The following is a 144,179-nucleotide window of genomic DNA, read 5'->3' as shown; positions in this document are numbered from 1 at the left end:
TCGAATTCACTGAACCCAGTCCCTTTGCTAGTATCAAGGACAACATATGAGTAAGATAATTTTGCTATATATTTTTTTTCTGTGTAGAATTATATACCTCTAAGTTACAGTACACAGTTACCAAATAACACCATACAAGGAAAAAGTATCACCATACTGTTATTGAACAAACTATACCAAGGCCAATATTACCAGTGATACCATTATACAAAACAACAAACAATATATCCCCCGCCATGACCGCACAGTACTGTACCACATAGTGACTGAAAAACATTACCATACTATTACTGAATAAAAACCATACAGTGAACATGTAGTTGTAGATACCACATCTACACAGGGTAACTGCAGACTATATAAGTGAATATAGTACAATTATATACAGTGACTCACAGGAGACGTCTTCTCCAATAGAAGTCATTGACTTTCCCTTTTTTTTTCATCCAGCCCTGACCGACATGAAAATTTCTTACAGCCACAACTCGTCTCTGTAGAATTTGCAGCACAGACATCTTTGGCTTCTTAATTTTCTTGCACCCTCCTCACCTATTCCCCACACACTACACAAACTTTCCATCCATAGTGCCCCAGACATTAATAATGCCCCTCTTGGTGTTCCACACTGTAATAGCACAGCCCTTTTGTACTTCACACACAGTAATAGTACTCTCAGAACAGTACAATAGTGGTTATGGGATTCACACCATTATACATTATGTCCTGGAGGTATAATCAAAGTTTGTCATTTGGTGTTGTTCTAACCATATGATTATATTTATCCGTTCTTGCCAAATGTAGGGCTAGCAGATGTTCAGGTAGCTTCAGTAATTTGGTTCTTTAGTCTTGTCATTTTGACTGGAAAAAAATTGCGCCACATGTAGCATTATTCTATCTGTCAAATCAGATGGAAATGCTGATAGAGTGTCTGGATTTGAACCTGGAAACTCCTGCGTGCCAGGCACTATCTCTAAGGCCCTGTTCACAGAGTTATTTGACACGTTTCGTTGCTGTGGAAAAGGCAGCAAAAACAGTGGCAAAAAGGGGCGAAATAGCGTTTTTTAGCGGGAAAAAAGAAGTGATATGCCCTATCTTGAAGCGTTTTCCACCGCTAAAACCCCATTGAAATCTATGGGAGACGGAAAAATGCCACGACGGTCGATGCATTTTTCCAAAGTGTTTTTTTACGCGTTTTATGTCAAAAACCACTCGTGGGTTTTGCCTTTGCCTGTTGAAGAAATAAGTCAAATAAGTGTCAAAAAATCTGTCAAAAATTGCATTAAAAAACGCCTGTGGTGCAAACCACTTCAAAAAAACTGAAGCTGATTCTTCCAGGCAGAATTTTCTGCCTGCAAAAAAACTCAGTGTGAACGTACGCTAACATGTCTAGTTTCACTATGGATCATGCCTCTCTAAATTCCATTACCTAAAAAGTCTAATTTTCTCATCATTGTGGCTCCTATATTAAGGTCCTTTTTCATGGGCAGATATTATGCCCATTAAGCAAGCGCCGATCGACAATACAGCATTAGTTTGTTGCCCTGCCATTCAGCGATTTTCAATAATACAAGCGGCATCATCGTGCCGCTTGCGTCGTTCAGCTCCAGCAGACTTGGTCAGAAGAGGCCTGCGTTGCTGGAGGACAATGTGGGAATGGGAACAGATGAGTCTGTAAAGTTTTTGGTTTTTTTCAGTTAACAGCATGAGTGGCATTATCTACAGAGTGCCCTTTCTACAGTGGGCTCTTTCTACAGGGGGCTCTAAAGGTGACTCTGGGGGCAGTATCTACAGGAGGGTTTATGGGGTCACTATCTACAGGGGGCTATATGTGGGGCACTATCTACAGGGGATCTATTGGGGGAAACTATCTACCAGGGTATCTATGGGCACAACTATCTACAGGGGGATCTATGGCGGGCACTATCTACAGGGGCTCTATGGGAGGGGCAGTACCTACAGGGGGCTCTATGGGGAGTAGTATCTACACTAGGCTCTTTGGGGGCACTATCTACAGGAGGTTCTATAGGGGCAGTATGTATGGGGGTGCTATCTACAGGGGGCTCTATGTAGGACACTATCTACAGGGGGATCTATGGGCACAACTATCTACAGGGGGATCTATGGGCGCAACTATCTACAGGGGGATCTATGGAGGGCACTATCTACAGGGGGCTCTATGGGAGCAGTATCTACAGTAGGCTCTATGGGGCAATATCTACAGGAGGTTCTATAGGGGCAGTCTGTATGGGGGTGCTATCTACAGGGGGCTCTATTTAGCGCACCATCTACAGGGGGCTCTATGAAGGGCACTATCTACAGGGGGCCCTATGAGGGGCACTATCTACAGGGGCCACTATATACAGGGGGCTCTATGAGAAGCACTATCTACAGGGGGCACTGTATGTGTGTGTGTGTGTGTGTGTGTGTGTGTGTGTGTGTGTGTGTGTGTGTGTGTGTGTGTGTGTGTGTGTGTGACACAGTGTATGGTGCTATTATATTTAGAGGTGCAGTGTATGGCGCTATTATATATAGGAGCATAGTGTGTGGCACCATGAGAATTTTATCTTCGTATATATGTGCGGAAATGTTTGAAAAGTGAGAATCTGAAGACATCTGGGCGGCAAATTGCAGAAATGGGCCAGGAGAAGTCATGATGGAGAAGAAAAGAGAAAAAGAACGACTACAATCTAAAAGATGTCGTGAGTCACTCAATGTAAATGTTTATTCTGCTTCTAATCAGTACTGTACTCAATGTATGACCTGCAGCGAGATGATGGGTGGTATAATTTTTTTTGGGTGAAACATCAACTACCAGAATATCCTTACCATTGGCGTGCCATGCTGGGAGCTGTAGTTTTATGCCGTATAAAAACTACATGGCAGGGGTTACCCTGAATTTGCAAATTATCTCTGTACTGATCTGTATTTGTGCTGGTACTGTATTTATCTACTGAGCTTGGTTCTGGTGGTGTATATATGTACTGAACTTGATTCTGGTTCTGTATTTCTTTACTGAGCTTGGTTTAGGTGCTGTATTTATGTACTGAGTATCACGCTCACAGGGTATGTGGACCCACTAGGCCGCTCTGCCGTAGCTGAGAGGCAGCTGGCCAAGTCACAGTCCATGCAAGAGTCTATACCAGTTTGCAGCACAAGGGTACCTGAAATAGTCCAGACAGTAGCCAAGACTTTAGCATGGATGGAAGTGGGTGCAGCAGGTTATGCCAGACGTGGCGGATGACACTGGACGTGGCAGATGAAACTTGGATGTGGCAGATGACACTGACCGTAACAGATGACACCGAACATGGCAGGTGACAGCAGGTGCCGTAGGACACGATTTAAACACTAACTGGCTCAGGAACAAGGACACAGCACGGGATACAGGATGCACGTAGCAGGGAACGGGAAACAACGGGAACAGGATGACACTAAGGGACCATTTGTATAGACTAACATGGGATAAGCTAACAATGCTCAGGCAAGGATCAGAAGGGAATGAATTATTTACATATGTGTGCACTGGCCCTTTAAGGCCGGGAACCAGTGCACGCGCCCTCTAGTGATCACTACAGGACAGAGCGGGCGCATGTGCCGACGTCTCTGGGGAGGAAAACGGCGACAGGACGAGGAGGATCTGCGGGAGGCAGGTAAGTGAAGGTCGCGGTCCGTGACCGCGGCCGTAACAGTACGCCCCCCCTTATGCCCCCTTTTCTTGGGTCCAGAGCGAGAGAGGAATTTTTAAATAAGAATGGGGGGGTTAAGGTTCTCCTCTGGCTTCTCAGGATCTCTACTCAGTACCAAACCCTCTCCAGTCCACCAAATAGAAAGTCCTTCCCCCTACCATCTTGCGGTCCAGAATCTCCTACACTTCGAATACCTCAGAAGAACAACTGGGAGCAACTGCAGACCTAGGAGCTTTACTGTAGAGGTACAGGACCATCGGTTTAAGGAGGGACACATGGAACGAGTTGGGAATCTTCAGAGTAGAAGGCAACCGAAGTTTATAGGATACTGGGTTGATCCGCTGTAGGACCTCAAAAGAACCGAGGAACCTAGGAGCGAACTTGTGAGAAGGCACCTTGAGTCAAATGTTTTTCGAGGACAGCCAGACCTTGACTCCAGGAGGGAATTGAGGGTGAATTTTCCTTCTTTAATCGGCATGCTTGTTCATGCCGTCCAATGCTTGTAGAATCACAGCCTTAGTTTGCTGCCAGATGTGAACAAAGGAGCCAAATGAAGAGTTAGCTGCCGGTACTTGAGTCATGGCTGGCATAGGAAGAGGAACTTGAGGATGCTGGCTGTACACAATGTAGAAGGGAGACTATGAGAATTCCACCAAGAGTTGCTCCCAATTGTCGTGTTGGGCGGAAACAAAGTGGCGAAGATAATTCTCTAAAATTTCGTTGGTGCTCTCCACTTGATCTGACGGTGATAGGGGGAAGAGAAGTCAAGATTAACGTCCAGTAGGTTGCACAGGGCTCTCCAGAACTTAGATCTAAACTGCACACCCCGGTCCAAGACAATATGTAGAGGGAGACCGTGTAGCCGGAAGACTTTTCAGGTGAGGAGCAGACGAGAGGCCTGTCAGTGGAATAAAATGCGTCATCTTGGAGAAACAATCCACTACTACCCAGATTGTAGTAGTACATCCATCCGAGGGGGGAAGTCCATAGCTATATGCTGCTAAGGGGCATCAGGAACGGACAGGGGAAGGAGCAGACCAGCAGGTTTGGAGCAGGAAGACTTGTTCGAGGCACAGTTCGCGCATGAAGAGACATAGTTCACAACATACTTAGGCAACGTGGGCCACCAATACTGACAGGCTATGAAGTCCTGAGTCTTTCGAACACCAGAGTGCCCCGCCAATTAAGAGTGGTGTCCCCAGCGGAGAATTCACCTCCTGTCCGTAAGGCGGACAAAAGTCTTTCCAGGAGGAATGTCACTAATTTTCAACGGGCTAGCAACAATAATCCTAAACGGGTCTATGATATATTGGGGAATCTCTTCAGAGTCATTAATCTCAAATGATCGAGACAGGGCATCAGCCTTCACATTCTTATCAGCAGGACGGAAGTGAAGCAAGAATTGAAATCTAGCGAAGAACAACGACCACCTGGCTTGGCGAGCATTTAGTCGTTGTGCTGACTGTAAGTACGTAAGGTTCTTATGATCCGTATAAAGGAGAATAGGGTAGGCCGCGCCTTCCAGCAAGTGTCTCCATTCCTCTAATGCCAACTTGACGGCCAGCAACTCCCGATCCCCGATTCAATAGTTGCGCTCTGCCAGAGAGAACAATTTCGACAAGAAGCCACAAGTCACCATTCTGCCCTTAGAGTTCTTTTGATCTAGTAGTGCTCCAGCACCAACGGAAGATGCGTTCACTTCCAGAAGGAACTGCTGTGAAGCATCAGGGTGATGAAGAATAGATGCTGAGGTGAAAGCGCTCTTGAGAATAGTAAATGCCGATTCTGCCTCTGGATGCCAAACCTTGGCGTTCACCCCTTTCTTGGTGAGGGCCGAGATTGGGGCAGTCAGAGATCAGAAGTTTTGGATAAACTGCCGATAGAAGTTTGAGAATACCAGAAATCTTTGTATGGGCTGCAGACCCTGTGAACGTTGCCACTCCAAGACGGTTCTCACCTTCTCTGGGTCCATCTTGAGGCCATGGTCAGACACGATGTAGCCCAGGAAGGGCAGAGAGATTCTCTCAAACACACAATTTTAGCGTATAGGCAGTTCTCCCTTAACCGCGACAGAACTTTGCGAACGTGCCTCCGATTAGTCATTAAATCCGGTGAGTAAATCAGGATTTCGTCGAGATACACCACTACACAGACATACAGCAGATCAGGGAAAATTTAATTTACAAATTCCTGGAACACAGCTGGAGCGTTACATAAGCCAAAGGGCATCACAAGCTATTCGCAATGGTCATATCGGATGTTAAATGCGGTTTTCCATTCATCTCGTAGGCAGATACAGATTCCGTTATATGCACCGCGTAGGTCCAGTTTTGTGAATACCTTGGCCCCATGGATTCTGTCAAAAAGTTCTAAGATGAGCGGCAGGGGATAATTATTTTTAACAGTAATTCAGTTCCGACCCCGGTAGTTGATACATGGCTGAAGAGATCCGTCCTTCTTTTTCACAAGAAGAATCCGTCTCCAGCCAGGGAGGAAGACTTTCGGATGAACCCTCTTTTGAGATTCTCCTTAACGTAGGCGGACATGGCTTGGGTCTCTAGCAGGGAAAGAGGGTAGATGCGTCCTCGAGGTGATGAAGTGTCAGGGAGTAAATACACCGGGCAGTCGTAGATGTGATGAGGGGGAAGAGTCTCTGCTTCCCTTTTACTGAAAACATCCGCAAAACTAGTATAATAAGATGGTAGATCGGAGAGTGACTAAGGCAGTGGGGGTGAACTTGTGACAGGCAATAGCTATGGCATCTGGGACTCCATTGAAGAACTTCTCCGGACCTCCAGTCGAGAACCGGAGCGTGTAGGTGAAGCCATGGCAGACCTATCAGAATAGGGCTGATAGCTTTAGGTAATACAAGGAAGGCGATCTGTTCAGAGTGGAGAGCTCTGACTTGTAGTGTCAATGGTTTCGTGATGAACACAATTGGATCGAGCAATGGTAGACCATTCACAGAAGCAACAGCCAGAGGTCTCTCCAGAAGAACTGTGGGTAGATGTAAGCGATCCACTAGATCCTGTTGAAAGAAATTTGAATCTGCTCTGGAGTCAAGATAGGCAGCAGAGTAATGTGATGTCTCTCCGGAGTTGATGGCCACAGAAATCGATAGTTTGGAAGAGGTTTTGATGTTTGGGGAAGTCCACCTAGAGTTGCCTCTCCAAGCAACCCTAGGTGTTGGAGCTTGCCGGTTTCTGTGGGCATTGGCACACAAAATGTGCCTTAAGCCCACAATACAGACATAATCCAGAAGAGCTTCTGCGCTGTTTCTCTTGTTCGGACAACCGGACTCTCTCTACCTGCATGGGTTCTTCAGGTAGCGCACTAGGGGAAGGCAATAGTGGTCTCTGGGCCGAGGGTGCTGGTCTGTGTCACTTGCTCACCTGTCGAACCTCCAGAGTGCACTCCAGAATCCTAAAGTCAACCAAGTGGCCAACAGGATGAGGGCATCCAAGGTAGAAGGAAGGTCGCGGGCTGCAAGCTCGTCCTTGATGTGCGAGAACAGTGCCTGCCAAAAGGTCGACACCAATGCCTCATTGTTCCATGCCAACTCTGCTGCCAGGATACGGAAGGAGATAGCATACTCTCCTATTGTGGTACCCTCTTGCTTGAGGGTTAGCAGAGTGGCTGCGGCAGAAGATGTTTGGCCCAGGTCCTCGAAAACGGCACGGAAAGACTGCAGGAACAAGGTTAGGTCAGAGGATACAGGTCCTTGTTGTTCCAAGATGGAATTCACCCATGTGAGGGCCTTGCCAGCGAGGAGGGAGATGTTATACACTACTTTTTTTCCTCCTCAAAGGGGAAGAGATGAGCTCGCAACCTAAAATGAATCGTTCATTGGTTGATGAACCCTCTACAGTCTCTGAGATCACCGACATAACAAGGAGGAAGAGGCAGTGAAACTGTGGATCCGTAACAAACAGGAGGAGCAACGGGCAGTGGAGCGGCAGCAGCCTCTGGAAGAGGAACCAGAGGTAGATCAATGAGTTGATCCAGATGGGCCATGATGGAATTTACAGCCTTAAGGAGTTGATCCTGACGTGTCCATAGGTCATGCATCTCCGTCTATATCTTTTGAACTGTGATCTTGGGCTGGCCAGCGGGTTCCATGGCCTGAGCGTACTGTCAAGCTCACAGGGTATGTGGATCCACTAGGCTGCTCCGCCGTAGCGGAGAGGCAGCTGGCCAAGTCACAGTCTATGCCAGAGTCTATACCAGTACGTAGCACAAGGGTACCTGAAATAGTTCAGACAGTAGCGGCAGCTTTAGCACGGATGGAGGTGGGTGCAGCAGGTTACGCCAGACGTGGCGGATGACACTGGATGTGGTAGATGACACTGGACGTGGCAGATGATACAGGATGTAGCAGATGACAGCAGGTCCAATTGTACACGACTCAAACACTAACAGGTTTAGGATCAAGGACACAGCACGGGATACAGGATACAGGTAGCAGGGCATGGGAAACAAGGGGAACAGGAAAACACTAAGGGACCATTTTCAAAGACTAACATGTCATAAACTAACAACGCTCAGGCAAGGATCAGAAGAGCAGGGCCCTTTTTATAGTTCAGGGTGATCAGGCAATAATTAATTATTTATGTATGTGCCCGCTGGCCCTTTAAAGCCGGGAACCAGCGGGCGCCCTCTAGTGATCACTACGGGACAGAGTGCGCGCATGTGCCGATGTCTCTGGGGAGTAAGACGCCGACAGGACGAGGAGGATCTGCGGGAAACAGGTAAGTGAAGGTCGGGGTCCGTGACCGCGGCCGTAGCACTGAGCACTGAGCTTTGTTCTGGTGCTGTATTTATGTACTATGTGCCTGTTCACATCACCGTTCGTTTCCACTGAGGGGTTCCGTTTGAGGTTTCCGTCGTGTTAACCCCTCAGCGGAAAGTCATTGAACTTAATGGTGACAAAAACCTAGCTAATAATTTCCGTCTGTCACCTTTGTGACAGGGTTCCGTCATTTTGACAAAATCAATAGCGTAGTCGACTGCGCTATTGATTCCGTCCAAAACAACGTAAACCTGACAAAATGCTCTCTACACCCCTAGATTAATTCCTCAAGGGGTGTAGTTTCCTAAATTGAGTCACTTTTGGGGAGTTTCCACTGTGCTGGTCCCTCAGGGGCTTTGCAAATATGACATGGTGCCGAGAAACCAATCCAGCAAAATCTGCGCTTCAAAAGCCAAATGGTGCTCCTTCCCTTCTGAGCCCTGCCGTATACCCAAACAGCAGTTTGTGACCACATATGGAGTATTTACATACTCTGGAGAAGTTGCTTTGCAAATGTTGGGGTGTTTTTTCTTTTTTATTCCTTGTGCAAATTGATTGTTTTTAGTTAAAACAACATCTCATTGGAAAAATTAAAAAAAAAAATATTTTCACGTACAAATTCTAATAAAATCTATGAAACTCCTGTAGGGTCAAAATGCTCACTAAACCGCTAGATGAATTCCTTGTGGGGTATAGTTTCTAAAATGTGGTATTTTTTCAGGTGTTTCTTTAGTTTTGGCATCACAAGACCTCTTCAAACCTGACATGGTGCCTGTGCTTCAGTCCATTAGCACACTTGGGCAATGTGTGGGATATTTCTAAAAACGGCAGAATCTGGTAGATAAACATTGAGTTGCGTTTCTCCCAAAAAAGCTTCTGTTTTACAGAAAAAATTATTTAAAATTAATTTATAAATAAAAAAAAATGACATTTGTAAATTTCACCTCTACATTGCTTTAACTGCTTCCTGACCGCCCACTGTATATTCACGTCTGCACTTGCTGGGCTCTGTGCAGCGCCAACGTGAATTCATGGTGGGTGTTAAAAGCACGATCCGGGTGTCTCAGAGTAGCGCTGACACCCGGATCGCGCTGTTAACCCCTGCCTCTGGTCCCGGAGACATGACCGGGACCTAATTGGTTCAAGTCCCGGTCATGTGATCGTGGGGAAAGTTTGTTGTAGCAGCGAACTGGAAAGTTTGTTACAACAACAAACTGGAAAGTTTGTTGCTACAACAAACTTTCCCAGGGACCAATTGCAGGTGCTGAAATCGGTTATAAGGCAAAAACGGGGGCCATACAACGGCCCCCGACTCTGCCATGCACAGCAGCCTATGAAAACCAGCCGGAGGCCGGTCCTCATAGGCTTCCTGTCAGTGTGACTCTCAGCGTCACACTGACAGTTTATAATACGTTACACTACCTGTGTAGTGTAATGTATTATAGCAGCGATCAGTGCTGCCAGTCTTCAAGTAAAACAAGTAAAAAGTAAAAAATAAAGTAATAAAAATGTTTTATAAAAGTGTAAAAACAAGTTATAAAAGTTACAAACAAAAAATGCTTTTTTTCCTATAATAAGTCTTTTATTATAGAAAAAAAATGAAAATGTTTTAAAAAAAGTACACATATTTGGTATGACCGCGTTCACAATGACCCAAACTTTAAAACTATAATATTATTTTTCCCGCGCGGTGAACAGCGCAAAAAAAATAGTGTCAGAATCACTATTTTTTTGGTCATCAACCCTCCAAAAATATAGAATAAAAAGTGATAAAAAAATCGCATGTACCGCAAAATAGTACCAATAAAAACTACAACCCATCCCGCAAAAAACAAGCCCTTACACAGCTTTTTTGACTGAAAAATAAAATAGTTATGGCACTCAGAATATGGTGACACAAAAAATAAATAATTTTATCGAAAAGTGATTTTATTGCGCAAATGCCACAAAACATAAAAAAACTATATACATTTGGTATCGCCGTAATCGTATCGACCCGCAGAATAAAGTAAAATGTCATTATAGCGCACGGTGAAAAGTGTAAAGGAAAAAAAGACAAAAAACAATGACAGAATTTGTTTTTTTGTCACTTTGCTTGCCAAAAAAAATTAATAAAAAGTGATAAAAAAATCACATGTACCCTAAAATGGTACCAATGAAAACTACAGATTGTTCCGCAACAAATAAGCCCTCGCACGGCTCCGGTGAAGAGAAAATAAAAAAAGTTCTGGCTCTCAGAATATAGCGACAGAAATTGTGCAGTGTCCAAAAGCGGATAAGATCGGGCGCCATCTATCAGTGCGACATTGGCCACATATCTGCGGATTATTATTTATTTACCGAATTATTATACCCTCTTATTATGTCCTGATGTACTCTGCTCAGTTTACACATACCCCCACATCATAAACTGAAATACCAGCAAAACCCCAAACAGAACAGTTACCAAGCAAACTCTGCGCTCCAAAAGCCAAATGGCCCTCCCTCCCTTCTGAGCCCCACAACGTGCCCAAACACCAGTTTACGTCCACTTATATGATATTTTATATCCGGGAGAACCCGCTCAACATTGTATGAAGTATTTGTCTTCAGTGGCACAAACTGGGCACAACATATTGTGCATTAAAATGGCATATCAGTGGAAAATTGTCATTTTCACTTTGCACCATCCGCTGCGCATTAACGCCTTCGCGCACCACGACTTAATAGCATGTCGTGGTGCGGCGGGTTATATATGGAGCAGGCTCATGCGCTGCGCCCGCTCAATATTCTGCAGGTGTCCGCTGTGTATTACAGCTGACACCCGGGACTAATGGACAGGAACAGTGATTGCGCAGTTACAGGAGCCTATAAAAATGATATTATACTGCAATACATTAGTACTGCAGTGTATTGTACCAGCGACCTAATGATCGCTCGTTCCAGTCCTCTAAAGGGAATTTTGGGAGGTTTCCACTATTTTGGTACCTCAGGGGCTTTGCAAATGCGACATGACACTCGAAAACCATTCCAGCTAAATTTGACCTCCAAAAGCCAAATATTGAGTCTTGCCGTGGGTCCAAACAGCAGTTTATTACCACATATGGCGTATTGCTGTAATCAGGACAAATTGCTTTACAAATTTTGGGGTGATTTTTCTCCTTTATTCATTGTAAAAATTAAACATTTCTATGTTTTTTCAGAAAAAAGTAGATTTTCATTTTCACGGCCTAATTCCACTAAATTCAGCAAAAAAAACTGTGGGGTCAAAATGCTAACTATACCCCTAGAAAAATTCCTTGAGGGGTGTAGTCTACAAAATGGGGTCACTTTTGGGGGTTTCCACCGTTTTGCTCCCTCCAGGGCGTTGCAAACGCGACATGGCACTGAAAACCAATCCAGCACAATCTGCGCTTCAAAATCCAAATGGCGCTCCTTCCCTTCTGAGCTCTGCTGTGGGTCCAAACAGCAGTTTAGTACCACATATGTGGTATTGCTGTAATCTGGAGAAGTAGCTTTACAAGTTTTCGGGTGTTTTTTATTCTTTATTCCTTGCAAATATTATTTTTTTTTATATTTTTCCAGAAAAAAAGTAGATTTTCACTTTCACAGGCAAACTCCAATAAATATAGCAGAAGATCTGTGGGGTCAAGATGCTAACTATACCCCTAGATAAATTCCTTGAGGGGTGCAGTTTCCAAAACCGTGTCACTTTTGGGGGATTTCCACTGTTTTGGCACTACAAGACCTCTTCAAACCCGAAATGGTGCCTAAAATATATTCTAAAAAAAGGAGGCCACAAAATCCACCAGGTGCTCCTTTGCTTCTGAGGCCGGTATTTCAGTCCATTATCACACTAGGGCCACATATGGAATATTTCTAAAAACTGCTGAATCTGGGCAATAAATATTGTGTTGCGTTTCTCTGGTAAAAGCTTTTGTGTTACAGAAAAAAATGTATTACAAATAGAGATGAGCGAACTTATGAAAAGTTTGGTTCGGCTAGTTCGCCGAATTTCACGAAAAAGTTCGATTCGGACTGAACTAGTTCTGACCGAACCTGTAATTTCCGTGCGCCGAGCATGGTACTGTCCAGGGTGCTGAAAGAGTTAATGGGCTGCACTAACTCTTTCACCAACCTTGACAGTACCATGCTTGGCGCGCGGAAAATACGAATTTTAATGGAATAAAAAAATAAAATAAAAAAATGTCATACTTACTTTCCACCTGTCCGGCCTCCAGCGATGACGTTTCATCCATGTCGCCGCTGCAGCCAATCACAGGCTCTAGTGGCGGTCACGCACGTCAGGATGACGTCAGAAGGCCGGCCTCCAGGGATGACGCTTCATCCCACGTGACCGCCTCTGCAGCCAATCACAGGCTGCAGCGGCCCCTGCAGCCAATCACAGGCTGCAGAGGCCTTTGCAGCCAATCACACTCTCCTCTCCTGAAATACTCTGTGCTGCCTTAAACTCTGTGGACAGGTCAGGATCCTGTTTCTTTTAAATGCTGCTGGGGAACTTGATCCACTATATAAGGCTGCGCTACAGTGCAGCATTTAAAAGAAACAGGATCCTGACCTGTCCACAGAGTTTAAGGCAGCACAGAGTATTTCAGGAGATGAGCGTGCGGATCTTGTGCGGGGTGGTGACTTGCCAATCATGTGAAGGTGTTATTGAGGACACGAGTGGAGGAGAGGTAACAGACTGAGCTACGTAATGGTAAGAGCAGAGTTCACAGCAGCACAGAGTATTTCAGCTCTCAGTCTGTTACCTCTCCTCCACTCCTGTCCTCAATAACACCTTCACATGATTGGCAAGTCACCACGTAATGGTAAGAGCAGAGTTCACAGTAGCACAGAGTATTTCAGGAGATGAGCGTCCGGATCTTGTGCGGGGTGGTGACTTACCAATCATGTGAAAGTGTTATTGAGGACAGAAGTGGAGGAGAGATGACAGACTGAGAGCTACCTAATGGTAGAGTTCACAGCAGCACTGAATCTGCACGCTCCTCTCCTGAAATACTCTGTGCTGCTGTGAACTCTGCTCTTACCATTACGTAGCTCAGTCTGTTACCTCTCCTCCACTCCTGTCCTCAATAACACCTTCACATGATTGGCAAGTCACCACCCTGCACAATATCCGCACGCTCATCTCCTGAAATACTCTGTGCTGCCTTAAACTCTGGACAGGTCAGGATCCTAATTCTTTTAAATGCTGCACTGTAGCGCAGCCTTATATAGTGGATCGAGCGAGTTCCCCAGCAGCATTTAAAAGAAACAGGATCCTGACCTGTCCACAGATTTTAAGGCAGCACAGAGTATTTCAGGAGATGAGCACGGCCGGGCACGGCCGGCCACGGACAGCCGGTCGTTTTTCCGAGCCGTGCTCCCATTATAAAGTATAGGAGCACGGCCCGTAAAATAAAAAAATAGAACATGTTCTATCTTTTTAACGGCACGGGCACCTTCCCGTGAGAAAACGGGAAGGTACCCGTGGCTAACAGAAGTCTATGGGCCCGCTATTTCGGGTCGTAATTACGACCCGTAATAACGGGTGTTTTTACGGTCGTGTGCATGAGGCCCCGTAATGACGGGTGGCTACATGTGTGCACCCGTCATTACGGCAGCGTTGCTAGGCGACGTCAGTAAATAGTCACTGTCCAGGGTGCTGAAAGAGTTAACTGATCGGCAGTAGACGTTCATACTTACTGAGAACTTTCTGCTTCCTCCAGTCCGGTCTCCTGGCCGTTGCCTTGGTGACGCGTCCCTCTCGACATCCGGCCCGACATTCATGGATGACGTTACAGCCCATGTGACCGCTGCCGCGGCCTCTGCAGCCAATCACAGGCTGCAGCGGCCTCTGCAGCCAATCACAGGCTGCCGAGTCAGAAAAGAAAGTCGAACTGGAGGAAGAAGAGAGACCCGTCACCAAGACAACGACCGGGTACGTATGAAATGCTTTTTATTTTATTTTTAATCAGCAGCCTCTTTTCTCTATCAGTGATTGATAGAGACAAGTGGCTGCCGATTTGTATAATATTTTTGACCGGGTTCGGTCAAAACGTGTTCGGCCGAACCCGGTGAAGTTCGGATTCGCTGCGAACCGAACTTTTCCCGATGTTCGGACCGAAACCGGGTTCGGTTGTCCCGGTTCGCTCATCTCTAATTACAAATGAATTGCAGCAAAAAAAAAAAAAATTTGCAATTTCTCCTCTACATTGCTTTAATTCCTGTGAAACACCTAAAGGGTTAAGAAACTTTCTGAATGCTGTTTTGAATACTTTGAGGGGTGCAGTTTTTAATATGGGGTGATTTATGGGGTCTATCTAGTACATAAGGCCCTCAAAGCCGCTTTAGAACTGAACTGGTCCCTGTAAAAATTGTCTTTTGAAATTTTCTTGAAAATGTGAGAAATTGCTGGTAAAGTATTAAGCCTTGTAACGTCCTAGAAAAATAAAATAATGTTCAAAAAATGATGCAAATATAAAGTAGACATATGAAATATGTGAAATAGTAACTATTTTGTGTGGTATTACTATCTGTTTTACAAGAAGATACATTTAAAATTAGAAAAATCATAATTTTTGCAAATTTTCTCTACATTTTGGTGTTTTTCACAAATAAGCAATTAATTTATTGACCAAATTTTTCCACTAATATAAAGTACAATATGTCACGAGAAAACAATCTCAGAATCGCTTGGATAGGCAAAAGCATTCCAGAGTTATTACCACATAAAGTGACACATGTCAGATTTGAAAAATGGGGCTGGTCCTGAAGGCCAAAATCAGCTCGGTCATGAAAGGTTAATTCTTGTGAAACACCTGAAGGGTTAAGAAACTCTCTAAATGATGTTTTGAATACTTTGAGGGATGCAGTTTTAAAATGGGGTGATTTATGGGGGTTTGTATGGGCCTCTCAAAGCAAATAAACTTGTCCCTGAAAAAAATAGCCTTTTGAAATTTTCTTGAAAATGTGAGAAATTTCTGCTAAAGTTCTAAGCCTTGTAACATCCTAGAAAAATAAAAGGATGTTCAAAAAATGATGCCAATCTAAAGTAGACATTCAGGGGATGTTAATTAGCAACTATTGTGTGTGGTATAATTATTTGTCTTACAAATAAATTGATAAAAATGCAAAGTTTTGCAATTTTTTGCTACATTTTGGTGTTTTTCACAAATAAATACTGAATGTATCGACCAAATTTTACCAGTAACATAAAGTCGAACATGTCTCTAGAATCGCTTGGATAGGTAAAAGCATTAAAAAGTTCTTACCACATAAAGTGAGATATGTCAGATTTGTCAGGAAGGTCAAAAGTGGCCACAGCGGGAAAGGGTTAAAGATTCTGAAGTTTTTAGGGTCAAAGAATTCTGCTTTCTCTTTTCTGTATGGCTCATTCTGTTTTTACAGGAAATTAAAGACGGTGCCAGATCTGTGGACACCTAAACAGAAATCTGTAAAAGTATGGTATGGTGTCTTCAGAGTTGGGGGGGGCAGACTTTGCAAACTGCCCGAGGTCCATGGTTTTCCTAATCCGCACCTGCCCCTGCCCCCTCTCTGAATCACAAATGCGCACAACCGGATTCCACTGTCTGAACCCTCTGTAAATCTCGATGTGCACAGTCTGACTCTCCTCATGCAACTTCCCTGAATCCCGATGTGCCCAGCCGGAGTATCCTGCACCCACTTTGAATCCCCCACTCTGCTTCAGCCCACAGCCAGAGTTCCCTGCCCCCTGTGAATCCCAATGCACTCAGCCTGAGTCTCTTGCACCCTCTTTTAATCATGATGCTCTGTCCTACTGTGTGCATTGGGATTCAGAAGTGGCAGAGGACTATATGGGCTGAAGTGGGCAGTTATACATCACTCATAGACTTATATGATATCCTTCTGTACCTGTGTATGCCTCTAATTTCAATATAATTTCTGACAGAAAAAAATCGGACGCTGTATTATGGAGGTATTTCCCCCATATCTCACTAAAATGGAGCCACATGAAGCATATATAGTGGCATGCTGAGTACCTATGTGTCACGGCGCGGGGTGTGGACCCACTGGGCCGTACCGCGTAACGGGGTAGCAGCTGGCCAACAAGGTACAAAACAATGTCTATAGTTCTGAACGGGTACCTGAGGCAATGTAGACAGTAGCAGGAGCACGACTTGACTTTCACAGCAGGTGACGCCGCGGATGCAGCGGGAAGACACGACTTGACTTTCACAGCAGGTGACGCCGCGGATGCAGCGGGAAGACACGACTTGACTTTCACAGCAAGTAACGCCGTGGATGCAGCGTGAAGACACGACTTGACTTTCACAGCAGGTAATGATAGCACGGGATACAGGGTACAGCAGGAACGGGTAACACTGGGAACTGTAAAACACTGGGAGACCTTTAGCAAGACAAACTAGGGTATACAACAACGCTCAGGCAAGGAACCAGTGGGCAGGGCCCCTTATTATAGTCCAGCAGCCATTTGGGTTGATAATTGAGGTTAGGCAGCTGGACGTGTACTGGCCCTTTATGGCCGTGCACACGCGGGCGCGCGCGCGTCCTGCGGGACACAATCCGAGGACCCGGAAGAGAGTGCCGGTGTCTCCCTGGAGGGAGCGAATGCCGAGAAGAGAGATGCCCATGGCCGGGATCGTCAAGGGGTAAGTCAGAACGACGACCCCCGACCATAGATGTAACACTATGACTGTAAGAATTCACAATATTTTTGAGGCCTAAAAGAATGAAAAGTTAAGTTGTGTATTTTTTTTTGCTGTATAATGCAAAGTAATTTTGATGTTTAATCCCTTCAGGTTTGCATCTAATAGTTCCAGAAATGTATTCTTGGATACCAATCCTGTGACTTCCCCAATGTTCAGTAATGGTTGATCTTGCAGAAAACAAAATGGGGCTCGCTACTAATCTGTGTGGTTTATCGATCGCATTAAAATGTAAGGTACGTAAAGCAAGGGCGGGATTAGGGGATAGGGGGGAAGCACTGACATGGAATATTAGATTAAACACGACTGTCTAAAAGTGACAAATCACAATACAGTCCCACCACATGTGAAAGTAGGTACCCTTAAACAATGTTTGAGGAGAAGAAAAGAGGCAGGAGATTTGATGCCAGAGATGTCAAAATAAAACAAATCTGATCGCTGTTATAGGTTTTCACAGCGATCACATGTTCAGGGACCATCAGATTGGTCCCTGATACTCTGCCCAGTTAAGCATACTCTGCGTGCACACTATATTTTGCATTGAAATGCATGTGATCGCTGTGATTGGTTGTCACAGCGATCACATGTTCAGGGACCAAAAGGTTGGCCCCTGACACTCTGCCCAGTGCCCATGGCTGTTAGCAACAGCCGGGGCACAGGGCTGTGTGAATTCGATCACGCGTACACACTCTCTGAAGTGCCGCCTTAATTAGTCTATACGGCGGACTTCAGAGACCCTGACCGCTGGCCGTAAAAATACAGTCAGAAGTCGGGAACCTGTTAAGCATTGAATTAAGGTGTTTTAATAATTCCAGTTGCCACAGGTGTATAAAATCAAGCACCTAGCAATGCAGTCTGCCATTACAAACATTTGTGAAAGAATGGGTCATTCTTAGAAGCTCCCTGAACTCGAACGTGGTACTGTAATAACATCCGCACAAAAACTGTGTGTCAGGAGCTACATGGCGTGGGTTTCCATGGCCGAGCAGCTGCATGCAAGCCTTAAATCACCAAGCACAATGACAAGTATTGGATGGAGTGGTGTAAAGCATGCCACCACTGGACTCTGGAGCAGTGGAAACATCTTCTGTAGAGTAATTATTCACCCTTCTCTGTCTGGCAGTCTGATGGATGAGTCTGGGTTTGGCGAATGCCAGGAGAACATTACCTGTCTGACTGCATTGTGCCAATTTTAAAGTTTGGCAGAGGAGTCATATTGCCATGGGGTTGTATTTCAGCCTAGGCCCAATATTTTCTGTGAAGGGAACTCTTAATGCTTCAACATACCATGGACAATTGTATGTTTCCAACTTTGTGGAAGCAGTTTGGGAAAGGCCCTTTTCTGTTTGAGCATTACTGTGCCCTAGTGCACAAAGCAAGGTCCATACAGGCATGGTTGGGTGAGTTTAGTGTGGAAGAACTTGACTTGCCCACACAGAACCCTGACTTCAACCCCATCACACACCTTTGAGATGAACTAGAGTGGAGATTGCGAGCCAGGCCTTCTCATCCAACATCAGTGTCTGACCTCACAAATGCTCCTCTGTTTGACTGGGCTAAGATTCCCACAGTCATACTTCAAGATCTTGTAGAAAGCCTTCGCAGAAGAGTGGAAGCTGTTTTCGTTGCAAAGGGGGACTAACTCCATATTAATGCCTATGAATTTAGAATTAGATCTCATGAAAGCTCCTGTAACTGTAATGTGTAGGTATCCCAATACTTTTGTCCATACAGTGTACATTATGTACAGGTGTAAAAATAGAGAAATTGATAACAATACCATCACAAATTTCAAGATATATCATACAGCAATTACCATGTGGTCCAAAACTTGTTCGTTTACTGAATTGTACTGCATCATAATCAGAAAAAGTCAAAGTGAAGAATAAGATTCACTCAATAACAAACATATTGCTTTTGGTGGGTCACTTGATCCAATGAGGATCAAAACATTAAATTTTTTTGTGCATAAAAATATAAATGATTAAAAAATCTGGCACTGGAACTAAAAAAACTATTTTGGATATGTATCTGCTCTTGAATCAAAAAAGTTTTTATTTTCCAAATTTTGTATAACATTACATTGAAAATGACATTCATAAATCCATAGATACTAGGATAACATGAAATTAAAGCAAACAAACAGAATTACCTGATAACATACTGCTATTAATTGCTTTATAGCATAGTACAGCCTTTGTTCCCTTCCCAGGCCTGGCTTTAGTTTTGCGTTTTGACGTACCCACTCTTCTAGATTGTGTCTCGGTTTGTTCCCTCTGAGCCTTCTTCTTTCTCTCCCTCCTCTCCTATTCCCTATAATAAGAACTCTGCTTCCAACATTCCCATGACATTTGGAACTTGGTATATTGATGCTGTTGGGATGCTATCAGTTTCTCATACATATATGTTGAGTTAATTATATTTGTGATTTCCAGCACTTGGGGTTGTATTGGGGATTTCCAATGTCGGGTAATGGTTAGTTTGGTAGCCATATATATATGGGCTACCACTGTCCGTGCGTTAGTCGGGATATCTCCTATACCTATTAGTAGCAACGCCATTTCCGGTGCCAGAGGAAAGCGCAGACCCACCACAGATTGTGCTATTTGGTGTGCCGCTACCCATAGAGTTCGGACAACTGGGCAGGACCACAATGTATGTAAAAGGGTCCCCGGCTCTCCGCATTTCCTCCAGCAAAAAATCGAAGTGTGTGGAAACATTAAATGAAGTCTAGAGGGAGTGTAATACCATCTCATGTGAGTTTTGATAATGGCCTCCTGAAATGAGGTGCAACGAAATATTTTATATATACAATGAAGTGCCCTTTCCCATTGTTCCACAGAGACGGATATCTTCAGATCTCTTTCCCATTTCAACATGACCACAGTTTTCACAAATATACTTTTCCCCCCCAAAAGATTATAGTAAAACGAGATCCCCTTTTTCTTCCCTTCCGAGTGTGCCAGGTGTCTAATAATATTTCCTGCCACATATCCGGTCTTGGGGACTACTTTTTGAAGGAGATCTCTCACCTGGAGAAACCTATAAAATTCCTTGTGTGGAAGGCCAAATCTATCTCTGAGGTTTTGGAAGTGGAGAGTGTTATGCTTATCATACAGATCCTGTACCGAATCAATCCCCCGCTCCTTCCAGTTTTCCAGATCCAAATCTGGGATCTGATCCTCCAGAAAAGATAGAGGGATCTGAGTTAACGGGATTTGTGAGTCCCGTCCCATTTTGGATACAAATTGGAGCCATATGCTATTTGTGACTATGATGGGCGTGAGAAATGTGGGTTCATTGGGTCTTTGCCATAAATTGTTAATTAGAAGAGATTGTAGGGACTTGCAACCACCTATAGAGGCCTCAATCTCCACCCATTTTTTATCCCCTGCATTATTCCACCAGAATATTGTCTGATCCAAAATACAGGCTTTGTAGTAATCTTTGAGATTAGGTAAGCCCAGTCCCCCAACCCTCCTATGTTTGGTGAGGATTTTAGTCGCTATTCGGGGACGCTTGTTATTCCATATAAATTTTAGGAGCATATTCTGTGCTTGTGTGAAAAAGGACTGTGGAATATGAATCGGCAAAGTCCGAAACAAATAAAGGAGCTTAGGGAGGATCAGCATTTTGTAAGCCGCCACTCTCCCAAACCAAGAAATGATACATTTCGAATATTTGGATATGTCCTCATTTACAGCTGATAACACGGGGGGAAAATTTGTTTGGTACATTTTGTTAGAAGGAAAGGTCAGATGAACGCCCAAGTATGAAATATCTGTATTGCGCCAGTCTAGTATAAATTCTCTTTTTAAAGTCAGGAGCATAGATTGGGGTATGTGTATAGGAAGGATTTGCGACTTTTCCCTATTCAGTTTGTAATATGAGACCTGGCTATATTCCTCTAGAATCTTGAATGTCGCCCTGAGTGAGGTCATGGGGTTCGTGCCCACCAGCATAACATCATCGGCGAATAATGCCACTTTGTGTGAAGATTCGCCCACTACTACCCCAGTTATATCGGCGGTGTTCCGAATAATTTCCGCCAGGGGTTCAATAGACAAGATAAAAAATATCGGGGAGAGCGGGCAACCCTGTCTAGTGCCATTAGTGATGTCAAATGGGGACGATAGGGTATTGTTCACATACACCTTCGCTGCGGGATTAGAGTACAGAGCTCGAATTGCTTTATGTATTGTACCCACCAGGCCAAATTTTTCCAGGACTGAAAATGCATATTCCCAATTTACCCTGTCGAATGCTTTTTCTGCATCTAATGATAGGAAAACCACAGGGGAAATAGATGTCTCTACTATTTGCAACAGAGATAACAGTCTTCTGGTGTTATCTGGAGCTTGTCTACCCATGACAAATCCTGTTTGATCATTTTTGACTAACATTGGTATTATGGATAATAGTCTATTAGCTAGTACTTTAGCATAGATTTTTACATCCCCATTTAATAGTGAAATAGGTCTATAATTTGCGGTGGAATCAGTCGACTTCCCAGGCTTAGGCAACGTGACAATAAGAGCTGTCAACATCTCTTTAGGAAACGATCCAGTTGTTATTGCCAGGTTGAACATTGGTAGCATGTGTTCTATTAGGATGGCCTCAAAATTTTTATAGTAATCATTTGAAAAACCGTCTGGGCCTGGAGCTTTATGGAGGGGAAGATTTTTAATAGCTTTACTTACTTCTTCCCTATTCATTGGGAGGTTTAATGCATTTAATTGTTCCTGCGAGACAGAGGGCAGCTTAATTTTTGAAAGAAAGGAGTTAATTCCTGCTTGCGTGGGTTGGGGTGTTGTGCTATCTTCTTTGAGATTATATAAAGATTTATAATATGCTTGAAAGGCATTAGCAATACCCCTAGGTGTATAGATAGGTTGGGAGTTGTTGGGGTGTTTGATAACTGGTATTCGTGATTTAAGGGCTATTGTTTTCAGCCGCTGTGCCAGTAATGCCCCAGATTTATTATCCTGAGAGTAGTATCGGGTATGCATTATTTTAAGCATCTTGTCATGTTTTTGTAGGAGCAAGCGTTTCAGATGTAGGCGAGCATTCGTCAAGGAAGTAGTGACCTGGAGTGATTGTTTCTGTTTATTTTGTATTTCTAGTCTTTGAATGTCATCCATGGTCTCCTGTATATCTCTTTCCCGCTGTTTTTTCAACCTGCTGCCCATACGTATTAAAGTCCCCCTAATGTACGCCTTGTGCGCGTTCCAGAGCGTGAATGCATTCATATCTGGAGTGGCATTAAACTTGAAATATTCTGAAATTGATTCTCGTACTTCTTGTGCTAGCTGCGTGTGCGAGATTATGAATGAGTTAGCCCGCCACACATAATCTGATACTTGGGGATGTTGTGTTGATATTGTAATTGATATGGGGGCATGGTCGGACCAGTGTATCACCCCTATATCGGCCGCTGGGATATGATCTATCAATCTTTGGTCTATCCAGAACATATCTATCCTGGAATAGGATTTGTGTCTAGTCGAATAAAATGTATAGTCCCTTTCACTATCGTGCAGTAATCGCCATATGTCATGTAGGTTCTCTCCTTGTTTTATTGAGCTAATCCTGTTTCTCCTCTGTACCTGGGAGGACGAGGTGTCTAGCAAGGGGTCGCAAATAGCGTTGAAGTCCCCGCAAATGAGTAAAAGACCCCTCTTGATAGCATTCACTCTCTTCATTAGTTTATTTAAGAATCTATATTGGTTGCTGTTAGGGGCATATAGGTTCACTATGGTATATTCTACCGTGTTAATGGAACAATGTACTATGATGTATCTACTAAGTGGGTCCACCACTGACTTGTGTATTTGTACAGTAAGAGAACTTCGAAAAGCAATTAGAACTCCTCTCTTTTTTTCAGGGAATGAGGAGTACAATATATTGGGAAAGGCTTTGTGACACATTCGCGATGGCCCTTTGTTAGAGATGTGGGTCTCTTGTATACATGCGACATCGCATTTTTGTTTATTAAGTTCTCTCCATACCATAGACCTCTTGAAGGGGCTGTTCAAGCCCTTCACATTCAGAGATAAAATTTTAAGAGCCATTGGGTCTGTTAAAGACTGGTTGTTGTACCTGTATATGTATTTGGTGGAGTGAATATGGGTCAGATGTAGTGTACTCATAGGTTGTGTTCCGACATCGTACCCTGTGTTTGATCAAACAGAATGTTGCGCGTATCAGGTTGAACATTGAAAATTGAAAGCAAACATTTAAACCAAAAACAGTAAAACAATGCACATACATTACCGCACCATAGTGCCTTGGTATCATGTTGAACCAATAGTTCTGGGGAGAAAGAACTATTAAAACACGACAATGCTCGGTGTGCGAGCCACTCTTAACTATCTTTTAAACGGTTCAGCTAAAAGTCAGGTACCACCAACTGCATGCCATTCTTCGGTCAATCGTCGTATAGGGGGACCAACCCTTGGGGTGGATGTTGCTTGTGCCACATGAATGTTCCACTTTTTCAAGAGGGCAATTCCTTCTCCGAGAGATACAACAACGTGGATAGCTCCTGCTCGGTTTATAATTAGCTTCGTGGGGAACCCCCATCTGTAAGGGATATCATGTTTGCGAAGAGGATTCGTGATGTCAGTCAGGTCCCTCCTGGCTTGAAGCGTCGCCGCTGAGAGGTCAGCAAATAGCTTGATATTCGCGTATGGAGGTGGAAGCGGTTGTTGCTTTCTGGCCTTTTCCATTAGCCGGTCTTTAGTCGTGAAAAATGTATATCTGGCCAGTACGTCTCTCGGCACTGAGTCCGGGAGATTCTTAGGCTTGGGGATTCTATGCGCCCTGTCGATGCTAAGTTCGTATTCAACGCATGATGGCAATAAACGCTGTGTGAACTTCTTCAGGTATAGCTGTAGCTCTGCAGAAGGAACATTTTCCGGTATCCCCCTGAATTTGATGTTATTTCTTCGGTTCCTATCTTCATAGTCCACCATTTTAGCTTGTAGTTTGGATAATTTATCTTCCATGGAGCTGTGGGAATCCACCACCTCATTGTGAGCCGCTGCAAAATAATCCATTTTACTTTCCACCATGGAGATCCTGTCTCCTAGATCAGATATAGTGTTCTGAAATGGTAAAATGACTTTAGTAAAGTCCTGGTGTAAGGAGCTACGCAGTGCTAGCAGCATGGCTTTGAGGGTAGGTTCAGACACCATTTTGTCAGTAGTTTGGAATGAGGTAAATGTGTCAGTCATTTCCCCATTCTGTAGGTTCCCCTCCTCGTCTGGGCTTGATAGCCTCTGGCGGTGTTTCTCTGGGCTGCGTACTGGTGATTGAGATCTACAAGGGGGCGAGGTAGGTGAATTGCCCTCCCCCCTTGTTGCCGGTGCATGTATCCCTGGGATCGTGTCCCTTCTCTGGGGTAGAGGTGTCACCATCTCCGGGTGTATACCTGGCGAGCACCAGTCATCATTTAGAGAGAATTGGCTAGTGTGTAGAGCTCCAGGGGCTTCAGCGACATCAGCCATCCTACCTTCCTGCTCTGTCTCGTCTCTCCTTGTTGAGGCAGGACGGTCCCACTCTCGTGCTGCTGGTATCTGCGTATCAGCGGCGCCATCTTTGATCCCTCCGTCGGGGAAGAAAAATCTGTCCAGGGATCTCTCTGTCCCCGCTTTTTGGGGCTTTTTCCTGCCCATCTCTGCCGGTATCATTCCCCTGTTCAGGGTGAGTATGTTAGTCGTTTATCGACGTTATTTTGCCGCTAGAATGGTCTCTTCACACCGGAGCTCTGAACTTATGCGACCATCCGGTTCGCCGTGCAAGCCACGCCCCGATATGTATCTGCTCTTAATAATGGTTATTTAAATATTTTTTTATAAACAAAAGTATTTACAAAAATTGTAACTCCTGAAGGTTCCAGAAGCTAATCATGGATAAAACTATTAACCCGTTAGTGACCGGCCCATCGTGTTTCTACATCGGTCACTAACGGGCCTTATTCCGATGCCATAGACTTTTTACGTTGCGGCATCGGAATAAGTAAACAGAGCAGGGAGCTGTCAAATCTCCCTGCTCTCAGCAGCCAAAGGCAGCTGAGGGCTGGGAGCGTCCCTGCTCTGCCGGGTGAGATCGATATTAGTATCGATCTCACCCGTTTAACCCCTCAGATGCGGTGCACAATAGCGTGCACCGCATCTGAGTGGTTTTGGAGAGAGGGAGGGAGTGCCCTCTCTTTCCCACGGACACCCGGCGATCGCCGAGTGTCTGTGTCTCTAATGGCAGCCGGGGGTCTAATAAAGGCCCCCAGGTTTGCCTGTAATGAATGCCTGCTAGATCATGCCGCAGGCATGACCTAGCAGATGCCTGTCCGTGTTAAACGGACAGGCAGTAATACACTGCAATACAAAAGTATTGCAGTGTATTATAAATGCGATCCCAGAATCGCATATTATAGTCCCCTAGTGGGACTAGTAAAAAAGTGAAAAAAATGTTTAATAAAGTTAATTTTAAAAAAAATGTGAAAAAAAATGAAAAACCCAGCTTTTCCCCTTACAAAATGCTTTATTATTAAAAAAACAAAATAAAGTAAAAAAGTTACACATATTTGGTATCGCCGCGTCCGTAAACGACCCCGACTATAAATCTATTACATTATTTAACCCGAACGGTGAACGCCGTAAAAAATGTAATAAAAAACTATGGAAAAATTGCTGTTTTCTGTGAATACTGACTTTAAAAAAAATGTGATAAAAAGTGATCAAAAAGTCGCATCTACTCCAAAATGGTACCAATAAAACTACAAGTCTTCCCGCAAAAAAAAAGCCCTCATACAACCGCATCGGCGAAAAAATAAAATTGTTACGGCTCTTCAAATATGGAGACACAAAAACAAATAATTTTGAAAAAAAAAGCGTTTTTACTGTGTAAAAGTAGTAAAACATACAAAAACTATACAAATTTGGTATCGTTGCAATCGTAACAGCCCGCTGAATAAAGTTATTGTGTTATTTATATCACACGGTAAACGGCGTAGATTTAAGACGCGAAAAAGTGTGGCGAAATTTCAGTTTTTTTTCTATTTCCCCCCAAATAAAAGTTAATAAAAGTTAATCAATAAATAATATGTCCCCCAAAATGGTGCTATTAAAAAATACAACTTGTCCCGCAAAAAACAAGACCTTATACAGCTATGTCGACGCAAAAATAAAAAGGTTATAGCTCTTGGAATGCGACGATGGAAAAACTAAAAAAATGGCTTGGTCATTAAGGTTTAAAATAGGCTGGTCATTAAGGGGTTAATAGACCCCAAAAATTACAAAGTATTAACAATATATTTAATTTATAATTAATAAACATCATAACATTTGTGGATGGATTTCTATACAAAAAAAACCCAGACTAAATCATTAATTTAATACAGTGTTTTATTCAAAGGGACGGATCTTCTATTAGCTAAATTCTTCTCTGAATCGCCAGTTCTTAGTAAATTGTTAAGCTGCATATACACATTGCAAATTTGGTCAGTATTTTGCATCTATTTTTAACCCTTTCACGCCAAAGCCATTTTTTTTATTTTTACTTCAATTTTTTCCTCCCCATGTTCCAAAACCTATAATTTTTATTTTTTTCACCAATAATGCCGTATGAGGACTTGTTTTTTTGTAAGACGAGTTGTAGATTTTCATCGCACTATTTATTGTACCATATAATGAAGTGGGAAACTGGGAAAAAACGTATTTGTGGGGTGAGATAGGAAAAAACAGTGATTCCTCAATCTTTTGAGGGGGTTTTCTTTTTAAAGCATTCACCATGCAGTAAAAATGGCATGTTAACTTTGTTTTGTGGGTCAATACGATTACGGTGCTACCAAATTTATATAGCTTTTTTTATGTGTTACTACTTTTACAAGAAAAAACTGATTGATAAAAATAAGAGCCAACAATTTTTCTGTCGATTGAGCGGTATGAGGGCTTATTTTTTGCGTGGTAAGCTGCAGTTTCCTTTGGTACCATTTGGGTACATGAGACTTTTTGATCACTTTATATTTAATTTTTTTGTGGGAGATGAAGTGACCAAAAAACAGCGATTCTGGGTATTTTATTTTTTTATCTATTACGGCATTAACCGTGCGGACATAATATTAATATATTGTAATAGTTCAGTCTTTTACGCGTCAATACCAGTTATGTTCATTTTGAAATAGTTTTACATTGTGCTTGAGGGAAAATGGGAAAAGGTTGTTTTTTTAACTTAACCCCTTCGCGCTCAGGTCAGTAATAGTACGTCCTGCTAAGTAGAACGTTCGCGCTCAGGTCAGTACTATTACTGACCTGAGTAAACACGGCGCCATTTAATCCCGGCGCGTGCTTGAGCTGTGATAACTGCTGTTTCTGACAGCAGGCTATCACAGCTTAGTGTGCAGGGACCGATCGCGGCGGTCCCCGCCGATTAACCCCTTAGAAGCCGCGTTCAATAGCGATCGCGGCTTCTTAGGGGTTAAGCTGCCATCGCCGGCCTGCTACACGATAGTGGGCCGTGATGGCTACTATGGCAACCAGAATCCTAACAATGGACTCTGGCTACGCCATCGACGGAAGCCTAGTGGGTCCCGACAAAATCAGGACCCACTATGCTTGCTGTCAGCGAACAGTTGACAGCTCTAATACACTGCACTACGTATGTAGTGCAGTGTATTAGAATAGCGATCAGAGCCTCCTGCCCTCATGTCCCCTAGTGGGACAAAGTAAAAAAAGTGTGAAAAAGTAAAAAAAAGTTGTGTAAAAATAAGAAAATAAAAGATTTAAAAGTAATAAAAGTAAAAGTCCCCCTTTTTCCCTTCAGTTCTTTATTATTAATAAAAATATATAAATAAACAAATAAACTATACATAATTGGTATCGCCGCGTCCGTAACGTCCTGAACAACAAAACAATGTCGTTATTTATCCCGCGCGGTGAACGCCGTCAGAGAAAATAATAATAAACCGTACCACAATCACAATTGTTTGGTCACTTCACCTCCCAAAAAATGGAATAAAAAGAGATCAAAAAGTCGCATGTACCTAAAAATGGTACTGATCGAAACTACAGTTCGTCAAAAAATAAGTCCTCGCACAACTTTCCTGATGGAAAAATAAAACAGTTATGGCTCTTAGAATAAGGTAACACAAAAAATAAATTATATTTTACAAAATGTATTTTATTGTGCAAACGCCATAAGACATAAAATAAAACTATAAACATCTGGTATCGCCGTAATCGTATCGCCCCGCAGAATAAAGTGAATATGTCATTTATAACGCACGGTGAACGCTGTAAAAAAATTTGAATAAAAAACAATAGTAGAATTGCTGTTTTTTTAGTCACCACGCCACCTAAAAATAGAATAAAAACTGATCAAAAAGTCGCATGCACCCCAAGAAAACTACAATGGATTCCTCAAGGTCTCTAGTTTCCAAAAAAAGGTCACTTTTGGGGGGTTTCCACTGTTTTAGCACCACAAGACCTCTTCAAACCGGACATGGTGCCTAATAAATTAAATTAAATTAATTAAATGTCACCTCTACTTTGCTCTAAATTCCTGTGAAACACCTAAAGGGTTAATAAACTTTTTAAATGCTGTTGTGAATACTTTGAGGGGTCTAGTTTCTGAAATGGGGTGTTTGATAAGGGTGTCTAATATATAGGCCCCTCAAAGCAACTTCAGAACTGAGCTGGAAACTAAAAAATAAAATAAAAATGAGGCAATACTTCGCTTCTTACATTATACTCATAATGAGCCGTGCCCACCCCGAGATGACCCCAGTTTTGACCGTTTGTATAAACGGAGACCCCTATTAGACAATTTCAGTGCCCGGTTTTCCCAGCATTCACCCCCGAGAAGTGTATTTCTATAGATGAATCCCTGGTACATTTGAAAGGGAGGCTTCAATTCCGCGAGTACCTGCCGGGTAAGATGGCAAGGTATGGCGTGAAGATGTCTAAGCTGTGCGAGAGTGCATCAGGGTATACCTACAAATTTAGGATATATAAAGGGAAGGACACCAGTACTCAGCCCCCAGAATGCCCCCCCTTACTGGGAGTTAATACAAAAATTATGTGGGATTTGGTGCACCCACTGCTGGACCAGGGTTACCACCTCTACCTGGATAATTTTTATACCAGCGTCCCACTCTTCAACTGCCTCGCTTCCAGAAGTCCTGCGGCATGCGGCACTGCTAGAAGAAACCTGAGAGGCCTCCCTAAGACTCTGCTTGGGCAAACACTCAGAAGGGGTGAGAGCAGGGCACAATCTAGCAGCAACATATTGTGTGTCAAGTACAAGACCAGGGAGATGCCACACCAGTACCCATGTACCTGTACGAGGTACCAGTACAGGGACCCCCAAACTAGACTGCATCCTGGACTACAATAGGTACATGGGAGGGGTGGACTTGTCAGATCAAGTCCTGAAGCCTTACAGTACTTCTGGAAGCGGGGCCACAGGCATCGTACCAGGGCAACACTTTTTAGGAGAAGTTCCCCAAACTGGCAAGAAGGGAAAAAGTCAAAAGAGGTGCAGAGTCTGCTATAAGAGGGGGATAAGGAAGGACACAATATATCAATGTGACGCGTGTCCCGAAAAACCAGAGCTCTGTATGAAAGAGTGTTTTAAAATTTATCATCCATCCCTTTATTTTTAATTTACCCCAGTTTTACTCGCTCTGATCCACTTCGCACAGCTTACCCCTCCTCATCTTTCCCCTCTGAGCCCTGCTGTGTGCCCAGGCAGCTGATAACAGCCACATGTAGGGTATTGCCGTACCCGGGAGAGCCAACATTACAGTTTATGAGGTGTATATCTCCGGTGGCGCATGCTGGGCACAATATATCGGACACTGAATCGGCATATATGTATAGAAAATTGCAAATTTCACTCTGCACCAACTGCTGCACATTATCTTTTACACAATACCTGTGGGGTCAAAATGCTCACTACACCTCTAGATGAATGCCTTAAGGGGTGTAGATTTTAAAACAGGGTCACTTCTTGGGGGTTTCAACTGTACTGGTACCTTAGGGGCTTCTGCGTACAAGACTTAGCACCAGAAAAGCTCCAGTAGGCCAAATGGTGGTCCTTTCGTTCTGAGCCCTCCCATGGACCCAAACGGCAGTTTATCACCACAAATAGGGTATTGCCACACTCAGGACAAATTGGGAAACGAAATGCGGTATTTTATTCCTTGTGAAAATAAGAAATTTTGAGCCAAAACTACCTCTTATTGGAAAGAATGAAATTTTTTTTAATTCACAGCCCAATTTAAATAAATTCTGTGAAAACACTGTGTGGTCTAAATGGTCACAACACCCATAAATGAATTCCTTGAGGGGTGTAGTTTCCAAAATGGGGTCACTTCTGGTGGGTTTCCATTGCTTTGATACCTCTGGGACTCTGCAAATGCGACATGGCACCCGAAAACCAATCCAGCAAAATCTGGACTCCAACAAACACATAGCGCTCCTTTCCTTCTGAGGCCTCCCATGGGCCCAAACGGCAGTTTATCACCACAAATGGGGTATTGCCGCACTCAGGACAAATTGGGCAACAAATTGGGGTATTTTATTCCTTGTGAAAATAAGAAATTTTGAGCCAAAACTACCTCTTATTAGAAAAAATTACATTTTTTTGAATTCACAGCCCAATTCAAATAAATTCTGTGAAAAAAACTGTGGAGTCTAAATGGTCACAACACCAATAAATGAATTCCTTGAGGGGTGTAGTTTCCAAAATGGGGTCACTTCTGGTGGGTTTCTATTGCTTTGATACCTTTGGGGCTCTGCAAATGCGACATGGCACCCGAAAACCAATCCAGCAAAATCTGGGCTCCAAAGAACACATAGCGCTCCTTTCCTTCTAATACCTCCCATGGGCCCAAACGGCAGTTTATGGCCACAAATAGGGTATTGCCGCACTCAGGACAAATTTGGCAACAAAATGGGGTATTTTATTCGTTGTGAAAATAAGACATTTTGAGCCAAAACTACATCATATTGGAAAAAAGTTTTTTTTTTTTAAATTCACAGCCCAATTCAAATAAGTTCTGTGAAAAAACTGTGGGGTCTAAATGGTCACAACACCCATAAATAAATTCCTTGAGGGTTTTTTTTTCCAAAATGGGGTCATTTTTGGTGGGTTTCCATTGCTTTGATACCTCTGAGGCTCTGCAAATGCGACATGGCACCCGAAAACCAATCCAGCAAAATCTGGACTCCTAAGAACACACAGCGCTCCTTTCCTTCTGAGGCCTCCCATGGGCCCAAACAGCAGTTTATCACCACAAATGGGGTATTGCCGCACTCAGGACAAATTGGGCAACAAAATGGGGCATTTTGTTCCCTGTGAAAATAAGAAATTCTGATCAAAAATGACATCTTATTGGAAAAATTGTCATTCTTTTAATTTCAAAGCCCAATTCAAATACGCGCTGTGAAAAAACTACGGGGTCAAAATGGTAACAATAACCATAAATTAATTCCTTGAGGGGTGCAGTTTCCAAAATGGGGTCAGTTTTGGGGGATTCCTACTGTTTTGGCACCTCAACACCTCTCCAAACCTGGCATGCTGCCTAAAATATATGCTAATAAAAAAGCACCACCAAAATGCACTAGGTGCTTCTTTGCTTCTGGGGCTTGTGTTTTAGTCCACGAGCGCACTAGAGCCACATGTGGGACATTTCTAAAAACTGAAGAATCTGGACAATACATATTTAGTTGTGTTTCTCTGGTAAAACCTTCTTTGTTACAGAAAAAAAATAGAATAAAATTGAAATTCAGAAAGAAAAATGAAATTTGCAAATTTCACCTCCACTTTGCTTTAATTCCTGTGAAATGCCTGAAGGGTTAAAAAAACTTTCTAAATGCTGTTTTGAATACTTTGAGGGGTCTAGTTTTTAAAATGGGGTGCTTTATGGGGGTTTCTAATACATAGGCCCCTCAAAGCCTCTTCAGAACTGAACTGGTACCTTAAAAAAAAGGCTTTTGAAATTTTCTTAAAAATATGAGAAATTGCTGTTTATGTTCTAAGCCTTGTAACGTCCAAGAAAAATGAAATAATGTTCAAAAAACGATGCCAATCTAAAGTAGACATATGGGAAATGTGAACTAGTAACTATTTTGGGTGGTATAACCGTCTGTTTTTCAAGCAGATGCATTTAAATTCTAAAAAATGCTATTTTTTCTAAATTTTCTCTAAATTTTGCAATTTTTCTCAAATAAATACTGAATATATCGACCAAATTTTACCACGAACATGAAGCCCAAAGTGTCACGAGAAAACAGTCTCGGAATCGCTTGCATAGGTTTAAGCATTCCGACGTTATTACCACATAAAGTGAAATATGTCAGATTTGAAAAATGGGCTCTGAGCCTTAAGGCCCAAACTAGGCTGCGTCCTTAAGGGGTTAATTATTTATTTTTTTACTTATTAAAAAAACATTATTTTACTGTTTTTTTTTACTTGTCCCTCTAAGGGACTTGAACATGTGATGGTTGGATCATTGGATCGCTTGCATGATATACTGCAATACCGATGTATTTCAGTTTATCGTGATACTGATACTCTCCTATGAAACCCTGAAGGCAGGGCTTTATAGGAGTATAAAGATGGCAGACCTGGAGGCCTTCCTCAGGTGCTGTGTGCCGTGTGTGTATATATATATGGCGGATGTCGGGAAGGGGTTAAGCCGAAGTCAAGAGTGGATACAAAACAAAGATTTATGCATGTTTCTTTTCACTTTCTCTGTGTCTAGGATCCACTGTCTTGGCTTTAAAAAAAAGTGAAGCAAAATATTGATGAAATCCGCAATGCACGCATGAGGCCTTAAAAATATATGACAGGAGGAATGTGAAATATGACATGTCCACATTACTTATCATATTCTTCTTTCATATGGGTAACAACTTATTTCTATAATGTTAAGAGAGATGATGTCAATAAAGCGATTATTAAAACAAATAATGCCCCTTATAACCCATGTTGTTGACATTTTAAGCCAAAACATAGATCAGATTAAGATGGGAAAATAAAAAAAAATAGGAAGTAAGGAGAAATTTAAAGGTTAAGGAAAATAAAACTATTTATCTTATACAGTAACATCGAACGCGATCGCTGCATCTTTGTGATTGTCAGGAGATCGGCAGCTGTGCCCTGCAATCACAGGGCTGCCGACTGCTACTATGGCAACAGGAGACCTAACAATGACCTCCTGGTCTGCAATTACGGAAGCCAATTAGGGCCCGCCTGGAGGCGAAGCCTAATCGGCTTGCTATCAGTGAATGACTGACAGATCTAATACATTGCAGTACATAGGTAGTGCAATGTATTAGAAAAAAAATCTGTCAGTTGGACCTTCAAATCACCTAGTGGTACTAAGAAAAAAAGTGAAAAAAAAGTTGGGAAAAATATAATAAAAGTTTCAATTAATAAAATAAAACACAATCGCCCCTTTTTCCTTTATTATTGAAAAAATGTAATAAATAAACCATACATATTTGATATCGCCGCGACCGTAACGGCCTAAACTATAAAAATATGATGTTATTTATTCCACGCGGTGAACGGCATAAAAACAAACATAAAAAACAATGCCAGAATTTCTGTTTTTTGGTCACTTTGCTCTACAAAAATTTAAATAAAAAGTGATCAAAAAGTCGCATGTATTTAAAAATGGTACCTATGAAAACTATAGCTCAGCTCGCAAAAAACAAGCCCTCATAGAGCTCCATCAACGAAAAAATTGAAAAGTAATGGTTCTCACAACATGGCGACATAAAAAATACATTCTTTTTACAAAAGTTGTTTTTTTTTAAACTTGTTTTATTAAGAACTGTTACAGTAACAAGTATAAAAACAGTCACACATCGCTAATTACAATATATGGCATATTGGGTCAAGGAAATGTACAAATAGCAAGTCAAGTAATGAGTACATATAAAGCATTTCAAAAAGATGATTTCCCACAAATAATGGCGCTTAGACTGGTTTGCTAGGACGTATGTATGACAATTCAACAAAAAGACAAAAACCAAAAACAGATATAATGGAAAACAAAACAACCTAGGACCCATGTTACCCACGAGCAACTGATAAATCTGGTACATCAAGTTCATGGAGATACATAATAAAAATTTGTGGGTCACCTATATTACTATCTCACAGTATCTGGTGAACCAGCGGCACGTTTGACTGTCAGAGGGGAGTTATTCCAAATATCCCAAACCTTAGAAAATTTAGTACTACAACCACGATTCAGAAATACAACCTTCTCAAAAGGTATTACAAAATTTACCAATCCCTTCCAATAACCAATGGATTGAGGTCGATCATTCATCCAATGTTGTGCTATTGTTTTCCGTGCTAGAAACAGAGTTTCTCTCAAGAAAATTCTAGTGTGGTGATTCCATGTCTCCCCATCCAGTATACCAAACAAACATATCTTAGGACAAAAAGGGATGCCTACATGCAATAAGGACGATAACAGGGATAGTATGTCGTTCCAGAAGTCCCTTATGACCGTGCATGACCATATCATGTGCCAAAAATCTGCCTCCGGAACATGGCATATCAGACATTCTGAAGAAGGCAAACGTCCCATTTTGTATATCCTAACCGGGGTCAAGTATGCCTGTTGTATTATATATAGCTGGGTCATTTTATTATTCGCGGATGGGGAAACATGAAGATGAGACTCCAAAATATCATCCCACTCATCTGTCTGAATGGTAGGAATCCATAGTTTCCATCTACTCTCTATAGCTAGTGGAGTGGAATTAACCGTGACGGATAACAAATGGGTATATAGAGCGGATATCAGGCCTCGTGGACCTTGGGAGTTAAGAATCCCTATCAGTGGAAAGGAAGAGATTGTTAAGTTGTTTCTCAAGTGATGGAATTGGGTTTGTAAAATATGTCGGGTCTGTAGATACCTATGAAAATGGGTGCGTGGTATGTCATACTTAGTCTGCAACTGAGTGAATGAAAGTAGGACATCATCCTCATATAGGTCCCCTATAGTTCCAATAGCTGGAGATAACCGTGGGGGCATTAAAGGAAAGTAAGAAGCATTATTCCATAGAGGCATTTCAGACACAATATCATTGTAACCCAACTGCTTTTTCGCTTGTCTCCAGACCACACGGGCCAGCTTGTGTAAGGGCAGGGGTTTAATATGGGCAGGGAGGGAGTTTACTTCAAGGGAGCCGAGCAAACATTGACTCCCAAGTACATGAACCAAATGGTGCTCTGAGTTGGGAAGATCTTTTTGAGGCATCCAGGAACTTAAAGTTTTCAGTTGACCTGCTAAATAATATAAAAAGAAATCTGGTAGGGCCGTCCCTGCCTGTGCCTTAGGCCTTTGGAGAGTGGACAACCTGAGTTTATGTCTAGAATTTCCCCATATAAACGGTGATAACAAGGAGTTGAGCTATTTAAAAAATGATTTAGGTACGACAACCGGACTGTGCTGAAGGGCATATAGAAATTTAGGCAAGAAAATAATTTTAACCAGGTTTATACGGCCAGATACTGATAAAGGCAGTTTACCCCATGCATGAAATTTAGACCGTGTGAAGCCCAATAGCGGTAACATATTTAAAGAGGCTCTGTGACCACATTATAAGTGCCCTATCTCCTATATAAGGAGATTGGCGCTATAATGTAGGTGACAGTAATGCTTTTTATTTTAAAAAACGATCTTTTTTCACAACGTTAGTAGCGATTTTGGTTTATGCTAATTAGCTTTCTTAATGCCCAAGTGGGCGTACTTTTACTTTCGACCAAGTGGGCGTTGTACAGAGGAGTGCATGACGCTGACCAATCGGCATCATGCACTCCTCTCCATTCATTTACACAGCACTAGCGATATAGTTATATCACTATGTGCAGCTACATACACAAACCCTAACATTACTACAGTGTCCTGATAATGAATACACATGACCATCCAGCCTGGACGTCATGTGTACTCAGAATCCTGACACTTCTGAATCTTTTTTTGTGAGATTCCGGCAAGTGAAACCAAATCTCGCGAGATTACGGAGCTAAACGAGATTTGGTTTCACTTGCTGTAAATCTCACAGAAAAGATTCAGAAGTGTCAGGATTCTGAGTACACATGACGTCCAGGCTGGATGGTCATGTGTATTCATTATCAGGACACTGTAGTAATGTTAGGGCTTGTGTATGTAGCTGCACATAGTGATATAACTATATCGCTAGTGCAGTGTAAATGAATGGAGAGGAGTGCATGATGCCGATTGGTCAGCGTCATGCACTCCTCTGTACAACGCCCACTTGGTCGAAAGTAAAAGTACGCCCACTTGGGCATTAAGAAAGCTAATTAGCATAAACCAAAATCGCTCCTAACGTTGTGAAAAAAGATCGTTTTTTTAAATAAAAAGCATTACTGTCACCTACATTATAGCACCGATCTCCTTATATAAGAGATAGGGCACTTATAATGTGGTGACAGAGCCTCTTTAAGGAAAGGTCAACATATGGAAGTTTAGTGATGAATATGCCCAGATATTTGAAATTATCTACTAGAGGCAACGGCGACAACTCAGATAGGCCTGGGGGCTGTGTTTTGGACAGGGACATAAGAGATGATTTCCCCCAATTGATAGAAAGACCGGAATATTGTCCAAAACTTTCAATTATATGAATTACCGAGGGAAGGGTATCCTGCACTCTATCCATAAAAAGCACCATATCATCTGCATAGAGACCAATGGTGTCCGTACGGTCTGCTATGGTTATACCTGTAATATGTGGAGAGGAGCGCATCCGCAATGCTAAAGCCTCAATTGCCAAACTAACTAAAGCGGGAGAGAGGGGGCATCCCTGACGTGTACCCCTTTGAAGAGCAAATGACGGGGATAGTATATTATTCACCAAGACATTAGCCCGGGGTGAAGCATATATTATCTGTATCCATTTATAAAAAACGGGACCAAAACCAAAGTTTTCCAGGCAAGCAAATAAAAAGGGCCATTCAATGGAATCAAAAGCCTTTGTTGCGTCCAGGGACGCCAAAGCCCAAGTGTTGTCCTGCAATGCACTATATTGGACGATCGTCTGAACCCTTCTAATACTTATAGATGTGCTTTTACCCGGCATAAAGCCGGTTTGATCCGGGTGTATCAAATCCAAGATGGCCGTATTCAGTCTTTGAGCAAGGATTTTAGTCAGGATCTTATAATCGGCATTTACCAATGATATGGGCCGGTATGAACTACAGTCCAAGGGGTCCTTTTCGGGTTTCAGCAGAACCACTATGGTGGCATCATAAAATGTGGATGGCAATGCCCCTGAAGCAATGGCAGACTCAAAGACCTTCTGTAACTGGGGTGTTAAATGGTCGCTGTATTTACTATAGATCTCTATAGGCAGGCCATCTGGACCGGGGGCTTTACCTTTAGCCATAGCTTTGATGGCAAGGGTGATTTAGTCTATTGTTATATCAGCATCCAGAAATGCCCGTTGAGTGTCTGTGAGCTGCGGGAAAGATAAATCTGAGAGATAAGCAGAAATATCCATATCAGTTATAGCCAATGTAGTCTTATAAAGGGAAGTATAATAATCCTGAAAGCATTGAGTCAAAAGTTCTGCTTCCACAAGTTTATCCCCGGAAGGGGCCCTAAGCTTCAGGACCGCATTCGAGGCAGAGTTTTGCTTCACCATGAATGCTAATAGTTTGCTGGATTGATTCCCCAGTTCAAAGTATGACTGTCTAGAAAAAAATAACTTCCGTGTAAAGGATCTGCCAGGCACAACTTCTGTGTATACGCCCATAGGTAATCAGTCTGCACCTGAGTCTATGTCTCTGAGACTGACTCCATCTTCTACCACTCAGGATGGCAGGCTTAGGAGTGGGAGAACCTATCGCAGCCTGGCCAGATGGAGCTAGCTCCCGCCCTCTGTCTATTTATACCTGCCTTTCCTGTTCCTCCTTTGCTTGTGATTCTTCTCGTGTGGTTTCCTGGCCCAGCTACAGCTTCTAACTATTTGATCCTACTCCATACTGACCCTGGCTTACTGACTACTCTCCTGCTCTGCGTTTGGTACCTCGTGCACTCCTGTTTTGACTCGGCTCGTTCACCACTCTTGTTGCTCACGGTGTTGCCGTGGGCAACTGCCCCTTTCCCTTTGCTTTGTGTTCCCTTGTGTGTTTGTCTCGTGCACTTACTGAGTGTAGGGACCGCCGCCCAGTTGTACCCCGTCGCCTAGGGCGGGTCATTGCAAGTAGGCAGGGACAGAGTGGCGGGTAGATTAGCGCTCACTTGTCCGTTTCCCTACCCCCATCATTACATTCCGTTTAGATTTAGCGTGTTGTTGTTGGGTGTATAATCTCTGAAAGCTCAACCATTCAGACCTGTGTGCATCAGTAGGGTCAGAGAAATAGGACCTTTCAGCTAATGCTAGCCTATTTGTCAGAATTTCCTTATCCTGGGCTGACGTGCGTTTAATGTAAGAAATAGTAGAGAATAAACAGCCTCGCAAGTATGCTTTGAGGGTATCCCAAAAAATAGAGGCACCCATGTGTATATCGTTAGTGGATATAAAGCAATCTAGTTGATCCAGGATCCTATCTGATGGGCCGATTAAAGATAACAAGAAGGGGCTCACCCTCCACAGGGGCCTACTTCTGCTGGACAGAGTTCGGAGAGTGAGAATAACTGGATTGTGATCCGATATTCCCCGGGGACCATGTGTTATAGAGGCCATGCGCAATACCAAATCAGGTGTCCCAAATATATAATCTAGGCGTGACAGTGTACGTCTTGTTGAGGAATGGCAGGTATATTCTAACAAATCAGGACATTTAAAGCGCCATAGGTCAACCCATCCAGTACCATTTATGAATGTGAATAAAGTGGTATTTGTCGCGCTGCCCACACTAGATGGCATGGAATCACGAAATCGGTCTAAATTGCTATCCATTAAGAGATTGAAGTCCCCCATGCAAATAACAGAAGCGTCTGGGTAGTCAAGGGCAAAACTAATCGCCCAATGTAAAATTTCAAAAGAGGCCGAAGGTGGGTTATAAAAACATATAATAACATAGCCCTTAGAGTCAATCTCAGCATAGGTAAAGATAAACCTCCCCTCAGAGTCTCTACGAGTCACCTTAGCCGAGCAGCGTAGCGATCTGTGAACCAGCAGGGACACCCCTCTAGAGTAACATGTATGGAATGAATGTGCAGACCACTGAACCCACTGCTTATTCAGCCATCTAGCCGATTCTAACGTCAAATGTGTTTCCTGAAGACTGAGGATGTGAGGTGAAAATCGCCTAATATGAGAAAATACCTTCACTCGCTTAAGTGGTCTGCCCAGCCCCCTGACATTCCAGGTCATACATACAATGTTATCAGTCATTGGAGTATATAGACAATGTAAGGATCACGGCACCGCCCCTATACCCCGTGCTGAAATAAAATACCAGTGGGAGTACCGTATGTGAAATATGGAGGGAAGAAGCTCCCTCAGAGCACTGCTCATGAGCACCTAGGTCCTGTAGAAAAGGGAAAGCATCACAGAAACAAACATAGCTCGCAACATTGCGCAAAGTAACAGTATCCTTTACAGAAAGGACCATCTTAGAAATACAGGGGTTACCACCGCTATAGATAACGGTAGGTAAAGATGTACATATGGACGATACCCGGAGCTCCCGTCCTTAGGCATATCAAGTGATTATATCTGTGTAGACACAATATGAATGCAGCATATATATTGGAGAAGCAAAACAGATAACAATAAAAAGTCAAAAGGATATGTTGAAGAAGCCGTCTCGAGCAAATATCCCCCGGTGGTTAAGTTCTTGGTGGGGGTGGATGAAATTGGAGCCAGTCCATGACCTCCCCAGGAGTATTGAAAAACATGGATGATCCACCATGCAGAATGCGTAAACGAGCCGGGTACATCATGGAATACACTATACCGCGATTGGGCTCTTTGCTTTTGAAGATCCACCGAAAAATCCGGAAAGATGGACACTGTGGACTTGTTGTGCTGTATAGGGCCTTTCTGTCTGGCCAGACGAAGAGCCGTGTCGCGATCTTTACAATTAAGTAGACGAGCCAAGAGAGGTCTAGGTGGCGCCCCAGGTGGTGGTACTCTGTGAGCACGCTCCACGGCGAACATCGGGAAGAAGTCATCACCCAGGGTTTCTTTTAGCCATGTCTCCAGGAAACGGTCGGGGTACTGACCCTCTGCACGCTCCGGCAAGCCTATAATACGAAGATTGTTGCGGCGCAACCGGTTCTCAAGATCATCCATTGTTTGTTGCCCTGCATCTGTTTTGTGGGACACAGAGGAGAGTTTAACCGCCAACAGAGAGACTCTATCTTCCAAGTGGGAAACACGGGACTACACCTCCGTCAAGCAGCCACGCATAGATTGCAGATCTTGTCGCAAAATACCAACGTCGATTTTGATCTCTTCAATTTTACCCGTCAGGGAAGTTTTGCAAGCTGTGACAGCCTGGAGTATTTGATGCGACACCTGACGTAGGGTTGGTTCCTCTTCCTGCTCATCTCCTGAGAGGTTAGCACGCGGCGGATCCACAGATTTGGGCATGTTACATCGTAGGGATCTAGTACCCTCAGGAGGGTAATTTCTAGCAAAATCTTTCAATTTCTCTGTAGCAGAGGGACCCTTAGCACGGTTGGTAGTCATAGCAGCAACAGGAGAGGTTGAATGTATAGACACTTGTAATATAGAGAGGAATGGTGGACGTCCGAGGAAATAAATCCTGCCAGTAATGTAATGAAAGTCCAGAAATAGTAGTAGAGAACCCGGTTGCGTACCACAAATTAATAGAAATGGCAAGTAGATAATGCAGCAAGAAACCAGCTATGACCGAGACAGGTGTCCAAAAAGCAAGGGTTTCCACAAGGCTCCCTGGCCCAAGATTTAATGTAGAGTAAAGCAGCAGAGTACTGGCCGATGTATAATATATAATAAAGCAGCAGAGTACTGGCCGAGGTATAATATATAATAAAGCAGCAGAGTATTGGCCAAGCTGTAATATATCCTAAAGCAGTAGATGGGCGCTGCAATGTAGATTACAGTAACGTTTTTGTTTTTAAAAAACGAGCATTTTTGGCCAAGTTATGACCATTTTTGTATTTATGCAAATGAGGCTTGCAAAATTCCAACTGGGCGTGTTTAAAGTAAAAGTCCGAATTAGAAAAGGAAAAGGGGGAAAAGGCATGTGGTCTGTGAGAAAATTAATATATAACTTTTATTGTTTTTACATTAAAAGGAACAATGTGATTAAAAGGTCCAGTGGTGCAATTTGGTATGTGTAAGTGACCCCTCAGTTCACATACCCTTGGCCATGAGTTATATGATAAGATGGTATGTAATATTGCTGTCAATATGCTCCGTTAACAGTACTTTAATGAATAGACTGTCAGAATGCCACAAATTGCACTGCAAAAAATTAAAGCTAATGGGCTATAAGCTATGCTGATCACTCTGTCTTAAATTAAGACTTGCTGTATTACTAAGGTTGGGGTTGTATCAGTTACACTATGTAACAAACAGCGCAGCTGGGCCACTAGTGGTATGCCCTGCTGCGTGTTGAGAATGAAAAATTATTAAGTTATTGTGATAAGCGAGGTGAAACCCCGCAAGACTCACTCCCCTGCGTTAGTGTTGATGTTACAATGTGAACAGTCAGTTAACCGTACCCTCACGCTGGTGTCCCTGCAGATCAGAGCAGCAGCGTGGGGAACGGCCATGTATGAAAATGGAAACACTCTCAGCTGTCAGCCAAGAGACGGTGTGAAGGAGTCATTCACGGGAGTGACTCTGCTGTCAAAGCGGTCGTGAGCAGTAGTAGCCGTACTCAGCTGTCAGCCGAGAGGCAGTGTCACGATGACCGCCTGCAGATTGCCTATGTTCTACAGCAAGATATAACCCAGTATTAAACTGGGTAAAAGCGGAGTGGTAAGGGCTCAAGATTGAGACCAAACATCATCCCGAAAACGACTTATTACGTGCGGCGGGGCTGCTGTCAATACTCGTGGGTGAATGTGAGTCACCAACGGGAGCTGGCACAAGGGCCAGATAGGAATTTGACACCCAGCTGGTTTGAAAGTAACAGCAGGGCGTACTGCAGCCACGAGTATAGGCAACCAGCACGCAGCTAGCAGCCGTGAGCGCACATAAGAGGATCGTAGAGCTAGTGAATAGACTGTACTGGGGCCTTGACAGCTGAGGCCAAGTGGTGCACCAGAGGATTGTTAAAATTTGCTAAGCACCCGACGCGCGTTTCGCCAGAATTCTGGCTTCTTCTAGGAGTCTCGGCCCCTCTTAATTTAAGATGGAGTGATCAGCATAGCTTATAGCCCATTAGCTTTAATTTATTGCAGTGCAATTTGTGGCATTCTGACAGTCTATTCATTAAGTACTGTTAACGGAGCATATTGACAGCAATATTACATACCATCTTATCATATAACTCATGGCCAAGGGTATGTGAACTGAGGGGTCACTTACACATACCAAATTGCACCACTGGACCTTTTAATCACATTGTTCCTTTTAATGTAAAAACAATAAAAGTTATATATTAATTTTCTCACAGACCACATGCCTTTTCCCCCTTTTCCTTTTCCTGATCTAATTCAGTTTAGCTTGGTGGTGTACACCGATGTGGTCTCCTTGACACGATACAATGTTGTGTAATAGGTGATCTTCACCAATTTTTAAAGTAAAAGTCCAACTGTGCGTGTATTATGTGTGTACATCGGGGCGTTTTTACTACTTTTACTAGCTGGGCGTTCTGACGAGAAGTATCATCCACTTCTCTTCAGAATGCCCAGCTTCTGGCAGTGCAGACACACAGCGTGTTCTCGAGAAATCACGCTGTGCCGTCACTCACTTCCTGCCCCAGGTCCTGCATCGTGTCGGCCACATCGGCACCAGAGGCTACAGTTGATTCTGCAGCAGCATCAGCGTTTGCAGGTAAGTAGCTACATCGACTTACCTGCAAACGCCGATGCTGCTGCAGAATCAACTGTAGCCTCTGGTGCCGATGTGTCCTCGCTCGTCCGACACGATGCAGGACTTGGGGCAGGAAGTGAGTGACGTCACAGCGTGATCTCTCGAGAACACGCTGTGTGTCTGCACTGCCAGAAGCTGGGCGTTCTGAAGAGAAGTGGATGATACTTCTCGTCAGAACGCCCAGCTAGTAAAAGTAGTAAAAACGCCCCGATGTACGCACATAATACACGCCCAGTTGGACTTTTACTGTAAACACGCCCAGTTGGACTTTAGCAAGCCTCATTTGCATAAATACAAAAATGGTCATAACTTGGCCAAAAATGCTCGTTTTTAAAAAAAAATAAAAACGTTACTGTAATCTACATTGCAGCGCCGATCTGCTGCAATAGCAGATAGGGGTTGCAAAATCTGGTGACAGAGCCTCTTTAAGCACTTCCAGCAGCCAGCAGGGGGCAGCAGTTGCCGTATGTCGGGCCACCACGTGTAGGGCTTACAGGCACGGCCTTCACAGGGCCCTGCTCAAGGGCTGATAAGAATGGTAGGGGGGGGTGAAGGAGCTGAAGTCCCGGTATCCAGGAATCACCTACCCCGTCCACAACGATCTCCTTATCCGTGCTGCATGCCGATGTGCACTGCAGTAAGGATGATGCACACGTGTGCCTGCAGGGATGTCGGCCGTTAATGGCGGCCCCGGCCTCCGTTCAGCGCCGCACCACGAGCCTCTCCAGACTAGATTCCTCCGGTCTAGCAGACAGGTAAGTGGAGGATGGACACCTGTAGATCAGGATAACATGCAGGATGGCGGGAGCTCCGGTACGCACGTCCGCTCAGGCTGCCATTCAAGCCACGCCCCCCTACAAAAGTTATTTTGTTGTGCAAAAAGTTGTAAAACATAAAAAAGTGCTATAAATTAGGTATCGCCGGAATCGTACTGACCCACAGAATAAAGTTAACATGTAATTTATAACGCATGGTGAACGCTGTGTAAAAAAACCCTAAAAAACTATGCCAGAATTGCTGTGTTTTGGTCACCTTGCCTCCCAAAAAAATAGGATAAAAAGTGATCAAAAAGTCGCATGTACCCCAAAATGGTACCAATAATAACTACAGCTCGTGCCGCAAAAAAACAACAGCCCTCATACCACTACGTCTATGAAAAAATAAAATAAGTTAAGGCTCCAATAAGTCTGGAAATAAAAATATGCGGTTGTGCAGGCCTGAGGGGAACATTTCTACTGTTTCAAGAGGCGATTTATCGAAGAAGGAAGAGGAGGGCCCAAACATATCTGCTGGAAGCGAGAGTGCCCGTATTATACCAGGACAACAATTTCCCAGCAAAATTCCTCAAACTGCAAAGATGCCAAGTGTGGACCAAAAGGAGGATAAGAAAGGAAACCATTTGTCAGTGTGACACCGGCCTGTGCAGAAAGGATTTGCTTCACAGCGTAACATAAATCTATGGATTATTTTATTGTTTACCCCACTATTATGAAAAGATATAGATAGACCTAATTTCGCATATGGGTGTAGGCGTGCAGAAAAAAGTCTTTCTATGGCCAAAAATTTAAAGATGCACGCAAGTAAGGGTGACAACCGTATTTAACCCCTTAATACCGAAGGTGTTTTAAACCTTAGTGACCAGAGCAATTTTCGCAGTTTTGCTATTCACAGATGTAACGCAGTATAAGGCCTTATTTACACGAGCGTGTGCGTCTTGCCATTGCTTTTGGCATGCGTATACGCTGCGTTGCTGCGTTTGTAACGCGCGCTGCGTTTAAAACGCGCGTAAAAAATGCAGGGGTAGTTAATGCGAGGCCCGCCTACAAATAGGCAGGCTGGCCCAACCCCTGCTTCCTGGGTGAACAGGTTGTGCGCCTTATTGCAGCCTCTGCTGAAACCCCAGTGTGTGTTTAAACAGTTGACACGTGTTTTGCCACATTTATGCCTTCTCAGTCACTGGCACGTGTGCTGCTTGCGTGGATGATTTTGCGTCGTTTTGGAGAACGGCGAGCCATGCTGCAGCACCAGCCGCGTAGAAGAATTCGGATTTGGGTTCATCCACTTGTGGCCCAACGAACCTCCAAAGGGCACTTTCATACTCTGTATGAGGACTTACGGCATCACCCCGAAAAATTCTGTGCATTCTGCCGCATGTCTGTGTCCACCTTTGATCTTCTGCTTGCGCAGATTTGCCCTGGAATCACCTACCAGAATACCAACATGAGACGCTGCATTTCCCCAGAGGAACGACTGCTTGTGACCTTGAGGTATGTGTGCAGTTGCAATTAGTTCTTGGAGGACGCTGTATGTTTTACAAGTCTGCCCTAACATGTGTTCATTATTGTTTTGGTTTTATCTTGCCTTTAGATTTCTGGCCACAGGCAATAGTTACCATTCGTTACATTTTGAGTTTCTTTTGGGAGTGACCACAATTTCCTTCATTGTGACATCCACCTGTGTTGTGCTGTGGCAACGATTAAAGACCACGGTCATGCCTCAGCCCACGACAGAACAGTGGCTTCGCATTTCGGACGGATTTCTTCAAGCAACTCAATTTTATTGGTGCCCTAGACGACAAGCACATTTGTGTGAAGAACCCCCACACAGTGGCTCGCGATACTATAACTACAAACAGTTTTTTTCCATCGTGTTGTTGGCCTTGGCGGACACTAATTATTGTTTCACGATTGTAGACATAGGCTCGTATGGCAGCTCTGCTGATGCCCGCATATTCCGTTCATCCAGAATGGGTAAACGACTTTGGAATAATCAACTGGCGGTGCCGGAACCTTCCATCCTCCCTGGCTCCAGTGGCCCACCAATACCATATGTCATAGTTGCAGATGAGGGGTTTGCCCTGACAAGGCAAGTAATGCGGCCTTTTGCAAGAAGGGGCTTGGATGAGCGTCGACGCATGTTCATTCTCCGCCTATGCTGAGCTCGAAGATGTGTGGAACGTGCCTTTGGCATTATGTCTAGCAGGTGGCGGGTGTTTCTGTCTACAATGCAATTATCACCGCAGAATATGACACGTGTCATACAAGCGTGTGTAGTTCTGCATAACTTCTGCCGCATTCATGATGCAACGTTTGATGCAGAATATATACTAACACATGCACCCACCAGCAACACTGTCCCGGCAATTCCACTAGGGAGATCTCTCACATCCGGACTCCGAGTGCGGAAAACTTTGGCTGCATATTTTGAGAGCCCATCAGGAGCCGCACCATGGGGCCTTGATGTCATTTAAAGGGTTGCATATTTATTTGTTTATTGTGTCCACAGGTCCCAAGTGGCCAGTGTTTGTTGTTTTAGGTTAGGGGCTTGTAGTGTTAGGGACTCGCAATACATGAGGACCCTTGACGTGGGTTGCGAGCTTACATCTGTTGGGGTTTGTACTTGCCATTTGCCAGTCCTGAAACTGTTTGCATGAGAATGAATTATGTTCGCCCAAATTAAATTCTCCTCCAATCGCGACTGTCCTTTCTGTGACTATTGGCACATGACAGCACGCCAACATTCACATCTCTTACAAACAATGGCAAACCCCGAAAGATGAACTAATACCTCATTGAACATGTGCAATTATTTTGGGACAAGCCCAGCAGTGTGTGAGTGTACAGTAATATACATTTTAGTTAATCATTTTGGGGAGGGGGTTTAAAAAATAACACCACGCAATTGCAACTGTAAACACCTTCGTTTTAATGTTTAATGCACAACAAAAACGGGGTGCAAAAGAACCAAACAAAAACAATTAAACAGCACACCAACATGGTGCAAAACAGTATACTTGTATTCGCTTCTTTTGGACACAGCCAGGTCTTTGATGCCGGGAGAGCATGGTGTGTTGTTGTTTGGCCTAGCAAGCAGGGTAGCCCGCTCTATGAATTATCAAGGCGTCACAAATAGGCTTCTACCTGGCTAGTCACGTTGCGCCTCATGACCTACACACTATCCCTCCATGTTTCACACACTTGCATCCTATTATTCATTTATTTTTTAGGCACTTTACTCATTACTGCCCCCTATATTTCACTTACATTATTACACTGGCACATACACTATTCATTTATTATTTCTTACTACACATCCCATGCACCACATACCACTCCCCTCAAGACTAGTGGGAGTGGCTATTATTATTTAAAGCACCTGCTCACTCGCCTTCATCAGCGTTTCAGACCTGGCTGTGTCCATTTGTAAGTATGGCCTTTTTCAGTGTTTTTGCATAAATGTCCTTGTTTTTATCTGTTTTGTCTGTACATCAGGAGCTTTTCGCTCCAGTTAGGGACTCGCAAGTCTGGGGATCCTTGTTGTGGATTGCGAGCTTGCGTCCTTTTGGCCAAAATGATCACTAATACCCCAGGTATTTTTCATTATTACTTGTATTCGCTTCTTTTGGACACAGCCAGGTCTTTGATGCTGGGAGAGCATGGTGTGTTGTTGTTTGGCCTAGCAAGCAGGGTAGCCCGCTCTATGAATTATCAAGGCGTCACAAATAGGCTTCTACCTGGCTAGTCACGTTGCGCCTCATGACCTACACACTATCCCTCCATGTTTCACACACTTGCATCCTATTATTCATTTATTTTTTAGGCACTTTACTCATTACTGCCCCCTATATTTCACTTACATTATTACACTGGCACATACACTATTCATTTATTATTTCTGACTACACATCCCATGCACCACATACCACTCCCCTCAAGACTAGTGGGAGTGGCTATTATTATTTAAAGCACCTGCTCACTCGCCTTCATCAGCGTTTCAGACCTGGCTGTGTCCATTTGTAAGTATGGCCTTTTTCGGTGTTTTTGCATAAATGTCCTTGTTTTTATCTGTTTTGTCTGTACATCAGGAGCTTTTCGCTCCAGTTAGGGACTCGCAAGTATGGGGATCCTTGTCGTGGATTGCGAGCTTGCGTCCTTTTGGCCAAAATGATCACTAATACCCCAGGTATTTTTCATTATTACTTGTATTCGCTTCTTTTGGACACAGCCAGGTCTTTGATGCCGGGAGAGCATGGTGTGTTGTTGTTTGGCCTAGCAAGCAGGGTAGCCCGCTCTATGAATTATCAAGGCGTCACAAATAGGCTTCTACCTGGCTAGTCACGTTGCGCCTCATGACCTACACACTATCCCTCCATGTTTCACACACTTGCATCCTATTATTCATTTATTTTTTAGGCACTTTACTCATTACTGCCCCCTATATTTCACTTACATTATTACACTGGCACATACACTATTCATTTATTATTTCTTACTACACATCCCATGCACCACATACCACTCCCCTCAAGACTAGTGGGAGTGGCTATTATTATTTAAAGCACCTGCTCACTCGCCTTCATCAGCGTTTCAGACCTGGCTGTGTCCATTTGTAAGTATGGCCTTTTTCAGTGTTTTTGCATAAATGTCCTTGTTTTTATCTGTTTTGTCTGTACATCAGGAGCTTTTCGCTCCAGTTAGGGACTCGCAAGTCTGGGGATCCTTGTTGTGGATTGCGAGCTTGCGTCCTTTTGGCCAAAATGATCACTAATACCCCAGGTATTTTTCATTATTACTTGTATTCGCTTCTTTTGGACACAGCCAGGTCTTTGATGCTGGGAGAGCATGGTGTGTTGTTGTTTGGCCTAGCAAGCAGGGTAGCCCGCTCTATGAATTATCAAGGCGTCACAAATAGGCTTCTACCTGGCTAGTCACGTTGCGCCTCATGACCTACACACTATCCCTCCATGTTTCACACACTTGCATCCTATTATTCATTTATTTTTTAGGCACTTTACTCATTACTGCCCCCTATATTTCACTTACATTATTACACTGGCACATACACTATTCATTTATTATTTCTTACTACACATCCCATGCACCACATACCACTCCCCTCAAGACTAGTGGGAGTGGCTATTATTATTTAAAGCACCTGCTCACTCGCCTTCATCAGCGTTTCAGACCTGGCTGTGTCCATTTGTAAGTATGACCTTTTTCGGTGTTTTTGCATAAATGTCCTTGTTTTTATCTGTTTTGATGGTGCAAAACAGATGTGAGCAGACTATGCAGCCCTTCAAAAATAAGCGTTGGTCGCCTCAGCCCACAGCCACTTTTATAAGTGGTGGTATTGGTGGCCCGGGGAAGAGTATGTGGGCATTTCAGCATCACTATGCTAGCCATGGAGCTGCTGAGGATGTTCCTCTCCAGCATAGTGGTGCTGATGATGGGCCTGGTAACTGGGTCCAGGGAAAGGGGGAGCGAAGGGTTCTGGACCTCTGCTGTATTGCGGCAAATGCTGCTCGCGGGCAGGCAGAGGACCAGGGGAAAAACAGGCAGGCCCAGGTCGATAAGGGTGTGGCCGTGTGCTGGGGGTGGGTGGTATGGGGCAGGGAAATTTGATGTTGTGGTAGCCACGGCGAATCCTCGCCACTGCTCGATAGCTGTGAAGCAGTGGTGAGGATTGTGGGGGGTGTGGCACTATCTATGAAGGAAATAATGGCCGAGTGGAGGCGTGCCACCCTATCCACTGGTACCCTCCGCAGCAGTGGTACGATTCTCCTCGCAAAAAACTTCTGGTGGGTTTCCACTGTTTTGGTCCTTCGGGGGCATTGCAAATGCTACATAGCGACCAGAAATCAATCCAGCAAAATCTGCACTCCAAAAGCAAAATGGCGCACCATCCCTTCTGAGCCTTACCGTGTGCCCAAAAAGCCTTTTATGACCACATATGGGGTATTGCCGTACTCGGGAAAAATTGCTTTATAAATGTTGTTGTTTTTATATCCTTTATTTTTTGAGAAAATGAAAACTTTTGCGTTAAAACTACGTCTTATTGGAAAAAAAAATATTTTTATTATCACTGCCAAGTTCAAATAAAATCTATTAAACACCTGTGCGGTCAAAATGCTCACTACATCGCTAGATTTATTCCTCAAGGGGTGTAGTATCCCAAATGTAGTCCCTTTTGGGTAGTTTCCACTGTACTGGTACCTTAGAAGCTTTGCAAAAGCGACATGGTTTCAAGAAACCAATCCAGCAAATCTGTGCTCCAAAAGCCAAATGGCGCTCCTTCCCTTCTGAGCCCTGCTGTGTGCCCAAACAGCAGTTCATGACCACATATGGGGTATTTCCATACTCCAGAGAAGTTGCTTTACAAATGTTTGGGTCTTTTTTTTCTTTATTTGTTGAGAAAATGAAAAATTTTGAGCTAAAGCTATTGAAGAAAAAGGATTGTTTTTATTTTCACCGCCCAATTCTAATAAAATCTATGAAACACCTGTGGGATCAAAATGCACACTACACCCCCTAGATCAGGGGTCTCAAGCACGCGGCCCGTGGGCCGCATGCGGCCCCTGGGGCTGTCATCTGCGGCCGGCGGGACACAGAGCCGCTAGTATCGGCTCTGCTCCGAGACTCTGGAATTCCCTGACATCGCTGTCCACATATGAACAGCGTTGTCTGGGGCTTCCCCAGAGCCGGAGTCCCGTGCAGAGCGCTAGTATCGGCTCTGCTCCGGGACTCTGTGGAATTCCCTGACATTGCTGTCCATATATGGACAGTGTGTCAGGGTCTTCCCCAGAGTGGAGTCCCGGGCAGAGCGCTAGTACAGGCTCTGCTCCAGGACTCTGTGGAATTCCCTGACATCGCTGTCCATATATGGACAGTGTGTCAGGGTCTTCCCCAGAGCGGAGTCCCTAGCAGAGCGCTAGTATCGGCTCTGCTCCGGGACTCTGTAGAATTCTCTGACATCGGTGTCAATGTTTGGACACGCGATGTCTGGCGCTTCCCCAGAGCCGGAGTCCAGTGCAGAGCTCTAATACAGGCTCAGATCCGGGACTCTGTGGAAATCCCTGACATCGCTGTCCATATATGGACAGTGTGTCAGGGTCTTCCCCAGAGCAGGAGTCCCAGTGATGTCAGGAGCGCAGCTGGAGTCCCAGGAAGAGCCTACTAGCGCTCTGCCCGGGACTCCAGCTCTGGGGTTGCTCCTGACATCTCTGTCCATATATGGACAGTGATGTCAGGAGCAGAGCTTGAATCCCACGCAGAGGGCACTGCAGCAGCATCCACAGAGGGCACTGCGGCAGCTTCCACAAAGGGCACTGCGGCAGCTTCCACAGAGGGCACTGCGGCAGCTTCCACAGAGGGCACTGCGGCAGCATCCACAGAGGGCACTGCGGCAGCATCCACAGAGGGCACTGCGGCAGCATCCACAGAGGGCACTGCGGCAGCATCCACAGAGGGCACTGCGGCAGCATCCACAGAGGGCACTGCGGTAGCATCCACATAGGGCACTGCGGCAGCATCTATAGAGGGCACTGTGGCACTATCTAAAAAGGGGCTGCCCAATCTTGACATGTGTGTCTGCCAAACGCTGCCAACTGAGCCGCCAGACTGCATTTAGCGACACTTAAACTGGAAAACTGGATTGTTGAAATAAGCACATGTAGAAATATCTCAAATTTTAAACCTAGTGGTATTATTATAGTAATGTACTATTCATTTTATAGTAATGTAGAATTATTATTATAGTAATATAGTGTTATAGTAGTTCAAATAAGTAATTTATTAGCAATAATTTAGTATTGTATCAAACTTGAAATAATGCGGCCCGTCAACTTCCCATTTTTTCTATATGCGGCCCACTTACCCTGCCGAAATTGAGACCCCTACCCTAGATTAATTCCTCAAGGGGTGTAGTTTCCTAAATGGAGTCACTTTTTGGGCGTTTTCACTGTTTTTGTCCCTCATGGGATTTGCAAATGCGACATGGCCTCGCCAAAACATTCCTGCTAAATTTGAGCCCCAAAAGCTAAATGGCGCACTTTCCCTTCTAAGCCCTGTCGTGTGTCCAAACAGCCATTTATGACCACATGTGGGATATTATGGGAGAAATTGCTTTACAAATGTTGTGGTGCTTTTTCTTCTTTAGTCCTTGTAGAAATGAAAAAAATTAGCTAAACCTACATTTTCTTTGAAAGAATGTAGATTTTAATTTTCACAGCCTACTTCCAATAATTTCTGCAATAAACCTGTAGGGTCAAAATGCTCACTATAATTTCATTAAGGGGTGTAGCTTCCCAAATTGGGTCACTTTTGGGGGATTTTCACTGTTTTGTCACCGCACGAGCCCTTCAAACCAGACATGGTGCCTACAATATATTCTAATAAAAAGGAGGCCTAAATCCTCTAGGTGCTCCTTTCCTTCTGAGGCCGGTGCTTCAGTCCAGTAGCACACTAGGGCCACATGTGGGATATTTCCTAAAACTGCAGAACCTGGGCAATTAATATTTAGTTGCGTTTCTCTGGTAAAACTCTGTGTTACAAAAAAAATTGATTCAAAATGAATTTCTGCAACAACAAAAAATTTCATTTGTAAATTTCACCTCTACATTGGTTTAATTCCTGTGAAACGTCCAAAGGGTTAAGAAACTTTCTAAATGCTATTTTGAATACTTTGAGGGGTGACGTTTTTTAAAATGGGGTGACTTATTGTAATGACAGGGATAGGGAAACAGACAAGTGAGCCCTAATCTACCCGCCACTCAGTCCCTGCCTACTTGCAATGACCCGCCCTAGGCGACGGGGTACAACTGGGCGACGGTCCCTACACGCCATAAGTGCACGACAGACAACAGACAAGGAAACACAGAACAAAGGGAAACGGGGCAGTTGCCCACGGCAACACCGTGAGCAACAAGAGTAGTAAACGAGCCGAGTCAAACCAGGAGAGTACGAGGTGCCAAACGTAGAGCAGGAGAGTAGTGAACAAGCCGAGTCAAACCAGGAGTGTACGAGGTACCAAACGCAGAGCAGAAGAGTAGTCAGTAAGCCAGGGTCAATACGAAGCAGGGACAAGTAGTTCAAGAAGCTGCAGCAGGGCCAGGAAACCAACAGAGAAGAATCACAAGCAAGGAGGAACAGGAAAGGCAGGTATAAATAGACAGAGGGCGGGAGCTAGCTCCGTCTGGCCAGGCTGTGATAGGCTCTCCCACTCCTAAGCCTGCCATCCTGAGTGGTGGAAGATGGAGTCAGTCTCACAGACATAGAAGCAGGTGCAGACTGATTACCTATGGGCGTGGATACAGAAGCTGTGCCTGGCAAATCCTTAACAGTACCCCCCCTTTTATGAGGGGCCACCGGACCCTTTCTAGATGGACCTGGTTTATTGGGGAAACGAAGGTGGAACCTCCTGACAAATACCCCAGCGTGAACATCCCGGGCGGGTACCCAAGTCCTCTCCTCAGGCCCGTATCCTCTCCAATGGACCAGGTACTGGAGGGAGCCTTGGACCATCTTGCTGTCCACAATCTTGGCCACCTCGAATTATACCCCCTCAGGGGTGAGAACGGGGACAGGAGGTTTCCTCTAGGGAGCCAAGGACGGGGAGCAGCGTTTAAGGAGGGAGGCATGAAACACGTCATGTACTCGAAAAGATTGGGGCAACTCCAGTCGGAAGGAGACAGGATTGAGGACTTCAATGACCTTGTACGGCCCTATAAACCGGGGAGCAAACTTCTTGGACGGGACTTTAAGGCGCAAGTTCTTTGACGATAGCCACACCAGATCCCCGACCATAAACAAGGGGTTAGCAGAACGTCTTCTATCTGCCTGAGTTTTTTGTATGCTCTGGGACGCCTCTAGGTTCTTCTGAACCTGAGCCCAGACTGTGCACAGTTCCCGATGAACGACCTCTACCTCGGGATTGTTGGAACTACCAGGTGAAATGGAGGAGTACCGAGGATTAAACCCAAAATTACAGAAAAAGGGGGAGACCCCTGACGAGTTACTGACCCGGTTATTAAGGGAAAATTCGGCGAGGGGAATGAATGAGACCCAATCATATTGACAGTCAGAGATAAAACACCTTAAATATTGTTCTAGAGACTGATTAGTCCTCTCGGTTTGGCCATTAGTTTCAGGATGGAAGGCCGAGGAGAAGGACAGATCAATCTCCAACTTTTTACAGAAGGCTCTCCAAAACAAAGAAACAAATTGTACCCCTCTGTCAGAAACAATATTGACAGGGAGCCCATGGAGGCGCAGGATGTGTTTGACAAACAAGGTAGCTAACGTCTTAGCATTGGGTAGTTTCTTAAGGGGCACAAAGTGACACATCTTACTGAAACGGTCTACTACAACCCACACCACCGACTTGCCTTGAGATGGAGGCAAATCGGTGATAAAATCCATGGAGATATGGGTCCAAGGTCTCTGGGGAATGGGCAAAGAACGTAGTAAGCCCGCTGGTCGGGACCTGGGAGTCTTGGACCTAGCACAAACCTCACAAGCGGCGACGTAGGCCTTAACGTCTTAAGGCAACCCAGGCCACCAATAGTTTCGGCAATGAGGTGCTTGGTACCCAGGATGCCTGGATGACCAGATAGTGCGGAGTCATGATTTTCCCTAAGTACCCTTAGCCGGAATTGCAGGGGAACAAACAGCTTGTTCTCAGGATGGTTCCCGGGAGCTGAACCTTGATCAGCAGCAATTTCAGAGACTAAATCAGACTCAATAGAGGAAATGATTATACCTGGAGGCAAAATACAAGCAGGATCTTCCTCCGAAGGAGGGCTGGCCATGAAGCTACGCGACAGTGCATCAGCCTTAATATTTTTAGACCCAGCCCTATAGGTAACCAAAAAATTGAATCTGGTAAAAAATAACGCCCATCGAGCTTGTCTCGGGTTTAGCCTCCGGGCCGATTCTAGAAAAACCAGATTCTTGTGGTCGGTAAGGATCGTTACCTGGTGCCTAGCCCCCTCCAGGAAGTGGCGCCAGTCTTCAAATGCCCATTTAATGGCTAAGAGTTCACGGTTGCCAATATCATAGTTACTCTCAGTGGGCGAAAACTTCCTGGAGAAGTAGGCACAGGGACGGAGATGGGTGAGGGACCTGGTACCCTGGGACAAGACAGCCCCCACTCCCACCTCGGACGCGTCAACCTCCACGATAAATGGCTCCATTTGGTTGGGCTGAACCAACACCGGGGCCGAGATAAAGAACTTCTTAAGGACCTCAAAAGCCTGGACAGCCTCAGGAGGCCAGCGGAGGAGATCAGCACCCTTGCGAGTGAGGTCCGTAAGAGGCTTAGCGATGACCGAGAAGTTAGCAATAAATCTCCTGTAATAATTAGCGAACCCCAAGAAGCACTGTAACACCTTCAGGGAGGCAGGTTGGACCCATTCCGCCACAGCCTGGACCTTGGCGGAGTCCATGCAGAATTCATGAGGAGTGAGGATTTGACCCAAAAATGTTATCTCCTGCACCCCAAACACACATTTTTCGGTCTTCGCAAACAGTTTGTTTTCCCGAAGAACCTGTAGAACCTTCCTGACATGCTCAATGTGGGAGGACAAGTCCTTGGAAAACACAAGTATGTCATCAAGGTACACTACAAGAAATACCCCCAGGTAATCTCTTAAAATCTCATTTATGAAATTCTGGAAGACCGCGAGAGCATTACACAACCCAAAGGGCATGACGAGGTATTCGAAATGACCTTCGGGCGTGTTAAACGCAGTCTTCCACTCATCCCCCTCTTTGATGCGGATAAGGTTATACGCCCCCCGTAGATCAAACTTAGAGAACCATTGGGCCCCCTGAACCTGATTAAAGAGATCAGGAATCAAAGGAAGGGGATACTGGTTCCTTACAGTGACCTTATTCAAGTTACGGTAGTCAATGCATTGCCTAAGACCACCATCCTTCTTCCCTACGAAGAAGAAGCCAGCACCTACCGGAGAAGTAGAGGGGCGAATGTAACCCTTGGCCAGGCATTCCTGGATATACTCTCTCATGGCTTCACGTTCGGGACAAGAGAGATTAAATATCCTACCCTTAGGGGGCTTAGCTCCTGGTACCAAATCGATAGCGCAATCGTATTCTCTATGAGGAGGTAACACTTCGGAAGCCTCCTTAGAGAAAACATCAGCGAAATCCTGAACAAACTCAGGTAGCGTGTTCACCTCCTCAGGGGGAGAAATAGAATTAACAGAAAAACATGACGTCAAGCATTCATTACCCCATTTGGTAAGATCCCCAGTGATCCAGTCAAACATGGGATTATGCAACTGCAACCAGGGAAGGCCTAAAACCAAATCGGACGATAATCCCTGAATCAACAGTACAGAGCACTGCTCCAAATGCATGGAGCCAACAAGGAGTTCAAAAACAGGGGTATGCTGTGTAAAATAACCATTAGCAAGAGGAGTGGAGTAGATACCCACTACCGGGACAGGTTTAGGCAAATCAATCAAAGGCATAGCTAGAGACATAGCAAATTCCACAGACATGATATTAGCAGACGACCCTGAATCCACGAAGGCACTGCCGGTAGCAGACCTACCACCAAAAGAGACCTGAAAGGGAAGCAAGATTTTATTACGTTTCATATTTACGGGAAATACCTGTGCGCCCAAGTGACCTCCCCGATGATCACTTAGGCGCAGAGATTTTCCGGCTGCTTATTCTTACGCCTAGGACAGGTGTTCACTTGATGCTTGTCATCCCCACAATAGAAGCAGAGACCATTCTTCCTGCGGAACTCTCTACGTTGTTGGGGGGACACGGAGGCCCCGAGTTGCATAGGTACCTCCGAGTCTTCCGTGGAAGAACGAAGCAACGGAACCTCGGGAGGCATCATGGGGGAGTCAGAGGAGAAAACACATAAACGTTCACGTTGTCATTCCCTGAGACGTCGGTTAAGTCGTACCGCTAAAGCCATAACCTGGTCTAGGGAGTCAGAAGAGGGAAAGCTAACTAGCAGGTCTTTCAGGGCGTTGGACAGACCCAACCTAAACTGGCACCTTAAGGCAGGGTCATTCCACCGAGAAGCTACGCACCACTTCCTAAAGTCAGAGCAATACTGCTCAACAGGTCTCTTACCCTGACGTAAGGTCACCAGCTGACTCTCGGCATAGGCAGTCCTGTCAATCTCGTCATAAATGAGTCCAAGAGCAGAAAAGAAAAGATCAACGGAGGAAAGTTCAGGGGCGTCAGGAGCCAAGGAGAAGGCCCATTCTTGGGGCCCTTCCTGGAGCCGGGACATAATTATACCCACCCGCTGGCTCTCAGAACCTGAGGAGTGGGGCTTTAAACGAAAATAGAGCCTAAAACTCTCCCGAAAGGAGAGAAAAGTCTTCCGGTCTCCTCAGAACCGGTCAGGCAACTTGAGGTGGGGTTCAAGAGGTGAGGTGAGGGGTACTACCATGGTAGCATCAGGCTAGTTGACCCACTGAGCCAGGGCCTGGACCAGTAGGGAGAGACCCTGCATTTGCTGAACCAGGGTCTCAAGGGGGTCCATAGTGGTGTGAGGGACCAGGGTAGAGTAGGTATATGGGCTTGTGATTATGTAATGACAGGGATAGGGAAACAGACAAGTGAGCCCTAATCTACCTGCCACTCAGTCCCTGCCTACTTGCAACGACCCGCCCTAGGCGACGGGGTACAACTGGGCGACGGTCCCTACACTCAATAAGTGCACGACAGACAACAGACAAGGAAACACAGAACAAAGGGAAACGGGGAAGTTGCCCACGGCAACACCGTGAGCAACAAGAGTAGTAAACGAGCCGAGTCAAACCAGGAGAGTACGAGGTGCCAAACGTAGAGCAGGAGAGTAGTGAACAAGCCGAGTCAAACCAGGAGTGTACAAGGTACCAAACGCAGAGCAGAAGAGTAGTCAGTAAGCCAGGGTCAATACGAAGCAGGGACAAGTAGTTCAATAAGCTGCAGCAGGGCCTGGAAACCAAACGAGAAGAATCACAAGCAAGGAGGAACAGGAAAGGCAGGTATAAATAGACAGAGGGCGGGAGCTAGCTCCGTCTGGCCAAGCTGTGATAGGCTCTCCCACTCTTAAGCCTGCCATCCTGAGTGGTGGAAGATGGAGTCAGTCTCACAGACATAGAAGCAGGTGCAGACTGATTACCTATGGGCGTAGATACAGAAGCTGTGCCTGGCAGATCCTTAACACTTATTGGGCGTGTTTAATAAATAAGGCCCTCAAAGCCACTTCACACCTGAACTGGTCTCTGAAAAAATAGAGAAAATGTGAGAAATTGCTGCTATAATTCTAAGCCTTGTAACGTCCTAGAAAAATAAACGGATGTTTAAAAAATGATGCCAATCTAGCATAGACATATGGGGATGTTAATTAGCAACAATTTTGTGTGGTATAACTGCCTAACTTACAAGCAGATACATTTAAACTTAGAAAAATTATAATTTTTGCCATTTTTCATTACATTTTGGTGTTTTTCAAAATTAAATACTAAATGTACCGAGCAAGTTTTAACAGTAACATAAAGTCCAATGTGATACGAGAAAACAATCTCAGAATTGCTTGGATAGGTAAAAGCATTCCAAAGTTATTACCACATAAAGGGAAACATGTCAGATTTGAAAAATGAGGCTTTGTCGGGAAGGTCAAAAGTGGCCAAAGTAAGAAGGGGGTTAAGGCCAGATTCACACGACCGTAATTGGGCCGTGAAAAACGGTCTGTGTGTCTGCCGGATTTCCCAGCTTGACCACGGTACATGTGAATGGGACTCCTGGCATCATAGTTATTTAGGCTACAGTCACACGACAGTGAAAAAAAAAAAATTGCCATTAAAGAGACTCTGTCACCAGTTTATCAATTCCTTGTGTGATTTGTTTTCAAAAACGTTTATTATTTCCAAAGTTATGTGTATTTTTCTAAATATACTAATGTGGCTCTAATAGCCAAATAGGAGGTGACTCTTTATTATCACTCTGGGCGGTGCAATGTTTTATGTATGACGCTGTCCAATTAGCTTACAGCTTCTCCCCCTTCCCTGCCTAGCAACAGTGTGATCATATAGTATACAGCTTCCATTCCCGACTGTGTATTCAACTGGTGATATCTCCGCTTGTGTCACAGCTAGAACGGCGATCCTTGTGCCATATGAAAGATTAGAATCTCCTCTTTCATATGTCACCACTGTTCTAGGTGGTCCACAGCCCCAGATGTGGCTGTTTGAAGTGATCCCCCTTCCCTCAAGCTTTAGTCTCACACTGTGTGTGAAGAAGCTTCATGCTGATAGGACGTGTCAGAGGCTGTGAGGTAGCTCCACCCCAGGAGAATTGCTGCTGTTACCTCCCAGTTGTATCTTATAGAGAGAATGGCAATAGCCCTCAAAATTTATCAATATGATAATGAGGAACCACACAAGGTCTACACCACTAGTAAATGGACAGTAAATTGTAGGGAAAGGGGAACATGGAAAAGTGCGTGGAGGTATAACAAAAGTTGATAAAATAAATTCTTTAATCATTTTTGATAATTTTATTTAAAAAAATCAACAGTCAGCATATATTGAACTATTGCAGAGACCCCTGTTGTTCTGCATTGGAGGGAAACAATGAACCCTAGTTACTGATATATGCCCAACTTGCTGTACTGTTGTCATCTATTGATATTGGCCATGCATGGAAAAAGTGCCTGTGGGGATGGATTGTCAGAATGACATATAACCACACCTGGGTTGAGACAGAAGCTTCTGTGTCAACATCTGATTGCACTCAGGTTGCTGCATATGTCGTGCCAGTGTCAATATTGTGTTCACAAGATGAGACTGGGTGGTATATGTCAAGGCAGTAAAGCACAAAGGGTGGTGGTAATAAAACCTGGCATCAACAATTTGAAACTGATACTCTGATTTCCCCCCTGACTTTCTATAAATGAGACAGGCCAAATTAAGTGGTAGTACTGTCAATGAGCCGATCTCCCTGTAATGTATGCTGCCAATAGCGCTGTGGTTGTGTACCAGAGCACTGAGAAACCACTGATTACCAGCGCTCATGTGCTGAACGGAGGAAGCGTGAAAGCGATGGGAAGGGCAGGCTGGGTGGGGGCTGGGAGTGCTGAAGTGGCCAGGTTCCTCCCTCTAATAAAGGCTCATTTACATATTTAGAAAATGCTCATAACTTTGCAAATAATAAACATTTTTTTTAAAACAAATCACACTGTAGTTATCAGCAGAAAAGCACCTATTAGAATAGTTAGGACATATGGAATTGATATACTGGTGACAGAGTCTCTTTAAAAGTTTTTCATGTCTATTTTGCATCAGTGTATCTCCAAATTCTCATCCATTTCCAGTCCGTCTGTGCATTTTTAATGGCCATTGAAAAAAAAAAAAAAAAAACAAAGGATGGATTTCATTTGTCAGTTTTTTTTGTCCCAATCCCTTGATCCCTTTGTCCCAATCCCTATCTACAGCAGGGCGGTATCTACAGGGCGGTGTGGCTATATACGAAGAGTTTCTGCTTCCCACGGAACCGCTGTTCCATACTGTATCATTTTGTTCAGTGCAGAACAGCCGTTTCGTGGGGAAGCAGGGACAGAACGGGGCAGACCTGGCAGTGTCGAGGTGGTGGGTTAGAGATTCCTCCTGCAGCATGGCGCGACGGCACCACTAAAGAATTTGATTCAACGATTCTGTTAAAAAACAGAATCGTGAGAGCCCTTGAGGGTGAATTAATCAAATTAATTTGATTAATCACCTGGCCCTACTTATATGTATTATTATTTTTTTAATTAAGTAATATCATGGCTCTTTTTTTGGTTTGTTACTTGCTATTATATTATGTTTAATCTACATGAAATCATAAGTTGGTGGCTAAGCTAACTTAGCTTAACCACCCATTGCATACAGGAAACTAGTCTAAGCAAATATTTAATTTTTATGGCCTATTAACGATAGTATTGAATGTAAAGAAGACATGATTATCCTTAGAGTCACTGAACACACTTAATAGTAATAAAAAAATGCTAAAGGATAACTGTAAATAATTGAGATTTGTGTATAATAATACTCTATTTGAGTGCCTCTAAGATTCCATCAGGTCAACTGGACTGACGACTCGATTGAAAGCTGGTCAAACATGCAGGATCCAGCTAATAACAATTCTAAGTTGATGAACTTAGGCTGGATTCACACATGAGTTGGTGTATTACGTTGATCTGCTCCATCCTCCATCAGAGGAGCAGAACAAGGGAATGACAGAACCAACGGTTTCATTGCACAACAGATATCACCGGTTGCCGACGGAACCCATTGACTTTAATAGGTTTCGTCGACTTTCCGTCGAGTTGTCCGTGATTTTAACGGACACAATAACGCATCATGCTACGCTATTGTCTCCGGTAAACTCAGGCAAATCCTGCCGGATCTGCGACGTGGGGCCCCAACGGAGCCTCCGATGCAGATGTGAACATAGCATTAGACGTGATCGTTATTAGCTTGATCCTGCGTGACCTGACGGAATCGGCTTTGACAGCAAGATACAACTTCTATTTATACAGGATACAGATATAGCAGCTATATCTTAAAAATTCTGAACATTATTAAAGTCAATTAAGGTGTACATATTCTTTAACTCTATGCAGGGGCGTCCCTAGCACCGGACCTCCAGGGCACAAGCCCCGGATCTTTGGCACGATCACCCAGATCCCTGGGCGACTAATGCTACAGGGGTCATAGTGGTCGCAATTGCGACCAGGCAGCGATCACGACCAGGCTGCGGCCACGGCACTGCATCTACAGAAATTTACTATAGTAACTGGGGCCTAGGTCATAAAATACACGAGCCCCTGTTACTATAGTAATACCACCATACTTACTCTCCTTCCCGAGCGCAGCAGAAGTCCTGAAGTCTTCTTGCATCATGACTCTGTGCGCCGCACATGACATCACAACGCTGGATGGTGTCGGGACATCCGCTGCACCGAAGAGCTGGGTAAGTGTAACATAATTACTGCCTGCTGGGGTCCTGTATCTCAGCCTGCCTTGTGGTAAGCTTAGATACAGGACCCCAGCAGACAGTAATCTTATACTGTATAGGATTACTGTCTGCTGGGGCCCTGTATCTAAGCCTAACATGTGGTAGGCTTAGATACAGGGTCCAACAGACAGTATCATACATGGGCCCTTTATCTAAGCCCATGGGTGATGCTGTCTGTTGGACCATGCATCTAAGCTTACCACAAGGCAGGCTTAGATACAGGACCCCAGCAGACAGTAATCTTATACAGTATAAGATGAGTATAAGATGGGATAGTCTGCAGTATAAGATGGGTAAGATGGGATAGTCTGCTGGGGTCCTGTATCTAAGCCTGCCTTATGGTAGGCTTAGATACATGGTCTAACATACAGTATCACACATGGGCCCTGTATCTAAGCCTAACCCCTGTGTTACTAATGTTTTTTTTCTGTGTTTGTGTTTTTTTTTACAGGATCAGTCGTTGGAATACGTCGGATTTGAGGACTACTTAGATTATGGCTTTTTTTCTTTTCAATAAAATGGTTAATGAGGGTTGTGTGGGGGGATTTATTTCAATAAAATATATTTTTTCTATGTCTTTGTATTTTCTTTTAAACTTCATTAATACCGCATTAGTAATGGCCGCTGGCTGATTGACAGCATCCATTACTAAGGCAGGGCTTAGTGTTATCCGGTGCAGAGGCTAACACTAACCCCCATTATTACCCCGGTATCCACCGCCACCAGGGGTACCAGGAAGAGCTGGGTACGATCCAGTGCCCGACCATCACTACAGATGGCACTGGGGCGACCGCAGGCTGGTATTATTAGGCTGGGAAAGGCCAAAAACAATGGCCCTTCCCACTCTGCGAATGCTAGGCTGCTGTGTTGTATCTGGCTAATTATCAAAAATGGGGACTACCATCCCCAAGTATATGTAGGCTTAGTCCCAGTTCTGGGTGTATGTGCAGCGTAGGTTCCCACCACATAGAGGTCGCCTTGTCGTGGCAGGTGGGCTAACACAATTTGATCAAGGACCTCCCTTGTGCTAAGGACCTCCCTATTGTATGTAGATTTAGCAGTAATGCATATTTATTTTTATTTAGCGGCTTAGGTGGCATTAGTGTTCTCAGTGTGCTGTCGCCATTTTCTTGTGTGCTGTAATCCTATCCATAGCTATATAGCTATAGGGTCGTAGTGCTATAGATATGCTGTCTCATATATATATATATATATATATATATATATATATATATATAGATAGATAGATAGATAGATAGATAGATAGATAGATAGATAGATAGATAGATAGATCTATATATATATATATATACACACACATACATGCATACATACACGCACATACATTTTTTTGAGGGGTGAACGTATGTTAGTACAAGGATACTTACTGATGGGGCCCTGTATCTAAGTCTATCATGTGTGATGCTGTCTGCTGGGGCATGTATCTAAGTCTATCATGTGAGATACTGTCTGTTGGGGCCATGTATCTAAGTCTATCATGTGTAATACTGTTTGCTGGGCCATGTGTCTAAGCCTATCATGTATGATACTGCCTGCTGAGACAAGGAGGGTATGTGGGATTACCTACAGCGGATTGCATGGCACTGTCTACAAGGGGGGTGTATGGCAGGGGGACTGTGTGTGGAACCAAACAGGGGGGTTGTGACAATATATACAGGGGGCATTGTGTGGGGAACTCTCTACAGGTGTCTTTGATTAGAGCCCCGAGACATAACTTTGCTTGGAGCCCCAGAAATGCCAAATTTGCCCCTGAGGGTTAGTACAAGGATACATACTGCTGGGGCCCTGTATCTAAGGCTACATTCACATGAGCGTGACAGATTTCCGTGCATAAAAAACATGCTTAACTCTGGTCGTGTGCATTGCATTTTGCATCAGTGTGCTTTGTGTGTGGCATGTGTTTTTCACGCACTCGCAAGCACTTTTTTTAATTGATGCGTAAAACATGGACAGCAGGCGGATGACATCCGTTTGCTGTCCGTGGTATTCACGCACCCATTGACTTCAATGGGTGACTGGGTGCGTGAAATACACCAATATAGGACATGCAGTGAGTGAATACTCGCTGTGTGAATACTCACACATGTGTGAATGGCCCCATTTAAATCAATGGGTCCGCGTGCTGCGCGTTGTTTCAATGCGCAGCACACGGACGAGAATCAAGCTCGTCTGAATGAGCCCTAAGTCTCTCATGTGTGATACTCACTGCTGGGCCAATGTATCTAAGCCTATCATGTGTGATGCTGTCTGCTGGGGCCATGTATCTAAGCCTATCATGTATGATACTGTCAGAAATATTTTAATATCTTTATATGTGTGAACCTAAATTGCTTCACATGGACGGACAGTTGTCACTGGAGCTCAAAGATCTGCTGACACAACAGCCTACAGGGGGGGATGGCTATTCTATTCTAAGTCATTTGGTTTATGGCTTTGGATTTCAGCTGTTACAAAGGCAACGTGAGAAAACGTGATGACATTGTATTTCTTATGGCTAAAGATATGTACTAAAGGGGATGGGAAGACTGGAAATTACCATATTTAGAATGTTTATGTTTGCAAGTATGAGGTTACCACCTACTCTGGTTTTCCTATAAATAAAGATGGATCCGCCCCCTAGGGCAGAGATCGTTTGAACACCAACCCTATGTGTCATTGTCTCTTTGGCCGGCCATTCTCTAAACCTCCAAAGAGAGAGAATATCAATTAATTTGAAACTCATGGACAAATGTAGAAAATGTCCGAAGTTAACTGACATACTAAATTCTGCATCGACATTACTGTCTGCTGAGACAATGCATCCAATTCTATCCAGCGGTGTAGCTGTTGGAGCCTTAGTCTTATAGACATGTGATCTCCGATATGTATGTAAAAATTCTATATACTTTTTTTGGGGGGTAAATATATGTCTCGGGCCTTGTGCCCATGATCTTTAAGACTTTAAGATTTTAAGACCCTAGCAACACCCATGACCAAATATGGATTATAGGGACCTACGGTTCAGCTAATAAGGAGGTTTTGAGAGTCCTACAGGCATATTGGGGATCTTGAAAACTGACCCGGACATCGGGAGCCTGGTGGGAGATAGACCCCTGCTGACTTACAGGAGGTGAAGAAATATTAGGGACAAGGTGGTGCACAGTCATCTACAACCACCTTTACAAACATCTTGGCTGACACATGGAATAAAGGGAACTTTCAGGTGTGGATCATGTAGGGCTTGTGATTCCATATTGTGACAGAAAAACCTTTGTAGTCATACCACGGGAAGGACATTTGAGAACAGGTCCTTCATTAGTTGCAAAACCAAGGGAATTGTTTATCTAATTACCTGTGTATGTGGGTTCCAATATGTCGGCAAGAGAATTAGAGAGTTTAGGAGGGGGATTAGGGACCACATAGGTGACATACGCAGAAGTGAGGATAACTCGGTGGCACGACACGTATGGGAATGCCACAGTGGCAATACGACTGCTATTAAATTTCAGGGGATTGAGCAGATCCCTCGGCCAGGGGGGGAATCTGGATAAATTGGTTTTACAAAAAGAGGCCCAATGGATTTTCCGCATGCATACCATGAAACCTGCGGGCCTCAATGATGAAATATCACATACTTGTTTCCTCTAATCCTCTCTCTTAGCAGCTGTTGCCCCATGAGGTACTTCCCAATCGTGTACACAGAATAATTCTCTGTACATTGAAGGTATTTCCATATCGTATATGTCCAGCCTATGGTCCCCTACCGGTTTGCCTAATTATAACAATGAGTATTTGGAGTGGTTCCATTACTCTCCTCTCCCTCTTCTATCCCTGAGCGGTTTGTCTCTTTATTCATAGCCTCATATACTCCAGACCTGTTTCCCAATTGTGGGACAAGCGGATAGTCTATATTATTATACTTCACTAGTGCCTTTCCATCCACCCCTTGGTTGGGGATTGAGTAATTTAAGAGTGGCATTGTTTGCCACTTAGCCTTTCATACTCATCTTGTCGCCAGTGTTAATCACGCAGTGAACTTGAATGTGGCCGCCTTTGTAGTTTCTATTGGTAGCATTTAAAGTACCATATAATGTACTCGGAAGCTGAAAAAAAATTATTTGCGGGCTGAAATTGGAAAAAACTGCGATTCCTCCATTATTTTTTGGGTTCCGTTTTTACATCTTTCACTGTGTGGTAAAAACAACAACTTAACTTTATTCTGTGGCACAATACGATTACGGTGATATCAAATCTATAAAGATTTTTTTTATATTTTACTACTTTAAAAAAACTAAAACTTTTTATTAAAAAAAAAATAGTTTTGTTTCACCACATTCTGAGAGCCACAACTTTTCTATTTTTCCGTGCATTGAGCGGTGTGAGGGCTTATTTTTTGAGGGACAAGCTGTAGTTTTTATTGGCACCATTTGTTGGTAAACATGAATTTTTGATCACTTTTTATTACATTTTATTTGGAAGCTAAGGTGACCAATCTTTTTTTTTACGGCGTTCACCGTGCGCATTAAATAACACTATATTGTAATAGTTCAGACTTTTACGAATGCAGCAATACCAATTGTGTTTACTTTTTTTATTTTTTACATTACTTTAGAGGAAAAATGTTCAAAAACTTAATTTCACTTATTTTTACACATTTTATTAGCCCCCCCCCCCCCCTAGGGGACTTGAACCACCTATCATTAGATCGCTGGTACAATATACTGCAATACTAATGTACTGCAGTATATTGTCATTTTTACAGGCATCTGTTATGCCCTGCCACAGGCAGGGTTTAACAGAGGCAGAGTGAAGGCAGCCCTGGTGGTCTTCATTAGGCCCCTGGGCTACCAAAAAAAATCAGCACAGCCCACAATTGCGGACCTGTTGAAATAAAAATTCACTAGATTATGTCTGAGGATGAAAATTCACTTTCAAGAAATTCTTTGGCAGGATGCCTTAAAGGGAATGTGTCGCTAGAAATCATTATTTTTTTTTTCCAGTTATACAATTAGTATTTAATTGATTACACATTGTTTTAATTTTTTTATTTTTTTTCACAAGTCAGGAAATATTATTAATTAGATTCTAATTTATAACATTTCCATGTGCTGGCCACTAGAGGGAGCAGTTCCCAAAATTGCAGCATGGTCACTGTGGTAAAACAACCTCATTGATGTATGCTGCAAATTTGGGGTGGACACACTCTCCTCTAGTGTCCTCACACAATCCCCCCTCTCTTCTTCTGACTAGTGCCAGGAGAAGGAACGGTTTGAATGTCTTCAAACCTCCTACACTGTGTGCTGCCATTTTCTGAGTGACTGCACAGTGCTAGGAGGATTAGATACAGGGCTCAGCAGACAGTATCACACGAACATACACGAAAATAATACACACGAACATAATACACACAAAGATACACGAACATAAATTACCTGCTCCTGCCGTCGCCTCCGCTGGTCTATGCTCCTCTTCCTTGTGCCTTTGCTTCGTTGAACATATGGCTGGAAGCAACGGCCAGAAGTCTTCATCTTACTGTCCGGCAGGGGCTTCCGGTCCACATGAAAATGGCACCAGAAAATGGCTACGAACGAGCTTCATTTTGGTCTGTGTGGGAGTGGCGCATGCGCCGTTTCCACACAGATGGCGCACGCAACTGAGAATGGAACGGCTCCCGTTCGCATTCTCTATGGGGTTGTATGTGCTGTATTCTATCTCTGTATGTGTCGTTAATCAACACATACAGAGATAAAAAAAAAATGGCAGCCCCCATACAGAAGTAAAAGTCAGAAAACATTAAAAAGTAAAACATGAGAACACAATTAAATAAAAATGTTAAAATATTATATTAAAAGCAATATGATAAAAAATAATAATAATCATGACACCTTCCCTTTAACCCCTTCCCGCTCCTGGACGTACTATTAGGTCATGGCAGCTGTATCGTTCGCGCTCCATGACCTAATAGTACGTCTCGGGAGTAACGGCCGTTTCGGCCGTCCTCCCGACACATACAGGAGCTGTGACAGCTGCTGTCTCGTACAGCAGGTGTCACAGCTCCTACAGCGGGGACTGATCACTGTGTCCCCGCTGATTAACCCCTTAAAAGCCGCGTTCTATAGAGATCGCAGCTTTTTAGGGGTTAAGCTGCCATCGCCGGCCTGCTACACGATAGCGGCTGGCGATGGTGACTATGGCAACCGGACACCAAACAATGGCGTCTGGCTATGCCATAGATGGAAGCCTAGTGGGTCCTGACAACGTCAGGACCCACTATGCTTGCTGTCAGTGAGTAGCTGACAGTTCTAATACACTGCCCTACGCATGTAGTGCAATGTATTAGAATAGCGATCAGGGCCTCCTGCCCTCAAGTCCCCTAGTGGGACAAAGTAATAAAGTAAAAAAAAAGTAAAAAAAAGATGTGCAAAAATAAGAAAATAAAAGTTTTAAAAGTATTAAAAGTAAAAATCCCCCTTTTTACCTTGTCAGTCATTTATTATTAATAAAAATATATAAACAAACAAATAAACTATACATAATTGGTATCGCCACGTCCGTAACGGCCTGAACTACAAATTTATTTCGTTATTTATCACGCACGGTGAACGCCGTAAAAGAAAATAATAATAAACCGTACCACAACCACAATTGTTTGGTCACTTCACCTCCCAAAAAATGGAATAAAAAGACATCAAAAAGTCGCATGTACCGAAAGCTACAGTTCGTTACGCAAAAAATAAGTCCTCGCACGGCTTTATTGATGGAAAAATAAAAAAGTTCTGGCGCTTAGAATAAGGTAACACAAAAAGTGAATGATTTTTTACAAAACGTATTTTATTGTGCAAACGCCATAAGACATAAAAAAAACTATAAACATAGGATATCGCCGTAATCGTATCGCCCCGCAGAATAAAGTGAATATGTCATTTATAGCGCACGGTGCACGCTGTAAAAAAAATAGAATAAAAAAACAATAGTAGAATTGCTGTTTTTTAGTCACCACGCCACCTAAAAATAGAATAAAAACTGATCAAAAAGTCGCATGCACCCCATGAAAACTGCAATGAATTCCTCAAGGGGTCTAGTTTTCAAAATGTGGTAACTTTTGGGGGTTTTCCACTGTTTTGGCACCACAAGACCTCTTCAAACCGGACATGGTGATTAATAAAAAGGAGGCCTCAAAATCCACTAGGCGCTCCTTTGCGTCGGAGGCCGGTGCTTCAGTCCATTACCGCACTAGGGCCACATGTGGGATATTTCTCAAAACTGCAGAATCTGGGCAATAAGTATTAAGTTGTGTTTCTCTGATAAATCCTTTCGTGTTATAAAAAAAATGGTATAAAGAGGATTTTCTGACAAAAACAAAAATGTAAATTTCACCTCTACTTTGCTCTAAATTTCTGTGAAACACCTTAAGGGTTCATAAACTTTCTAAATGCTGTTGTGAATACTTTGAGGGGTCTAGTTTCTAAAATTGGGTGTTTGATAGGGGTTTCTAATATATGGGCCCCTCAAAGCAACTTCAGAACTGAACTGTAACCTAAAAAAATAAATAAATGAGGCAATACTTCGCTTCTTACATTATACTGATAATGAGCCGTGCCCACCCCGAGATGACCCCAGTTTTGACCGTTTGTATAAATGGAGACCCCTATTAGACCGTTTCAGTGCCCGATTTTCCCAAGCATACACCCCAGAGAAGTGTATTTCTATTGATGAGTCCCTGGTACATTTTAAAGGGAGGGTTCAATTCTGCGAGTACCTGCCGGGTAAGAGGGCAAGGTATGGAGTGAAGATGTATAAGCTATGTGAGAGTGCATCAGGGTATACACTACCGTTCAAAAGTTTGGGGTCACCCAGACAATTTTGTGTTTTCCATGAAAACTCACACTTATATTTATCAAATGAGTTGCAAAATGACTAGAAAATATAGTCAAGACATTGACAAGGTTAAAAATAATGATTTTTATTTTAAATAATAATTTTCTCCTTCAAACTTTGCTTTCGTCAAAGAATGCTCCATTTGCAGCAATTACAGCATTGCAGACCTTTTGCACTCTAGCTTTTAATTTGCTGAGGTAATCGGGAGAAATTTCACCCCATGCTTCCAGAAGGCCCTCCCACAAGTTGGATTGGCTTGATGGGCACTTCTTGCGTACCATATGGTCAAGCTGCTCCCACAACAGCTCTATGGGGTTGAGATCTGGTGACTGCGCTGGCCACTCCATTACAGATAGAATACCAGCTGCCTGCTTCTTCCCTAAATAGTTTCTGCATAATTTTGAGGTGTGCTTTGGGTCATTGTCCTGTTGTAGGATGAAATTGTCTCCAATCAAGCGCTGTGCACAGGGTATGGCATGGCGTTTCAAAATGGAGTCATAGCCTTCCTTATTCAAAATCCATTTTACCTTGTACAAATCTCCCACTATACCAGCACCAAAGCAACCCCAGACCCTCACATTACCTCCACCATGCTTGACAGATGGCTTCAGGCACTCTTCCAGCATCTTTTCAGTTGTTCTGCGTCTCACAAATGTTCTTCTGTGTGATCCAAACACCTCAAACTTCGATTCGTCTGTCCATAACACTTTTTTCCAATCTTCCTCTGTCCAATGTCTGTGTGCTTTTGCCCATATTAATCTTTTCCTTTTATTAGCCAGTCTCAGATATGGCTTTTTCTTTGCCACTCTGCCCTGAAGGCCAGCATCCCGGAGTCGCCTCTTCACTGTAGATGTTGACACTGGCGTTTTGCGGGTACTATTTAATGAAGCTGTGAGTTGAGGACCTGTGAGGCGTCTATTTCTCAAACTAGAGACTCTAATGTACTTGTCTTGTTGCTCAGTTGTGCAGCGGGGCCTCCCACTTCTCTTTCTACTCTGGTTAGAGCCTGTGTGTGCTGTCCTCTGAAGGCAGTAGTACACACCATTGTAGGAAATCTTCAGTTTCTTGGCAATTTCTCGCATGGAATAGCCTTCATTTCTAAGAACAAGAATAGACTGTCGAGTTTCACATGAAAGCTCTCTTTTTCTAGCCATTTGGAGAGTTTAATCGAACCCACAAATGTAATGCTCCAGATTCTCAACTAGCTCAAAGGAGGGTCAGTTTTATAGCACCTCTAAACAGCAAGTGTTTCAAGTGTTTTCTAATCATCCATTAGCCTTCTAACACAGTTAGCAAACACAATGTACCATTAGAACACTGGAGTGATGGTTGCTGGAAATGGGCCTCTATACACCTAAGTCGATTTTGCATTAAAAACCAGACGTTTGCAGCTTGAATAGTCATTTAGCACATTAACAATTTATAGAGTGTATTTCTGATTAATTTAATGTTATCTTCATGAAAAAAAACTGTGCTTTTCTTTCAAAAATAAGGAAATTTCTTAGTGACCCTAAACTTTTGAACGGTGGTGTACCTACAGGTTTAGGATATATGAAGGAAAGGCCACCCCCAAACCAGACTGCATCCTGGACTACAATAGGTACATGGGAGGGATGGACTTGTCAGATCAAGTCCTGAAGCCCTACAGCGCCATGCTGTGAGGTATAAGAAGCTGGCCGGGCACATCATACAGATGGCATTATACAATGCGTATGTGCTACATCGATGTGCAGGCCAGAGGGGAACTTTCCTGGAATTTCAAGAGGTGATTTTCAAGAACCTAATCTTTAGGGACCAAGAAGGGGGGGCACCCAGTACTTCTGGAAGCGGGCCACACGCATCGTACCAGGGCAACACTTTCCAGGAGAAGTTCCCCAAACTGGCAAGAAGGGAAAGAGTCAAAAGAGGTGCAAAGTCTGCTATAAGAGGGCGATAAGGAAGGACACAATATATCAATGTGACACGTGTCCCGAATAACCAGAGCTCTGTATGAAAGAGTGTTTTAAAATTTATCATACATCCCTTGGTTTATAATTTACCCCAATTTTACTTACCCTGATGCACTCCGCACAGCTTATCCCCCCTCGTCTTTCCCCTCTGGGCCCTGCTGTGTGCCCAGGCAGCTGATAACAGCCACATCTAGGGTATTGCCATACCCGGGAGAACCCACATTACAGTTTATGGGGTGTAGGTCTCTGGTCAAAATGCTCACTACACCTCTAGATGAATGCCTTAAGGGTGTAGTTTTTAAAACAGGGTCACTTCTTGCGGGTTTCAACTGTACTGGTACCTCAGGGGCTTCTGCATACATGACTTCGCACTAGAAAATCCCCAGTAGGCCAAATGGTGGTCCTTCCTTTCTGAGCCCTCCCATGGGCCCAAACGGCAGTTTTTCACCACAAATGAGGTATTGCGGCACTCAGAACAAATTGTGCAACAGAATGGGGTATTTTGTTTCTTGTGGAAATAAGAAATTTTCAGCCAAAACTACATATTATTTAAAAAATAATAATTTTGTTTTAATTCCCAGCCCAATTCAAATAAGTTCTGTGAAAAAACTATGGGGTTAAAATTGTCACAACACCCATAAATGAATTCCTTGAGGGGTGTAGTTTCCAAAATGGGGTCATTTGTGGTTGGTTTCTATTGCTTTGATACCTCTGGGGCTCTGCAAATGCGACATGGCACCCGAAAACCAATCCAGCAAAATCTGGACTCCAAAGAACAAATAGCGCTCCTTTCCTTCTGAGCCCTCCCATGGGCCCAAACGGCAGTTTATCGCCACAAATCGGGTATTGCTGCACTCAGGAGAAATTGGGCAACAAAATGGGGTATTTTTTTCCTTGTGAAAATAAGAAATTTTGATAAAAAATGACATCTTATTGGAAAAAATTTCATTTTTTTCATTTTACAGCCCAATTCAAATAGGTGCTGTGAAAAAACTGTGCGGTCAAAATTGTAACAACAACCATATTTGAATTCCTTGAGGGGTGTAGTTTCCAAAATGGCATCACTTCTGGTGGGTTTCCATTGCTTTGATACCTCTGAGGCTCTGCAAATGCGACATGGCACCCGAAAACCAATCCAGCAAAATCTGGACTCCAACAAACACATAGCGCTCCTTTCCTTCTGAGCCCTCCCATGGGCCCAAACGGCAGTTTATCACCACAAATGGGGTATTGCCACACTAAGGACAAATTGGGCAACAAAATGGGGTATTTTATTCCGTGTGAAAATAAGACATTTTGATCACAAATGACATTTTATTGGAAAAAATGTCATTTTTTTCATTTCAAAGCCCAATTCAAATAGGTGCTGTGAAAAAACTGTGATGAATTCCTTGAGGGGTGTAGTTTCCAAAATGGGGTCACTATTGGGGGATTCCTACTGTTTTGGCACCTCAACACCTCTTCAAACCTGGCATGCTGCCTAAAATATATTCTAATAAAAAAAAGGACTCAAAATTCACTAGGTGCTTCTTTGCTTCTGGGGCTTGTGTTTTATTCCACGAGCGCAGTAGAGCCACATGTGGGACATTTCTAAAAACTGCAGAATCTGGACAATACATATTTAGTAGTGTTTCTCTGGTAAAACCTTCTGTGTTACAGAAAAAAAATTGAATAAAATTGAAATTCAGCAAGAAAAATGAAATTTGCACATTTCACCCCCACTTTGCTTTAATTCCTGTGAAATGCCTGAAGGGTTAAAAAACTTTCTAAATGCTGTTTTGAATACTTTGAGGGGTCTAGTTTTTAAAATGGGGTGTTTTATCAGGGTTTCTAATACATAGGCCCCTCAAAGTCACTTCATAACTCAAGAGGTACCTTAAAAAAAAGGTTTTTGAAATTTTCTTAAAAATATTGCTGTTTATGTTCTAAGCCTTGTAACGTCCAAGAAAAATAAAAGAATGTTCAAAAAACTATGCCAATCTAAAGTAGATGCATTTCTATTCAGAAAAATGCTTTTTTTTTCAAAATGTTCTCTAAATTTTGCAATTTTTCACCAACAAACACTGAATATTTCGACCAAATTTTACAACGAACATGAAGCCCAATGTGTAACGAGAAAACAATCTCAGAATCGCTTGGGTAGGTTTAAGCATTCCGACGTTATTACCACATAAAGTGAAATATGTCAGATTTGAAAAATGGGCTTTGAGCCTTAGGGGGGATTCACACGAGCGTGATTTGCGCGCGTGCAGTCCGCGTTTTTTCTGCGCGCCACGCACAGCACTATAGAAGTCAATGAGGCAGTTCAAACAGTGCGTGTTACTTGCGCAGCGTTTGTTCGCTGCGTACTATACGCGACAGGTTCAATAACTCTGCGTATTTCGCGCATCACGCACCCATTGAAGTCAATGGGTGCGTGAAAATCCCGCATGTCATACGGTGGCAGCAGCTGCGAACGCGCGTTTTTCACGCAGTACACGTTGTCTCTATGCTAAGGAGTTTGAACTAACTAGTTGAAACTAGCAGAAAGGCAGAAAGTAGCTTAGACAGCAGGTTTTCAAAAAGAGGCCAAACCGTTTGCAAAAGCACCACAAGCACCTTGCAGGCATGCCTCGGCAGATGGATGTGGCGAAGCTCATCACGTTAGTCCAGGAGCGTCCGGAGGTCTGGAACACCCATGCGGAGTCCTACCATGACCGCACATTGAAGGAGGCAGCATGGGAGCATATAGCAGAGGCGCTATTCGAGCAGGAGTGGGCCGACAGCCGCACCCGTGACCGCCAACGAATTGGTGAGTGGATATATGTGTGTCGACATTGATGTGTATAATGACATCTATATTGGCTAGTGCGTCCCTGGTGAATAAATGCCTTTCATTGGCAACGTTTCCGTTCAGTGGCATCTTTCTATAGTATCATCAAGTTAGGTTTGTTCTTGTGTAGACGTGTGGTACAGTAGTTTATATGCACTGTCTGTGTGCACAGTCACATCTGGTGTGTTTGTTGAATGATGTGTTCTTTATTAATCATACAGTGGACGATGTAAAGAGACGGTGGCGCAGCTCAAGGGACCAGTTCCGTAGAGAATATGGATCCGGCGGCCGCAGCGGAGAAGGTGGAACACGCAAACGCCGCTACATTTATTACGACCAGCTGTTGTTCCTGCGTGAAATAATGGACATGCGACCGTAAGTACTCGTTGTTGTCCCTTTCTGCAAACGTCACCTTCCAAAAATGTCAGATACGCCAAAGCAGCTTTGTGTTTGCACATTAAATTTGTTTCCTCAACTGACGAGTCCCCTATATTCTAGAACTAGCGACACTCTGGATGCGTCAGAAGAGGAGGCACGGCCCGAGTGTAGCCATACGTCCGAATCTGCCGCTCCCCTGGTCGCCCTAACGCCGGAGGCCACCAGAGAGGATCCTGGCCCAGTCGCCTCAGCGCCTGAAGCAGGACAACCGGACCAAGTGGCACCTAGCCATGCAGCACCCCGCCGCAGACGCCTTGTAAACCCACCCGCAGGTTCACTTGTGGACGGCCGTGTTCTGGAGTACCTGCGCCGTGCTGCTGATGAGGACAATCACGATTTTTTTTGTCGCAGCATGGCACCTTTGATGCGGCGGGTACCCGTGGATAGGTTGGTGCGGCTTCAATCCAATATGCTGTCGCTAATCGACAGTGCGACACCCCCGCTAAGTCCAGGCCGGTGCTTTACATCTATAGAGCACTGGCGGAGTGTTTTTATGCCCTCAGCGCGGGTCCATTTGCCAGGGCCCTCCCAACCTGCCCCCGTCTTATCGCAGATGGCGCAATACCCTCCTGCCCCAAGATACCTCTCCCCTGCCCCAATGCCTGGCCCTGTCCGTCACTTTCCTCCATACTCCCTACCTGGCCCAAGTTTACAGGCTCACATGCAGCCTCAGGCCTACCAAACGCAGTATCACCCCCACTATGCTGTGCAGGAACATCCTCATCAGGGCCGGGGACAGCATAGTGGTGCGGAAATGTTTGGTTACAGCTCGCCGCTCCATGCCTATCAGAATCTGTAGGGGCAAGTGTGTTCTAAGGCCACATGTTACAAACCCATGACAGCCTAGGAATCCGTCCATGTTTCTTTAGTATATGCATCATGTTGGTGCCATTTTTTGTTCGGGTATGTTTTCAGGCGTGTGTATTTTTCAGGTATGGCGTGTATGTGCCACAAACATAAACGCAAAAGTTTGATATATTTCACTTCCGTTTGGACAATCCTTTTGTTACCTTGCGCACCATTTCTACACCCTCTATCGCTATGAAGTGCCATGTTGTAAGAGGTTGGGACGTTATGACATTTCTCCAGCACATCGTTGAGGTCTTCGTTGGTCGGAAGGGGTTTGGAATACCAGGAACTGAGGTGTTATTAGTATAGTTACTGTTTGGCCATACCTACCTTTACTCACCCAGAAAGGGGCGCTGACATATAGGCCAGGAAATCCATTGTCTACACAAGAGGATGTTATGTCCATGAATTATTGGCGTCTAAAAAGGGTATTCCAAGCGCCTACCGAGCTTTAAGCTCGCAACCCACGTCAAGGGGCCTCAAGTTTTGCGAGTCCCTAACCCCCCCCCCCCCCCCAAAACAAAAAAGGACTAGAGGGATAAACAGACGTTCGATAAAATAATACTAACTTCACCACACCTCAAATGGCAGCGTTCTGCCAGGTTTCCATCTCAAGGCTGGCTGTCAAAATACTCCTCAAATTGGTGGCGCACTCGCTGGCCACATGTCGGTGGTCGCCCAGGCCGAGCAGCCTGGCCGAGGCTGGTGGTGGGTGCAGATGTTACCATATATTCCCCATCATGAGCGGCATCATGGATGCGGGTAAAGTTGTGCAGCACAACACAGGCTTTGATCACACATGTCACATTTGACGGCGACATTTGCATTGCTGTCATCAGGACCCTCCACTTGCTGGTCATGATGCCAAAGGCACATTCCACGACTTTCCGTGCTCTGCATAGGCGCTGATTGAAAATGCGCCTACGGTTATCCATGCCCCTCCGCGCATATGGACGCATGACTTGTCTGCTGAGGGCAAAACCTTCATCTGCAACCATAACATAAGGAACGGGTGGACCGCTGGTGCCAGGGAGGATGCTAGGCTCGGGGACATCAAGTTGGTTAGACATTAGACGCTGGCCCATTCTGGACGAGCGAAAAATGCGGGCATCCGCAGAGCTTCCATGGGACCCGATGTCCACGATGGTAAAGCAGAAATTACAGTCCGACAAGGCAAGCAAGACTATGGAAAAAAACTGCTTGTAGTTGAAGTATCGAGACCCAGAGTGGGGCGGTTTCTGCACACGGATGTACTTCCCATCGAGTGCACCAATACAGTGGGGAAATTGGGTGTCGGTTTCAAACTGCTGCGCTATGCGAAGCCAGTGTTGGGCTGTAGGCTGAGGGATCACGCTGCTCTTCAATCTCTGCCACAGCACCACACAGGTTGCTGGGACAATGCCGGAAATTGTGGACACTCCAATAAGGAATTCAAAATGAAGGGAATGGTAGCTATTGCCGGTCGCCAGAAATCTACAGGAAATCATAAAAGCAAACCACAAAGCAAACATGTTAGGTAGGACATGAAGCACCTAAAAGAATATGTAACCTGGATAACAAAACAGCACATACCGTAAGGTGACAAGGAGACGCTCCTCTGGGGAAATACAGCGTCGCATGTTGGTGTCCTGATAGGTTATTCCAGGCCGAGCCAGCTCCAGCAGCACATCAAAGGCAGGCACAGACAGGCGGCAAAAGGCGCGAAATTTCTCGGGGTGACGACGGAGGTCAGCAAAGAGGGTATGAAAATGCCCTTTAGAGGTGCGTTCGGCCACTATTGGGTGAACCCACATCCTACCTGATCTCCGCCGGTGTGGCCGTAGAATGCTACCGCGTTGGCCAAACCTCTGGGATAGCATCCATGCTAATAGGACACGGGCCAGAGAGCTAGGTGGCATCAATGCAGTGTGGCATACAAAGTAACCGCAAATACTGGTTGGAACACTGGGTTGCACCCAAAGCACCCAAATGAATAAACACAGGTGCACACATCAAGCAGGGGTGTTGCATTCTTGGCCTTTTTGGAGGCTGCCGTCAACAGAACAGCTGCGTGTGTTTTTTACACGCGCGGGAAAAACACATGTCTTACGCGCGTATTACACGCATACATGGTTAAAATACGCATTGCACACGCTGCTGACACGCGCGCAAAACGCTGCGTTGTTTGAGCGTGCAAAAACGCAACGTTCGTCTGTATCTCCCCTTAAGGCCAAAACAAGGCTGCGTCCTTAAGGGGTTAAGAAGGCATATAAAAGTAGTTATATTAAAATGTAATATTTCCAATTAAAGGCTAAAATTAGCTGTTTATTTAGTGCTAGAAAAAGTATCCGGTGCTGTTTCTGTGTTCATTGGATTTGTTGCAAGGCTGCCCAGGAGGCCAATCCATGCCCTCGTATTTTCTTGGTTTACAGGGAAATCGCTAGTAGCCCTATTTACCCCGGGTAACATCAGCGTCCGCGGCCCATCGTTCCTACTCACCCCTGAAGGCTGCAGACTCTCTGGTGCCAGCCGGCATCTCCTTCCTAAGAGACACCGGCTCTCACTTCCGCTCCGCTCTGAAGTGGCCCCTAGGGCGCACGCGTGCACTCGTGCCCCTCCTTAAGGGGCCAGCACGCGCACATGAAAAATGTTACTAATTAGCCCTAGTCACTCTGGACTATGAAAGGGGCTCTGCCCTTTCACTCCTTGCCTTGAGCATTGTTTGTATTCCTATGTTAGTCTTGCAAATGGTCCCTTAGTCGTATCCTGTTCCCAGTGGTACCGTGCCCTGCCACCTGTATCCTGTAGACCGTGCTGTATTTGTTCCTGTGCCCTCTCTCGTGTTGGAGTTGTGTTGTGCTGTCTGCTGTCATACACCATGTCTGGTGTCATCTGCCATGCCTGGTAGCTCCTGCCACGTCTTACATCACCTGCCGTCAGAGTACCATCTGTGCCTAAGCCTCTGCTACTGTCTGGACTATTAGAGGTACCCTTGTGCTTGGACTTTGTATAGACTTGGTAGACTGTTGTTTGGTCAGCTGCCACTCTGCTACGGCGGTGCAGCCTAGTGGGTCCACATACCCACAAATCGTGACAGTACGCTCAGGCAATGGAATCTGCTGGTCAACCCGAGTCCTTGGCGACATCGCAAGTCATGCAGGCGAATATGTGAGACCTTCAGTCACGACAGGACCAACTCCTCCAGGCGGTGAACGCTACTGCACATCGGCTGGATACGCAAGCTGCAGGCTTCACGGCACCTGCTCCTATTGCTCCTGCTGTTCCTCCTACTACACCTCCTGGAGTACCGATTCCAAATTCTCTCTGTCTCTACCTCCTCACTACAACGGAGACACAAGGACCTGCAGGGGATTTCTAAACCAATGTCAGAGTCACTTAAGTCTACATGTCAGAGCTTTTTCTTCTGATGACGCAAGGATCGCCTTCATAGTCTCTCTTCTTACTGGCAAGGCCCTGGCATGGGCAAACCTCATCTGGGAATGTCAAGTACCAGAGACCCGTGACTTACAGTGTTTCCTACAGACTTTCCGCACAGTATTTGAGGAACCTAGGCGAGTCCCTTCTGCAGCTGCTTCCCGGCTGACCCTTCGCCAGGGAGACACCTCCGTGGGCGAGTAGGCCATTCAGTTCCGTATCCTGGTGGCAGAGCTCACTTGGAACAACGAGGCCCTGGTGGCTACATTCTGTCAGCGTTGTCTCTCCAACCAACCGTAGGTGCTGGAGTTTCCCGGATTTGTGGACATTGACGCACAAAATGGCCTTTGAGGCCACAGTACAGACACAAACCTGAGGAGCGTCTGCACTGTTTCTTCTGCTCGGACAATTTTAATTCTGTCCACCTGCATTAGCTCTTCAGGTGGAATGACAGGGGAAGGCAATAGTGGCCTCTAGAACGAGGGAGTCAGTCTGTAGAAACGTCTCTCCCGCCTAACCTCCTGAGCACGTTCCAGGATCCCCATGTCGACCCAGGTTGCCAACAGGAAAAGAGCATACAGGGTGGAAGGAAGATTGCGAGCTGTTAGCTTGTCTTTGATGTGTGGGGACAGTTCCTGCCAAAAGGTGACCCCCAAGGCATCATTGTTCCATGCCAGCTCCGCCGCCAATGTACGGAAGGAGATGACATACTCTCCTACCGTCGATCCTCTTGCTTGAGGGTTAGCAGTGTGGCAGCTGCAGAGGATGTTCAACCCGGCTCCTCGAACACAGAACGGTAAAGTCTCTAAAAACAATCCTAGATCCGAGAATTCTGGGCCCTCCCGTTCCAAGATGGGGATCGCCTAAGACAGGGCCTTGCCAGCGAGAAGATAAATAATGAATGCTACCTTGGCCTTATCAGAGGGGAAGAGATGAGCATGCAGTTTAAAGTGAATGATACATTGATTAATGAAACCTCTACAGGCTCTAGGATCTCCATCGTAGCGAGGTGGCAGAGGTAGCAAAACTGTAGATCCAGAACAGGCAGGAGGAATAACAGGTAGTGGAAAAGCAGCAGCATTCAGAGGAGGAGCAGGGGGATGATCCAAACAGGTGGTGATCAACTATGCTGCCAGTAGAAGCATGCAGGTCATCCTTGTCCATCTGCATCATTTGAAATGCCATCTTAGGTTGTCCAGCGGGTTCCATTACCTGTGAGTACTGTCACGATCTAGGGGTAAGTGAACCCACTAGGCCGCTCTGCTGTAGCGGAGTGGCAACTGGCCAAATAACAGTCTATATAAAGTCTATGCAAAGTCTTTAGCACTAGAGTGCATGTAAGAGTCCAGACAGTAGCACAGACTTTGGCATGGTTGGAGCTTGACGTGTCAGATGACACCAGATGTGGTGGATGATGCCTAAAGCCTTGGGCAAAGGAAACAACACAGCAACAGGATACAGGAAGCAGGATATGGGAACACTGGGAGCAGGATACAACTAAGGGACCATTTGCAATATGAACATAGGTGGACAACAACAAGGCTCAGGCAAGAAGTGGAAGGGCTGAGCCCTTCTTATAGTCCATGATGATTCGGACATTGGTTAGAGAACTTTAGTATGCGCGCTGGCCCTTTAAGGCTGGGGACGAGCGCACGCACCTTAGAAGTCAGTCAAGGAGAGGGCAGCCGCGCGAGCAGGGAGACGATGGCAGGAGGCCAGGAGTCTGCAGTCGCGGCCCCTCGACTGTGGGTGTTAGTGGCGGTCTGCGGCCTCAGCCTTTACATTATATAGTAGTTATTTTTAAGTTAATATGTAAGAAATAATGTATCTGACATCTCTTGTGCTCATTAGTAGATTCTCGCTGATTTAACAAATATGTGAGGTGAATCCCATATTAAATAAAATCATGTTATTAATTAGATCATTAACACCTCAGTTTATTGGACTTGTGTTAGTAGAAATTTCAAATATCAAAACAGTGGCTTTGATCTCATTGAAAATTGAACTATTTGACCAAAAGAGATCTTTGGCAATAGATAGTGCTGTGTTAGTAAATTCCACAATGGATACAACATGTATTATGTAATAGAACTGTAATGGATTTGCCTGACACAGCTTCTTTGTCGACGCCCGTGGTTAATCAGCCTGCATCTGTGCCTAGGTCTGTTAGAGTGACTCGATCTGCTACCAATCAGGCTGGGAGGCTGAGGAGTGGGAGAACCTATCACAGCCTGGCCAGACGGAGCTAGCTCCCGCCCTCTGTCTATTTATACCTTCATTTCCTGCTCTTCCAGTGCCTGTGATTCTTTCCTGTTTCCTGACTCTGCTGCTCCTGCTATCATTATTGATCTTGCTTCATTTGGACCCTGGCTTTACTGACTACGCTTCTGCTCTGCGTTTGGTACCTCGTACACTCCTGGTTTGACTCAGCTCGTTCACTACTCCTGTTGCTCACGGTGTTGCCGTGGGCAACTGCCCCATTTCCCTTAGCTTCTGTGTACCCTTGTCTGTTTGTCTGTCGTACACATATTGAGCGTAGGGACCGTCGCCCAGTTGTACGCCGTCGCCTAGGACGGGCCGTGCAAGTAGGCAGGGACTGAGTGGCAGGTAGATTAGGGCTCACCTGTCTGTCTCCCTACCCCGTCATTACAAGAACACATTAAGGACACCCAAAGCCAATGGTAGGTTTCCATGCAGCCATAGCAAAATAAACATTTTCTTTTTTACGATTTTTATTTTGTAACAAATGTTAGGGGGAAGGCTTTGTACTAAAAAGTTAGAAATTGGAAATTTAAAAAAACAGGATAGCATTTTCCCTAGAAAATTTAGATGTAATCGAAAACAGCAAGAAATTAGTTAACTTGAATAAATGAAATGGGTTTAAGCACTCTAAATGAAGAACAAAGGAAATAAAAGGGTTAGGGAGAAGCTCAATTTATATCGCTGTGCTACTGCATTGTATCAAATATAGGAAATTAAATCTGCTTTATGTAAAGCATTCCATTCAAGGATTTTCTGAACATCTGTGTTTCATTGCTGCAATTGATTTTCTCTGATCTATTGTGTTTTACAAATTAACTGTCTTGTTATTAATGCACTAATCAAATAGAAAAGCAAATCCTTTAACGCTGTGAGGTCATTTTGACCTTGTTTTTTGTCATGGGTTGCAGACATGTCATTCAAGACCTGCTAGCGGCTTATTTTTAAATGAGGAACTTGACACATCACAGTTTAATAATTATGCCACATTAATTACACATCTGTTAACAAAAACAGAAAGTCAGCAGAGTGCAGAAGACACAAAAGTCTAATTTTTAAATTCCAAAATGAAACAAAAGACTTTAATTTCACTGTCGGTTGGTATAAAACTCAGATATGAGATAACTGTTCATTTCATAATATAATTTGAAACCATACTATGAGTTTGCATACAAAATTTTTAGCTTTCAAAGTGCAGTCATGCATGAATATGTAGACTATGTAATTCATCGACTAATTTTTTTTCCATACTGTGGAGAAGAAACTACCTACAATAAGTCATTTCACTCAGCTGATGGATGTACTGGTAAGTTATATAAGAAATGCAAGCCCAAATTCCATCCTCCCACCTTTCAGGAGCAAACACCAGTCTAAGGCTGGGGAAACAAAGTGTCTAAACTCTCACAATAAGCATCCAATTGTTGCTTGGATATACATCACTAGGGATTCTACAATTGGCATACAGGAGAATATGGGAAGAGAAGAGTGGGTGGGAGCCTAGCAGGACATAATTTTTTTGAGGTTGAATGTTACTTTGCTTATGAGATGAAAAAATAAATCTAGATGGCCTTAATATTAAGAAAAGTAAACATGATGGAAGAAGATGCACAGTGGTTCCAATTTCTGTGCCTTGTTTAACCCACTGTTGAGCCAACTCTCACATATAAAACAGCTAATGTCCAGAGTGGTTCACAGGATAATCTTGACAAAGATGAGCAGGAACCTATACATGGCACTTCTCATTAGCACTGCTAGGGTTGAAGAAGCATTGATAATTCCTCAGTGCTGGGAAAAGGGAATAGGGTACATGAGAAATCAAACTTTAATTTAGGAAATTTGTTGAAGAACTTGATTTTAATGACCTCCCCTCCCTAATTCCCTGACTTTCCCTACCCAACCCTCTCTTGGCAAGGGCATTTGTCCATATGTGAGATGGAGGATAGAGGGGTTATAATGGAAGAATAATTTGAGTTATACTTGACCCATAGTTTTTATCACAGGTTTACAGACATCTCTACCTTGATTGTTTTAATGGCTCCTCTCTAAATGCAAAGAAGATTGTTTTTGTGAATTTGATTTTTGTACAAGAATGGTCATTGAGGGGGGCGTGGTTTCGACATTGGAGAGAGCGGACGTGCCGTGCAGGAGCTCCGGAAAGCTTGATATCATCAGCCACAATCCGCTCTCCCAACACACCTGACGGCAATAGTTCTTGTCCAGTCGAGCTCCCTGCATCGAGAGGAACAGACTGACACCTCGGGTGGATGACTTTGGACAGTGGGAGCAAGACGGCCTAGCCGGAGACGTCATCCCCGCCCTTGAGTTTGGAACGGCGAACCGCCGTTCACAGCTGCAGCGCAGGAACACCCGGTGAGTGGCAGACCCGGGCCCCACTCCCCATCACCTCTCCCCCGGCGGCTACAATCATCCGGGAATCAGTGGGAGGGTCGGAGCAGTGCGCACTGGACGAAGGCCTCTACCCTTGGCCTAGATTTTGGAGCGGCAGGCCCCGGCGGCACACGTGGAGACGCGCCCAACCTCTGCCAGAAACCAGGTAGGAGGAAAGGCCCCTTCACGGAACCCAGCTTCCACACCAGCCATTGTCCCCCTGAGCCCATTTGTGCTACACAAGACCGGCGGCCTAGTTAGAGCACCAGATCCCCGGACTAGATTTCGGCGGCCCCACTACACTGGCCGGCTGCTCTGGTCCCCTGAATTGGACGAGAGGCCCCTCCGGTCTCTGAGGCCCAGGCTGCTGAGACACCAACTTGGCCTACTCAGCCCTACAGTCCCGGCCCGACGCACCAGGGGTCCCAAGCAACTACCCCCTATAATACACCAGGGGCGAATTCCGTCCATTTCCTATCTCCGCCCGTCAGCGCGCCAGCTTGCACCCTCTCACGGTCCCACATACGCTGCTGGACTGCATTATCTCCTAGCTACTGGGGATCCCTCCTATTGCCTACACCGTTGACTGCGGTGATTTGACCGAAATGATCTTACCGCTACATATCTACTGAATCTGTGTTGTCTGATGTGAGCGACCTGCTACCTCCTCATACCCGGCCCTCTCGGATATTTAGATAACGCAAGATGGTGAAAATTGGTCCAGCTAAACAAGGAGATCCTCCTACTACTCCCAAGCAAAAAAAAAACCCAACCGGAAATGGATAAGTTCCTGAAAAGACGCTCCCCCCAGAGGCCTATATCTTCTGCTAAAAGGTCGTTATCGTCTAATGACCACCGAGATGTTTCAGACGCGGACAGTCTCCAAGGGGATGAAGTGTCACCTGACCCGTCATCCATGGTCTCCATCTCCACTAAAGGCCTGCAAAAGATTATAGAAAAGGCCCTACAGCCGATAATGCGTGAACTTGCCGATATTAAACAGGAGGTCCACCACATTGGAGGTAGAGTTGAGCGACTTGAAGAAACCCAATATGCCTTACTCACTCATGGAGATGCGACCTCCTCAGCATTGCAGGCATGTCAAAATCACCTGAACTCTCTCCACACTTACCTGGAAGATCAGGACAATAGGGGACAACGCAATAACCTTTGGATTAGGGGGATGCCGGAAAACTTCCCCCCACATGAGACCATGTCTATAACCAAGAAAATTCTGGAATTTGTACTCAGCCCAGATTCCCCTCCTGACATACAAATTGAGAGAGCTCACAGAGCTCTACGCCCGAAACCCAAGGAAGGGGAACCACCGAGGGATATTGTGTGCAAGATATTGTCCTTTCCTATTAAAGAAGCGGTGCTACGCAAGACACGCGACATGCCTGACCTTCGGTTTGAGGGACATAAATTGTCTTTCTATCAAGATATTTCCCCGACTACCCTATCCAAATGTAGGTCTCTGGGGGTGGTCACGGACCGTCTTCGATCCCTAAAAATACCATATAAGTGGCTTTTCCCGTTTGGACTCTCCTATCACTACCAAGGACGGTTGTTTATTGTCCGTTCGGTGGAAGATCTAGAAAATGCTTGCTCTCCATTGGACCTGGACCATGCCACCATCCCCTTCTGGCAGCCTTATACAGATGTTGCTTCTCTCCCATCTTTGCCTAGGCCGGAGGTCTGGCAGATCCCAGACCAGACCTCGTCCGTCTAAGAAGAGACCAGCAAATAACCCTCCGTAATAACATGGCGGCCCTGCTTAGGAATATGTCCTTTTTTTTTTCTCTCTCATGTGCATATTTTTTACATCTGTCTAATGATATGCTCGAGTACGGGTTAGTTGTCTTAACTTTATCTCCTTAGGTGGATTAATAGCCGTGCTTTAAATTTGCCTAGTTTATGCTTGCCTAAACGTTAATTATTTGGGGCCGGGGTGACAGGGGTTCACGGGTGCACTCTTTTACTCACTCGTTCGCTCCTCTCATCGCCGCCACGCCTCTCTACTAGTCAGTGTTTTGCTGACTACTACCGCACTGTTGATCAGTGCACACATCTTAACTGCAAAAGTTGATAACAGTTCATTTCTTAGTGTTCTCTTTTCTGTATTTTTTTTATTTCTTTTTCCCCTAACATCTCTTTCTTTCTCTCCGTACTGGTACCTCCATGTCGCGTATACAGATTACGACATGGAACGTCAAGGGATTCAACTCCCCCTCTAAGCGCTCTCAGGTCCTACACTCCCTTAAGAAAATGGACTCGTCTGTTCTGCTGCTCCAGGAAACCCACTTTTTGAAAGGTAAAGTCCCGAATCTCCCAAAATCACCCTACACTACTTAGTTTCATTCATTCAATGATAGTGGCAAACGTAATGGGGTTAGTATAGCAATGAGGTCTGACATCCCCTTTGAATTTGTCTCCCAGATTGCAGATGACACGGGCCGCTTTCTCTTTTTAAAAGGCAAAGTGGCGAACACTATGATGACTATTGGTAACATATACGCTCCGAACTTGGGCCAGATAGCGTGGCTGTCTGAGACCCTAGACAAGTTTTCTCAGTTCTCTGAGGGTCTGACGCTTCTGGGAGGGGACTTCAACATTGCACTTGAACCCTTGTTGGATTCCTCCACGGGAACCTCAGTCCATAGCTACCCAGCTTTGCGGAAAATCCGCAGACTCCTCACATCTTTAAGATTGCTGGATGTGTGGAGATCCTTTCACCCCACAGCTAGAGACTATACTTTCTACTCCCACCCTCACCACTCCTACCAAAGACTAGATTACCTGTTTATCTCGGACAGTCAGCTCCCGTTAGTGGATTCACCCTCTATAGGTAACATTCTCCTGTCAGATCATGCCCCTATGTCCATGTTCGTCAACATACACACTCTTAAACCTAGGCAATACAATTGGAGACTTAACGAAACTCTCCTCTATTTGCCACACAATAAGCAGAGGGTCGAGGTAGCCCTGAAGTCTTACTTTGTGGAGAATGATACGCAAGATGTCTCTGCTAGCACTATCTGGGAAGCACATAAGCCAGTGATCAGGGGAATACTCATTAGCATGGGTTCCTTCGTGAAGAGAGAGAGAAACAGGGAGATTGACGACCTTCTCTCCCAAATATCTGATCTTGAAAGCCAGCATAAGCGGTCCGCGGCTCAAGGGATTCTCCCCTCGCTTATTTTATCCAGAGAAAAACTCAAGCAATGTTTGAATTTGCGCACAGCAAAGGCATATACTTATGCTTTGCACAAACACTACATGCATGGGGATAAGGGGAGCAAACTCATGGCCTTTTTAGCTAAAAAGAGAAGACAACAGAATTATATCCCCAAAATCAGGACCCCATCGGGAACTGTACTTGAGGACACCAATGACATTGCAGCTGAGTTTTGCTCCTTCTATCAAGCACTGTATGACCTACGCTCTGGGGAGACTCCCAGGGAACTTGCAGACAGAAGTAAGCTAATTGACTCTTTCCTAGATTCCCTCTCTCTTCGATCCTTAACTACGCCGCAAAAAAACCGATTAGAATCTCCCTTTACACTTCAAGAACTCCAAGAAGCACTCTCCAGCATGGCATCTAGTAAGTCCCCTGGCCCTGATGGTCTCCCGGCCTCCTACTATAAACAATTTGGAGGGGTCTTGCTGCCATTCTTTCTCAGGGTATGTAATTCACTCAACGCCTCTCAGCATCTCTCTCCCTCAGCACTTGAAGCGCATATTTCGGTGATACCAAAAGAGGGTAAAGACCCCTCAGTGTGTGGTAGTTATCGCCCTATATCACTCCTAAATGTGGACATTAAATTATATGCCAAACTCATAGCCAATAGGATGCAATCTTTACTCCCGTTCCTGATTGACCCAGAGCAGACAGGATTTGTTAAGGGACGAGAGGGTAAACATAACACTACGCGAGTTCTCCATCTGATCCAGTACACCAGGGCAAGAAATATCCCTTTGGTCCTGCTATCAACGGATGCGGAGAAAGCCTTTGACCGGGTGGACTGGATCTTTATGGTAAAGGCGCTCTCCCATTTTGGATTCCCACAAACTTTTATCCACAAAATATTAGCTTTATATGCTTCCCCACAGGCTAAAGTTAGAATAAATGGTCATCTCTCCAACCCTATCCAGATCAAGAATGGTACGAGACAGGGGTGTCCTCTCTCCCTCCTCATTTTCATCCTCACTATTGAGACTTTGATTCAGAGTCTGCGTCAGGAACCGCTCCTGTCGGGGGTCTCGATTGGAGACAGAGTGCACTGCACAGCCGCGTTCGCGGATGATTTGCTGGTTTTTATCACAAATCCCTCCACAGCCCTACCCAGACTTCAGGAGTTGTTTACCCGCTTTGGGGACATATCCAATTTTAAAATTAATGCTAGCAAATCTGAAGGATTATGTGTTTCCTGTACGCCGGCTCTATTAAAGTCTCTAAAGCTTAGCTCCCCCTTCACACTGCGAACGGATAGTATAAAATATCTGGGTATTAATCTAACTCCCTTACCGGACCACTGGTATCACTGCAATTACACACCTCTGCTTTCTGAGATTAAGGCCACTATCCTGTCATGGCGTATCCCGTACATATCCTGGATAGGTAGAACCAATTTGCTAAAAATGATTATTCTCCCTAAACTCCTCTATCTTTTTCAGACTCTCCCGATCCCCCTCCCTAGAGCCTTTTTTGTTTCCATTAAGCAGGTGTTCTCTAAATATATTTGGAATAACACTAAATCCAGAATAGCTTTTCACACCCTTATTCGCCCCAAACGTTTGGGGGGGATAGGACTCCCAGATATTGAATCCTACTACCACGCCATACAATTAGCCAGGATAACTGAATGGTTTGACAGTACATCTATTAGGCTCGGGGTTCCCGTGGAGGAGGCCTCCATAGGTTTGTCCCTCACCTCCCTTGGGTGGTTGGACAAACGTAATGCAGCTTTGTATCTGTCCCGCAACTCCCTTACCACTGCAGCATATCAGACATGGATGAAAAGTGAGAAGATGAAATCTCTACACCAAATACCGTCGCCTTTGATGACGGTTCGTGACATTGTGCGATCGCAGACTGAGAGATTTTGGGACTGTTCTTCATTGCCTGGGAGAGCTTCCAGCAGCACATATGACTCCATATTGATTGATGGGGCGGTTCCTACTCTCAACGAATTGAGGTCTCAACCGGGTTTCTCGTCTTGTTAATTTCCTCACGTTTATGCACCTCAAAAGGAGTTACCTGAGAGCGCTTAGACAGGGTCCGATTGAACGCCCTATATCCTGGCTGGAAACAACCCTCCTCCTCCGGCGAACTCCTATAAAATTGATTACGCTATATTATAATAATCTCCTTAAGATGAACTCATCTGTACAACCTTCTTTCCTTAAAGCTTGGGAGTTGGAACTTAACACTACCTTGTCTGAGGAGGATACCAGAGCAGTTTTTCGGAACTCCCTTGGGACCTCGAGATGTATTAAACTGCAAGAGTCCTCATACAAACTGACCTCTAGGTGGTACAAGACCCCCGGGGCACTGCATAAAATGTGTAACGAGATTTCCCCGGATTGTTGGAGGTGTCATAAAGCCCCAGGTACATATTTACATTTGTGGTGGGAATGCGAGAAAATCTCTCCCTTCTGGTCAGAGATAGAGAATGTCCTCAACACCATAACTCAGTCCTCTATTGCCATTTCCCCTCGAGCAGTATTTCTTAATTTGTGGCCAACTTTCCCCAGGGGGGCACATAGGGAACTATGGCTACATCTCTTCGCAGCGGCCAAAGCCATAATCCCGTTATACTGGAAGACTGAGACTATGCCACCTATAAATCATTGGCTTAGGAAAGGCGCCCAGTTGGCGAGAATGGAGGAGTTATCGCATCTTGAGCTCCACTCCCACGTCAAGTTCCAGAGGACATGGGCTCCCTGGTTTGAATTCTGTAGCAATAGCTCCTTTCAACACCTATGGGGTACAGACTAAGAAGATGGTTACTAGGACAGAGAACTAGTTCTTACCCTTTCAATTTGGAGCTGAAAGTTGCGGGGCCAGACAGCTGGGACCTTTTCTCTCCTTCCTTTCTACCACCTTTCTGTCCTTTCTACCCCCTCCTCCTTATTGTTAGTGCAAGTAGCGTAAACATACGCCTGTATGCCCATACCTATTTCTGGTACAATACGACTGATATGTTGTGTTTCTTTTTGTTATATTAAAAAGTACATCTGAGCCTCATTATTGTGTATTTTAACATTTACTCAAGTTACTTGATGTAATGTGGCGCCTATGCGCAATGTCTTCTGCATTTTTTCCTTTCTGTAAAAATTCAATAAAATGTTACTTTGTAAAAAAGAATGGTCATTGAAATGTAGGAGGATTTTCCAATTTTCTTTTTTGGTTAATCTTGACGTGAAACAGACAATATTGGGAACAAATACTTTAGGATAAATGGGAAATTAACTCACTGTTGGGAAATATATTGCGGGGGGGGGGGGGAGAAGGAAAAAGTGCAATCATTCTGCTTTAAACTGCTGATGTATGTACATTGCGTCTTGTTACATTTCTCCCTGGAGAAGAGGATCCACTAAGCGCAAACTGTTTGGTGCTGGACAGACTAAGGTACAGAGTCTAAGGAATCTCCCTATTCTTTACACCCTTAACCCCTGAAAGGAGGTATAGTCTTTCCCAGTCAGATTTCAAGGCCGTGGTCCCCAGAATAATCACTGTGTTGCATGGGTTGAGTTGGTGGCAAAGAACTTGAAGGGAAGTCAGGAAAGTTGTTGGTTGGTCGTCAACGGATTAGCAGATGGAATATAGCAAACTGGAGGATGGAACAGAAGCGTAGTCAGGAGTCAATAACAGGAGTAGCCCCACATGTACCAGGTAACAATCCAAAGGATGAGATGCAAACATAAATCGGGAAGAAGGCCAATGTCAAGGTTAGAATCAGGGTCAGGAACAGAATCAAAACTGCAATAAGAACAGGTAGCCAGGCATAGGTGGTGGACGCCTATCTAGTGCTCTAGAACTTTATGGGTCAGTGTGGTTATATATTTTTCAGATCATTGTTGCCTGTTTGATGCAGATCATTATTGAACATGTTCTTATATACAATTATTTATACATCTTTGTCTCCATTTACATGATATACCTCATTATCAGATCCACGCATATGTCTTTCTTCACCTTATGTACATGATGAGTTTGTGATATGCATCATTCTTTTAGTGTGTCTCTGGACCTTTTTACATACTTAGTATTCTCAATAAAGATTACATTTTATATTTGATACCTTACAATTGCATCTTTTTTCGTTTTTTGTTTGGTCATTTAGTTTGCATGCAGGCAAATATATACTAACTGACTTTTTTGATCAACCCCCTAACAAAAACTATTTTTTAACACATATTATATGTATTTGGTGGGTGATCACTACTATACTTCTCTTTTTGGTTGTTTTGCTTTTACTGTGTTCACCGTGCGAAATAAATTGCCTTATTCTGTGGATCATTACAATTGCGGGGATAACACATTTATATATTTGTTTGTTTTTATGTCTTTCTACTTTTTACACAAAAGTACAAATTTTTCAAAACAATAGTTTTTTGTGTTGCTGCATTCAAATACACAAAACATTTTTATTTCTCCATTGATGCGATAAAGCTCTATGAGAATTTAACTTTTGCAGGACGACTTTTATTATTCATTGGTATCATTTTGGGGTACATTTGATTTTTGATAATTTTTTATTCAATTTTTTTTGAGGTGGGATTAACAAAGTTATCTCCAGAGTCCTCTCTGATCTCAGCCGTTAGAGCAGGGTAACAAGAAACTAAAAATCTTATGTATATAATGAAATCCAATGTTGTCGAATAAAATTGTTATCTATTTAATATGACTACGCATTTCAACACAGCACTTGTGTCTTCATCCTGCCAAAAGTTAAATAAATAACAATTTTATTCAACAACATCAGGTTTTCCCTATATGTCAGTAGCGCTTTCTTTATATCCATAAGATTTTTTGTTTTTTGTTGTCCTATAGCGGTACCATCTGTATGATACCGGTGCTTTGACAATTCTTATATGCCAGCATCAGTGTTGTGCCTGAACTACACAACAGCCAAAGGTGAGCATAACTGCTTCTCCTCGCATTATATTCGTTATACCTACCTGGATGATCTTGCACTATGTGAAGCCATGCATTTTTTCGTTCTTTTTTGTTAGAGCAGAGTGTCAGCTGTATAATATTAATGTATGATACATCTGGAACATGTGATGGCTTGGACATATAACCTGTTCATGCGCCATCACTATGACATACTATGACATACTATAACATCAGTTTGAGGGAGCTGCGTAGTTCCCGTGAAGTAATAGTACAAGACAGGGTAGAAAAGGTACTGAAAAAATATAGTGAAAATCTGTTCCATGTAAGATCCCCTTTAAAATACAAGTGGTCACTAACTCTTTCTGTAGATAAAAACAATTCAAACACCAGAGGCAACAAGTCTTTTTTACTGTAAGAACTGTGAATCTAGGGAAATATTTACCTAGGCAATTGGTTTTAGCAGAAACAGTTGATGGCTTCAAGATAGGCTTAGATAATTTCTTAGAACTAAGTAACTTCAATACTTATGTAAATGTGTAGAATTCTTATTTTCAGTTTTGATCCTGTCTGATCGCCACTTGGGATCAGGAAGGAATATTTCTCTTTTAGGGCAAATTTGTTGATGCCTGATGGTTTGTTTTTGCCTTTCTCCAGCTCAATAAGAAAAAACAAAGTTATAAAATTTACCTCTCCCCGTCACTTTATCTCCCTTACTTGGTTGCTCTGTTTTGGCTTGCTAAACAAGTGGTTTGTATATCAAGTGGAGTTACAAAACCGTATTGTTTTGCTGTGTTCTTGTGTGGCATACAGTGTGGGGTATTGTGTGTGATATATAAATTGAGTGCTTGCTAAAAGAAGTTTGCAAAACTGACACAAGTTAAAACCATTTTTTCCTTCTTAGCTTCTGTCCTGCTGTGCAGCTGACTAGGGGGGGGGGTTAACTGCTCCCAGGTGGTATAAATTATCCCTCAGGCCTCTGTAGAGCTTGCTCTGATTTGGCTTGCTAAACAAGTGGTTTGTATATCAAGGGGAGTTACAAAACCGGAGTTAAAAAAGAGGAGTTAAAGCCCCTGTAAGTACTCTTCCTTACTTTTACTTTAACAATTGTTCACAGTTTTTTTTGTAACTGGGATAACGGATAGCAAGATTGGAGGTTTTCTTCAGTGCACAGTCTGCCATATGTATGCACGACTGGAGCCGGAGTTCCAGGGTGAATACCTCTGTGGCAGATGTGAGCATGTTGTTCGCCTGGAAGCTCGCATTAGAGATCTGGAAGAGCAAAATGCAACACTGAGGGTGATAGACAATCTTGAGCGGAGCATGCTGCTGAATGAGCAAGCAGCTAGTGCGGTAGAAATGGAGGGTGAAGACATGGGTCTGCAGGATCCTCCAAGTAGCTCGGTTAATGTAGTTTTGGGCAGTAGAAAGGGGTCAAAGAAAAGGAAGGCCAATCCTGTTTCTGATATTCCAAGCAAAATTGCCAAGTTGGGTGATGAGGCGAAGGTGTCGGTCTCAGAAATGGCAGCCCTAGTGGATATTGATCTCCCTAACAGCAGGGAGAACAGCCCAGATAGTAGTCGGCGGGATGGAAATGCAGGTAAGGCAAGACAATTTGTAATTCTATAATCAGGAAGACGGACAGAATAATTTGTCGCCAAGACCGCCTCAACAGAATGGTTTGCTGTCTCCCTGGTGGCAGGGTTCGGCATGTGGTGGAACATGTGGATAAATTACAGGGAGGGGCTGCTGATGATCCAGCTGTCGTGGTCCATGTGGGTACCAACGACAGAATAAATGGTAGGTGGAGCCTGTCACAGCTCCTACAGCGGGGACCGATTGCTGTGTCCCCGCTGATTAACCCCTTAAAAGCCGCGTTCAATAGAGATCGCGGCTTTTTAGGGGTTAAGCTGCCATCGCCGGCCTGCTACACTATAGCGGCCGGCGATGGTGGCTATGGCAACCGGACACCAAACAATGGCATCCGGCTATGCCATAGACGGAAGCCTAGTGGGTCCTGACAAAGTCAGGACCCACTATGCTTGCTGTCAGTGAGTAGCTGACAGTTCTAATACACTGCACTACGCATGTAGTGTAGTGTATTAGAATTGCGATCAGGGCCTCCTGCCCTCAAGTCCCCTAGTGGGACAAAGTAATAAAGTGAAAAAAAAGTAAAAAAAAGATGTGTAAAAATAAGAAAATAAAAGTTTTAAAAGTATTAAAAGTAAAAATCCCCCTTTTTACCTTATCAGTCCTTTATTATTAATAAAAATATATAAACAAACAAATAAACTATACATAATTGGTATCGCCGTGTCCATAACGGCCTGAACTACAAAATTATTTCGTTATTTATCCCGCACGATGAACGCCGTAAAATAAAATAAAAAAGAAGACAAAAAATAAGTCCTCGCACGGCTTTATTAATGGAAAAATAAAAAAGTTCTGGCTCTTAGAATATGGTAACACAAAAAGTGAATGATTTTTTACAAAACTTATTTTATTGTGCAAACGCCATAAGACATAAAACAATCTATGAACATATGGTATCGCCATAATTGTATCGCCCCGCAGAATAAAGTGAATATGTCATTTATAGCGCACGGTGAACGCTGTAAAAAACTAGAATAAAAAAACAATAGTAGAATTACTGTTTTTTAGTCACCACGCCACCTAAAAATAGAATAAAAACTGATCAAAAATCTGCATGCACCCCAAGAAAACTGCAATAAATTCCTCAAAGTGTCTAGTTTCCAAAATGGAGGCACTTTTGGGGGGTTTCCACTGTTTTGGCACCACAAGACCTCTTCAAACCGGACATGGTGCCTAATAAAAAAGAGGCCTCATAATCCACTAGGTGCTCCTTTGCTTCGGAGGCCGGTGCTTCAGTCCATTACCGCACTAGGGCCACATGTGGGATATTTCTCAAAACTGCAGAATCTGGGTAATAAGTATTGAGTTGCGTTTCTCTGATAAAACCTTTTGTGTTATAAAAAAAATGGTATAATGAGGATTTTCTGACAAAAAAAATATGTAAATTTCACCTCTACTTTGCTCAACATTTCTGTGAAACACCTAAAGGGTTCATAAACTTTCTAAATGGTGTTGTGAATACTTTGAGGGGTCTAGTTTCTAAAATGGGGTGTTTGATAGGGGTTTCTATTATATGGGCCCCTCAAAGCAACTTCCGAACTGAACTGGAACCTAAAAAAATAAATGAGGCAATACTTCGCTTCTTACATTATACTGATAATGAGCCGTGCCCACCCCGAGATGACCCCAGTTTTGACCGTTTGTATAAACGGAGACGCCTATTAGACCGTTTCAGTGCCCGGTTTTCCCAAGCATACACCCCCGAGAAGTGTATTTCTATTGATGAGTCCTTGGTACATTTTAAAGGGAGGGTTCAATTCCGCGAGCACCTGCCGGGTAAGAGGGCAAGGTATGGTGTGAAGATGTATAAACTGTGCGAGAGTGCATCAGCGTATACCTACAGATTTAGGATATATGAAGGGAAGGACAGCAGTATTCAGCCCCCAGAATGCCCCCCCCCCCCACTTACTGGGAATGAATGCAAAAATTGTGTGGGATTTGGTGCACCCACTGCTGGACCAGGATTACCACCTCTACCTGGATAGTTTTTATACCAGCGTCCCACTCTTCAACTGCCTCGCTTCCAGTCCTGCGGCATGCAGCACTGCTAGAAGAAATCAGAGAGGCCTCCCTAAGACTCTGCTTGGGCAAACACTCAGAAGGGGTGAGGGCAGGGCACATTCTAGCAGCAACATATTGTGTGTCAAGTACAAGGACAAGAGAGATGTCCTTGTATTGACAACAATACATGGCCACACCAGTACCCATGTACCAGTACGAGGTACCAGTACAGAGACCCCCAAACCAGACTGCAGCTTGGACTACAATAGGTACATGGGAGGGGTGGACTTGTCAGATCAAGTCCTGAAGCCCTACAGCGCCATGCGGTGTGGTATAAGAAGCTGGCCGTGCACATCATACCGATGGCATTATACAATGCGTACGTGCTACGTCGATGTGCAGGCTAGAGGGAAACTTTCCTGGAATTTCAAGAGGTGGTTATCAAGAAACTAATTTTTAGGGACCAAGAAGGGGGGGCACCCAGTACTTCTGGAAGCGGGGCCACACGCATCGTACCAGGGCAACACTTTCCAGGAGAAGTTCCCCAAACTGGCAAGAAGGGAAAAAGTCAAAAGAGGTTCAAAGTCTGCTATAAGAGGGGGATAAGGGAGGACACAATATATCAATGTGACACGTGTCCCGAAAAACCAGAGCTCTGTATGAAAGAGTGTTTTAAAATTTATCATACATCCCTTGGTTTATAATTTACCCCAATTTTACTTACCCTGATGTACTCCGCACAGCTTTTCCCCCCTCGTCTTTCCCCTCTGGGCCCTGCTGTGTGCCCAGGCAGCTGATAACAGCCACATGTAGGGTATTGCCGTACCCAGGAGAACCCACATTACATTTTATGGAGTGTATGTCTCCGGTCAAAATGCTCACTACACCTCTAGATGAATGCCTTAAGGGTGTCGTTTTTAAAATGGGGTCACTTCTTGCGGGTTTCAACTGTACTGATACCTCAGGGGCTTCTGCATACATGAATTCGCAATAGAAAATCCCCAGTAGGCCAAATGGTGGTCCTTTCCTTCTGAGCCCTCCCATGGGCCCAAACGGCAGTTTATCACCACAAATGGGATATTGCTGCACTCAGGAGAAATTGGGCAACAAAATGGGTTATTTTGTTCCCCTTAAATCTTATTGGAAAAAATGACATTTTTTTCATTTCACAGCCCAATTCAAATAGGTGCTGTGAAAAAAACTGTGTGGTCAAAATTGTAACAACAACCATATTTGAATTCCTTGAGTGGTGTCGTTTCCAAAATGGGGTCACTTCTGGTGGGTTTCTATTGCTTTGATACCTCTGTCGCTCTGTAAATGCGACATGGCACCCGAAAAGCAATCCAGCAAAATCTGGACTCCAACAAACACATAGCGTTTCCTTCCTTCTGAGCCCTCCCATGGGCCCAAACGGCAGTTTATCACCACAAATGGGGTATTGCCGCACTAAGGACAAATTGGGCAACAAAATGGGGTATTTTGTTCCCTGTGAAAATAAGACATTTTGATGACAAATGAAATTTTATTAGAAAAAATTACTTTTTTAATTTCACAGCCCAATTCAAATAGGTGCTGTGAAAAAACTGTGCTGTCAAAATGGTAACAACAACCATAAATTAATTCCTTGAGGGGTGTAGTTTCCAAAATGGGGTCACTATTGGGGGATTCCTACTGTTTTGGCACCTCAACACCTTTTCAAACCTGGCATGCTGCCTAAAATATATTCTAATAAAAAAGAGGCCTCAAAATGCACTAGGTGCTTCTTTGCTTCTAGGGCTTGTGTTTTAGTCCACGAACGCAGTAGAGCCACATGTGGGACATTCTAAAAACTGCAGAATCTGGACAATACATATTTAGTAGTGTTTCTCTGGTAAAACCTTCTGTGTTACAGAAAAAAAATTGAATAAAATTGAAATTCAGCAAGAAAAATGAAATTTGCAAATTTCGCCTCCACTTTGCTTTAATTCCTGTGAAACGCCTGAAGGGTTAAAAAACTTTCTAAATGCTGTTTTGAATACTTTGAGGGGTCTAGTTTTTAAAATGGGGTGTTTTATCAGGGTTTCTAATACATAGGCCCCTCAAAGCCACTTCAGAACTGAAGAGGTACCTTAAAAAAAAGGCTTTTGAAATTTTCTTAAAAATATGAGAAATTGCTGTTTATGTTCTAAGCCTTGTAACGTCCAAGAAAAATAAAAGAATGTTCAAAAAACAATGCCAATCTAAAGTAGAGATATGGGAAATGTGAACTAGTAACTATTTTGGGTGGTATAAACGTCTGTTTTACAAGCAGATGCATTTAAATTCTGAAAAATGCTATTTTTTAAAAATGTTCTCTATATTTTGTAATTTTTCAGCAATAAACACTGAATATATCGACCAAATTTTACCATGAACATGAAGCCCAATGTGTCACGAGAAAACAATTTCAGAATCGCTTGGATAGGATTAAGCATTCCGACGTTATTAACACATAAAGTGAAATATGTCAGATTTTAAAAATGGGCTCTGAGCCTTGAGGCCAAAACTAGGCTGCGTCCTTAAGGGGTTAATAACTGGGCCTGAAAAGTTAATGACCAGCTACATTTTTCAGTTTTTACCTCTCTGCATTTCAGCAGCCATAACTTTTTTTATTTTTTCATTGACGTGGCCGTATGAGGCCTTGTTTTATGTGGGAGAAATTGTATTATTTTTTTTTTCATAGTTTGGGGATAGAAAGAAAATATTTTTACTGCGTGAATATAAGAAAAAGCGATTCTCAGCATAGTTTTTCTTATTTATTTTTTATCCCGTTCATGTTTCACGCTAAATAACCCGTTAGATTATTTCTTCAGGTATTGCGATCGTTTAGTTACCTAATATGTATAGTTGTTTTGTTTTTATTTAGTGTAAGGGCAATAAAATATATTTTATGCAAAATAATGACTTTTTTTTGGACTTTATTTTTTTTTTGTTACATTTTTTTTAATCCCATTAAAGGGGTTGTCCCAAGTTGACTCAAATTTTTTTTTTTAAACATTCTAAGCAGGAAATGAATTTTAAAAAATTTGCTGTTAAAAAAAACTAAAAATTCATTTCCTAAGTGCCTTTATTTTACACTTGATAACTCAGCAAGTGCTGGTTATCTTTTCTAAAAAGGGGCGTGAGCGGCTCGATGTCAATCAAGCCGCTCTGCTCTGCAGTGTGCGCGCTCCCGATGTTGCTAGATACTGTAGTTCTAGCAACATCGGGAGAATGTTCGTCTCAAGCGGGCATGGTAAGCCCGATTGAGACGAACTTACCGTGAATGTCATCAACCCTACAATACACTACACTACACTACATTACACTACACTACACTACATTCACCCCGTTTCGGCAAACAACTTCTCTCTCCCCCCCTGTCACTACATGTAATTTGTGTACCCGCCGCATCGGTGCTGCATCAGCACCCGGCGAACAACTAAAAATATCTAAAATAAATAAACTCACCTAAGACGTTCTAACGGCGCTCTGAACGGCCCCGTCACTTGCCATCATCCTTCTTCTTGGCGCCGCTCGCATTCATAGTAACAATGCGTTGTGGCGCTGATGACGTAATCATATCAGGCACACGTGATTACGTCATCTGCGCCCACCGCTATGTTATTGTGAATGGGAGCAGTAAGAAGAAAAGTGACGGGACCTTTCAGCTCTTCGTGGGAACGTCTTAGGTGAGTTTATTTTTGTATGTATGTTGTCATGTATGTGTATATTTGCATGTATGTATGTATGTATGTATGTATATGTATGTTTTCTTGTATGTATGTTGTCATGTTTGTATGTGTATGTATTTTTGCTTGTATGTATGTTTGCTTGTATGTATGTATGTTTGCTTGTATGTATGTTTGTTTGTATGTATGTTGTCATGTTTGTATGTGTATATGTGTGTATATGTGCATGTATGTTTGCATGTATGTATGTTTGCATGTATGTTTGTATGTATGTATGTTTGCATGTATGTATGTTTGCATGTATGTTTGTATGTATGTATGTATGTATGTTTTCATGTATGTATGTTGTCATGTTTGTATGTGTATATGTGCATGTATGTTTGCATGTATTTATGTTTTCATGTATGTATGTTTTCATGTATGTATGTTTGCTTGCATGTATGTTTGTATGTATGTTTTCTTGTATGTATGTTGTCATGTTTGTATGTGTATATGTGCATGTGTGTATATGTGCATGTATGTTTGCATGTATGTTTGCATGTATGTATGTATGTATGTTTTCTTGTATGTATGTTTGCTTGTATGTATGTATGTTTGCTTGTATGTATGTATGTTTTCTTGTATGTATGTATGTTTGCTTGTATGTATGTATGTATGTTTTCTTGTATGTATGTATGTATGTTTGCTTGTATGTATGTATGTATGTTTGCTTGTATGTATGTATGTTTGCTTGTTTGTATGTATGTATGTATGTATGTATGTTTGCTTGTATGTATGTTGTCATGTTTGTATGTGTATATGTGCATGTATGTGTATATGTGCATGTATGTTTGCATGTATGTATGTTTTCATGTATGTATGTATGTTTGCATGTATGTATGCATGTATGTTTGCATGTATGTATGTTTGCTTGTATGTATGTTTTCTTGTATGTATGTTGTCATGTTTGTATGTGTATATGTGCATGTATGTTTGCATGTATGTATGTTTTCATGTATGTATGTTTGCATGTATGTATGTTTGCTTGCATGTATGTATGTTTGCTTGCATGTATGTATGTTTGCTTGCATGTATGTATGTTTGCTTGCATGTATGTTTGCTTGTATGTATGTTTGCTTGTATGTATGTTTGCTTGTATGTGCATGTATGTTTGCATGTATGTTTGCATGTATGTATGTATGTTTGTTTGTATAAATGTCTGTATGGCCATGTATGATACTGTCTGCTGGCGCCCTGTATCTAAGCCAACTTTGCCGCAGGCTTCTATACATGGTATAACAGTCAGTATCACACATGAAAGTGAAACTAAGCCTACGACATGTTTTATTTCATTTTTTTTTTTTATATTTTAGATTTTTTACAGGTTTGGTGTTTGGACTACGTCGGTTTCGAGGACTACTTAGATGACGCTTTTTTTTTCATCAATAAAATGGTTAATGAGGGTTGTGTTGGGGGTGCTTTATTTCAATAAAATATTTTATCTATATCTTTGTGTTTTATTTTCAAGTTTTATTACTATCACTTTAGTAATGGCCGCTGTCTGAGTGACAAGGTCCATTACTAAGGGGAGGCTTAGTGTTAGCCGGTACAGAGGCTAACACTAAACACCATTATTACCCCGGTACCCACCACCACCAGGGGTGCCGGGAGGAGCTTGGTACGATCCAGTACCCGACCATCTGTTGTGACGGTCGGGCCCTGGGGCGGCCGCAGGCTGGTATTATGAGGCTGGGAAGGGCCAAAAACAGTGGACCTTCCCACCCTTGTAATGCTAGGCTGCTGCTGCTGTGTTGTATCTGGCTGGTTATAAAAATGGGGGGGACCCCACGTCATTTTTTTTTATTATTTATTTATTATTTTTATTAAAAAGACATGGGGTTCCACCCAATTTATCATAACCAGCCACAAACACAGTGTTATTAGCCTGGGAATGTACTAAACCAGTGGCCCCTCCCACCCGTGTAATGCCATGCTGCTGCGGCCTTGTATATGGCTGGTTATTAAAAATGTGGGTGACCCAACGTCTATTGTTAAATTTTAAAAAAAAAACGACGTGGGGGTCCCCCACATTTTTATAACCAGCCCGATACAACACAGCAGCAGCAGCCTAGCATTACAAGGGTGGGAAGGTCCACTGTTTTTGGCCCTTCCCAGCCTCATAATACCAGCCTACGGCCGCCCCAGTACCCGACCATCACAACAGATGGTCGGGTACTGGATCGTACCAAGCTCTTCCCGGCACCCCTGGTGGTGGTGGGTACCGGGGTAATAATGGGTGGTTAGTGCTAGCCTCTGCACCGGCTAACACTAAGTACCACCTTTATAATGGACGCTGTCAATCAGCCAACTACCATTATCTAGGCACTAATAAAGTTTGAAAAAAAAACACAAAGATAATTTTTTTTTATTGAAATAAGAAATCCCCAACAAAACCCTCGTTAACCATTTTATTAACATTTTCAAAAAACGTCGATCTACGCAGTAGTCCAACGAATCGAAGACGTAGTCCAATTGGTACATCAAAATCTGCAACAACATAAAAAAAAGTTATCAATGTGAACAATACCGATACTTATACTCAACTACACACACACAAATAACCACACACAAACATATACACAAACACATATAAACACACACCCATATATTACATAAACACATACACACAAACATATACACAAACACACACATATACACACAAACACATGTACACAAACACCCATATATACACAAACACACAAACATATACACACAAACATATACACAAACACACACATATACACAAACACACACACATATACACAAACACACACATATACACAAACACCCATATATACACAAACACACACATATACACAAACACACACATATACAAAAACACACAAACATATACACATGCACAAACACACCCATATATACACAAACACACACACATAAACTCCAAAAAACACACATATACACACAAACTTATACACAAACACATGTACACAAACACACAAATATACATATACAAAAATACACAAACATATACACACAAACATATACACATATGCACAAGCACACCCATATATACACACACATATACACACACACACATATACACACAAACATACGTACACAAACACACCCAAATATACACAAACACACATACACAAACACACACACACACAAACATATACACAAACACACCCATATATACACAAACATGCCCATATATACACAAACACGCCCATATATACACAAACACACACATATATACACAAACACACACATGTACATAAACACACACGTATACAAAAACACACAAACATACACACAAACCTATACACATATGCACAAACACACCCATATATACACAAACACACACATATACACACAAACATATACACATATACACACAAACATATGTACACAAACACACCCATATATACACAAACACAAACCCACACATATACAAAAACACACACACAAACATATACACAAACACGCCCATATATACACAAACACGCCCATATATACACAAACACACACATATATACACAAACACGTATACAAAAACACACACAAACATACACACAAACCTATACACATATGCACAAACACACCCATATATACACAAACACACACATATACACACAAACATATACACATATACACACAAACATATGTACACAAACACACCCATATATACACAAACACAAACCCACACATATACAAAAACACACACACACACAAACATATACACAAACATGCCCATATATACACAAACACGCCCATATATACATAAACACGCCCATATATACACAAACACACACATATATACACAAACACGTATACAAAAACACACACAAACATACACACAAACCTATACACATATGCACAAACACACCCATATATACACAAACACACACATATACACACAAACATACACACATATACACACAAACATATGTACACAAACACACTCATATATACACAAACACAAACCCACACATATACAAAAACACACACACACACAAACATATACACAAACACACCCATATATACACACACACCCAAATATACACAAACACGCCCATATATACACAAATACACCCATATATACACAAACACACACGTATACAAAAACACACACAAACATACACACAAACCTATACACATATGCACAAACACACCCATATATACACAAACACACACATATACACACAAACATATACACACAAACATATGTACACAAACACACACATATATACACAAACCCACACATACAAAAACACACACACAAACATATACACACAAACATATACACAAACACACACACATATACACAAAAATATACACAAACATATACACATACACACAAATACACCCATATATACACTCACACATAAACACACACACACACACACACACAAACACACATATACACAAACACATATACACAAACACACCCATATATACACAGACACACACACACACACACAAACATATACACACTTACCTTTAGCGGAGTGCAGACTTCTCCTTGCGACGGGTGCCTTCCACTGCATCTTCTGCGCATGCGCCGAGAAGCGCCGAGATGCGCGTTCATGAGCAAATGACATCCTCTGCTCAGGGCGCAGAGGATGTCATTACGCATGCGCGGCCACCGCTAAAGGTAAATAGCGGTGGCCGGGAACCTAGGCAACGAGCAGGATACAAAGAGGGACCGACCGCAACTTCAATCAACGATATCAAGAAAACGACATCGCTGGACGACGGACAGGTAATTAGAATTCTTCTTATTTTTACATGGGGGAGCTAACTAGCTACATTTATCAACTTGGTACAACCCCTTTAAGGGAAAACTTTATTTATAACTTAATTTTTTACTTGTAATGTATTAGCATACTCTTGTACTATGACACAGGCTGCTGTTGGGGCAGCACACAGTGTGTCCTAACAGCAGGAAAACTGAACAGACAGCCCTGGGTTTTTTTGTAGGTCCCCAGGGCTGACTGCAGAGGGATTCCCCGGTGTTTGATCACATCACCATGTTTCCGATGACGAGATCAAAGCGGGGAGTTACCTTTGATCTTGCCGCGGTCACGGACCACGGCATTCAAAGGGTTAAACAGCTGGGGTCTGAATGTTTTCCGACCCCATCTGTATTCAGCAGGCTCCTCTTAGTTCCGGAGCTGCTAGTTACAAAACCTGCTTAGAGGATGATTGGTCACTGGAGTGCTTATCAACCAAATCTACAGCGACGCCGAAAGACATCGCTGTAGACTTAGGACATGCACGTCAAAAGACGGTGGACGGTCATTAAGGAGTTAAATGTGTCTGCTTGTAAGACAGATAGTAGTACCACACTATATAGTTAGTAATTAAAATTTTTCATATGTCTACTTTATGTTGGCATTGTTTCTTGAACATCCTTTTAATTTTTATAGTACTCAACAAGCACTGGCGTAGCTATAGGGGTCGCAGCGGTCGCAATTGCGACCGGGCCCCGAAGCCAGGGGGGCCCACGGCCCCCCGCACCACATCAATAAAAAGTTACTATAGTAACTCGGGCCGCGGGCCCCTGTTACTATAGTAACAGACTTTACTTACCTTCCTGGTTCCGGATCGCAGCGGAGGTCCTGATGTCAGGCGCTGTGCGCAGCGCATGACGTCACAGCGCTATGCCGCCGCGCACAGCATCGAGACTACAGAACTCCCGCCGCGGCCGAAGAGGAAGGTAAGGTTAGCCCTGACTGGCGGGGTCCGACTCCCGGGACCCGCCAATCAGCTGTTTTGAAGGGGCCGCAGCACTCGTACGAGAGCTGCTCCCCTTCATTCCTGTCACTTCATTCCGGTCACACTGTGAATCGGTGTCGGCGATTCACAGTGTGGGCGAGTAGTGAAATGAAGTGGAAGCAGCTCTCGTACGAGTGCTGCGGCCCCTTCAAAACAGCTGATTTGCGGGTCCCGGGCGACACATCAGCTATTGATGGCCTATCCTGTGGATAGGCCATCAATGTTTAGGGACTGCACAACCCCTAAGCCTACGATGTATCAGGCTTAGGGGGCCCATGAGACAGGATCACAGATTGTGTGATCCTGTCTGCTGGGCCCTGTATCTAAGCCAATCACATGGTAGGCTTAGATACATGGCCCATGCGTGATCCTGTCTGCTGGGCCCTGTATCTAAGCCTACCACACTGTAGGTTTAGATACAGGGCCCCAGCACACAGTAATCTTATACTGTATAAGATTACTGTCTGCTGGACCCTGTATCTAAGCCTACCTTGTGGTAGGTTTAGATACAGGGTCCCACAGACAGTATCACACATGGGCCCTGTATCTAAGCCTTAGGGTATGTGCACACACACTAATTACGTCCGTAATTGACGGACGTATTTCGGCCGCAAGTCCCGGACCGAACACAGTGCAAGGAGCCGGGCTCCTAGCATCATACTTATGTACGACGCTAGGAGTCCCTGCCTTGCTGCAGGACAACTGTCCCGTAGTATAATCATGTTTACAGTACGGGACAGTTGTCCTGCAGCGAGGCAGGGACTCCTAGGATCGTACATAACTATGATGCTAGGAGCCCGGCTCCCTGCACTGTGTTCGGTCCGGGACTTGCGGCCGAAATACGTCCGTCAATTACGGACGTAATTAGTGTGTGTGCACATACCCTAACACATGTGTTACTAATCATTTTTTGTGTGTTTTCTTACAGGTTCGGTCGTTGGACTACGGCGGATTCCAGGACTACTTCGATGACAGCTTTTTTTTTTATTAATAAAATGGTTAATGAGGGCTGTGTGGGTTTTTTTTTTATTTCAATAAAATATTTTTTCTATGTCTTTGTGGTTTTTTTTTTAAACTATATTACTACCGCCTTAGTAATGGCCGCCGGCTGATTGACAGCATCCATTGCTAAGGCGGGGCTTAGTGTTAGCAGGTACAGAGGCTAACACTAACCCCCATTATTACCCCGTTACCCACCACCACCAGGGGTGCTGGGAAGAGCCGAGTACCATCCAGTACTTGACCATCTGTAGTGATGGTTGGCCACTGGGGTGGCCGCAGGCTGGTATTATCAGGAGGGGAAAGGTCGAAAACAGTGGCCCTTCCCATCCTGGTAATGCTAGGCTGTTGCTGCTTTATTGTATCTGGCTGGTTATGAAAATGGGGGGGACCCCACGTCATTTAAAAAAATAAAAAATAATTGGAAAGAATGATGTCGGGTCCCCCCCAATTTTCATAACCAGCCAGATACAACACAGCAGCAGCAGGCAGCATTACAAGGGTGGGAGGGCCACTGTTTTTGGCCTTCCCCAGCCTAATACTACCAGCCTGCGGCCACCCCGGTGCCTGCCCGTCACTACAGATGGTCGGGTACTGGTTTGTACCCGGCTCTTCCCAGTACCCCTGGTGGCGGTGGGTACCGGGGTAATAATGGGGGTTGGTGTTAGCCTCTGCACCGGCTGACATTAAGCCTCGCCTTAGTAATGGAGGTTGTCAATCAGCCAGCGGCCATTACTAAGGCGGTGATAATAAAGTTTAAAAAGATACAAGCACATAGAAAAAATATTTTATTGAAATAAAAAAACACAACCCTCATTAACCATTTTATTGAGAATAAAAAAAACGCCGTCATTGAAGTCCTCAAATCCGAAGTCCAACAACCGAACCTGTAAAAAAACACAAACACGCAAAAATAATCAGTAACACATAAAGAAGCAAAATTATTATTCTTACCTATCCTGGGTCCAGCGCTGGAGCCGCAATGTCAGCGAGCTGGGCCCTGTATCTAATCCTATCATGTGTGATACTGTCTGCTGAGCTGTGTATCTAATCCAATCATGTATGATACTGTCTGCTGGGCCCTATATCTAATCCGATCATGTGTGATACTGTCTGCTGAGCCACTGTATCTAATCCTATCATGTGTGATACTGTCTGCTGAGCCACTGTATCTAATCCTATCATGTGTGGTACTGTCTGCTGAGCCACTGTATCTAATCCTATCATGTGTGATACTGTCTGCTGAGCCACTGTATCTAATCCTATCATGTGTGGTACTGTCTGCTGAGCCACTGTATCTAATCCTATCATGTGTGATACTGTCTGCTGGGCCACTGTATCTAATCCTATCATGTGTAATACTGTCTGCTGAGCTGTGTATCTAATCCTATCATGTGTGATACTGCCTTCTGAGCCACTGTATCTAATGCTATCATGTGTGATACTGTCTGCTCAGCCACTGTATCTAATCCTATCCATAGTTTATAGGGTCGTAGTGCTATAGATATGCTATGCTATCTCATATACACACTTTTTTTTGGGGCGGACACATATGTATTGGGGCTATTTCCCGGACATTTTAAGCCCTGAGGGTATGTTCACACGGCAGCGTCCGTTACGGCTGAAATTACTGTGCTGTTTTCAGGAGAAAACAGCACCGTAATTTCAGCCGTAATGGCATGTGGAGGCGTCTTTTGCTGCGTCCATTACGGAAGTAACTGAAGCTGGTTTTCCATGGAGTCCATGGAAAACGGCTCCATTTACATCTGAAGAAGTGACAGGCACTTTTTTACGCGCCGCCTTTTGACAGCGACGCGTAAAAAAAAATGACCGTCGGCACAGAACATCGTAAGACCCATTCAAATGAATGGGCAGATGTTTGCCGACGCTTTTGAGCCGCATTTTCGGACGTAATTCAATGCTAAAACGCCCTAATTACATCCGTAAATAGTGTGTGTGAACCCAGCCTTAGTGACGCCCCCGGCTGCTAGTGCTGCATTGTTTTGTCACTTAGGAGACCCAGCGATGCAGCTGAAAGCCGCGGACCGTCGGCCATGAGAAGTTTGCGGGGGCCCAGTAAGAATTTTTGCATCGGGGCCCATGAGCCTCTAGCTACGCCCCTGTCAACAAGGCTTATAAGTTTAGCAGAAATTTCTCACATTTTCAAGAAAATGTCAAAAAACTATTTTTTTAGCGACCAGTTCAGTTCTGAAGTGGCTTTGAGGGGCCTATATATTAGAAACCCCAATAAATCCCCCCATTTTAAAAACTGCACCCCTCAAAGTATTTAAAACAGCAAGTTTCTTAACCTTTTCTGCGTTTCACAGGAATAGAAGCGAAGTGGAGGTGAAATTTACAAATTACATTTTTTTGCAGAAATTCCATATTAATCCATTTTTTTTCTGTAACACAGAAGGTTTTACCAGAGAAACAAAACTCAATATTTATTGCCCAGATTCTGCAGTTATTAGAAATATCCCACATGTGGCCCTAGTGTGCTATTGCGCTGAAGAACAGGCCTCAGAAGGAAAAAAGAGCACCTAGGAGATTTTGGGGCCTTCTTTTTATTAGATTATATTTTAGTCACTATGTCAGGTTTGAAGAGGTCTTGTGGGCCCAAAACAAAGGAAACACGCCAAAATATACCCCATTTTGGAAACTACACCCCACAAGGAATTAATCTAGGGGTATTTCGAGCATTTTGACCACACAGGTGTTTCATCGATTTTATTAGAATTTGGAAGTGAAAATGAAAATTTTTTTATTTTTTTTTTTCCAATAAGATGTTGTTTTAGCTAAAAAAAAAAACAATTTCCACAAGCAAGAAAGAAAAAAAAGCCATCCAACATTTGTAAAGCAACTTCTCCAAATTACGGCAATACCTCATAGGTGGACATAAACTGCTGTTTGGGCACACGGCAGGGCTCTACACACCTAGATGAATTCCTTAAGGGGTGTAGTTTTAGCCCGGGTGGGGCCTAGGAGGCTACGGTACTTGGCAGACCGGGAGGCCAGTGTTAGGCCTCCGGGAGCCATTGCAGCCATTGGCACCCCAGCTGGGGTGCCGATTAGCTACAAACCTTTTAAATGCAGAGTTCGCATTTGACTGCTGCATTTAAGGGGTTAATGCGGGCATCAGAGCTAGCTTCAGTCCCCGCCATTACAGCAGGGTATCAGCTGTAAGATACAGCTGACACCCGCGGCTGCTGGCACGGACAAACTTTCTGAGTCCGTCCCATCCATTTGTCGTAAATATATGACAAATTGCGGGAAGCACTAGTTTTATACTTCCGCAGTAAAATACTTCCAAAAATGTCTCCTAATTGATTTCAATGGGAGGTGGAGGCGTATTTTTCCAGCGAGCAAAAAAAAAACGCTTGCAGGAAAAAGAAGCGACTTGCCCTATCTTGAGGCGTTTTCTGCCTCAAAAAACGCATTAAAATCAATGGAAGATGGAAACAAATGCATTTTTTTGCCGCGTTTTTTGGCAATGCTTGTGGTTTTCCATTTGTCTGTTGAAAAAATAGGTAAAAAACGCCCAAAAAAACGTGGCAAATAATGTGTCAAAAACTGCGTGGGGTGCAAAGCCACTTAAAAAAAACGGAGCTGATATTTACAGGTGGAGTTTTCTGCCTGCAAAAAACTCAGTGTGAACATACCCTCATTCTGCCTCAAAATTCCGCATGCACGCCGTTAGCCGCAGCATTTTTCACCCGCGGCCGTTGAGCGCTGCGGCCGGAAATGCAATGAAAAATGCTTTCTCTGACTCCCATTCAGGTCAGAGACGTAAACGCCTGAAGATAGGGCATGTTGCTTCTCTCTCCTGCGAGACGGTTTTACCGCTCGTGGGGGGGAAAACGTCTCCGCCCCCCCATTGAAATCAGTGGGAGGCGTTTTCGGACGTTTTTTGGCTGTTTTCCAAACGCGGGTTTCTCCTAATCTTGTTATTCTGAGCAAATCTGGTATTCACTGTATTATTTAAACTCGTAATCTTTTCTCATTTTTTTTTTCCATCTCAGACTTTGAAAAAAATAACTTGGCATTAAGAGTTTGTTTATATGCTATATTGATAAAAAACATTTACTTGAGTTTTACAATACCTCATTTCTATTATTGACTGAACACATTGATTTTAGCCTCCTATTTGGAAAATCCATATATTTTGACTCATTTGATTGGTGGTTTGCAACACTGCACAAGTTTTGAAAAGCTTCAGAAATTCATTAAAATTACCTGAGTTTTCACGTGCATGTGAAATGATAAAAAAAAAACAGTAACAACAAATATTTTCATTACTCATTTTCACTACATTATTCACTTCAATCATTTTACAGTTCTGAGGATAGCTTTAATGAAAACGGCACAAATCATAGTTCCAACAGGCGTATGCCTTATAAAATAAATGTCTTTAATTTATATAAAATTATTAAGTTTAAATTTGCTCTACTTAGACTGGCCTAAGATGTATAAGTTTTAGTATTTATTTATTATTTATGTTACTTATATAGTGCCCACTTATGCGGGATTCACACGACCGGGTCGCGCCCGAGCCCGAGTGCCGGCCGGTAAAATCGGCCATTCTGCCCGGCCGGTTTGCATAAAGTTTTGCATCCGTGCCGGGCCGGCAGATCTGGACAGTGACATCAGCGGCAACTCCTGAAGGGGAATACCCATGTGTTCGGGGATTCCGCTTCAGGAGTTTCCCTTGATGTCACTGCCCAGATATGGACAGAGACATCAAGCGCTCTGTACAGGAGCGGAATCCCCGAACACACGGGGATTCCGCTCCTTCAAGGAGCTAAAGTGCGGCTAGCAAATAGCAGAGCGGGGAGATACCTCCCTGCTCTGCTATAGTGGCGTCGCTGCAGTAGTAGCAGCCGCAGCAGCTGCTAGCGGTGCCATCGAAGGTGTCGCCGGGCCAGGGCGCTTTTAAAACAAGCAGGGGAAGGGAGCCAGCGCAGCGCTCCCTTCCACTTGCTGTACACCCCGGCCCTGCCACACCGTGTACAGCGATGCCATTCGTCAGAATGGCATCAACTCCTCCTCCTCACATGCACTCTGCGCTGTGAGGAGGAGATAGAGCGCAAGCGCCGGAAAACCCGGCCATCACTCGGGACACATCCCGGTGATGGCCGTGTATTACCCGGCCCCATAGACTTCTATGGGAGCCGGGCGGCCGGGTACCCGGCCGAAGATAGAGCATGTCCTACTTTTTGACGGCCGGTTTTCCCGGCCGTCAAAAAATCGGTCGTGTGAATAGCCCCATTAGGGGTCTATTATTCCTAATGCAGCCGGGTGCCGGCCGATTTATGAACGGCCGGCACCCAGCCGGGAAACCCTGCCGTGTGAATGAGGCCTTATTCTGCAGTGCTGTACAGAGGTCCATGGGGAGAACATACAAACTGTATGCAGATGTTGTCCATGGTTGTCCTTGCTAACCACTGGGCAGTGGTGTAGCTATAGGGGCCGCAGCGGTCGCAAATGCGACCGGGCCCCGAAACCAGGGGGGCCCGCGGCCCCCCCACACCACATCAATAAAAAGTTACTATAGTAACTGGGGCCGCGGGCCCCTGTTACTATAGTAACTGACAGTACTATACTATACTACCGGAGCGCAGCGAAGGTCTTGACGTCGAAGCGCTGGGCGGTGCGCACAACATACCAACCCTGGATAGAGTCAGGACCTCCGTTGCTGCTGAAGAGCATGGTAAGATTAATATCCCTGTCTGCTGAAACTGATTGGTCGGGGTCCGACTCCAATCAGCTGTTTTGAAGGGGCCACAGCGCTCGTGCGAGAGCTGCTCCCCCTTCATCCCGGTCACTTGCTCACACTGTGAATCCGTGTCAGCAATTCACAGTTTGAGCAATAAGGGAAATGAAGGGGAAGCAGCTCTCGTACAAGCGCTGGCCCCTTCAAAACAGCTCATTGGTGGGGTTCCGGGAGTCGGACCCTGACCCATCAACTATTGATGGTCTATCCTGAGGATAGGCCATCAATGTTTAGGGACTGGACAACCCCTTAAAGCCTACGATGTAGCAGGCTTAGAGGGCCCATGAGATAGGATCACAGATTGTGTGATGCTGTCTGCTGGGCCCTGTATCTAAGTCAATCACATGGTAGGCTTAGATACAGGGCCCATGTGTGATCCTGTCTGATGGGCCCTGTATATAAGCCTACCACACGGTAGGCTTATATGCAGGGCCCAGCAGACCGTAATCTTATACTGTATAAGATTACTGTCTGCTGGGGCCCTGTATCTAAGCATCTTACGTAACCACATGGTAAGCTTAGATACAGAGCCCATTTGTGATACTGTCTGTTGGACCCTGTATCTAAGCCTACCACATGGTAGGCTTAGATACAAGGCTCCAGCAGAAAAGTAATCTTATACTGTATAAGATTACTGTCTACTGGACCCTGTACCTAAGCCTACCTTGTCGTAGGCTTAGATACAGGGTTCAACAGACAGTATCACACATGGGACCCTGTATCTAAGCCTACCACATGTGTTACTAATTGTTTTTTTGTGTTTGTGTTTTTTTACAGGTTCGGATGTTGGAATACGTCGGTTTTGAGGACTACTTCGATGATGGCTTTTTTTATTAGCAATAAAATGGTTAATGAGGGTTGTGTGGGGATTTTTTATTTCAATAAAATATTTTTTATATGTCTTTGTGTTTTTTTAAAACTTTATTACTATCGCCTTAGCAATGGCCGCCGGCTGATTGACAGCGTCCATTACTAAGGCGGGGCCTAGTGTTAGCCAGTGCAGAAGCTAACACTAACCCCGACTATTACCCCGATACCCACCGCCACCAGGAGTGCCGGAAAGAGCCGGGTACGATCCAGTACTTGCCCAACCGTAGTGATGGTCAGATACTGGGGCGGCAGCAGGCTGGTATTATCAGGCTGGGAAAGGCTAGAAAAAGCCCCCCTCCCCCCGGTAATGCTAGCCTGCTGCTGCTTTATTGTATCTGGCTAATTATGAAAAAGCCACAATATTTTAAAAAAATAATAATAATTGGAAAGAACGATGTGGGGTGCCCCCAAAATTTTCATAACCTGACAGATACAACACAGCAGCAGCAGCCTAACATTACCAGGGGGGAAGGGTCACTCTTTTTGGCCCTCCCCAGCCTAATACTACCAGCCTGCGGCCGCCCCAGTGCCCGACCATCACTATAGCTGGTCGGGTACTGGTTCATGTCAATCAGCCAGCAGCTATTACTAAGGTGGTAGTAATAAAGTTTAAAAAAATACAAGGACATAGAAAAAATAATTTATTGAAATACAAAAACCCACACAACCCTCATTAACCATTTTATTGAGAATAAAAAAATTCTATCATTGAAGTAGTCCTCAAACCAGACATAGTCCAACGACCGAACCTGTAAAATAACACAAACACACAAAAATAATTAGTAACACATAAAGAAGCAAAGCAATTATTATTCTTACCTTTCCTGGGTCCAGCGCTGGATCTGCAATATCAGCCAGCTGAACCTATATCTAATCCTATATCTAATGTGTGATACTGTCTGCTGATCTACTGTATATGATCGTATCCATAGTTTATAGGGTCGTAGTGCTATAGATATGCATTTTCTTGGGGGGGACATATATATTGGGGCTTTTTCCGACTGACATTTTAAGACGTTAGTGACGCCCCTGGCTGCTAGTGCTACAGTGTTGGGTCACTTAGGAGACCCGGCGATGCAACTATAAGCTGCGGGCTGTCAGTCATGAGAAGTTTGCAGGGGGGCCCAATAAGAACTTTTGCATTGGGGCCCATTAGCCTATAGCTACGCCACTACCACTGGGCCACCGTGCTTGAGCCCCCCAGCCCTTCCTGGTTCCATATTCTAAGAGCAATAACTTATTTACTTTTGCATCAACAAAGCCGTGTAACGGCTTGTTTTTTGCCTGACAGCTGTAGTTTTTATTTGTACCATTTTGGGGTAATGCAACTTTTCGATCACTTTTTATTTCATTTTTTGGAAGGCATGGTGACCAAAAAACAAAATTTAATACTTCTTTGATGGCGGTAACTGTGTTTATTACTAGCAGCGCCTCCAAAAATCCCACATTTTTTTCCTACAAGTATTAGGTTCCCTTTAAGGCAAGGTCACATTTTGGTAATTTAATAAAAATGTTTGCATTAGCAACTATAACCCCTAACACACCATAATGCAACTGTATGTTATGGTTTGCAATGCTTAACCACACCGTACAATACAGAGCTGTGCCTGCAAGATCACTATTGGGAGGGTGGCTGAGATCAGGGAGAAATCAGATATTCAACCCCTTAAATTGTAAAGTGCTGCGGAATGTGTTGGCGCTATATAAATAAAGGTTTTTCTTCCTCTTATTATTGTTATTATTATTTTTATTATATGCCGTGATCTATAAATATTGCAACATCTATGGGATGTAAACAAAAGGGGGGGCCTTTGTAGGAAGGGCTGGAAGTTCATGTGGCCTTCTTGATTTCATATGACAACTAGGGACTCTAAAGAAATGCCAATAGAGCTGACATCTAAGAATGCTTATTAGGCCACATCTAATATTATTACTAAAGCATTTTAAAAAGTGTTTGTTTTTTTTTTTATTATTTTAAATAAATATGCTCATAATATTTTTTTAAAAGTGCATGTCTACCATTATTTTAGTGATGGCTGAGAGTCTCTCAAAATTGGCCCTAGAAAAAAAACTAAACTCTGACTACACTTTCTAAACTGCTTTTGACATGCTGTATCTTTAATTGCGGGATTAGCTCACTGCCTTGGTGTTAGTCTTGATATAAACCCCTCCTTCATCTGTCACCTTCACAATGTATCTAAGTTCTACTGCTTTTGCTTTTTCAACATCTCAAAAATATGTCGCTTCCTAACACTAGATAGCCAACCTGAGTAATCCATGCAGGACAACCACGAAATTGGTTCTAATAAAAACATCAATATTTTATTAATATACCATTTAAAAAATGACAAGAAGAAAGAAAACGCACAGACTAAATAAATACACAAAGTGGTGGATCACCCAGATACAATGTAATAAACGCATATGTGCAGAACAGTATACATGAAATAGTACATATGAACATACACTAATTGCCAAAAATACAAAGTGTGTATGATGTCATACGTAGCAACCCCCAGTATGGGAAAATACAGTAGGTAAAAGTAATATCCAAGGTATGTATAAGATCGTACCAAGGAGGAGGTTTAGTCATCAGGCTTAGAATAAAAGCCAGAAAATAGACACCATGCTTCCTATCACCCATCAGTCCATCTGTTCTTGTTTATGCCACATTTTACCAACTGCTTCAACATTCTCACTTCTTTAATCAATCATGAATGCTTCTGCAAGAAACATCTAAAACACCTACCATTCTTCTTCTGCTGGCTTCCTATAAACATGAAAAACCTTCACAACACTGTACTGCACCTTTAAATCCATTCAGAATTTCTCCCTACCTTACATCTCTGACCTCATCTACAAATATCAACAAAACCACTCCCTGTTGTCTTCCCTCATTATCAATCATAACTATAGGAACCCCCATCATCTGAAATTCATCCTATTAAACTTACCACAACCTTAAAAATAGTCCTTTAAAATCCACTCTTTTAAACCTGTATTGCCCTTCTTTTCTATCTTAAATATTCACCACAGACAGGTACTCCATCTCTTCCGGACACTGCCTTTACCCAGCTTTTTGAACGTACTGCATCTTTACCTAATTGATTATATATTTTTTAAGCAGGGCCATCGTTTCCTGCTGTGTCTTGTCTCTCGAGGTTCTTCGTTTTAAAGCTTGCCACGCGCTTTAGACAGCATTAAAGATGGTTATCTTGCCCCATGAACATGCACATATGGATTGGCTTAGTATGCATGTTTATTGGTTTAGGGGAATTAAGGTAAGTGTCAACCAGGTAAATCTGGTGCCAATTATATCCCAGGGAAATAAATAAACAGAAAATTTAAAATCCAACATACACATTTGATTGTTGGACCCTTCCGACAATTACCTAATTTCTTTGGCTAGGTTAACCTAGTACTGTATGTACATCCCTATTAGAAAATGTAAAGAACTACATAATATGTTTGCACTTTCTAAATAAAGTATAAAGTAATATACATTTGGCATATGATATATTGTAATACACTATATGGCCAAAAGTATGTGGTCATCCCTCCTAATTATTCAGTTCAGGTGTTTTAGCCACACCCGATGCAAACAGGGCCTAAAGTTAAAGGGAATGTGTCGCAAATTAAACCTTTTTTTTTTTAAGTGTCGTTACTTATTTCTATTATATTTTTTACGGTTTTTGCTGTATTTTTTTTTTTTTCCGTATGGTGGAAAGTATTAAAAATTAAATAATAATTTGACATGTTTTACAATGTTGGCCACCAGGAGGAGCACTTCCCAGAATTACAGCAAGGTGAATAAGGCAAAGCAACCTGACTCACAGCTGCTGTAAATGTGGGAGGGAACCTCACCCCCCTCTCACAAGGCAGGTAAAGGTGTCTTCAAATTGCAAATTGCTAAGCAGTGTCTGGCAGCCATATTGGGTGTGATTCAGCTGGAAGAAGTTATAGGACACACCAAAAGGCTAAGTGTATGTTCACACGCTTACTAAACAAAGGGAAAACCGATCCAGATTTTCAGCCATTTTAACGGCCGTTTTTGGAGCTGTTTTTCTATAAAGTCAATGAAAAACGGCTCCAAAAACGTCCCAAGAAGTGATGTGCAATTCATTTTGGTCGGGCGTCTTTTTACGTGCCGTTTTTGGAAAACTACCACGTAAAAAACGCCCTGTCGGAACAGAACGCCGTATTTCCCATTGAAATCAATGGGCAGATGCTTGTAGGCGTTCTGCTTACGATTTTTCAGCTGAAAATATTGTGTGTCAACATACCCCTAGGGTATGTGCACACGCTAACTGCATTTACGTCTGAAATGACGGAGCTGTTTTCAGGAGACCACCATTACCCCTCATACTGGAGTGTTTAGGGATGTGACTAATGAACCTCTCACACTCCAGTAGGAGGGGTAATGGTGGTCACCCAGCTTTCCCTGACCCCTCAACGGTAAATTTCTCTAGTTGTCCTGAGACTGTTTGGGGATGTGACTAATGAACCTCTCAGTCTCAGCACAACTAGAGAGATTTATCATTCAGGGGTCTGGGAAAGCTGGGTGACCACCATTACCCCTCCTAGTGGAGTGTGTTTGGGGATGTGACTAATGAATATCACACTCCAGTAGGAGGGGTAATGGTGGTCACCCAGCTTTCCCAGACCCCTGAACGGTAAATCTCTCTAATTGTGCTGAGACTGAGAGGTTCATTAGTCACATCCCCAAACAGTCTCAGCACAACTAGAGAGATTTACCGTTCAGGGCTTTCCCAGTACAGTTTCATCGTGTGTCCTTCACACAAGGGAGGGAGGGGGGGCGTCGGGGGGGGTCCGTTTCGGGGGGGGGGCCGTCGGGGGGGGGGGGCGTTTCGGGGGGGCCATTGGGGGAGGGGGGGCGTCGGGTGGGGGGCCCCGTCGGGGGTCACGAGAGCGGGGGTCTGTGAGGTAGAGAGTGGGACATGCAGAGACACACATCTTACCTGCAGTGCAGCTGGTCTTCAAGATGGCGCCTGCTCTCTCCCTGCAAACAGCTGCTCTGTCTGACTCTGACCTGCGTCTGCGCAGGACAGAGCCATAGTGCAAAGTCAATGGGACGGGTCCCGTTCATTGACTCCTATGGACTGGAGCTGCCGTATTCCATGTCTGTATGTGTCGTTAATCGACACATACAGAAATGGAAAAAAAATGGCAGCCCCCATAGGGAAGAAAAAGTGTAAAAATAAAAAAAAGTAACACACAAACACACAAATTAATACAAACATTTTTAATAAAACACTAACATCAAACTGATATTAAAAAAAATAATTGGTGACACTGTTCCTTTAAGCTCACATCCATACAGTCTCCTTGCTATTAGTATGGGTGATACTAGAGCTCAGTGACTTTAAACGTGACACTGTCACAGGACGCCACCTTTGCCTTTGTGAAATGTCATAATATTTTAAATTTACAAAAGATTTGAGAGGACCCAATATTCTAATATCCTGTTTAATTAGCTCCTTATAATTGACAGCATAAATATTTTCACGTATTACACTTTAACTTTTCGCATGAAATACTCTAACAATTGCATTGATTTTTATATTCACCATCTATGTTAGACACTTGACAACAGGAGGTTTGATTACATTTAGTTTTCTCTCACCCATAGCAATCACAGTGATTGTCAAAAGTTCTTCAGATTGTTTTGATTGTGGAAAAAATGCTCAGATAATTTCTAATTATGTGTCGACCAGCTATTTTACATTTAACATTGTTTATGTACAATAAAGTTACGATACTGATTTATCACCAAACATCATACACCTAGAACTCAAGTATTTATTGGTATTGTAAGACATAGTTAAACTATCTATTGCTTGTTTTGTCAACAATGCAGAAAGCTTCACTGTCATCAAAAATAAATTATTTAATATGACTGCAGTTAATAGCCACCTATGAAGTAGTAAATGCCAGGAACACTATATTTTCCTCAAAATTAATTAGTTTGATAAACTACTGTAGCTCATTCCTATTACTTCAACTGAACCTAAAAATGCACTCAGAAATCAGAATATTTAAAATGATTAAGGTCATTCCTAAAATGAAGTTATTTTTCACCCGAATGTAGGTATAAAAATAAACTTTATTTTAAACTTGCATGCAGTGGCGGATTAGGTAGACCATAGGCCCTGGTCTGTTCCACAAACTTGGGCCCCCCTTCCCCACCGCCGCTCTGCCGTGTCTATAGTGAACACCACTTTTTTGTGCGAGCATTGACAAATGGGTGTTACGATTCCTCATGTCAAAGGGCTGTGTCCCTACATACTGACAGTCTCCATCCATCGCTGACTGTATCACACTGTGTAGGGACACATCCTCCTGACAATGAGAATGGCAACACACATTTGTCTATTAGTCCTGGGTAGACAAAGACTTTATGTGGAATACAAGGATTTCCTGCAACAGACATGTCAGGAGCGGGGACAGATCATCTATAGATCCAGTGACTCAGAAGTGACGTCTTCTCTGATGGGAGTCATTCTCTTTTCTTCTCCATCTGACACAGACCAGTATAGCGACTTCTCCTGATGAGACATCTTTGCTCCTCGTTTCTGCAGCCCTTTCCAGCCTTTATAGAATAACAAAAATTCAGACACCAAGGCCCAGGACCATACATTAAAGGGGTTGTCTGGGCACGGACCGGTTTTTCAAACTTATGACCTATCAATGTGCCCGGACAACCCCTTTTACTCAGACTAATAAATTAGAATGCATACAGACCCCAGACCTTCTAAACTATAGCCGTCCCCAGACCAGACCCCCCTAAGCAAATACAGACCCCAGAACAAGCACCCTAAACAACTACACACCCCAGAACAAGCTCCCTAAATATAGACCTCTGACCAGACCTATAAATACAGACTCCAGACCTGAACCCCTAAACTAATAATGACCCCAAACCTGACTCCCTAAACAAATACAGACCCAGACCAGGCCCCCTACATACAGACCCCATAAACTAATACAGACACCGTACCTGACACTCTAAATGAATACAGAACCTGACCCCCTAAATACAGACCCACATAAACTAATACAGAGCCCAGAACAGGCCCCCTATATATATATACAGACCCCAGACCAGACCCCCTAAATATACAGACCCCAGACCTCCTAAATACAGATTCCAGACCAGACCCCCTAAATATATAGACCCCAGACCAGACCCCTAAATATAGACCCCAGACCAGACCCCCTAAATATACAGACCCCAGACATCCTAAATACAGACCCCAGACCAGACCTAATGAATATAGACCCCAGACCCCTTAAACTAATACAGAAACCCTAAATACAGACCCTTTAAACTAACAGACCCCAGCCTAGAACCCCAAAATACAGACCCCAGACCCCTTAAACGAATACAGACCCTCTAAATACAGACCCCCGACCAGACCCTTTGAATACAGACAACAGACCAGATCCACTAAACTAATACAAACCCTCTAAATACAAACCGCCTAAATACAATATGGACCCCCTAAATACAGACCCCAGACCACACTTTCTAAATACATACCCCCACCCCTTAAATGAATACAGACCCCCTAAATACAGACCCCTTAAACTAATACAGACCGCAGACCAGACCCCCTAAAATACAGAACGCCAGACCCATTAAAGAGGATCTGTCACTACATTATAATTGCCCTATCTCCTACATAAGGAGATTGGCGCTATAATGTAGGTGACAGTAATGCTTTTTATTTAGAAAAACGATCTATTTTAAACCACTTTATTAGCGATTTTTAGCTTTATGCTAATGAGTTTCTTAATGCCCAAGTGGGCGTGTTTTTACTTTCGACCAAGTGGGAGTTGTACAGAGTGTATGACGCTGACCAATCAGTGACCAGCCAGCGTCATGCACTTCTCTCCATTCATTTACACAGCAGCATCGCGTTCTTACTAGAATGCGATGTGCAGCCGCATACACAGACATTACCGTTAATCAAGTGTCCTGATAATGAATATACACGACCTCCAGCCTGGACGTCATGTGTATTCAGAATCCTGACACTTCTGAATCTTTTCTGTGAGATTCCAGCAAGCCACGCGTAATCTCTCGAGATTACGAGGTAAACGAGATTTTGTTTCCCTTGCTGGAAATCTCACAGAAAAGATTCAGAAGTGTCAGGATTCTGAATACACATGACGTCCTGGCTGGAGGTCATGTATATTCATTATCAGGACACTTGATTAACGTTAATGTCTGTGTATGTGGCTGCACATCGCATTCTAGTAAGAACGCGATGCTGCTGTGTAAATGAATGGAGAGAAGTGCATGACGCTGATTGGTCAGCGTCATACACTCCTCTGTACAACGCCCACTTGGTCGAAAGTAAAAACACGCCCACTTGGGCATTAAACAACTCATTAGCATAAACCAAAATCGCTAATAAAGTGGTAAAAATAGATCCTTTTTTTAAATAAAAAGCATCACTGTCACCTACATTATAGTGCCGATCTCCTTATGTAGAAGATAGGGCACATATAATGTGGTGACAGAGCCTCTTTAAGCTAATACAGTCCCCCTAAATACAGACCCCTTAAACTAATACAGACCCCCTAAATACAGACCCCTTAAAGAGGCTTGGTCACCACATTTTAAGTGCCCTATCTTCTACATAATGTGATTGGTGCTGTACTGTAGATTACAGCAGTGTTTTTTTATGTAGAAAAACAATAAATTTTGACAAAGTTATGACCTATTTTATATTTATTCTAATGACTTTCTTTATGCCCAACTGGGTGTTTTTTAGCTTTTGACTAAGTGGGCGTTGTAAAGAGAAGTGTATGACGCTGACCAATCAGCCTCATACACTTTCTCTCCATTCATGTACTCAGCACATAGTGATCTTGCGTTGTTCATGATGTGCTGTCACTTACTCAAACATTAATGTTACTGAAGTGTCTTGAGAGTTAATAGACATCACCTCCAGCCAGGACGCGATGTCTATTCACAATCCCGACACTTCAGTAACGTTTGTATGGGACTTAATGACAGCAAGCGTAATCTCACGAGATCACGCTGTAAATGACAGCACAGCGTGATTTAAAATTGCTGTGTGAGTAAGTGACAAACAAATGTTACCGAAGTGTCAGGATTGGGAATAGACATCGCGTCCTGGCTGGAGGTGATGTCTATTCACTCTCAAGACACTAGAGTAAAGTTAATGTGGGTGTATGTGACAGCACAGCGTGATGCCCACTTGGTCAAAAGCTAAAAAACGCCCAGTCGGGCATTAAGAAAGACATTGGCATAAATCTAAAATAGGTCATAACTTGGTCAAAATTGATCCTTTTATAGGGCACTTATAATGTGGTGACAGAGCCTCTTTAAACTAATACAGACCCCAGACCAGACCCCCTGAACGCAGACCCCAGACCCCTTAAACACATCCATCATCCCCTTATAGTTACCCCAGGCCCCAGACCAGACCCCCTAAATACAGAATGAAAGTCCCCTTAAACTAATACAGACCCCCTAAATACAGACCCCTTAAACTATTACAGGCCCCCTAAATACAGACCCCTTAAACTAATACAGACCCAGACCAGACCACCAAAATACAGACCCCAGACCAGATTACCTAAACACAGACCCTAGACCCCTTAAACACATCCATGATCCCCTTATAGTTACCTCGCAGCTCACCTCACGGTCTTCTCTCTTGCTGCTGTTGTAGGACCTGCGGTCATGTGACCAGCAGGTCTCTAATCAGAAACAAGAACTGCAGACATAAGGTCTTGTGACCTTTATGTCTGCAGGTCATTTACAGGACATAAACAATGCCGTTTTGTTTTCGCTGCAAAATCGCGGCAAAAACACATTGTACTTGGGGCGGCCATGTGCCCCCGAGGAGACTTGGGCCTCGGGTGGCAGCCCAAAACGCCTAATGATGATCCGTCATTGCTTGCATGCTTCTCAACTGAACTTCAAAAACACCTAGGAAAATACTTTGTCATCACAAAATGACACAAATAAACTTAAAAAAGCCACTAAAAACATATGCAAAAATTCCATTAAAAAATATGTGTGAAGGAGGCCTTAATGTTTATGCGTAACCTAACTTGACATGCAATCCCAAAAATAAACCTATTGTATAATGTTTGAAAATATGCACCTACTACCGAATACTACCGAATCTAACATACGGTATAGGGCTGAAGTGTACAGACAAATTTGAAAAAATATGTTTTGTCAGTTTTTTGCTGGGAGTTTTAAAATCCTTTTTTTTTTTATACAAAAATGTCACTGTTATTATATGTTATTGTTTTATTTATATAAACTTAGCTTTTGAGAAAAATGTGAAAAAATAAGCAATTCTACAACAGTGTGCATTATTTATTTTTTTAGGCCTTAGGGTGTGTTCACATGGGCTATTTTCTGCCGTTTTTCGGGCCGTAAACGTCACGAAAAACGGCTGAAAAATCGGAAGCAGAACGTCTACAAACAACTGCCCTTTGATTTCAATGGGAAATACGGCGTTCTGTTCCGTTTTTTACGCCTCATTTAAAAAAAACGACGCATAAAAAGACACTCCGTAAAAAGAAATGCATGTCACTTCTTGAGCCGTTTTTGGAGCCATTTTTCATTGACTAAATAGAAAAACAGCTCCCAAAACGGCCGTAAAAAACGCAGCAAAATACGCGAGTTTGATTAAAAAACGGCTCAAAATCAGGAGCTGTTTTCGCATGGAAACAGCTCCGTATTTTCAGCCGTTTTTAGTTAAGTGTGTGAACAAACCCTTACTGGTGTTGTAGCGATAGTGAGGATTTAAAATATGTTTGTATTATTTTGCTTGTTTTTTCTCTTACTGATTACTTTTTTTATTTTATCAATTTTACTTTTTTTTATAGTTTCATAAGATTTTCTGGCATGTCTTTTACCTTTAGGCTGGGTTCACACGACCTATTTTCAGGCGTAAACGAGGCGTATTATGCCTCGATTTACGCCTGAATATAGGGCTACAATACGTCGGCAAACATCTGCCCATTCATTTGAATGATTTTGCCGACGTACTGTGCAGACAACCTGTAATTTACGCGTCGTCGTTAGACAGCTGTCAAACGACGACGCGTAAATTGACTGCCTCGGCAAAGAAGTGCAGGGCACTTCTTTGCAACGTAATTTGAGCCGTTCTTCATTGAAGTCAATGAAGAGCAGCTCAAGATTTACGAGCGTCACAGACGCCTCGCATAATGCGAGGAGGAGCTTTTACGTCTGAAACGAGGCAGCTGTTTTCTCCTGAAAACAGTCTGTCTTTTCAGACGTAAAAGCCTCTCATCGTGTGCACATACCCTCAAAGCAAACATAAACACATACATTCCAAATGAATCCCATAGCAGGGTGTGGAGAATAAGATAACAAGGTAATATAAGGTAATATAAGTATGTTCACACACTTAACTAAAAACGGCTGAAAATTCGGAGCTGTGTTCAAGCGAAAACAGCTCTTGTTTTTTAGCCGTTTTTTAATCAAACTCGCGTTTTTCACTGCATTTTTTACGCCTGTTTTTGGGGCTGTTTTTCTATTGAGTCAATGAAAAACGGCTCAAGAAGTGACATGCACTTCTTATTAGGGAGCATGATTTTACGCGCCGTTTTTTGAAAATGAGGTGTAAAAAAATGCCCCATTGGAACAGAACACCGAATTTCCCATTGAAATGAATGGGCAGAGGTTTGCAGGCGTTCTGCTTCCGATTTTTCCGACATTTTTCGGGACGTTTTACGCCCTGAAAAACGGCTGAAAATAGCCCGTGTGAACATACCCTAAAAGGCAAAAATAAAGTATAGGGAAAGACAGAAAAATTGTAGTCACGTGCTAAGTATGTAAACTGTATTGTTAACCATTGGTTTTATCTGATGGCCATGGACCATTGCGCGGTGGCAAAAGCAGATTGAATAGGAATAAAGATGAAAAAAAAATCTTTAGGCTATAAAGTAATGAACTGTCACAGTTTGGGAGTGGCTGTCTTTAAATTTCTTCTCTGTATAAATATCCACTTTTCAAATATAAGGATTTTATCTAGATTAACACCTTCCTGCTGCAGCCAGTTATGACCTTCCTGACAGAGCCTCTTTTTTCTAATCTGACGTGTCACTTTTTGTGGTTATAACTTTGTAGTGCTTATCAAAGCGATTCATAGATTGTTTTCTCGTGACATATATTACTTTATTATATAAATTCGGATGATACATTCAGTGTTTATTCAATTTAGGGAAAGTTTGGAAAAATTTGGATTTTTCTCAAATTAAATGTATTTGCTTGTGGGACAAATGGTTATTTCACACTTAATCGTTACTAGTTAACATTTTCCTTATGTCTACTTTATGTTGACATCCTTTTTAACCCCTTAATGACCGGGCCTGAAAAGACCTTAATGACCAAGCCAGATTTGTTAAATCTGGTATGTCTGACTTTATCAGAGAATAACTCTGCGAAAGTTTTGAATATACAAGTGATTCTGACATTGTTTTTTCGTCACATGTTGTACTTTATTTTAGTGGTAAAAGTAAACTGATACGATTTGCGGAAATTAATTAAAAAATAGAAAAATGGAAGAAATTGTGTAAAAATTATAATTTTTCCCTATTTTTAACTGCAATATGTCACATATGTACATACATACTGTACAATTTTTTTAATTATATATTTCCATCGCTTTACTCTATTTTGGCAGCACTTTTGAAAAAAAAAAAAATTTTTTTTAGCAATTTAGAAGACTTACATGTTTAGTAATAATTTTATACATTTTGAAGTACATTTTGTTTTCCTGCACCAAACCAGGTTTTCAGAGGCTCATAGTTGTCAGAATGGTGGAAACCCCCACAAGTGACACCATTTTGAAAATTACACCCCTTAAGGTATTTATTAAGGGGTGTTGTAAGTATTTTGACCCCACAGTTTTTTTGTAAGAATTCATGCAAAGCAGGTGTAAAAAAATATAATTTCACTTTTTTCATAAAAGTATCACTTTGAAGACCGATTTCTTTGTAAAGCGACCATGAGAATGAAGAAACACATGCCAAAATCTATCACCCTGTTTCTCCTGTTTTCAAATATGCCCCCATTGTGGCCCTAATGCGTTGCCTGGACACACGGCAGGGACTGAAAGGAAGGGGGCACCCGGAGGCATTCAGGTCTCATATTTTGCTTGAAAATGTTTTAGGCCCCACTGTAGATTTGGAGAGGTTTTGAACTACCAGAACGAAAGAAACTCCCCATAAACGACCTCATTTAGAAAACTAGACCCCTTAAGGTATTTATCTAGGGGTGTAGTGAGTATTTTGACCCCACAGTTTTTCGCTAAATTTAATGCATAGCAGGTGAAATTTAAAAAAACAACACTTTTTATATAAAAGTATCACTTTGAAGACCGATTTCTTTGTAAAGCGACCATGAGAATGAAGAAACACACCCCAAAATCTATCACCCTGTTTCTCCTGTTTTCAAAAATGCCCCCATTGTGACCCTAATGCGTTGCCTGGACACATGGCAGGGCCCGAAAGGAAGGGAGCAACCGGAGGCATTCAGGTCTCATATTTTGCTTGAAAATGTTTTAGGCCCCACTGTACATTTGGAGAGGTTTTGAACTGCCAGAACGAAAGAAACTCCCCATAAACGACCCCATTTAGAAAACTAGACGCCTTAAGGTATTTATCTAGGGGTGTAGTGAGTATTTTGACCCCACAGTTTTTTGCTAAATTTAATGCATAGCAGGTGAAATTAAAAAAAACAACACTTTTTATATAAAAGTATCACTTTGAAGACCGATTTCTTTGTAAAGCGACCATGAGAATGCAGAAACACACCCCAAAATCTATCACCCTTTTTCTCCTGTTTTCAAAAATGCCCCCATTGTGACCCTAATGCGTTGCCTGGACACACGGCAGGGCCCGAAATGGAGGGAGCACCCGGAGGCTTTTAGGACACACGTTTTGCTTGAAAATGTTTCAGGTCCCATTACACATTTATAGAGGCACTGAGCTGCCAAACAGATAGAAACTCCCAATAAATGACCCCATTTTGAAAACTAGACCCCTTAAGGTATTCATCTAGGTGTGTACTAAGTATTTTGACCCCACAGTTTTCGCAGGAAGTAATGCAAAGCAGGTGGAAAGAAAATTTTATTTAACTTTTTTTCACAAATGTGTCATTTTAAGGTCAGATTTCTTGTACAGAGGACATAAGGAAATGCACCAGAAAATGTATCACCCTGTTTCTGCTGTGTTCAAAAATATCCCCATTGTGGCCCTAATGTGTTTCCTGGACACACGGCAGGACCCAAAAGGAAGGGAGCACCCGGAGGCTTTCAGGACACACATTTTGCTTGAAAATGGGAGGATTCTACTTTTCTAGATTGAGAAATATATGTCCCTAACAGTTTCTACACCCTATGACTATGTCGTGCTAAGAAAGCAGCTGTCCTGAAATCATGTCAGTCCATAGACATTATGTATATCAACCCGCTCTGATATATAGTAAGTTAGAGTGGGAAAATTTATGAAACTGTTGGCGGAAAAAGGCAATATATCCCAAAAAAAAGGAGGAAGAATGTATCCAGCTATGTGGAAAACTAGAGCATGTTCACAGGATGAAAGAAAATTTGTAGGGCTGTAATGACTTTATTATTCAAAGTGACTGGTCATACGACATCTGTTTAGCTCCATCAATCCCTATATAAGGGACGAATGTGCCAAGTGACGCGGTACACCATAACAAGCCCCTTCCCGGCAAGGTAGGAACCGCCATGTGCACAAAACAACCAATCACCTGTAGAATAAATAAAGGGGCAGTGTCCCACACCGTATGTATAGATACAGTAAAGGACCACTACTCCCCAAATTAATGTCGCTATTTCTAGAAGTATTGTCGGGTGTAAGAGGTCCACCAAAAACCCGAAAAAACTGTAATAAAGCCCATAGTGTATTGATAAGGACAAAACAGGGACTTATGCATAGACCAGGGTTGGAAGGACAAGCGGAACAATAATATCGTGACTCACTTCGCTGTCCTCGTTTGCTGCAGACCCGACACCGTTTTTTGGGGTATTTTTGGTTAGATGTTGAAGGGATGGGGTGTAAAAAATGTTTTTCAACAAGTCGGTGTACATCCTCTGACTCATGGACTACTCTCTGGTCTGCAGATTGAAATAGGAGATCTTCAATCACTTTCTCCTGAAATTAAAAGAATGTCGCCCTGCCCGCTGATTTTTTGTACAGGACAAATGCGTTCTGCATCGCAACCTGAATTTGTTATAGCCGATGACACACACAGGCTTTTGTCTATCTGCAGAGGCCCCACGTTCTCTAATAGTTGCTGTTGCACTTGAATGGACAGTGCTGATCATGTAGACGTCCTTGCGGTCACAAAATTTTAAAGCCAGCATCTTCTCAATTTGAAAAGTGCATGACTCCCCCTTTCGTAGTTTTTTATCCACAAGTTGACGTGGGAAACCTTTGCGATTCCTGCGTATTGTGCCACAGGCTCCGGTGTTGGCACAATGAAGGGCGCTAAACAATGGCACACTGGTATAAAAACTGTCCGTGTATACATGATACCCCTTGTGTAGGAAAGGGCCAATTAAATCCCACACAATCTTACCAGTGGTACCCATATTTGGAGGGCACCCTGGTGGATTAAATTCACTGTCTTTACCCTCGTAGATCTTCAATACACATGTGTAGCCAGTAGTGCTTTCACATAACTTGTAGATCTTTACCCCGTATTTTGCACTTTTTGAGGGTATGAATTGACGGAATGAGAGACGCCCTTTGAAATTTGTGGGATTTCACAACCTGGCATTAGGTGACGAAGGCTTATTGGCAATGTACTGCCTGGCATACAAATTTGTTTCCTGCACAAAATGTTCCAAAACTTGGTCCGTAATAAAAATATTAAAATAATTTAGTGGTGAAAAATTACTGACATTGGGACTTATGCCAGGAGTAGCAATAAAGTCATTTATGGTGGGAGAAAATAAACTCGTGGGTTCCCACACTAAATCGGTTTGGTGGGTATTTCCAATTTCAGGGGCTGCACTTTGAACGGACGTTGTGGCAACTGCGCCGTCTCCCATATCACTGGTGCTGGGTCTCATATCCATAGAATCCCTTGAAGCGACACTTTCGCTGTCGCTTTCAAGTAAGGCTGGGTTCACACGACCTATTTTCAGACATAAACGAGGCGTATTATGCCTCGATTTACGTCTGAAAATAGGGCTACAATACGTCGGCAAACATCTGCCCATTCATTTGAATGGGTTTGCCGACGTACTGTGCAGACAACCTGTCATTTACACGTCGTCGTTTGACAGCTGTCAAACGACGATGCGTAAAAATACAGCCTCATCAAAAGAAGTGCAGGACACTTCTTTGGACGTTTTTGGAGCCGTTTTCTCATAGACTCCAATGAAAACAGCTCCAAAAACGAACGTAAAAAACGCAGCGAAAACGCAGCGAAAACCGTGAGTTGCTCAAAAAACGTCTGAAAATCAGGGTCTGTTTTCCCTTGAAAACAGCTCTGTATTTTCAGACGTTTTTGGTCACTACGTGTGCATATACCCTAAAAGCTCAACTTCAGATGCAGAATCCGTATCTGAGCATAGCATCTGATAGGCTTCCTCAACGCTGTATCTTCTGGCAGCCATAATGATAATACAGTCTAAACCGCAAATAATAAATGGAACTAGCGGTTCCAATTCTTTTTTTATCAACCAATCAACTAAGAACACTAAAAGAATGAAACATTTTTTTTTATTATTGTTTTTTTTAAGTATTTTTTTTTTTTCAAACCTAAACCTAAACCCTACGCCTAACACAAACCGTAAACCCAAGCCCAGAACAGCACCCTACGCCGTCTAAGGCCCCATGCACACAAACGTATTTTTGCGGCCGCAATTCCCCCGAAAATGCACGGGAGAATTGCGGCCCCATTCTTTTCTATGGGGCCATGCACACGACCGTAGTTTTTGCGGTCCTTGCACGGCCCGGGAGCCCGGACCGCAGAAAGAACGGGCATGTCTTATTACGGCCCTGTTCTGCGGTCCGGGCTCATTGAAAACAATGGTGGCGGCCATGTGCATGTCCCGCGATTTGCGGGCGGCCTGCGGCTGACAGTCCGCAGCCGGCCGACCCGAAAATCACGGCCGTGCACACGGCTACGGTCGTGTGCATGAGGCCTAACAGTGAACACGCCGTCTAACAGCGTACCCTAAAAAGAAAGTAGTTTATAGTACGATTCTTAGTATATACAGTAAATATATTTATATATATATATGTATATACTATATACTATAAAATACTGAAAAAAATTTTTTTTTTTTTAATAAACTGTGTGTGAGGAACAAGTGCTTTTGTGTGGGGACACTGACACACTTGTATCTGTTTCTCTCCACAGCTAGAACAGTGAGGAGAAACAGATACATGTTTTTACTTTTATTTTACAGTAGTGATCACTATGATTGGATCTCATAGTGATCACAAAAGATCAGGAACCAATAGCAACAGCAACAGCTCGCAGGAGCAGGAGCTGTCATTTAGACACTCCCGGCGGCTCTGTACGTAGTAACAGCATGTGACCGCTGTGATTGGCTGTCACAGTGGTCACATGCCGTTACGACGAAATCGGCAGGTCCTGATGGCTGCACTAAGAACTGGACCTGTTACTTACAGCCGGTTTTTAGTGCAGATTTCACCAGGGTGCCGTTAAACCCCCTCTACTACAGCGACGCCAAAAGGCGTCGCTGTAGACTGAGTACCTGCACCGCCTGACGTCAAAAGACGGTGGGCAGTCGTTAAGGGGTTAAACATCCTTTTATTTTCTAGGACGTTACAAGGCTTCTAAGTTTAGCATTAATTTCAAAAACTTATTTTTTTAGGGACCAGTTCAGTTCTGAAGTGGCTTTCAGGGCCCTATATATTAGAAGCCCCCATAAATCACCCCATTTTAAAATTGGAACCCCTCAAAGTATTCAAAACAGCATTTAGAAAGTTTCTTCACCCTTTAGGAGTTTCACAGGAATGAAAGCAAGTAAAGGTGAAATTTCAAAATGTAATTTTTTTGGCAGATATTCAATTTGAATAATTTTGTTCTGTAATACAGCAAGTGTTAACAGATAAACACAACTCAATATTTATTACCCTGATTCTGAAGTTTTTATAAATATCCCATATGCGGTCCTATTGTGCTACTTGACTGCAACACAGACCTCAGAATTTAAGGAGCACCTTGTGGATTTTTAGGGCCATCTTTTTATTAGCATATATTTTAGGTACCATGTCAGGTTTAAGGAAGTCTTGTGGTGCCAAAACATAGGAAAACCCCCAAAAAACACAATTTTGGAAACTACACCCCCAGGGAATTCATATAGAGGTGAAGTGAGCATTTTGACCTTACACGTGTTTCAAAGATTTTATTAGAATTGGGCCCTGAAAATGAAAAACTTATTTTTTTCCAATAAGATGTAGATTTAGCACAATTTTTTTTTATTTCCACAGGGAATAAAGGAGAAAAAGCACCCCAACATTTCTAAATCAACTTCTACTGAGTACGGAAATAACCCATATGGGGGTCATAAACTGCTGTTCGGACACACAGCAGAGTTCAGAATGGAAGGAGCGCCATTTGGCTTTTGGAGCGCAGATTTTGCTGGAGTGATTTCTGGGCGCCATGTCAAATTTGCAGAGCCCCTGAGGTACCAGTACAGTGGAAACCCCTAAGAAGGGTATTCATCTAAGAGTATAGTGAGAATTTTGACCCCAACCAGTTTTTTTCTGAATTGATTAGCATTGGGCAGCAAAAATGAAAAATATTGTTTTTCCCATAAGATGTGTAATGACGGGGGTGGGGATACAGACAAGTGAGCCCTAATCGACCCACCACTCAGTCCCTGCCTACTTGCAACGACCCGCCCTAGGCGACGGGGTACAACTGGGCGACGGTCCCTACGCTCAATAAGTGCACGACAGACAAACAGACAAGGGTACACAGAGCTAGGGGGAGAAAGGGGCAGTTGCACATGGCAACACCGTGAGCAACAAGAGAAGTGAACAAGCCAAGTCAAATCAGGAGAGTACGAGGTGCCAAACGCAGAGCAGGAGAGTAGTCAGCAAGCCGGGGTCAATATGAAGCAAGGACAATGGTACAAGAAGCTGCAGCAGGGCCTGGAAACCAAACGAGAAGAATCACAAGCAAAGGAGGAACAGGAAAGGCAGGTATAAATAGACAGAGGGCGGGAGCTAGCTCCGTCTGGCCAGGCTGTGATAGGTTCTCCCACTCCTAAGCCTGCCACCCTGAGTGGTGGAAGATGGAGTCAGTCTCACAGACATAGAAGCAGGTGCAGACTGATTATCTATGGGTGTTAACCCCGAAGCTGTGCCTGGCATATCCTTTACAAGATGTAGTTTTTTCTCAAAATTTTTCAATTTCGCAAAGGAATAAAGGAGAAAAAGCACCCCAACATTTATAAATCAATTTCTCCTGAGTACGGTAATACCCCACATGTGGTCATAAACTGCTGTTTGGACACATGGCAGGGTTCAGAAGGGAAGGAGCACCATTTGGCTTTTAGAATGTAGATTTTGCTGGATTTGTTTTGAGGTACCTGTTTGAGGGGCTATTGAGGGACTATATACAGAATTATGTGACAATAAATAGTATTATAATTGACAGCCAGCATGGCTTTACAAAGGACAGAAGCTGTCAAACCAACCTGATTTGTTTTTATGAAGAGGTAAGCAGAAGCCTAGACAGAGGGGCCGCTGTGGATATAGTGTTTTTGGACTTTGCAAAGGCATTTGACACTGTCCCTCATAGACATCTAATGGGTAAATTAAGGACTATAGGTTTAGAAAGTATAGTTTGTAATTGGATTGAGAATTGGCTCAAGGACCGTATCCAGAGAGTTGTGGTCAATGATTCCTACTCTGAATGGTACCCAGTTATAAGTGGTGTACCCCAGGGTTCAGTGCTGGGACCACTATTATTCAACTTATTTATTAATGATATAGAGGATGGGATTAATAGCACTATTTCTATTTTTGCAGATGACACCAAGCTATGCAATATAGTTCAGACTATGGAAGATGTTTGTGAATTGCAGGCAGATTTAAACAAACTAAGTGTTTGGGCGTCCACTTGGCAAATTAAGTTTAATGTAGATAAATGTAAAGTTATGCATCTGGGTACGAAAAACCTGCAAGCATCATATGTCCTAGGGGGAGCTACACTGGGGGAGTCAATTGTTGAGAAGGATCTGGGTGTACTTGTAAATCATAAACTAAATTTCAGCATGCAGTGTCAATCAGCTGCTTCAAAGGCCAGCAAAATATTGTCGTGTATCAAAAGAGGCATGGACTCGCGGGACAGGGATTTAATATTACCACTTTACAAAGCATTAGTGAGGCCTCATCTAGAATATGCAGTCCAGTTCTGGGCTCCAGTTCATAGAAAGGATGCCCTGGAGTTGGAAAAAATACAAAGAAGAGCAACGAAGCTAATAAGGGGCATGGAGAATCTAAGTTATGAGGAAAGATTAAAAGAACTAAACCTATTTAGCCTTGAGAAAAGACGACTAAGGGGGGACATGATTAACTTATATAAATACAAAAAATATGGTGAAATCATGTTCCATGTAAAACCCCCTCAAAAAACAAGGGGGCACTCCCTCCGTCTGGAGAAAAAAAGGTTCAACCTGCAGAGGCGACAAGCCTTCTTTACTGTGAGAACTGTGAATCTATGGAATAGCCTACCGCAGGAGCTGGTCGCAGCAGGGACAGTAGATGGCTTTAAAAAAGGCTTAGATAATTTCCTAGAACAAAAAAATATTAACTGCTATGTGTAGAAATGTTTTACTTCCCCTTTCCCATCCCACTTCCCCTTTCCCATCCCTTGGTTGAACTTGATGGACATGTGTCTTTTTTCAACCGTACAAACTATGTAACTATGTAACTATGTACCATGTCGCATTTGCAAAGCCCCTGTAGTAATGTTACAGTGGAAACACCGCAAAAGTAATTCCATTTGGGAAACTACACCCCTTGAGGAATTCATCTAGGGGTATAGTGAGAATTTTGACCAAAAGTTTTTTTTGTTGATTTAAAGGGATTTTCCCATAAGGGGCATTTATGACATATACACAGGATATGTCATAAATGTTAGCTAGTTTCGGGTCCCACATCTGGGACCTGAACCTATCAATAGTACGGGGTCCCCTAAGCCTCAACAAACATACAGTGCCCACCACAATGTACCTGACTTTTCTTTAGAACACAAGTTTTTTTGTAAAAATATAACTAGTAATGTGAACATCAGAGTGTAAAATACATGGTTTCTCCAGGGTAAAAATATAATTTTATGTTATCACTCGAGTTGTTTAATGAACATTTTTTCCCCTATTTTTGTGATTTTTATTAACTTTGTGATCCTAATTATGTGATTTATCGCACATCACCGCCATAGGAAAAAAAAAATAAGTATCAGCTACTTACAGGCTGTTATTAGAAATGCCAGAGGCAATGCACATCTGTTCATGTTCTGTTTGCTTCCTACATCTGGAAAATAACTCCCTGTGCAAAAGCAGAAAAAAAATAACATCATCTTATCAAAATGTACTGAAATATTGGACATTACTACAACACTAAACTGTAGTAAATTTTGGGGATTTTGAAAGGAATATTGTAGTGTTTAATTATTAACAAGAAAGAATATAATATATTTTTATATATTCTAACAATTCTTGATGTCAGTAACAGGTTGCCTTTAAAGGGAACCTGTCTTGTTGAAAAAGCCGTACTATCTGCGGCAGCATTTTAAAACAGGAGAATCTGAGCAGATTTATGTGAAGTTTTGTAGGAAAAGATACCGTAGAACTTGTAAATATTTGTATTGAAACCTCTGCTTATTCTGGTATTAGGAGTCCATTCGGCGATCTAACTCAATGATTGACAGCTGTTTTGTATGCACACTAATACAGGGAAGGCTGTCAATCACTGATTAGGTACACCCACTGGACTCCTAAACCCAGAATCAGCAGAGGTTTAGATCAATAATTCAAGTTATCTTGAAATTTTCAAACAAAACTACATAGCAATCTACCCAGCTCCTTCTGCTCTTAAAGAGGCTCTGTCACCACATTATAAATGCCCTTTCTCCTACATAAGTAGATGGGCGCTATAATGTAGGTGCAGCAGTCTTTTTTTATTTAGAAAAACGATCTATTTTTACCACGTTAGGAGCGATTTTAGCTTTATGCTAGTTAGTTTCTTAATGCCCAAGTGGGCGTGTTTTTACTTTAGACCAAGTGGGCGTTGTACAGAGGAGCGTATGACGCTGACCAATCAGCGTCATGCACTTCTTCCCATTCATTTAGTCAGCGCATAGTGACACTGTGTTGTTCACTATTTGCTGTCGTATACTGACATATTAACGTTATTGAAGTGTTTAGACAGTGAATAGAGATTCCTTCCAGAAAGAGCGGGTTGTCTATTCACAATCCCGACACTTTGTTAAAGTTTCTGTGGTATTTTCTGTGGTATTTAAATAGAAAGCGCTGCTGTCACCTACATTATAGCGCCCATCTCCTTATGTAAAGTGGAACAGGGATGCGGATGATTATCAGAAGGGGAAGGTGTACAATTGGCAAAGAGATGACTACAGGGATGGAACAGTGTCCAAGGATAATCGGAGACACAGGAGATCGTTGGCACCCTACAAGGTTGGGATGGAAGATTCCTTTCCTTTTTTAGGGGAGACCCCGGACACTTCCATACCGGCAGGAAGTGCACCAGGAGAGGGGGTAGAAGGCACGGTTGGTGGTCTAAACCAGAGAGTGAACAGACCCAGACAACAGATGAGGAGAGGTCCAATGGAGTTGAGGAAACGATAATTGTCAATATCTCCTCCAAGGTATTGACTGATGCTCAATCTTTACTTTTGAATAAGGGTCTGTCGTTTTGTCCTGCTGCATGCACTGATTGGTTTATGATTGAAAAAGATCTGTTTCGCTTTTTTAGGTCCATAAAATTAAAATGGTGGTTCTCTGAGAAGCTTTTGGATATGCCTATTAGGAGCTCTGAATTACATTTTAAGCATGTGGGTCTTTTTAAGGGGAGTAATTTTACACCTTCATCCAGTATGCCGGCTATTGAGGCATTTATCACTGCAGTTAGGAATGATATTGAAGCTATTAAAACAGGTCCTAGTTCTGATAATAGACATGCACACCCTAATTTGACTACAGTAGAATTTGAGGCACTCAATGAGCTGACTAAAGACACGAGTATCACAATCAAACCAGCTGATAAGGGTGGTGCGGTTGTGATTATGGATACTACCCTGTACTTGAATGAGACAATTGAGTGACCCTGCTGTGTATAAACGGATCTCACAAGACCCCAAATCTGAGATCAGTAGGGAGATTAAGGCGATACTGGACAAGGCTAAATTCGGCGGGATCATTGATGAGAGTTTGTTTGATTATCTGATCATTGAACATCCTAGAACTCCGGTTCTTTATACGCTCCCTAAAATTCACAAGACATTAAAGGGAATGTGTTGCCAGAAAAACATGTTTTGTTTTTTTTAATTAAACATTTAGTGTGTAGGTGATTAAACATTGTTCAAATTTTTTTTATTTTTTTCACGAGTCAGGAAATATTCTAAATTAGATTCTAATTTATAATATTTCCCATTGCTGGTCACTAGATGGAGCTATTCCCAAAATTGCAGCATTGCAAAATTGGGTAAAAAGCCCTCGCTCTAGTGAGCTCTCAGCATCCCCCCCTCCTTTATCCTGGCTAGTGCCGGGATAAACGAGGGGTTTGGACGGTCTATCCTCCTACACTGTGTGTCGCCATTTTTTGAGCTAACACACAGTGTAGTAGGTTTACATACAGTAGTAAACGTACACAAACACGAACATACATTGAAATCTCTTACCTGCTCCTGCCGCCGCGGCTCCCTCCGGCCCGTCCGCTCCGTCTGCTGCCGCTGGTCCAAGTGCACAAGTCCGGAAGCCGCGACCGGAAGTAGTAATCTTACTGTCCGGCCGCGACTTCCGGTCCACAGGAAAATGGCGCCGGACGGCGCCAATTTCAAATTGGACTGTGTGGGAGCGGCGCATGCGCAGTTCCCACACAGACGGCGTACACAGAAGTGGATGGGACGGGAGCCGTTCGCAGTCCCTATGGGACTGTGGCTGCCGTATTCCATGTCTGTATGTGTCGTTAATCGACACATACAGAAATGGAACAAAAAATGGCAGCCCCCATAGGGAAGAAAAAGTGTAAAAATAAGAAAAAGTAAAACACAAACACACAAATAAATATAAACGTTTTTAATAAAGCACTAACATCTTTAACATATGAAAAAAAAAATTGTGATGACACTGTTCCTTTAATTAATCCCCCAGGCCGGCCCATTGTGTCCGGTACAGACTCCATTTTCTGTCATGTTGCCATATTCCTTGATAAGATTCTCAGACCTTATGCTATAGGGGCCAGTTCACATATCAGGGATACTTCTGACTTTCTGAAGAAGTTGCAGGAAGTCTCTATACCGAGTGATAGAAATATCATACTTGCTTCATTTGATGTTACCAGCCTATACACCGTTATTAATCATGTTAGAGGCCTGAAGGCTGTGGAGGATTTTTTACAATTGTCCAATTTTTCTCCTGATTGTCGTGTTTCTTTTACAGTTGTTAAACATTATATTGAGACGCAACTATTTCTTGTTTGGGGATGACTTCTTCCTACAACTGCGGGGTACTGCAATGGGGTCTAATATCGCCCCCACTTATGCCAATATTTATATGCATACCTTGGAAGAATCTTTCATCTATGTGTCCCATCACTTTGAACACGTTGTCAAGTGGTGGCGTTACATCGATGACATCTTTTTAATTTGGACCGGAGACCTTACAATGTTAACTGATTTTCACACTTTTCTAAACTCAATTGATGAGGGAGTTAAGTTTACGCTGGAACATTCTGAGTCGGAAATTCAATTTCTAGATGTATTGGTTAGTATTAGAGGTGACCACTTCATTACTGAGCTTTTCGTTAAATCTACTGATTGCAATAATCTACTCCTGTTCTCTAGTAGTCACCCACGCAAGATGGTGGAAAGCTTACCCACCAGTCAGCTGATGCGTGTTAAGAGAGTTGTTAGTGATACAGGTAGCTCTGACAAGACATTGGATTTGATGATGGATCGCTTCAAGAGACGTTGGTACCCGACGAGACTCCTTAACAAACATAGAGCTAGAGTAGATGAATTGGACAGGATGACACTCTTAGAATCTAGGGATTCAACAACGGATTTAGGACGCATTCCCTTTGTCTCGACCTATACGGAAAGGAGCAAGGATATTGCTAGTGTGATTAGACGACATTGGCCCATGCTGGGCAATTGTCTTCCCCTTGTCAATGAGTTCACTAACCCACCACTTTTCTCATATCGCAGACCTCCTAGTCTAAAGGACAGGCTAGTCAGAGCTGATATTGGCCCTATCAGAGCTAAGAAACAGACGTTTCTGTCCAAACCCAGGTTGGGTTGTTATCCATGCTTAAGTTGTGTTAACTGCAACCTTATGTATAAGGGGCAAATTTTTGAACACCCTTGTTCAGGTAAACAATTCCAGATTAGGCACTATTTGACATGTAATAGTGATTTTGTGATCTATGTACTTCAGTGTCCATGTAAACTTTTATATGTAGGTGAGACCACCTTGGACCTGAAGACTAGACTCAACCAACACAGGTATACCATTAGGAAGAAGAAGTTGGATCTTCCTGTATCCAAACACTTCTCTGACTTTGGGCATACCGAACAGCAACTAAGATTTTCAATCATAGACCGCATCCTGCTACCCAGAAGGGGCGGTGACAGGACTAAGCTCCTGAAACTTAGGGAGCTTCAATGGATAGGGAGACTTGATACTTTAAAACCAAGGGGCTTAAATGTGGATTTTGCTTTGGGTGGGCTGGTGTAGACCCTCCTTACATTGGGTCGCAGTAGTGGTATGTTCAGACCTCCCGTTCCGTATATTTGACATGAGAATCGACTTTCTATTGAATATATACTAATTTTATTTTTTCTATTTTAGATGAAGATACATCTTTTGGCATATCACTCTTGTGGATCGATTGGATCATTGTTTTATATTTTATGTATGGCTGGTTACCCTGTTATTATGTTTTATGGTACTGTTTCCTCATCAAATTTATGCAGTCCAAGTCCGAATGTGACAGGTGGTGGCTATAGGCATATATGGCTTCATGTTACTATGACCCGTCTTTGACACAAGTGCTCTCCAGTTTTGCTCTCTGTACACGCCTTACGATGCAATTGGGGAGGTTTGGGATTGCACTATGTCACATGTGTGTGTTATTCAGGCATACATGTGACGGTGCTTTCCCTGTATGTGAGTGACACAGATCTGCTGGTTGCGGATCTGTGACCTCCTACCGTCCCTTTAGCGTTGTTGAGGCGTTGTTTCCCCCTCACTGGATTAGAGCTATTTAATGTCGGGGTCCGTGGGATGCTTGGGCTTCCATGTCTGCCACCCTGATCTATCCTCGGTCAATTAGCGTCTGTTTTCAGTGGGGTTACTGTTTATCTATAGGCATAATGCCTGTAATATTTCCCTTACCTCGCTGTAGCCAGTACCCAAGATGGCGTCCGTATACTCAGATGCGCAGTACGCATGCGCCCATTACGTCACACGCCTGGGTGACCTTTGCTCTCAGCCATACGTCCGCGCATGCGCAGTTGCGCCTCGTGGACGCCGCCATTGCGGCTGCATGATCTGACATCCCCAGGTGATATCCGTTTTAAACTTAACATTGTTTTGATTTCACGATTGTATACACTTGTGTATGTATTATTATTGATTTATAATTTACACTGATCTGATGATTTAACCTGTAAGTGTATGCTTTAACACTTCTGCATTATTTTTTCTGAATGCACTTGTACTGATGTATCACTATTGAAGATATGTTTCACATTGTACTTACACTTTTTCACATTGTACCTAGATTTGTATTTGATTGCTGTTATTGATCTGTTGATTGGTACCTTGATTTATACCACTGTTGTTTCACTTGTCATTTGCTTGAGAAAGGCTCTAGTGGATAGAGCTGAAACGTCGCACTTGGGGTTAATAAAGTACCCTCTTTTTCACTGATTTCTATGGTGTGCTGCCTATTTTTTTGATCTCTGTAGCTAGATAGATAGATAGATAGATAGATAGATAGATAGATAGATAGATAGATAGATAGATAGATAGATAGATAGATAGATAGATAGATAGATAGATAGATAGATGATAGATATGGACAGTATGTATTTGCTTTATATAGATTTTTCTATTTGACTATTGTTGACTGTTGTATATATTATAAATTTAACCAGCAGTCAGAACTTGTTATATTGTATGTGCTACAATATAGTTGAGGATTTTATACTATTTATAGTAATAGTTTTTTGAAGACTCCAAGGCAGATTTACTAATGTGATTGTATCTAGATCTTGTCGGAAAATGTGCCAAAATGTGTAGCATTTCTAGCGTATATTGTAACTTTTAGACCTATTTATGAAGCAAATGCGCCAAAAGGAACAGATGTTTGAGACTCACTAGACAGTTTTCAAAGTGTCTTAAAAAAGGGACATGGCATAAAATGTACAATTGTCATAAACTAAGTCAACAAATAGGTAGAATAAGGAAGAGAAAGTTTCTAACATATCTAGCAAGATGCAACAAATTTATCACAAATCTGGCGAATCTTCTGTCTAAAGGCTCTTTTACACTGGCCAATGAATGCTCATTCCTGAGAACTGCCCTGTATAAACACAGCAGCGATCAGCAGATGAACAAGCAAATGCTCAATCATCAGCCAATCGTACTGTATCAAATGGCCAAAATATTATGGTTGTCGGCAGCAGATCTCCCTGTGTAAATAGAGAGATGTGCTGTCGACATGATACAAATGTATGGGGATGAACGATCGGAGGAACGAGCGCTCGTTCCCATACTAGCTCCTTGTGAAAGGATCAAACGAGCTGTCTCATTGATCAGCGCTCATTTACATGGGCCAAGTCGGACAGTGAAATACCAGCTTTAGTCTATGCTATTTAGATCTTAGATAGCATTAGTAAATCTGCCCCTCCATCTTTTTTTTTTTTATAAATTCTTTATTTAAGTTTTTCTTTTAAAACATAGGAAAGGAGGGGTCTTTTAAAACATTTTTTTCCTCAAAACCAGTGAAATCCTGTGGGCAATATTTAGCTTTGCTAACTAGTACAGCCTTTATGATAGCTTGCATATCATTTATAACACATTGACATTGACTGTCTATTTAATATTTGTATCTGTCACTGTTTCAAGAATCCATACACTAAAAGGTGTGGTGAAAAGCTAGAAAAGTTCATTTTTGAGATGGATGAGCTTAGAAAAATAAAGTGGAGATTTGTATAGAAGAAAAATATATTAAATATTCAGGATATATTAAATAAGCAGCAATACAGTTATTCATTTGAAATAGTATTAGCATATCTAATTGATAAAATAACAGAAGTTGCAGAAACTTTATAAAGGGTAATAAAAAATATGTTTCTTATGACATGGTGTTATCACACTTTACAAAAATAAGTAACATGAGATTTGCCTTAATTCACAGTTCTGTGAAGGTGAAAATTAGCAAAAGTAACAATAATTATAATTATCATTTATGTCATTTTACGAAGAGTTTAGTTTCATAAAGTGAAAGTAAGAAAGCAGATAATAATACCCTGTTAACCCTCCTGAGGAATAAACTAAAAGTAAGAACTTGCAAAATAGTAACTTAAAACTGGTTATTGATGTCAGGTTGTTCTTTGCTGATACCCAGTTTGCAACCCTCAGAAACACTATTATTTTCTTTGACTGATGTTAATGCTAAGGAAAGAGACACTAAGCAAAATTGTAAACATGTAAGAGTATCTGCAACAACAAAAGAAAAGTAAATTGTAGTAGCTTAGCTCGGGGCTGTAGTTTAAAGGGAACCTGTCACCAGCATTTTAGCTATAAAGCCAGAAATACCTGGTGAAAGTGGGTGAAAAATCATTGTCATCTAAGCTATAAATATGTTCTAAGTAAGCTCTGTAGCTTTAGTATTCCGTTTTTCAGTGGTCCCACGCCGTATGCAAATGAGCAGAAAAGAGTCAAATCTTCATCTGAAAAGAGTCAGATTTTCATTCCTCCAGCATCTCAGAGTGGACTCTACCTCCTTCTTTTTGATTGATAGCTCCTTAGCCAGTCAGGGCCGGACAGGTGGTGGCAGTGGGCGTGGTTAAGAAGCTGCATCCCAGAGGGAAAAATAATTACCATAAAAGGCGGGAAAATTTTAAACGACTATATTTACTGACAGAGGAGGACTTCAGGAAAGAAGAGAACAGGAATGAACTCTGGACAGCTGCGGCCATTGAGGGGTCAGGTGAGTTTAACAGGTAAGATGTTGATGACAGGATCCCTTTAAGGGTTTCTTGAAGGTTTATATACTACAGCTAAATGTCTTCATACTGTTAGAGAATTTGAGGCTCGAGCATGATGTGTTTGCAAATTTTCACTCCAGGTCGAGATGACCCATGCAAAGGCATGTGCATTAAATATATTATGTGAACTCTAAATACATGCAGACTGTACTATTAATTCTTGGGCCCCCTGCCCATGATCATTTGAAAAATATAGTACCCTACGGCATTCTGTAGAGATGAGAAAAGTACATCACTCAAGTTATGTGTGGCAACTTCTGTATGTTTTCGTATGGTGTTCAGCATGAGTACAGTATTTCTTCCGTTTGTTCTGTATTTGTTCCATATGAAAACAGTAACTGGTTATCAACCAAAAATTGGTTCTATAGACCCTGTGGCAAAATATTTATCACTGGAATAGGGTATCCACTAATATTAATAAATAACTTTTATTGAGTATACTTTAAAATTAACAAAAATGGTGACTTAAAAAAGTTCACATATAAAAACTGAATGAGGTTCCTAGTCCATGGGATATGCTCGTATTCACGATTACTCCAATGGTGGGTTTGTGTAGAAGTTGAGAGCTTAAAGAAAATTATTATTAACCCCTTAACAACGAGCGACGTATATGTCCGTCGCAAGCATGTTTTAGTTTTCGCATATTACCGCCGCTCTGATTGGGTACTGCCAGTGTACCCACGCAATCAGCGGCAGGAACACAGCTGTTATACACAGCATGGCTCCTGCCCCAACTGCCGGAATCGAAGCACGCTCCGTTTCTGGCAGTTTAACCCATTAGATGTCGCTGTCAATAGTGACAGCGGAATCTAATGTTTTTGACAGCCCCCAGATCTGCCTTCAGCAACTGCCTATTAGGCCATGCCAGAGGCCATTAACACATTAATTAAACCGCCGGGTGAACGGCGTCCAAATTAAATAAGATAAGAGTTAATCAATTAGTCCCATGTACACCAAAATACTACCAATGAAAACTACACCTTGTTCTGCAAAAAACAAGCCCACATTTGGCCACATTGACGGAAAAATAAAAAAGGTACGGCTCTTGAAATGTGGCGATGCAAAAAAAATAATTATTTTTTAAAAAGGGTTTTTATTTTGCAAACATAGGAAAACATAAAACCTTTACATATTTGGTATCCTGATAATCGTGCCGACCCATAGAATAAAGGTAACATGTTATTTATGCCGAATAGTGAACGGCGTAAATTTATATAGGGAAAAACAATGCTGGAATAGCTGTTTTTTTTTCAATTCTTTCCTAAAATAAAGTTAATAAAAGTTAATCAATATATTATATGCACCCAGAAATGGTGAAATTAAAAAATACAACTCGTCCCGCAAAAATTAAGCCCTTATACGGCTATGTCAACGGGATAAAAAAAAAGTTACGACTCTTAGAATGCAACAGTGAAAAAACAAAAAATAATCCTTGGTCATTAACGTGCAAAATGGCCTGGTCATTAAGGGGTTAAGCACCATTCAAGTAATTTAGTGCTTGCTCATTTTACACTAAGGCTGGGTTCACACGACCTATTTTCAGACATAAACGAGGCGTATTAAATAGGGCTACAATACGTTGGCAAACATCTGCCCATTCATTTGAATGGGTTTGCCGACGTACTGTGCAGACGACCTGTCATTTACGCGTCATCGTTTGACAGCTGTCAAACGACGACGGGTAAAAATACAGCCTCGTCAAAAGAAGTGCAGGAC

This window comes from Rhinoderma darwinii, chromosome 3 (assembly GCF_050947455.1).
Source record: "Rhinoderma darwinii isolate aRhiDar2 chromosome 3, aRhiDar2.hap1, whole genome shotgun sequence".
NCBI classification, from domain to species: Eukaryota; Metazoa; Chordata; class Amphibia; order Anura; family Rhinodermatidae; genus Rhinoderma; species Rhinoderma darwinii.
This window is presented reverse-complemented; position numbering follows the sequence as displayed.